At 43.3% G+C, this 121,896-nt stretch overlaps 2 protein-coding genes and 1 pseudogene across 5 annotated transcripts; 2 read left to right on the top strand and 1 right to left on the bottom strand.

Annotated features, from left to right (window-relative positions):
• Positions 1-1,099: 1,099 nt before the first annotated feature.
• Positions 1,100-60,721, bottom strand: LOC147435094 (uncharacterized protein At4g06598-like). Of its 4 annotated transcripts, none has more exons than XM_086491447.1 (7): positions 59,891-60,721; positions 3,707-3,929; positions 3,544-3,618; positions 2,534-3,325; positions 2,346-2,436; positions 2,087-2,213; positions 1,100-1,966 (listed from the first exon to the last, which is right to left on the bottom strand). In XM_086491447.1, exons 4-7 carry the CDS (start codon positions 3,241-3,243, stop codon positions 1,572-1,574), a joined length of 1,323 nt encoding a protein of 440 aa, XP_086347573.1. In that variant the 5' UTR covers positions 3,244-3,325; positions 3,544-3,618; positions 3,707-3,929; positions 59,891-60,721; the 3' UTR covers positions 1,100-1,571. The 4 variants fall into 4 exon arrangements, with proteins under 4 accessions (XP_086347573.1, XP_086347571.1, XP_086347572.1 ...); XM_086491445.1 differs by having other exon boundaries at positions 3,719-3,929; XM_086491446.1 differs by having other exon boundaries at positions 3,737-3,929.
• On the top strand, positions 42,706-44,147 carry LOC147435096 (uncharacterized; annotated as a pseudogene).
• Positions 43,893-46,206, top strand: LOC147435095 (uncharacterized). Its single transcript, XM_086490090.1, has 5 exons — positions 43,893-44,018; positions 44,113-44,720; positions 44,822-45,188; positions 45,369-45,530; positions 45,660-46,206. The coding sequence occupies exons 2-5, from the start codon at positions 44,170-44,172 to the stop codon at positions 46,143-46,145; spliced, it is 1,566 nt and encodes a 521-aa protein (XP_086346216.1). The 5' UTR covers positions 43,893-44,018; positions 44,113-44,169; the 3' UTR covers positions 46,146-46,206.
• Positions 60,722-121,896: the final 61,175 nt, after the last annotated feature.

Below are 121,896 nucleotides of genomic sequence, written 5' to 3'. Positions count from 1 at the left end.
AAGAGGTGTTTCTAGAGGTTGTATCAGTTTTCAATATGTGCTTCATGGATATTTTTTCTTATTTATATTCAAATTGTACTCCATTTAACTTTTTCAAAACACTTCAATTAGGTTTCCAACAATAATCGATCACACTCTTTTCTTACTCTATTGACCTGTTATCTACCTCAACCTTAACCTTTTTTTGGATTTCTGAGGTTTCACTATCTAAACTGTTTGGCTCCTCTGGTCCATGGTTTTGATGCATTGACACCAAGCCAATAAAGATCATTCAATTTACGTCATAGACATAGAGTCAGTCGCAAGGGCCCTATAGCCCATTCTACTAACCACTTTTGTCAAGAAAAGGTAACCAAAGGACCAGAGAGAAGTAGCAGCCATTGTTTTGGTACAAAAACATAAAAGCTCATGAGAAAGACCTATCAACATCCATTAGAAATGGCAATTACTTTAAGCCTTGGATAGAAGGTTCAAATGAGGCCGTCATACGACATATACAACATTGAAAGACAAACTTTTCACACAAATCCTAGTTCTTAGATGCATGAGCTTAAGCTAAATGAAGAAGGGAGAGGCCTTGAGAACATTGGAAATGATGGTGACTTGCAAGAAAAGAATTGGAAAGATAAATTGGAAGTAAAAGAATCAAATCACCAGCCTAAGGCTTGACCTCAAAGAGGTTATTGGGGAGTTCTAGAGCATCTCATCCTCCCTGATGAGCTCTCCTTGGAGAAGGTCTAATGCCGGGTGACTAGTTCAACTAACAGAAACTAACAGAAACTGCCGACCAACACGTGAATGGGAAAAAACAGGGCAAGACATGTTACTGAAATCTGCAAAAAATCACCTTTCACAACCTACAACAAAACCTCTACCTGATCATGAACATCAAACTTGCAAGATGAAAAACAGACCATTAGCATTGAGACACATACAAAGAAAGATATCAGACATGCGCACCTTATGACTCAAAAGCAACCCAACTTATCACGCTTCTTTTCTTGCAGAACAGACCCCAGCATTCATGAAAACCACACGATAGATTTATCTGTTGAGCTACAGTCTGCATTGAAGAGCATCATGATGAAATGAACAAGTATCCGAGCACAAATTTCACTTCAAGAAAGGGAGGGTGTGCCTGAAAGCTGTATCAGAAACAAATTTCTAAATGTACATCCTCTCTGAGACATGCAGAACACACAAACTTAGCATCAGAAACCTTATGCATCTCAGTGTTTCGTTCTTCCGTCAATGAATTTCAGCCAGCTTTCAAGATGGTCACATATACAAACTTTGTGTCTCTGCATAAGCAACTGTATTCGTGCACCATTAAGCAAGGATTTCCCAATCCAGCTACGTATAGCACCATTGGCCCTCAAAATGTATGGAAGGCCAACTCATTACCGTACAGGGATTCTATCATATTGTCATAGAGCCAGCACCCCCCCACCCCCCCAAAAAAAAAGCACACACAAACGAATGCACAACAAGACAAATAGAAAGACTCCCTTGAAAGCCCAACTCTTTGACACAAGTATCAAGACAATGCCTACCGGTAAATCTACTCATTTTCACGTATCATCTGCTACTATCTCTCCACCAGAAGATTGTCTAACAATTGCTGTTTCAGGTTCCATCGTGGGCCCTTCTCCTGTTCCGATACAATCCATGTTGCTACACAGCACTCGGCCTAAAGCAGTGTCTAAAGATATACCACCAAAATCTCTCACCAATCCAGAGAGACCATCTGCCGAAGAAAACCCAGTCGTAGTTGAGGCACCATTATTCAGTCCCCCAGGTTGACGTGTTTTGGCAATAAAATCTGTGGGCAAAGAAGAGTGCCTTTGTATGTGGTGCTGCTGCGGCTGCTGCTGCTGTTTCTGCATCTGTAATGACTTGCGGATTGACTGGAATTCGCTCAGCTTTTGAAGCCTTCGGATATCATGCTTCAACATCTCATTTTGAGCTGTAGAAATTAATATGCTCAGACACACATTTGAATGCTCATGTAAAGAAAATCGTTGCAAAATAACCATAAGCTACAACGTGATGATGAACTGATTATAAAAGTTTAAACGATACTTACAATCCTTATTCCTTTTCTCTTGAACAAAGAACACAACTTGTTGCTTCAGTGCATTGTTGTCCATGTTCAGGAGGGCTCGCTGATGCTTGAGATAAATCACTTGAAGAGATAAAGAGGAAATCTCCATCTGTATGAACACAACCACCAGTGAATTTGAAGCACAAAAAAGATAGTTCTAGATAATTCTGGAAAGTTACAACTGCCTTTTTTAAACAGCCCTTCAAGAGAACTTCATGATGAGTTAACTTGTAAGACAGACCTGGAGGGTACCCACGTTTCTCTCAAGCTCTGCAATATACTGAAGCTTGCGCACACGAGAACGTTGAGCAGATTGCCTGTTGGCTAAACCTCTGCTCAAAAAACAATATTGATCCCGCTTTTAAAACGCATAAGAAAATCATTAACATGGGCCCCTTACAAAGCAACTAACAGATCATTGAATATTACCTCTTAGCTTTCTTAGGATCTAGATCATTCTCAGGTTGCTCAGTCAAATACATTAAATCTGAGTTATTGCTCTCTTGGGTATAATAGTCATTTAAGACCATGCCTTCGCACTCTGCGATAGGATGGCCTGGTGCAGCCTCAAGAGCATCCCTTGCACTGCCCGTTTTTCTTACAATTGAGCTGTCAAGATTGGGATGCAAAGCTTGAGACCTGGTACTAATGGGGAGGTTTTGCTGATCATGAAGCTGCAGAATTTCCTCAAGCAGATCAGTCAGCTGATCCCCATCTTCCTTGGCATCATTCCCTACCTTCTCAGGCATTTGTGAGATTTGACATTCTGAATCGACTTCCTCTGCAATGTTACTAAGCATAGAAAGGCTTCCATTACCCTCTAGATATGTACCTAAGTCACTTGCACTTCGACGATGAAGAGATTTCTTCACAGAGACTTCTGATTGCTCCACTAAATTTGCGTACTGTAAAGGTTGATCCTGCACCACCACAGAGTATGAAGGAGTGCCCTTGTGCTGTTGATAATGTCTACCTAGGCTTCTAGAACTACCATGAATGCCCTGAAAAACAGTATTGAAATCTGACGGTGGAACTCCCCTATTTGGTAAGGTCGGGAATCTAGGAGGGAGACCAGGTGTGTTTCCTATGAGCCCTCTGTGGAGTCCTCGAGCATCCCCTTCAATAAGTTGTGCCATCATGAAAGCACCAATCTTGAAGTTCAAAGGGTGTTCACCATGATAAATCTTCTCAAAACCACTTGAGGTGTTTAAGGTCCATAATCTGCAACCAGACAAACAACATAAATTCAGACAAAGTCTCTGGATCTAGAAGGATGCTACATACGACAGCCATGCAGGGTTCGAACACCCTACAAACAGTTTAATGTTTGCACTCTGGAACCAGAACGTTTTATCCAGCCAAAGAAGAAAAATCAACTTATTTCAACTTGAACCATGATGCAAGTGAAGAATTGAAACAACAAGAGCTGATTGACTCACCTAAGTTCAGCTTCAGTTACAACAAAAATGTGATCTATTGACTAAAATAGCAGATTCCAGCAAAATTTTCAATGCCTGCAGTATAACCACAAAATAAGACATCAGCAGCAACAAAATTTTAAAAACTTCGGGATAATTTCAACAAAAGCAAAAGGACATGAACTTTGATGATCACCCCAGCACAATATAGAACCTCGATTGCCTCCAAAAATACAGATTGCGTTATGGATTCAGCAGCTGGGGAGACACATCAGCTTAACTGCACACGGCTTGCAGATGGAGCATTTACAACCCCCATTTCAGTATGACCCTAACTGAAACCGCCTGTAGCCTTACTAAAGGGCGGTCAAGCTTACTCTCACCGGAATAAAACTGTCCAACTTTCCCTGTACAATACGACACAAAATAACTTCATGAGTAAACCTGTAACTGGAATTCACCATTTCAAAATAATCCACGACTTGGTAGCTCGAGCCCTCCCAAGTAGACAATGACACCCTGTAGGCCCCAAAGACTGACGCCCCTTTCGGTATTTCTTTAGTCAATTGCAAATAAACAACCGGAACACTTTCAGCTAACTCTCACCAAGCTGTCCAAACCTGTCAAGGGCTGTAATTGCAAGTTTCTGACCCAATTTCGACAGCATAACAATGCCAAAACCCCTATAGGTCAAACGTACACATCTAGGACGGTTTCCCTTGCACTTGAGAAGCTTTCCGGTGAGCTGCAAGTCAATTTCAGCATGCTGTAATTTCCTATTTTGGTCATTGTCAGGTGCTCAAAGCCCTGTATAAGCACCCCAAGGCTTTCCCAAGCCTCCCTTGATGTTATCTTGCACTTTAGGTGCGAAACTGTAAACCTGCAAATAAACACAACAGGCTGCAATTTTCTGTATTGGATCGTTTTAAGCGGGGCAAGCACGTCTACGCATGTCTCAGTGGGGGATTAGCAATTAGCTAGTCCGGTTTCTATTCCAAAGATTCTTGCCTTGGCAAACGCGCATAAAACCCACAAAATTGTACATGGTCATCTGAGAAGCCCAACTAGTAGGGCATTACCATATGTGCAAAGGGGAGAGAGAGATGCACGAGAGCAAATCATCGCGCTACATGAGACAAGGGAGAAGGCAAGCTTTCCATTGAAGCTGTGATCACCTGCACGCACTACTCAAACACAAATGTCACGTGGCTATGGCAACCACTAACCTTAGTTGTTGGTTTCTTTCCCTTGATTTTATTTAATTTTTGGGACCCTCTTTTTGAAGTCACAAAAGGCCGGACATTGTGTGGCTAGTGTGAAACGGCGACGACCGAGAGTTTCACCCGCAATCGGGAAGGCAAGTCGCCACAAGATGGTCGGGCTAGTCAGCACTGAAATCCGAGCAATAAAAGGGTGTCTATGCTTAGTTCAAAGTCATTTAGGCCCCTACTTACATTTTATAAGTCGGTGGGTACTAGGAATTTCACTCAAAGAGGCAAAGTGGACACTTGGCGGCTTCAAGTAGTTTTTCCAAGTTTGCAGGAAGAGGGGGCGCCCAATTTGAGGTTGGGGGCTGATTTTTGCTCTACAAGTGAACACAAGTGTGTGTGAGTAGTGAGTGCACGTGATCACAGCTTTAATGGAAATGTTGCCTGTCATAAAATCTAATATCTAATATCTAAACAACCCAAATGATTTTCTCATATTAAACTGATCACTTAATGTGGGAGAATAAACGGGAACAAGGGTTAAGATATCGATATGTACTTATAGATCTATCTCAACACGAGGTAATAGTAAAGGGGCCCAAATGAGAGATGGTCTATCAAAGAGCAAGGCTAACCAATGGAGCATAAGACCTTAGGGTTAGCTTCATTGAAGACCTCCTATAATGTGTGTAAAAGTCCTTTGACCTTAGATAAGCTAGGGATGAGCTTGTCCTACTTGTCATGCTTGATGACTGAGGTTCTTGAGGTGCTTGAGGTGCTTGAGGATTGAGGTGCTTGAGGTGCTTGATGATTGAGATGCTTGAGGTGCTTGACATGCTAGGGTTGCACTTGAGGTGAGAACCCAACCCAAGCTTAAAGTGCTTAAGGGCCAAGCTTGTGGTGGGAACTGGGCCTATGCATGAGGGGCTTGAGGTGTCAAAAGGTGAAGATTCAATCCCTACAAAGAAGGGGCGAGCCCTACCAGAGGGGGGATGAGAGAGAACACCCACACACTCACACAAGGCATGCATAGTATAAAGAAAGCAAAAGGGACACTTGTCAACTTCCTTCTCATGTTGTTGTAACTATGTCAGACTTTGTAAATAATTAATGTATTTACGAGAAAAGAATTATCTAATTAGTTGTGTACACATCAGAATAGATTTAGCAATTCTGGGGCCTCAGGTGCGCCCAAGTTTGGACCAGTGCACCTCAGGGAGACCCTAGCACAAAATACCCTGAAGCCCTAATGATTGGGAAATCGGGTCTTCAATGAAGGGGTAGATAGTAGCCTCAGATTTCAGACTCAAAAAATTACGCGCCCTAGTGCAAGCACAGGAATGAGATGGGGTCCTTAGAATAATAACCTTAAGGCCTGAATTATTTTATGGCCTTAGGATAAGTTAGTTAAAGTATTTTTTTTAAATTGTTTATGCCGGACCAAATGACCGGACGAGTGCGAACACGTAATGCCAGAGCAGTGCTGGTACGGCATTGCGTTGGGGAGCAGGTAACAGTTTCATTGGATTGCATCTATGTGTGCAGTTGTGGTTCAGTTTGCACATTTCATTAATAGTTTGTGAACTTTTAAAAGTGAAAGTTGAAGGGTTTTTAGGTTATTAAGTAAGTGTGCCAAGTGGCACATTTACCAATGCAAACTAACTCTCTCTCACTCTCACTCTCACCCTCTCTCTCTACCTAGCGCCCCCTCTCCCTCATGGCTATTTAGGAGCCCCCCCTCCCCCATTTTCAGCGTTGGAAGTGCTCCTGCCCACCCTATTGTGAGTATGCTCTACGCATTGGAGCCCTCCATGGAAGCTTGAGAGCAACCCCTTGCAACATATGTGGTGGCCTCGTGCTCCCATTGTCTAGAACAAGGGTTCTCATAGCCATAGCCAGCTTTTGGTGAAGTTTCATCGCGAGAAGTTGCAGCAGGCACTCTCTTCGTAGAGTGTGGTGGCTGTAAATTCTCTGTTTTCAGCCCTTAATCATCTCTTTTAGGGTGAATTTCAGCAAAATACGTATAGAATCTAGTTCTTTTCTACCTATACTACACGTACACAAAGTTTCGTGCAATTCCATAGCGGAAAAGGGTCTCTATTTCGGCTTTGGAAGGTGCTCAGGTAACATTTTCAGGTTATGTGCAAAAAATTACAGCAAGCATGTGTGCGTGCATTTTGCGTATTTCTCCCTTGTTTTTGTTGTAGGAATGATTATGCATAAAGGGACTCAGTTAGCGAAAGGTAGACTCTCATTTTCGAGAGCTTCCCAAAATCTCATAGCAAAGGGAAAATCCTCTCAGTAATCAGAGAGTAGCTTTCGCACTCTCTCAGTCAAAAGCAGAAAAGAAACAATAGAGGACGGGCTATTGCCCCGTTCTTGTGCTTGTAAAGATTCTCCCTTAGTACTAAAGATAATCTCTTTATAGGGGGGGACCAGCCCATCTTCTGGTCCCCAATGAAGTGTCAAGCTTTCTCTCTCTCTCTCTCTCTCTCTCTCTCTCTCTCTCTCTCTCTCTCTCTCTCTCTCTCGGAGATCCGAGCCCGGGAGCGCCGTGCCACTGAGGAGCGAGTGGATCAGATGAGGGCCGACCCAACAGCTTTCATCCGGGTAGCCTTGGCACTAGACCCGCCCATGTACCACATCTTACATCCCCCCATTAGTACAGGATGGAGCTAGATAGCTTGATGCATTCTCATGATTGTACTACCTTGAGCATATAGACATGCATACACCCCTAGAGATAGAGCTCCATCCCTCCTCAGATACTCCACTACCTACATTCAGTTCAGTTTGTATCAGTTTTGTTTCATTTGTCTTTCCGATAGACGGATGACATACACACCATGTACATTTGATTTGTCTCATAGGCCGATTTCGGCCTGACATAGACGTTAAAAATCTTTCTTTCTTTCTTTCTCTCTCTCTCTAATTCTCTCGAGTATTTGAAGTACAATTAAAAGTCAGTTTACGCTTTTGTATTTTTTTTGTGACAATTGCCCTCATGGTGTGCCTGAAGCTTATTGGTTGGCCGCCCAAGGGGTCCAATGATAATTTAGAAGATTTAATTAATTGATTTTGCATTTATCAAGTCCTCTCTCTCAAAGGGGAAAGTGGGACACTTGTCCCAAGGCTACCCTTGCTGCTTGTAATGCCTCTTGCTTGTGATTGGCTAGGCTTGGAGGGGTCCAATGAGCTTCAAGCATGAGCTACAAGGGGGGGTCGACCCAAGCAAGCTAGGGGGTTGCTTAGGGGGTATACTCACCCACACAAACTCCCAAACACTCTCATTGTGTGTTATGCAAAGTGCAAGAGCTCCCTCTCCTTCTCCAAGCAAGTAGAGGTTGAGAGCCTACACCAACACTCTTGGCTATGGATTGCAAATCCAACCAAGAGCCATGCTTCAATGCTTAAGCTTGTCATCTCCTTCTTCTTCATTACTATGCTATCATGTATGCTAGCAAGAAGAGTAATAATAAGTGAGGAACTAATTCTTTCTCCTATGAAATGTTTCTTCTTCCTCTTCCCTACCCTCATTCCCTGCTAGCTCTCTCCACCTTCGAAGGTGTTTGAGGTCTTGGGACTGAGGCTTGGGATAGCTAAAGCTTTCTTCAAGTTTATGTTATGGTCGTGATGCATGAAGCTTTCCATCTTCATTGCATCACCTAGGTCACAAGGAACACAAAGATTGTATTGTAACAAGTCTCTCGTAATGGGAGAAATCATAATACAAATGACTATTGGAGGGGGGACCGGCTCCACATAAATCCGGTCCTCAACTATTGTCATGTTCTCAAAATTCTCTCTCTTGCAAAAGTATTGTTCATGCCAAGTTAACTAATTATGTTGCTATCTTCAATTATGTTCACCCGCTATGCTGACAAAGTCATTTCTAAAAAGTACTCTCACTAAATTTCCGCTACTCTCAAGTTAAATAGGCCAATTCCATTACATTGCCTTCTCCCTTGTCTTATGTAGCACGATGATTCCGCTCTCGCGCACCTCTCTCCCCCATTGAATATAGAATCGTAATGCCCAGCTAAAGGGCTTGCATCTGTATGGACAGTTGTGTGGGTTGATGCGCGTATATTGACTTCCATCAACACATGTACAACTAACTCAAAAACATCACTTCAACACAGTAAAGACAACACATACATACTTCAGACTCAGCAGAAATAACACAAAAGTAACTTCAGACTCAGCAAGAAATAGTACACAGAGACAAAATTGGTGAACATAACTTCGCCCGTTTCATAAACTTTCCCTTACACCTTTAAGACCACGACCAAAACATAGTTATGACTGCCTGACCAAAACGTTCTTGGCATGAACTTCAAAGCTAACAACATCCGACCTAGCAAAAGCCCGACCCAGTCATATTCTGACTCGGCAATTAACAAAACTAAACAATACTCAGCTCAACACCCGGCACGTCCCGGTGGTGGATTTCCAAGAAATCCGACTCGGACTTACATATCCCTTGATCAAAATACAGACTAAGACAAAAAGAAACCTATACTGCTTCCAATCAACCTCAGCAGTAGTAAGTGAAGTAACAACATTGTCTGACTGCATTTCCTCAACAAGTTCTGGCACAGCAATAGGCCCAGCAACAGTAATTTCCGACTCAGCAAGCACTTCAACCAACTGCAGGTAGCTCAACCCCTTCTTCAGATTCAGCAACCTCTGAAGCTTTAACTGTACCTGATTATTGAGCTTCACCTACTTCCTTTGAACCTTCTACAGATTTTGGAACCTGCTGCATCTGATCAGAGCTAGACTTTTGCTGTCCTGAAACCTGCTTCCCCAACTCTTTAGCTATGTACTCCTGTACTTCATGTAAATAAAACTCTCTTTCTTTCTTCTATTGGCCCACTTCCTTCAACAGACTAGCCTCATAAGTACTGACAAAACCTATTCTAACCAGCTCATAAGGATGTTTGAGCACTGTGGACGGTCTCTCTCTCATAGATTTCCATGCTTCTTGCATGTTGTCTAACATCTGCTGCTTGAGCACCTGAACATCCCCTTCTGACATCAGCACCCCATTTACATCCAGCTCCTCCCGTTCCAATACCTGCTGTTCCAAATCCAACAAAGGCTTTAACCTTTGATCAAGCATATGGTTCTGCACCTGTTATTCTGTGTTCTTGCTAGCCAACTGCTCCAACTCATACTTGACCTTCTCCTCTAAAGTCTGAGTCCACTCTTTAAACATTCCCAAAGACATTTTGACCTTGGCTACCTCACTCTGATGCTGGGGGCTCAGCGCCATTGCCTCGCCCCAACCTTCTCTTCAAGACCACCTGTCCTACGACCCTGCTACCCACGAATCTGCTACCCGTGACAGTGTTGCACACGACCCCCACAATTCCAACAACCCTAGACAGTTCGACACCCATGCTCCTCACAACTCTCCCGACTTTCTAAGAATAACTCGCCCAATTCTGCCCACGACCCCCATTACCAAGCTTGAGTCTCGCTTTTGTAAAGCCTTGCCCTCAAACACAAGGGTGTTTTCTCGCGCAGGAGAGGGGCTCATCCAGCTACGATGCAATGGGGACGATATTTCACCCCGCGAGTTGTAAGGTGAGAATGCAAAACTCAAGGCGCGCATTTCCGCCTTGGAGACGCGTCTCTCATCTTTGGAATCACAAAAGCTAGCCGACAACAACCACCTTTCCGCCTTGGAGACACGTCTCTCATCTTTGGAATCACAAATGCTAGCCGACAACAACCACCTTCTTGCCAAGGCAAAGGAAGTTGAGCAAACCCTCAACACGAACGTGGCTAAACTCGCCACACAAGTCAATGAAGTAATTGTCGCCATCTCTTCCAAGGTAGTGGAATGCATGCAAGAACGCCCCCGCCGGGCAGGGTTGGCACTATCCATTCGCAACGGCTTGCCCTCTACTTGGTGGGGGGAGGACACATCGACGCTAGCCAAGCTCAACCAAGCCATTCACCCAACCGAGTTCGACCCCAACACAATCACAAAGGTTCATCGGGAAAGTCGAACCAACCAAGGCATCCTTGTCTTCAAAAACAGAGTCACGCATACCACTGCTACAAGAAGCTTCACTTCTCAAGGGTACCAAAGTCTGGATAAGCAAAGCCTTGACTCCCGCTCACCTCAAAGTCAAGAAGCAAGAACTTTGAAAGGTACGAGAAGCAAGGGCAGCAGGTAAATGGGTTGTCTATCGCAGCGGTAACGCCATCATCGAGGAGTTTCGGGTCCCAAGAACTCCCAAGCCACCATCCCCTACCCCCTAAGTGACGTGTCACAATTTTGAATTTACATTCAAATATGTCCCTCATGTACCCTCTTATTAAGAGGTATCACGATGTTTGTTTCTTTGGTCCCATAGGTCATATTTGACATTCGAGGACGATAATGAATCTCTCTCTCTCTCTCTCTCTCTCTCTCTCTCTCTCTCTCTCTCTCTCTCTTCTATATATATATATATATATATATATATATATATATATATATGGAGGTAAAGGTACCTACTTGAAGGCAATTGGCTGTGCGTGCAGTTGGTAGATAGTGAGGTTGAACTCGACAGGCTACAGCCCCTCACGACGGTATTCATGCGAGGTCATAGGCTTCTTCATGCAACAGTGTCTACATGCTCTTGACACACGCACTTGCTTTTGCAATTCAATCAAACGGCGTCGTGCATAGGATTTGGGTGCTCTGAACCTTTAACCTCGGGTTTTTTTTTAAGTTGATAAGTTGAGGGGTAGCTTAATCAAGGGAGCGCTTAAGCGAGGGGTCTCCTTAGGCAAAGGCACAGGGGACTCTCCTCTGATGGACCAACCAGACATTACTAGAGATCCAAATGCATATCAAACCCCGCCAGCAGCAATGGTTACATTTAGGCGGAAAAGTCGCGACAACACAGCCACCCGGTTCTCTCAAAGCAGGGAAACTAAGAAGGTCCAGATGATCATTAAGACGGAGTTGAACCTTCTGAGGGGAGACGTTGAGAAAGAGATATATGCAACTGTGGAGAATTATAGAAATGCTATGTATGCATATATGAGGAAGAGTTGGACAAAGAGATGCTCGATAAGCGTGATGAGATGTACAAGGCACAGAAAGGGGAGATGCAAGCTATTGTGAGGTAGAGGTGCAGGTAATGGAAGCTGTGATGCAAAACACGTTAGATAATGCTATTGCTACTAGTGGGTTGTGGAAATCAGACATGGAAAAACTCATAAGTGCAACAGATACATTGATTGAAGAGCTTAAGGGAGGGCTGGCAGCTTGTAAAAGTATCCCTGGAAAGGAGGGAGAAATTCAACCCTCAGTGATTAAGGAGCTTGATAAGATCATAGAACAAGTGAAAACTCTCGAGGAAGAGGAAGAGCAGAAGTCGAGTGCAGTCACTTCATGGGTGGACGTCCTCACAAAAACGCAAAAGAAGGTTGCTAAAGCTGAAGAGTGGAATGAGGTTGCAAATAAGGGAAAGGCCAAGATGGCACCATTTTCAATATGAGCATTGAGGAAGAACAATAGAGCCCCTTCACGTGCACGTCACAGGCCTTAAGAACATTGGAAATGTAGAAGAAGAAGTGAACAAACTCTTAAAACGCATTAGCATTTCTGAAGCCACACACACAGGTGCATGGAGAGTGGGGAAGAAATGAAACGCTCAGGAAGAAAGTTCTAAGGGAAGAGCATTTATTTTACGCTTACCTACTGTGAGAACAAGGAGAGAATTCTTGAAGAAGAAACAAACTCTTAAACAAACTCGGATATGCCTGGTTGCATTGTCTCAAACACATTCCCTCGCATATAGCCTTGCAAACCTGTGGAAGGTCCAACCATAGCTTGAAACAGTGAACCACCTCCAAAATAACCAAGATATGAAGTAGGTAATGGAAGGGTCTCACACATAGCTTGTTCATTACTCCCTCGACCATTCACAAACGATTTGTGTCTAGGTAACTTTGGATCAATGAACACATCTGGTTGCTCAATCACATGGGCCTTCCCTCGACCAAGGGTGATCCGGCATAGAACTGACATGCCAACTGGATAGACCTAAGGTGCACACAACTGGAAAAAACTAGAGTCCACGGTTCTAACCGAACAATGAAAACACAAAGTTGACCAATGTCTACAACCAAACAATGTCAGACGTCATGGTTTCATAAAACTAAGAGCTGACCCCCTTCACATTGCAACCCACCCAAATTCGCCTCTCTAAGTCTCTGTACAGGAGTTTCATGCAAGGGCGAAAATCAATCGCCACTCAACCACTGCAAATGAATTTCAAAAAGAGGCCATGGGGCTAAAATAGGGCACCTTTTTTTTTAACATCAGTACGGATCCGTAATATAAGACAGTGTACAGATAGGATACGCACAACGTACGGATGCAACCTTGGCAAGAAGCAAAGGAGCACAAGACAATTGTACCTCGTGGAAGCAATATAAAAGAAATACCAAAAGGGGCACAAGTTTTGGCTTTGGGACCGGTGCTCTTTAGGAGGGAGACTCCTCTCTCTCTCTCTCTCTCTCTCTCTCTCTCTCTCTCTCTCTCTCTCTCTCTCTCTCTCTCTCTCTCTCTCTCTCTCTCTCTCTCTCTCTCTCTGTTCAGTTGTTTTAAAGGGATAAAAGTTTATTCCAATTTGTTCTTTTCAATTGGCACGTGGTGCCCTCCCATTAAAGTGGTATCAGAGCTTCAAGCATCTGCTTCTCTAAAAGCACACCGAACCCTCTTAGAACAGACACGACAAGATGGCGCTTCTTGATTCTACAATGTACCTAGAGTTCGTCCTCGATGAACTCCGCGACATACTCTCGAAGCACCCTGAACAAAACTTCCCATTCTGCAGAGCTTACAATAGTTTTCCTCTAGACAACCTACACAATCTTCTATTCTGATTGGGGGGATTTCAAAAACATGGTGTGCGATCGTCCCGACTTCTACCCGGTGCAACCTCTTTTGCCACCGCCGTTGCCACCACCTCCCCCACCATCACATGGGTATAACGGTTGGAGGCCGTATGCCTATTATCCACGTTTGGGCCTTGCACCGCATCAGCCCAAAGATTTCAAGGATGGTGGATCTACATTAAAAAAACTCACCTTTTTGGGAGGGAAAGATCGAAAGAAAGCTTTACAATTTTTATAGCAGTTTGAAATATTTATGCCCTTGGGAACTACACCAAAGAATCAAAGATCTCTCGAGCCACCACTTTTCTCAAAGACAATGCTATGCAATGGTGGAGTTCTATAGCTACCAACCCTCATGCTCCTAGGACTTGACAAGCTTTCAAGAACTTTTTTGCCCGGAGTTACATGAGATCCTTATTTGAAGTGCAACTTATTGCAGAAAGGGGAAAAAATGTTGGCCACGGAAAACATGGAAGACTACAACTTGAAGTTTCTAAATATCCACCTTTTATTGTCTTTCTTCAACCTTACAACCTGGGAAGACCAGTGTGAGCGCTATACGATCAGATTACCATCACCTCTACAAGAATATTGTTTGCCCAAGCAAGTTTCGACATCCCACAGCTTAAAGACCATGCTACGGTCGGCTACAAACTTATGAAAGGTAGATTGGATTCACTATGGATGATCAACCGCCAAACATTCAAAATCCTCAACAACACGCAAACTCTCGAGATTCTCGCGACACCTCGACTACCTGCCCGACCTTGTTTGACTACTTGCCAATGAGAAACTCTACGGCAAGAAGGCCCATGCTTCGAATGTTTTCAGACGGGACGCACCTCCTATGTTTATCCCCATGAAGGTGATAAGAAAGACTTGATACACATATTTACAGTATCTTTGTATCCCATGCTTTCAAAGAATTAAGCAGAGCATATGGAAAGATTCATGGCCACAAATCTTTTATCTTTTTCGGTCCAAGAGCCACCGAGAATTTCATCCATCCACAATTCCATGGACTTTGAGTACGATCAATTGCTGGAGCCAAATGACTTCAATTTTGCTGGAGCCAAATGACTTCAGTTTTGCTTTGTATGTAGATACTTTTTGAACACTCTTTGAGAATACTGTTTGCAAATTATCTGAAATAGAATTTATCTATTTTAAACTTGTCTTGGTATTGATTAGGTTTATTTGATTCTAATTTAAATGCTGGTATCAGTGATGTTTGAGACCCTTTGCACAACGCAGATTGTACTCTGGGGAGGGTCTAGTTGTATTTGGTCCTCTAAATGAGGCAGGTTGCATTCTAGGGAGCGCTTAGTTGTAAACGCAAGCCTCCGAGCAACACATGCTACGGCCTGGGGAGCATTTGGTTGTAAATGGTCTCTAAACAAAGGCAGACTTTGGTCTAGGGGGAGTTTTGTTGTACTAGGGGACCCTCTAAACGATGCAAACTTCAGTTTGGGGAGTATTCAATTGAATGTGAATGTTTTATATTAAATGTTTGCACATGTGAACTTTGTGTCATTTGTGAAGCATTTTGTGAAGCATACGAATCTGGTGCATCAATAGTTCCAAGTTGGATGAGATTACCTGGGTATGTGATCTGAATGCATCGAGACACTCCTCTAGAGATCAACGCAGTCTGGGTGTGATGGCTAGCATTGTTTCATCGGAATATTGAGAGTTCCGATCAGGATGAGATGACTAGATGAAAATCTGATTGTGCAAGTATATGGTGTAATGCATGCTAAAGAATGTGATGTCGTAGACTAATGGGCATTGGCATGTATGCATAAAGGCAGAGTCTACTAAATAATCGAATTGAGTTTTGCAAGTCTAATCACGAACAATTAGTCTTCTTTCAAGAGGGGGGTATGCCACAAGTCCGAAGCATTCTCGAGTGCAGAAAGTCCAAAGCAAAGGAACACCCGACTATTGTACCTCATGGAAGCAATATAAAAGAAATACCGAAAGAGGCACCAAGGTTTTGAGGCCAATGATCTCTAAGAGTGGAACTCCGCCACTCCATGTCTCTCCTTGATCTTCTGGTATAGTCAAGTCCAACAATAACTCCATGTTTCTGCGTCAATTGGATGACTCGTTCTCTTGCGTTGAGCTTGGCATAGTACTTGTAAAACCAAGGTATGCCCAATAGAACACCACATCCTGCTAACTACATAATGAAGAAATCAATTGGATCTGCAAATGTCTAAACTTGAAGTCGAAGTGATCCAATCAATGGTGTCAATGATGTGTAAGTCCCGTTGGCCATTTGTGCTTCAACACAAGTTCCTTTGGAATATTTGCTAATGCCAAATCTTGCAGCTAACTATAGGGAGATAAAATTTTGGATGCATCTTAAATCAACAAGGAAGAGGGCATCTTGTTCTCTAACTTCTCCCATAGCTTTACATGGTACATTGGATGGATCAAAAGTAGGGACACCTATCAAGTCAGAAATCAAACCAGTCGAAAGTCGGGGCTTCTTGTTTTCTGTGTTTTCAAATAGAAGTGGTTGTTTCTCAAAACACTCATCATGAGCTATCACCATGAACACTTCCCCTGCACCTAGCATTGAGACACAAAGCGTCGGAGTTCCGCTTTCAAATGCATTGGCCCCAAGATCTGGCACACCTTACAGTATTTCTTTTTGTACTGATAAGAAGAGAATATGTATGCCGAGGAGAGCTCTGCTCTATGTGACCGTACACTGATCTTGCAGATGCCCGAGGCACATATTGAAAGGCCCTTGGCCAAAAGCAGCTACTACAAAAAAAATTGGCACTCCAAAAGCTCCAAAAATAGCTACATGTCACAAGTTAGTGGCCTGGCACACACCAGGGACAAGGGGGGTTAGGGCTTTTAAAAAACCTAACCTCTACCAATGTAAAGCTTATTGCGGAGGGGCCTACAAACCCTGTAGCCTTTATTGGATGGGTTGGATAAATTCGATCAAGTACGTGGGTCCATAGTGGCAAGGTTGTATGTACATCAAGGTGGAAACTAAGAAGAATGATGAATAAACCACCGTGAAGGGGCATAATGCCACGTGATCGTGCCTCTATCCATACTGAAAAGAACTGTAGTAGCACCCAGAGTCAAAAGAAACTGATGTCGTCTCCTCTCTGCTGCCCTAGAGAGGCATGTTGAAGAATCCCATTGGCTGTGCAAGGTATGCAAAAGCTCAGACCAAATTGCACCCAAGGTAGTGGTCACATGGGAAGGATGACCACCAAGAACCTAAGCACACAGAGCCTTCCATATAATCCACAATACTATGCTGCATATCGTAGCAAATAGAATATCACGAGGCTGTATGTCAAACTGTATAGCCGAGGTGTGCTACGATGGCGAGGTGGCAAAAGTAAGGTTGTGGGGCTCAACTTTGTCAACATTTGCTGGGATGGGAGTGCCTGGCAAGGCTTTGTGGGAGTTGCAGAAAAAAGATGGCGATCGTGAAGGTGAGGCCGGTAGCAAAGGTGATGGGAGCTCACAAGGTGGAGCAAGGGATAAAGGGGTGGTGCTTTTACGTGCCGTTTGAAGTGCACGTGTCATGTTGGAGTCACCGCAAATCAAAAATGAGGATAGTCGAGGTGAAAAGTGATGGGAATGGAATCGTGCTAGCTATGGTGGATAAAAGAGAAACATCGTGCACACAAGTAAGTGTGTGTTGGCTAGATTATCACTCAAGCGAATTAAGATCAATTAACTTGGACTCATAAATACGATCTTGAGTATTTGCTAAGCCATCACAAGCTCACCATAAACAAGGGAGATGTAAAGCAAAATAGACTTGAATTTATTCATGAGCTTTAAGTAGCTCTACAGCCTTGCATCGCTGCATGTGGGATAAATCCACTCTTCTCTCCTTGACTCGCACTTTAGGACAAAGCTCACACTTTACAATTCTCCCCTTGAGGTTTGGACTAGGAAAAAACTGAAGAAAACTGACATCTCTTGCACACTCCAATCTAAGAGCAAAAGAACATCTCCAATCCAGGAGACCATACCCAATCCCAAAGACAAACTATCTCTAATCCAAGAGATACTAAAACACCTCCCCTCAAACAGATGTATAAAACTGAGACCAAGCTAGTCCAAGCTATCTCCAAACAAATACAACCAATAGGGAAAGGCAAAACAAAAAAGCTAGAGAATGTTGTCGTAGACTAGAAGGCTATTGCCCCCTTCTTCTTCATCTTCATCTTTGTCCTCTTCTGCCAAATACACTTTGGGCCTTGGATTTCTGCTAGTGTTGCCTCTATCCCATTTGAAACACTTGCAAGGAAGATGACCCTTCTTTCCGCAAATGCTGCAAGTCTTCGATGCTAGACAATCCTTTGCTATGTGCCCTTCTTTGCCACACTTGAAACAAGTTTTGTTGCTAGAGCTAACTGCAAAAGCTTCTCCCCCTGAAGTAGCGTTCCTTCCTTGCTTCTTTTCCTTGGACATTAAAGAGTTGATGACATCTTGAAACTCTGGCCTGGGATCCTTCTCCTCAATGCTGGTCATAATCTGGTCAAAGCTAGGTGGTAAGGCTGCTAGTAGAACCGCGATTTTGTCCTCCTCTGGTCTTGCACTGTTTACATCAACTAGTCGTGTGGTCATGCTTTTGAGACGATTGACCAAATTTGCAATATCTTCGTTTTATTCCATTTGCGATTTGTATAGATCTTTCTTTAAGCTTTACTTTGCTTTTCTTTTTCCTAGCTCCAAAGTTTTTTTTAGTACTTCCCATGCAGCTGATAAAGTATCACAATCATCAATAAACTGTACATAATTGTCATGTAGTGCGGTGATTATGATTCCTAATGTCTACTCGTCCTTTGCTTGATTTTGTGCACTCATTGCTCGTGTCAGTATTTGTGCACCAGCACTAGATGTCGGATCAGTGAGCGTTGTCACAAAGTGATGACGTGGCGGACAACAGAAACGCTAATTTCTGCCAAAAACCCTGAAATTCCTGCAAACCCTAATTTCTGCCAAAAACCCTAATTTCCGGAAATCGCGGAGGCTAAATTTTTATTTATTTTTTTTGAAAAAAATGATGAGCGACGCGAATCTTGCTTTTTGGAGATTACGCCATGAGAAAGAGAGAGAACTTGCTTTTTTTTTTAAAGACTCTCTAAGAGAGAGAGAGAGCAGTTGCTTTTGATTTGAAGCTTTTGGGGCTCTGCTTTTGGGCATCCCTTGTAACCTTTAAATAAGTGGTGAGGGTCTCACTTCTCAGAGCATCTGGACACAGAGTCTGAGAGTGAAACCCTAGCCACTCTCTTGTACTTTGATCTGATTAATATAAAAAGAAATACCGAAAGGGGCGCCACTCTTTGGGGCAAATATCTCTAGGCACGGAACTCCGCCGGGCCAGTGCAAATCTATTGTGATCTGTGAATTGTTTTGAAGTGGTTATTTGGTGCTGTCGCGATTGATTCTTGACTTGGAGTCTGTTACAGTGGTATCAGAGCACGGCCGATTTCTCTTCTACGGGAAATCCGATCCCCAATTTTTTTCGACGACACCTATGGCTTCACACAAGGATCAGTCGACTCCCTCTGCATCTGGAGATGCGGGCTGGGATCACAACAAAGATTCAGGCAGAGAGTATGGCCCGCCTCGGCCTACTCAGGCGGAGAGACAAGAGATGGAGCGTCGTCAATTAATCGGCGATGCAACGAAGATGATGCTCAGTTTTGCGAAGGATCCGAAATATATGAGCAAGACTTCTTTTCAGGAAGTGCATGAACAGTGTGGCAGAAAACCACTACACCACCACTGAAACCCGCTCTCGAGAAACTTTCTGATCACAAACAGTATTAAGAGAAGGAATTACAAGAGGTGGTTGATGCACGGATTGCTCAGCTTTTTGACGCGCAAAAGAAAGCCAAAAAAGCACGGCAAAAAGCAGCAGAAAGACACTGACTTCCCGAGATATTTGGGTCGTCGGTCGACATTCGACAAGGCAAAGAAACTGAAGGAGCGTGTCAAGTTTGAAGGCTTATCCAGTTCTTCTTCTTCTTCTTCTGACAGTTCTTCTAGCTCTTCAGACTCGAGCGAAGAAGACAAGAAAAGCAAAAAGCGAAGCAAGAAACAACGCTTCGGAAAGGGCAAGAAAAAGGCAAAGAAGTCTAAGTCTCGCCCAGTGAGTGATACTTCTATAGAGGACTCGTCTACGGACAGTTCAGACTGACAACGGAAACTTTTATGCGAACAAGAAGAATTTTTACAAAGCCAACCAGTATGACTTTCACGAAGATAAAAGCAAGAAAGTCCGAGAGTTTAAGGAAGGTGGCCAAGCACTTAAGTTTGATACTTTTTCGGGATACTCCGATGCTTCGAAGGCTTTGTCTTTTATACAGCAATTTGACATTGCTTTCGCGGGAGGACGCTATTCAGAGCACTCCAAGATTGGGAGAGCTGCCTCTTATTTTAAGGGGAATGCTCGCACTTGGTGGTCCACGCTTCTATTAAACAAGACTGCACCAGTTAAATGGCTGAAATTTAAGAAGCTTTTTATTTCTTCTTGGTTGACGCAAGAATATGAACGAGATATACGAGTTGCTTGGAACCATCTTCGGATGACCAAGAAAGATACAATCAATGCTTATTGTGAAAGATTTTGGAGCTCTTTTCTACCCGCCTCTTCATTCAAGAAGATCTCATTCAGAGAACAGGTCGACCTTGGGTCTACCTACAGAGATCCGAGATCACTGCTTGGAACAGAAGTCAGCTTCTATTCAAGAGTTGATGAGTCATGCGAAGCAGGGCTTTGCCATTCACTCTGGCAGTCTGACCTACCACACAGATGAGGCCATGACACAAGCCGAACAGACTTCTGGGAATGAAAGTAGAAAGAAAAAGAACAACCCAGAGAAAAAGGATGCACGACCCAAGCTTACTCCTGAGGAGAGAGCTGGCTTCATCAGAGAGGGGAAGTGCTTTGGATGCGGGGAACAGGGACATATCTCCGTGAAGTGCCCTAAAAAGGCACAGAAAGAACAGAATGATAAAGACGAAGACAGGCCTGAGAGTTCGAGAACAGTTGAGGAACGTGGCAGAAAAGACAGATAGAAAAGTAGAACTCGTACCACATGGCGTGGGACCTGCACCGAATCTAATGAATGAAAGTACAAACTTTGCCGCTTTTGGGGCAAAGTGAAGGATCAGGAAGCTCTTTTGAAGGAGCCAAGGCCAACTTCTTTTCACTTGGAATTGGTGGCTCGATTTGGAATTACGCCCAACAGACTGACGCCACAAGCGGAGGTAGTTCGATTGGCACCTGGATGGGATGTTGCCATTACACCGAGCATTGGCAAACTTCGTTTGCAATGACAAGGGTGTTCAGGGCACACGAGTGACGTTCTACTCAGGATCCCTTGGTACCACAAGAACTACGCCGTGGTTGACTATCGGGCTGAGAAAGCGACTTAGATAAATGAAGGGCTTAGAGATTGTACTTGATGAACTTCAATTCCTTACTCATTCTTTTGGGAGAGAACTGAACGATGGACAAAGGTTGAATATGTTTTGACCTGATCAAAAAGAACGCCAAGATTTTTCTCCACACTCATGCCAATTGCTTTTCAGAGGGCCTGAAGATCAAACCATTGATCTGATACCTGGAAGCACGCCACCGAATCGGCCACCTTACCATGTGAGCCGAGTATAGAATGAAAAGATTATGAGCCAGTGAAAGACCTCTTGGAAAAGGGTCTTGTCCAGCCTAGTACTTCACCGTATTGCTCTCCAGTGTTGTGGTTTTGAAGAAAGACGGATCTTGGAGAATGTGCATCGATTATAACACTCTCAACGAAATCACCATCAAGAACAGACTTCCGATTCCTAGGATCAATGATATACTCGACAGGTTACAGGGATCCTCGTGCTTTAGCAGGATTGACTTGAAGAGTGGATATCATCAGATCAGGATAGCGCCAGGGGATGTCTACAAGACAGTTTTTCGGACGACTTTTGGGTTATTTGAGTTTTTGGTGATGCCTTTTGGCTTAACCAATGCTCTTGCGAAATTTAATCGGATGATGGACAGGATTTTTCGAGAGTACACGCTATTTGTTGGCACTTTCTGAGGCAGAACACAGAGATCATCTGCTTCAAGTCTTTCAGGCATTACGAGATCACACGTTAGTGATTAATGCAAAGAAAAGTGAAATTTTCCTACCAGAGATATACTTTTTGGGACACATTGTGTCAGCAACAGCAGGAGTGCAAATGGACCCGGCCAAGATAGAGACTCTTCGTGATTGGCCCGATTTGAGGAATGTCCATGAAGTTAGAAGCTTCTTGGAACTGTGTTCGTACTACAGGCGGTTCATACGAAAGTTTGCAGAGGTTGCTTTCCCTTTGCATACCTTGACACAGAAAGGAGTGCCTTTTTCGTGGGGACCCACAGAGGTGACTGCCTTTCGGACATTGAAAGAGAAATTAACTACGGGACCTATTTTGACTTTGTCGGACTTGCAGAAGTCATTTGAAGTATATTGTGATGCTTGCGGTCGTAGTCTGGGTACGGTCTTGATGCAAGAAGGCCATGTCATAGCTTACGAGAGTTGTTTGTTCTCTAGGCCGGAGATGACAGCACAGATTTATGAGAAAGAGCTTTTGGCGGTTATCCATGCTCTTACTCAGTGGCGGCATTACCTGCTCAGAGAGGATTTTACTGTCTTTACAGACCATCAGAGTTTGCGCTACTTCTTCTCACAGAAGCAGCTTTCGGAAAAGCAGATGCGGTGGGCGAACATCCTGTCACAATTTCACTTCCAGATAGTCCATGAGCAGGGACACAAGAATGTGGTGGCAGATGCTTTGTCTCGGAAGCCGTTGGATTTGGCTATTTCCGCGATACATTATAGGAGCTTCGAGGATATGGACGATCAGTATCCCACACATACAGATTTTGCAGATATTTTCACACAGATACGGGATGGGGAGACAGTAGTTGCATACTCCTGTTGGAAAGGCTGCTTGATGAGAAAGACTATGTTGTGCTTTACACAGCCGTTGAGGGCGTTACACAGCCGTTGAGGGAAAAGGTTATGATTGAATGCTAATGTCCACCTTTTGCGGGTGACCGCGGCATTGCTACCACCATGAAGGGGGTAGAGAGATACTTCTTTTGGCCGTGACTCAAAAAGAACGTGGAAGAGTTGTGCGCAGTATGCCAAAAGGTCAAGTTTGACAGGCATAAGGCACAGGGATTGTTACACCCTTTACCCATACCCACCCGCCCTTGGGAAAGTATTGAAATGGATTTCATTTTTGATCTCCCGATTACACAGAATGATCACGATGATTTTCCGATTACATGGCACGTCTGAGATGATTGTCTCCGACACAGACCCCAGATTTATGAGTTTGTTTTGGAAGGCAATTTGGGAGAACGTTGGCACGCGGTTGCAGCTCTCGTCATCATTCCACTTGCAGACTGACGGGCAATTTGAGATTGCCAATTCAGTGATTTTAGATTTATTGAAGTCTTGTATCTCGGATCAGAAGACTCAATGGGAAAAGAACTTACCTTTGGTGGAATTTGCCTACAGTAACACGATACACTCTTCGACGGAGAAGACGCCATGTGAGATTGTTGAAAGTGCTGCGAAGGTTCCATCCTTCCTGAGCACGAAAGATTAGATATTTGAAGCGGATGAATATTCACGAGATTTGGATACGGCTTTTGCCAAGGTTCGCGAGACTTTGCAGGAGCCTCAAGAACGACACAAAAAAGCAGCGGATCGCCATCGTCGCGACTTGAAATTGAAGGAGGATTATTGGGTGCTCTTACGTTTTGAGGAGGCACGCCTACGAAAGAAAAAGGGAAAGGAGAGACTTTTTCCAAAGCTTAGTATGCGATACTACGGACCTTTCCAGATTACTGAAAAGATAAATGATGTCTCCTTCCGATTGAAACTGCCAAATACTTGGAGGATTCACAATGCATTGCATGTGAGTTTCTTGAAACCTGTTAAGGGTGATGTGCTTGATGATGGGGAGCCTGATGAGCAACCCGAAGTGGAAGAAAATGAGGAGATCCTTGTTCCTGAAAAGATTTTGGCACATAACGATACGAAGAAAGGTAAAGTCCGAAGGCGGTTCATGGTTTAGTTCAAGAACTTTCCTACATTTGATGCGAAGTGGATGGAGGAGGAGGACCTAGCAGATACTCCTCGGATTGTGAAACTTTACCTCGATGTTTTGGTTTAGCATAGTCTACTCCAAACGGAACCCAGAATTCAGCTTGGCCGGAGATTTGGTACAATGGGATGCACAAGAGGAGAGTTACTCCGCTCCTTTGTCAACACATGCCTTGATTTTGATACTAAAGTCACTGATGTCTCTCTGAGCTTCAGGGATACTGAGAGCTAACAGTATTCTGCTGGATGACTTTATGAAATGGAATTCCTGATTATGATACTGTTCTTGACTTCTTGTGAGTGCAGGAACTGACAGACGAAATGACTGCAGCATTTTGGTCTGATTGATCTCGAATAGACATGGTTGCAATAGGGGTTAGTCAATCGGACATCGATGAGGTCCCGATTGGACCTAGATGTGATTGCTAGCTACATTGCCGATAAATCATGGTCTAAGATCCGAATGAATGTTGAATGTCATGTGATGTCCTGTGATGTCTGGTGATGTCCTGTGATGTCGTGTGATGTGACTGTCGATTTTGTACATGTGCTAGATGTGTGTTCCTAGTACGTAGGTACTAACAGTCAGTGTATGCTAAGATGGTTTATGGCTTTTGTTGGTTTTGCATTGTAATCGCGGTCGATTACAATGCTTTGAAGAGGGGGGTATGTCACAAAGTGATGACGTGGCGGACAACAGAAACCCTAATTTCTACCAAAAATCCTGAAATTCCTGCAAACCCTAATTTCCAGAAATGGCGGAGGCTAAATTTTAATTTTTATTTTTAAAAAAAAAATTTAAATAATGAGCGACGCGAATCTTGCTTTTTGGAGATTACGCCATGAGAAAGAGAGAGAACTTGCTTTTTTTTTAAAAGACTCTCTAAGAGAGAGAGAGAGCAGTTGCTTTTGATTTGAAGCTTTTGGGGCTCTGCTTTTGGGCATCCCTTGTAACCTTTAAATAAGTGGTGAGGGTCTCACTTCTCAAAGCATCTAGACACAGAGTCTGAGAGTGAAACCCTAGCCACTCTCTTGTACTTTGATCTGATTAATATAAAAAGAAATACCGAAAGGGGCGCCAGTCTTTTGGGCCAATATCTCTAGGCAAGGAACTCCGCCGGGCCAGTGCAAATCTATTGGGATCTGTGAATTGTTTTGAAGTGGTTATTTGGTGCTGTCGCGATTGATTCTTGACTTGGAGTGTCCAAGTCTGTTACAAGCGTTGGTTTGACTATACCCCACAATTGCTCTTTCATTAAGTAGCCTTTCAACTTGCTTTGCCAAGTATGAAAGCCCTCCCCGTTAAACTTCCCAAGCCCCTTCTCTTCCATTGTGCTAATAGAGGGGTCTTAGCTTAGGAGACTCTCCTAGCCAGTGTCTACCTCTTTCCTTAGAAATGATAGAAAAAAAAAAATCAGTTATTGGGCTTGGCTGTGTCACAACTCGGTGACGTGGCTGCTGTTGCAAAAAATTACATCGAAATGCTAACGTGGCAAGCCCCGGAAATCGCGGAATTACTGACACGTGGTAGGCTGTACGAACACTTGTGTTTTGCGACAGAAATTGCAGTAGCAAGAAAAGAAAAGCAACGACAGTTTTTGCTTTGTTTTTGGCCACGCAAGTTGCGAGAGAGGGAAAGCTTTTGCTTTATTTTAATTTCCCTAATGGCTTGTGAGAAAAACATTGAAGGTGCTTTATTTTAAAATCTTTAGATTTTCAGCTTTTGGGCTCTGCTTTTAGCATCCCTTGTAAACTCTTTAAATAAGTAGTTTGGGCTCTCACTTCTCAGAGCATCTGGACGCAGAGTCTAAGAGTGAGCGCCAGCCTACACTCTTGCACTTTGAACACAGATTAATACAAAAAGAAATACCGAAAGGGACACCAGTCTTTGGGGCCAATATCTCTAGGCACGGAACTCCGCCGGGCCAGTGTCAAATCAATTGTGAACTGTTTTGAAGTGATTGTTTGTGGTGTCACCGTAGATTCTCGACATGGAGTGTCCAATTCAGTTATAGTGGTATCAAAGCACTGCCGATTTCTCTTCTACAGGAAATCCGATCCTTTATACGCGGCACTTATGGCTTCAGGCAGAGATCAGTCAACTTCCTCTACATCCGGAGATGCAAAAAGAGATCATACCGACGATTCACGCGAGAAGTATGGCCTGCCTCTGACTACTCAGGCGGAGCTCGAAGAGATGGAGCGTCGACAATTGATCGGCGATGCAACAAAGATGATGCTTAATTTTGCGAAGGACCCAAAATTTGCAAAATATATGAGCCAGACTTCTTTCGATGAGGTGCACACATAGTGGTGGCATACCACAAAGCCACCCCTCAAGCCGGCTCTCAAGAAACCTCCTACTCCCAGGATGTACACAAAGCAAGAATTAGAAGAGGTGGTTGATGCACGAATTGCTCAGCTTTTTGACGCGCACAACAAAGCTAAAAAGCACGACAAAAAGCAGAAGAAAGGCGCTGACTTCCCGGATTATTTGGGTCGTCAGTCTACTTTTGAATCAACAAGAAAGCAGAAGAAGCGTGTTCGATTTGAAGTGCCCAATTCTTCTTCTTCTTCTTCTTCTTCTGACAGTTCTTCTAGCTCCTCCAATTCATGCAAAGAAGACAGAAAAGGCAAAAAGCGAAGCAAAAAGCAAAGCTTCGAAAAGGACAAGAAAAAGGCAAAGAAGCCTAAATCTCGCCCCGTGGTTGACAATTTTACAGAGGACTCGTCTTCAGATAGTTCGGACTCTGATGACAGCAGCTTTTACGCAAAGAAGAAGAATTTTTATACCAATTTGGCGGCGCGGCTCGAGATCACACCCGACCGGATGGGACCACTTGCAGAGGCAGTTCTAGCGGCACTCGGCAGGGACGTAGCCATTACACATGTCATTGGCAAACTTCTATTGCATTATCAGGGGTATTTGGGACATGAGGACTTCTACATAATGCCTTTAAAAGGTTGTGATGTCCTCTTGGGAATTCCCTGGTAACACAAGAACAACGCCGTGGTTGACTATCGGGCGAGGAAAGCGACATTGACCACAGAGAAGGGCAAAACCATTGTACTCGATGTAAAACTTAAGGGCAAGTCTGTCCCTATTGTATCGGCTTCGGCCATTTTTAAACTAATGAAATCCAGTCTGTTTGTTTACTCGATCTTTTTGAAAGAGTTGAGTGATGAGGATAGGACAAATATCTCTGAACTTGATAAAGAACGCCAAGATTTTCTCCACTCTCATGCCGATTGCTTCTCAGAGGGCCTGCCAGGCGAGTTACCACTTGCTCGTCGTGAAGATCATACCATTGATCTGATACCTGGAAGCACACCACCGAACCGGCCACCTACTGTGTGAGCCGAACCCAAAACGCAGAGATTATGAACCAAGTGAAAGACCTCTTGGAAAAGGGTCTTGTCCAGCCTAGTACTTCATCGTACTACTCTCCAATGTTGTTGGTTTTGAAGAAAGACAGATCTTGGAGACTGTGCATCGACTATAGAGCTCTCAACAAAATCACCATCAAGAACAGATTTCTGATTCCTAGAATCGATGATATACTTGACCGACAGGATCCTCAGATCTTGGAGACTGTGCATCGACTATACAGCTCTCAACAAAATCACCATCAAGAACAGATTTCCGATTCCTAGAATCGATGATATATTTGACTGACTTCAAGGATCCTCGTGCTTTAGCAGGATCGACTCGAAAAGTGGATATCATCATATCTGAATCGCGCAGGGAGACATCTACAACACAGCCTTTCGAACGACTTTTGGGTTATTTGAGTTTTTGGTGATGCCTTTTGGCTTAACCAATGCTCCTCCGATCGGATGGACAAGATTTTTCCAGAGCATAGACTATTTGTTGGCACTTTCTTTGACGACATCATTATTTTCTCCAAGGATGAGACAGAACATAGAGAACATCTGCTTCAAGTCTCCCAGGCATTATGAGATCACAAGTTAGTGATTAATCCGAAGAAAAGTGAATTTTTCCTACCAGCAATACACTTTTTGGGACTAATTATGTCAACAGCAGGAGTGTATATGGATTCGGCCAAGATAGAGACTATCCGTGATTGGCCCGATTTGAAGAATGTCCATGAAGTTAGAAGCTCTTTAGAATTGTGTTCGTACTACAGGCGGTTCATTAGAAAGTTTGCAGAGGTTGCTTCCCCTTTGCATATCTTGACACAAAAAGGAGTCCCTTTCTCGTGGGGACCCACAGAGGTGACTGCCTTTCAAACATTGAAAGAGAAATTGACTACGGGACCAGTTTTGACTTTGCCGGACTTGCCGAAGTCATTTGAAGTATATTGTGATGCTTGTGGTCGTAGTATGGGTGCGGTCTTAGTGCAAGAAGGCCATGTCATTGCTTACGAGAGCCGATTATTCTCAAGGCCGGAATTGAGAGCACAGATTCAGAGTTTACGCTACTTCTTGTTACAAAAGCAGCTTTCGTAAAAGCACATGCGGTGGGCGAACATCTTGTCACAGTTTCACTTCCAGATTGTCCATGTTCAGGGACACAAGAATTTGGTGGCAAATGCTTTGTCTCGAAAATTGTTGGTTCTGGCTATTTCCGCGATACACCATAGGTGCTTCGAGGATATGGTCGATCAATATGCCACGGATACAAATTTTGCAGACATTTTCACACGGATACAGGATGGGGAGACAATAGCGGGGTATTCCATTCGGGATGGCTACTTGATGAGGAAAACCATGTTGTGCGTTATACAGCCGTTGAGGGAAAAGGCTATAACCGAATTCCACTGTCCACCTTTTACGGGTTAGTGTGGCATTGCTACCACCTTGAAAGGGATAGAGAGATACTTTGTTGGCCGAGACTCAAGAAGGACGTGGACGAGTCTGTGCGCAGTTGATTGGTATGCCAAAAGGTCAAGTTTGACAGGCATAAAGCACAGGGATTGTTACAGCCTTTGTCCATACCCACCCGCCCCTGGGAAAGTATTGCAATGGATTTCATTTTTGATCTCCCGAGAACAAAGAGTGGTCACGATGGTATCTGGACTGTTATTGACAGATTTAGCAAGCAGGCTCATTTCATTCCAGTGAAGAAAACAGTCAAGCCGGATCACTTAGCGAGACTGTTTGTGGCCTAGATCTTCAAATTACATGGCATGCCCAAGACGATTGTCTCCGACAGGGACACCAGATTCACGAGTTTGTTTTGGAAGGCAATTTGGGAGAACATTGGCAGGCGGTTGCAGTTCTCGTCATCTTTCCACCCACAAACTGACAGGCAATCTGAGATTGCCAATTCAGTGGTTTTTGATTTATTGAAGTCTCACATCTTGGATCAGAAGACTCAATGGGAAAAGCATCTACCTTTGGTGGAATTTGCCTACAGTAACACGATACACTCTTCAACAAGGAAGGCGCCATTTGAGATTATTGAAGGTGTTGTGAAGCTTCCACCCTTCCTAAGCACAAAAGATAAGATTTTTGAAGCCGATGAGTACACGCGCGACTTGGACACGGCTTTTTCCAAGGTCCGCAAGGCTTTGGAGAAATCTCAGGAAAGACAAAAAAAAGGAAGCAAATCGCCAGCGTCGCGATTTGAAGTTGAAGGAGAATGATTGGGTGCTCTTACGTTTTGAGAAGGCATGCTTGAGAAAGAAAAAGGGAAAGGAGAGGCTTTTTCCTAAGCTTGGTCTGAGATACTACGGACCTTTCCAGATCTCCGAAAAGATCAATGATGTCTCCTTCCGATTGAAACTGCCCGACACTTGGAGATTCACTATGCTTTTCATGTGAGTCTCGTGAAACCTTTTAAAGGTGATGTGCCTGAAGACGGGGTGCCTGATGAGCAACCCGAAGTGGAAGAAAACGAGAGATCCTTGTTCTTGAACAGATATTGGCACATAGGGACAGAAAGTATAAGGGTAAAGTGAGAAGGCGGTTCTTGGTTAAATTCAAGAACTATCTTGCATTGGATGCGAAGTGGATGGAGGAGGAGGACCTAGCAGATACTCCTCAGATTGTGAAACTTTACCTTCAAGTTCTTGGCTTATTGAAGGTATATCCATCAGCAAAATTTTATCTCTGAAACAAGTTGTCCAAAGATTCAATTCCAACAATTGAAGTCGTGCTGCAAGATTCTGCATCTGTTTTATCCTTTGCACCATTGAAGGTAAGGACTGGTATCTTCAAGTTTAAAAAATTATCATTCACCATAGCATCTGGTATATGTTGAGAGAGAGAGAGACTTTATTCTGCAAGGGCGGTGACGAGGCGATTTTTTTTCTTGGATCACGGCCAAAGAAGTGGTTTTGTGCTTGTCCATTGTAACACAAGAACCGGAATCTTTTGAATCTTTAATTGTTTCAGCAGGTATGAAGGCTTCCAATTGAGAAGCGGGAGGTCGAGAAAGTTGTTGCCTCTTAGAAAGATCCTCTTGCACAAGGAAAGGATCAATAAATCTTCAATTGTACTTGTCACAAAGTGATGACGTGGTGGACAGCAGAAACCCTAATTTATGCCAGAAACCCTAAAATTCTTACAAACCCTAATTTTTGCCAAAAAACCCTAACTTCCGGAAATCGCGGAGGCTATTAAAATATAGATATATATATATATATAAAAAAGGAAAATGATGAGCGACGCAAATTTTGCTTTTTCTCTACAATATGAGAAAGAGAGAGAATGCTTTTGCTTTCAAGTTTTGACTCTCTGTGAGAGAGAGAGAGAGAGCAATTGCTTTTGATTTGAAGCTTTTGGGACTCTGCTTTTGGGCATCCCTTGTAACCTTTAAATTAGTGGTGAGGGCCTCACTTCTCAAGGCATCTGGACGCAGAGTCTGAGAGTGAAACCCTAGCCACTCTCTTGTACTTTGATTTGATTAATATAAAAAGAAATACCGAAAGGAGCGCCAATCTTTGGGGCCAATATCTCTAGGCACGGAACTCCGCCGGGCTAGTGTACATCTATTGTGATCTGTGACTTGTTTTGAAGTGGTTATTTGGTGCTGTCGCGGTTGATTCTTGACTTGGAGTGTCAAAGTTTGTTACAGTGGTATCAGAGCACGGCCGATTTCTCTTCTACAGGAAATCCGATCCCCAAATTTTCTTTCCGCGGCACCTATGGCTTCACGCAAGGATCAGTCGACTCCCTCTGCGTCTGGAGATGCGGGCTGGGATCACAACGAAGATTCAGACAGAGGCCTCGGCCTACTCAGGCGGAGCAAAGAGAGATGGAGCGTCGTCGATTGATTGGCGATGCAACAAAGATGATGCTCAATTTCGCCAAGGACCCGAAGATGGCAAAATATGTGACCCAGACCTCTTTGGAAGAGGTACAGATGGAGTGGCAGAGAACCACAACACCACTCCTGAAACCCGCTCTCAAGAAACCTTCTGCCTCCAAGAAAATATACGGAGAAGGAACTGGAGAACATGGTTGATGCACGGATTGCTCAGCTTTTTGACGCGCAAAAGAAAGCCAAAAAGTTCGGCAAAAAGCAGAAGAAAAGCACTGACTTTCCAGGTTATTTGGGTCGTCAGTCGGCTTTTGACAAGGCAAAGAAATAGAAGAAGCGTGTTCGATTTGAAGGAGTACCCAGTTCTTCTTCTTCTTCTGACAGTTCTTCTAGCTCTTCAGATTCGAGCGAAGAAGGCAGAAAAGGTAAAAAAGCGAAGAAAGAAACAAAGCTTCGGAAAGGGCAAGAAAAAGGCAAAGAAGGCTACATCTCGCCCAGAGACTGACAGTTTTACTGAGGACTCAGATTCTGATCACGGAAAGTTTTATGCGAACAAGAAGAATTTTTTTTTACAAAGCTAACCAGTTTGACTTTCTCGAAGATAAAAGCAAGAAAGTCCGAGAGTTTAAGGAAGGTGGCCACTCGATCAAGTTTGATACTTTTCAGGATACTCAGATGCTTCGAAGGCTTTGTCTTTTATACAGCAGTTTGACATTGCTTTCACGGGAGGACGCTATTCAGAGCACTCCAAGATTCGGAGAGCTGCCTCTTACTTTAAGGGGAATGCTCGTACTTGGTGGTCCACGCTTCTTTTAAACAAGACTGCGCCAGTTACATGGCTAAAATTTAAGAGGCTTTTTATTTCTTCTTGGTTGACGCAAGAGTTTGAACGAGATATACGAGCTGCTTGGAACCATCTTCGGATGACCAAGAGCGATACAGTAAATACTTACTGTGAAAGATTCTGGAGCTCTTTCTACTCGCCTCTTCATTCAAGAAGATCTTGTTCAGAGAACAGATTGAACGGTTTACCTTGGGTCTACCTACAGAGATCCGAGATCACTGCTTGGAATAGAAGTCAGCTTCTATTTAGGAGTTGATGAGTCATGCGAAGCGGGGCTTTGCCATTCACTCTGGCAGTTTGACCTACCCCAAAGATAAGGCCATGACACAACGAGCCGAACAAACTTTTGGGAATGAAAGTAGAAAGAAAAAAGAGCAACCCAGAGAAAAAGATGCACGACCCAAGCTTACTCCCGAGGAGAGAGCTCGCTTCATCAGAGAGGGGAAGTGCTTTGAATGCGGGGAACATGGACATATCTCCGCGAAGTGTCCTAAAAAGGCACAGAAAGAACAGAATGATAAAGACGACGACAGGCCTGAGAGTTCGAGAGCAACTGAGGAATGTGGCAGAAAAGGCAGATAGAAAAGCAGAACTGGTACCACATGGCGTGGGACCTGCACCGAATCTAATGAATGAAAGTACAAACTTTGCCACTTTTGGGACAAAGTGAAGGATCAGGAAGCTCTTTTGAAGGAGCCAAGGCCAACTTCTTTTCACTTGGAATTGCCGGCTCGATTTGGAATTACGCCCGACAGACTGACGCCACAGGCGGAGGTAGTTCGACTAGCACCCGGATGGGATGTTGCCATTACACCGAGCATTGGCAAACTTCGTTTGCAATGACAGGGGTGTTCAGGGCACGCGAGTGACGTTCTACTCGGGATCCCTTGGTACCACAAGAACTACGCCGTGGTTGACTACCGGGCTGAGAAAGCGACTTTGATAAATGAAGGGCTTAGAGATTGTACTTGATGAACTTCAGTTTCTTACTCATTCTTTTGGGAGAGAACTGAACGCTGGATAAAGGTTGAATATGTTTTGACCTGATCAAAAGAACGCCAAGATTTTTCTCCACACTCATGCCGATTGCTTTTCAGAGGCCCTGAAGATGAAACCATTGATCTGATACTTGGAAGCACGCAACCGAACCGGCCACCTTACCGTGTGCGCCGAGTACAGAATGAAAAGATTATGAACCAAGTGAAAGATTCTTGGAAAAGGGTCTTGTCCAGCCTAGTACTTCACCGTATTGCTCTCAAGTGTTGTTGGTTTTGAAGAAAGACGGATCTTGGAGAATGTGCATCGATTATAGCACTCTCAACGAAATCACCATCAAGAACACATTTCCGATTCCTAGGATCGATGATATACTCGACAGGTTACAAGGATCCTCGTGCTTTAGCAAGATTGACTTGAAGAGTGGATATCATCAGATCAGGATAGTGCCGGGAGACGTCTACAAGACAGTTTTTCGGACGACTTTTCGGTTATTTGAGTTTTTGGTGATGCCTTTTGGCTTAATCAATATTCCTGCGACATTTAACCGGATGACGGACATGATTTTTTCGAGGGTATAGGCTATTTGTTGGCACTTTCTTTGACGACATCATTGTTTTCTCCATGAATGAGGCAGAAGACAGAGATCATCTGCTTCAAGTCTTTCAGGCATTACGAGATCACACGTTAGTGATTAATGCAACGAAAAGTGAATTTTTCCTACCAGAGATACACTTTTTGGGACACATTGTGTCAGCAGCAGGAGTGCAAATGCACCCGGCCAAGATAGAGACTATCCGTGATTGGCCCGATTTGAGGAATGTCCATGAAGTTAGAAGCTTCTTGGAACTGTCTTCGTACTACAGGCGGTTCATACGAAAGTTTGCAGAGGTTGCTTCCCCTTTACATACCTTGACACAGAAAGGAGTACCTTTTTCGTGGGGACCCACAGAGGTGATTGCCTTTCGGACATTGAAAGAGAAATTGACTACGGGACCTATTTTGACTTTGCCGGACTTACAGAAGTCATTTGAAGTATATTGTGATGCTTGTGGTCGTAGTCTGGGTGCGGTCTTGATGCAAGAAGGCCATGTCATAGCTTACGAGAGCCGTTTGTTCTCTAGGCCGGAGATGACATCACAAATCTATGAGAAAGAGCTTTTGGCGGTTATCCATGCTCTTACTCAGTGGCGGCATTACCTACTCGGAGCGGATTTTAATGTCTTTACAGACCATCAGAGTTTGCACTACTTCTCAGAGAAGCAGCTTTCGGAAAAGCAGATGCGGTGGGCGAACATCTTGTCACAGTTCCACTTCCAGATTGTCCATGTGCAGGGACAGAAGAATGTGGTGGGAGATGCTTTGTCTCAGAAACCGTTGGTTCTGGTTGTTTCCGCGATACATCATAGAAGCTTCGAGGATATGGTCGATCAGTATGCCACAGGTACAAATTTTGCAGATATTTTCACATGGATACGGGATGGGGAGACAGTAGCTGGATACTCCCTTCGGGAAGGCTACTTGATGAAAAAGACTATGTTGTGCATTACACAGCCGTTGAGGGATAAGATTATGATTGAATGCCACTGTCCACCTTTTACTGGTCACCGCGGCATTGCTACCACCATGAAGGGGGTAGAGAGATACTTCTTTGGGCCGAGACTCAAAAAGGATGTGGAAGAGTTTGTGCGCAGTTGCTTGGTATGCCAGAAGGTCAAGTTTGACAAGCATAAGGCAGAGGGATTGTTACAGCCTTTACCCATACCCACCCACCCCTGGAAAAGTATTGCAATGGATTTCAGTTTTGATCTCCCGAGAACACAGAAAGATCACGATGATTTTCCGATTACATGGCACGTCTGAGACGATTGTCTCCGACAGAGACCCCAGATTTATGAGTTTGTTTTGGAAGGCAATTTGGGAGAACGTTGGCACGCGGTTGCAGCTCTCGTCATCGTTCCACTTGCAGACTGACGGGCAATTTGAGATTGCCAATTCAGTGATTTTAGATTTATTGAAGTCTTGTATCTCGGATCAGAAGACTCAATGGGAAAAGAACTTACCTTTGGTGGAATTTGCCTACAGTAACACGATACACTCTTCGACGGGGAAGACGCCATGTGAGATTGTTGAAAGTGCTGCGAAGGTTCCATCCTTCCTGAGCACGAAAGATTAGATATTTGAAGCGGATGAATATTCGCGAGATTTGGATACGGCTTTTGCCAAGGTTCGCGAGACTTTGCAGGAGCCTCAAGAACGACACAAAAAGGCAGCGGATCGCCATCGTCGCGACTTGAAATTGAAGGAGGATTATTGGGTGCTCTTACGTTTTGAGGAGGCACGCCTACGAAAGAAAAAGGGAAAGGAGAGACTTTTTCCAAAGCTTAGTATGCGATACTACGGACCTTTCCAGATTACTGAAAAGATAAATGATGTCTCCTTCCGATTGAAACTGCCAGATACTTGGAGGATTCACAATGCATTGCATGTGAGTTTCTTGAAACCTGTTAAGGGTGATGTGCTTGATGATGGGGAGCCTGATGAGCAACCCGAAGTGGAAGAAAATGAGGAGATCCTTGTTCCTGAAAAGATTTTGGCACATAATGATACGAAGAAAGGTAAAGTCCGAAGGCGGTTCTTGGTTAAGTTCAAGAACTTTCCTGCATTTGATGCGAAGTGGATGGAGGAGGAGGACCTAGCAGATACTCCTCGGATTGTGAAACTTTACCTCAATGCTTTGGTTTAGCATAGTCTACTCCAAACGGAACCCAAAATTCAGCTTGGCCGGAGATCTGCTGCAGTGGGATGCACAAGAGGGGAGTTACTCCACTCCTTTGTCAAACAGATACCTCGATTTTGATACTAAAGTCACTGATGTCTGTTTGAGCTTCAGGGATACTGAGAGCTGACAGTATTCTGTTGGATGACTTTATGAAATGGAATTCCTGATTATGATACTGATTTGTTCTTGACTTCTTGTGAGTGCAGGAACTGATAGACGAAATGACTGCAGCATTTTGGTCTGATTGATCTCGAATAGACATGGTTGCAATAGGGGTTAGTCAATCGGACATCGATGGGGTCCTGATTGGACCTAGATGTGATTGCTAACTACATTGCCGATAAATCATGGTCTAAGATCCGAATGAATGTTGAATGTCATGTGATGTCATGTGATGTCTGGTGACGTCCTGTGATGTCATGTGATGTGACTGTCGATTTTGTACATGTGCTAGATGTGTGTTCCTAGTACATAGGTACTAACAGTCAGTGTCTGCTAAGACGGTTTATGGCTTTGTCGGTTTTGCAGGCGTAATCGCGGTCGATTAGAATGCTTTCAAGAGGGGGGTATGTCACAAAGTGATGACGTGGCGGACAACAGAAACCCTAAAATTCCTGCAAACCCTAATTTTTACCAAAAAAACTAAATTTCCAAAAATCACAGAGGCTATTAAATTTTATTTTTATTTTTATTTTTTTTGAAAATGACGAGCAACGCAAATTTTGCTTTTTCTCTACAATATGAGAAAGAGAGAGAGAATGCTTTTGCTTTCAAGTTTTGACCCTCTGTGAGAGAGAGAGAGCAATTGCTTTTGATTTGAAGCTTTTGGGGCTCTGCTTTTGGGCATCCCTTGTAACCTTTAAATTAGTGGTGAGGGCCTCACTTCTCAAGGCATCTGGTCGCAGAGTCTGAGAGTGAATAGCCACTCTCTTGTACTTTGATTTGATTAATATAAAAAGAAATACCGAAAGGGGCTCCAGTCTTTGGGGCCAATATCTCTAGGCACGGAACTCCGCCGGGCCAGTGTACATCTATTGTGATCTGTGACTTGTTTTGAAGTGGTTATTTGGTGCTGTCCCGGTTGATTCTCGACTTGGAGTGTCCAAGTCTGTTACAGTACCACCATCAGACAAGAAAGACTTAAATGTAGGGTATGGCACCATTGAAGGTAAGGATTGGTATCTTCAAGTTTAAAAAATTATCATTCGCCATAGCATCTAGTATATGTTCAGAGAGAGAGACTTTATTCTGCAAGGGCGGTGACGAGGCGAGTTTTTTTGCCTGGATCACGACCAAAGAAGGAGTTTTGTGCTTGTCCATTGTCACACAAGAACCGGAATCTTTTGAATCTTTAAATGTTTCAACGGGTATTAAGGCTTCCAATTGAGAAGCGGGAGGTCGAGGGAGTTGCCTCTTAGAAGGATCCTCTTGCACAAGGAAAGGATCAATAAATCTTCAACTGTACCACCATCAGACAAGAAAGACTTAAATGTAGGGCATGGCTCACGAGGGGGAACTTGTCCAGCGTCGCAGCATTCACGACCGAGTATTCGACTAGGGTCAGATATATATGTGCCATTAAGTAAGCCCATCTTGATATCGCTGATGATCCTTTGGAAGCTTCATGTTGCTACTTTTGTTGCTGATGATTCCGATAAGAAGTTAGTTGCTTAGAACTATAGCATTTCCAAGAATATTCCTGCTGAGACTTTTTGCTCGCATGAAAATACTTTGTCTCTAATTGTCTCCGAGAAACCATGCTTTGGGTGAGAAAATTTGGGTTGGAAAACCTCATTTTTCTTCAATTCAGAGGTTTGCATCTACAACTGCTCCAGGCGAGTGTGAATTGATGTGAGGCTTGTGGAAATTGCTGCCATCTGCTCCTTAATAAGAGTAAGGCATCATCTGATTGACTTTCTCCATCCTGAGAAGTCGGCATGGTTACGCCTCGAAGGGAACTCGAACGGGTGCAGAAATAGGTTTTGGGTCGGGAACAGATTCTGGAGTCGGAGAATTGGGAATGATGACCACCTCGTGTGTAGGACAACTCTCCAACAAGATTTCGTTGGGAATCTCGTCCGAGTGTGCAGGAGATATGAAGCACACATTGTCGAATAATACCATGCGCAAGGAGACAAGACGCCAGCTCTGTAGGAGGAGAAGGGGGCTGATATGTTGCAAATGTCTATTCCGGGTGCTGGTTTTTTTAATCGTGGGATCTTCTGTGGTTTTTTTTAAGTCATGTGGTTTTTTTAAAGTCACATAAAAGGTTGTTGGCCTTTCACACTGGGTAATTTGGGGTTGATTTTTTTTTGGAGAGGGGGGGGGGGGGGGGAACTTGAGTAATAAAGGCCATGCAAATTAAAAATAATGCAACGCAATGTTCTATTTAGCGCAACACAAAACTCCAGCATGGAAGAAGGCAGCGAAGGGGCATTACAGCAGCCAAGCATCGCAAATTTCAGCCGCCAGCATAGTGAAGGGGCACACCCATATGCAAACCCCTCAGGGGGAAAGGGTGCCACTAACACTAAGGGTGCCCTCTCATGGTGCCCTTTCAGAGAGAGGCACGCCCCTTCGATGTGTAACAGCCAACGATGGTATTCAGCCGCCGAAAGAGAGAGAGAGAGAGAGAGAGAGAGAGAGAGAGAGATAGATAGATAGATAGATAGATAGTTCTATTATCGTCCTGGGAGGTCAAATATGACCTATGGGACCAAATGAACATGTCACGTGGTGTGAGTGGAGTTCATAAGTGACTCTCGATGCTCAAAAATGGCTGAAATGAGCGTCGCAATAGAGAGTCCACATCGTGGTTGGGAGAGGAAGGTATGTAGGGAGAGCTCATGGCTGAATATATGGGGAAAAGAGGACCTAATGTGGTCAAAAGCTGAGCACTCAAGTAGTGTGTGGTACTCACTCTCTCGCACTTGACGAGGGCATAAGGTGCAAAGTCGATGACACTCCTCGCCAGTGCCCCAACGTCCTGTCTCGCAGCGTAGAGAATGGGAGCTAAGACGAATGGAGGCAATGGTGCGGATAGATTTTCCTTGGTGCCCTTTCGCGAAGGGGTGCTCTTTGATGTGCAACAGTCAGCAAAGAGAATTCAGCCACCAACAAAGGGAGAGCTACACCCGTGAAGAGACACACCGGTATGCGAAACGGTACGATCCAAGGGAGATGAAGCGACCGCTTGCCGGGTCAGTGCCCTTTAGCATGAAAGGGTGCGTGCATAGAGGGGCGAAAAGCTGCAACCCGATGAAAGGGCGCACAAGGTTCTCCGTGTACGCCGCGCACATACATCTTTGTACATACATCTTTGTTCTGTCTTTACTTATAGAATTGGAACAACATCAGGGGGAAAGGGTGCCACTAACACTAAGGGTGCCCTCTCATGGTGCCCTTTCAGAAAGAGGCACGCCCCTTTGATGTGTAGCAGCCAACGATGGTATTCAGCCACCGAAAGAGAGAGAGAGAGAGAGAGAGAGAGAGAGACCCGCAGATAGATTTTCCTTGGTGCCCTTTCGCGAAGGGGTGCTCTTTGATGTGCAACAGTCAGCAAAGAGAATTCAGCCACCAACAAAGGGAGAGCTACACCCGTGAAGAGACACACCGGTATGCGAAACGGTACGATCCAAGGGAGATGAAGCGACCGCTTGCCGGGTCAATGCCCTTTAGCATGAAAGGGTGCGTGCATAGAGGGGCGAAAGCTGCAACCCGATGAAAGGGCGCACAAGGTTCTCCGTGTACGCCGCGCACATACATCTTTGTACTGTCTTTACTTATAGAATTGGAACAAAAAAAATTCATGTTACCTCAAACGCGTACACGTATATGCACCACCTTTCTTCTCATTCCATGCAAATCCGGGAAGGGGGTAGAGTGTAGCGGCAAGGGTGAGAGGCTCACAACCTTTGGGTCCCAAGAAAAAAATTTGCTCTGATACCACTGTGAGGATTAGTGGTGCCAATCCTATAATTAAGACTTAAAACTTCATACTTAAGATCAAATTGAGACTCAAAAGACAAGAACACTGATGTTTGATTGATTAAATGAACTGTTCAAAACTGAGTACAATAGTCTCCTTATATAGGAGACGAAGAGACACAAATGAAAAGACACGTCTCATGGTGAAGAGACGCGACTTTAGACGTAAAGATACTTTTGGCGAAGAGCTGCAACCATTGGACAAAGAGTCGCAACCGTAGAGCGAAGGGGTGTGACCAATCGTCGAAGGAGTGTGGCTTTTGGCGAAGAGGCATGTCTCTTGAGCGAAGAGTCGTGACCATCCAAGTGTAGGGATTCTCCTTGGCATGGCACTTTGCGTATCTGCAACTAGGAGCAGATGTAATACTGCAGCATAGTCACAATCCTGACAAGTTGCATATCCTCTGGGTGCACACAGCATGATCATCAGCATGACATTCAGTACTCATCATGAGCATTTTACAGTGCATAGAACCCATTTTCCCTAATTATTCATTTTTCACTTATTATTTAATAAGTGACTTTGTTGGGAAACTGAGTAGGGCAAATTTGCTAGCGCTAGCAGTTTCTGGCAGAAGAGGCAGAAGAAGTTCCAACAACTTGCAGTGCACCTTCTCAGCAAGACCGGCAGGAGGCCTACCGTTTCCAGCCAACAGAGCAAATAGCATTTTTGGCTACAGATTCAGTCTAGCGTTTCTGCTACAGATCAAGCCCAACGTTTTTGTTACTAATCACCTGGCGTTTTTCATTTGCACACCTTGCCTAGCGTTTTGCAGTTTCGCACGTCAGATCAGCCCCAGTGCATCGGCATTTTCAGTTTTCAGCACTTAGACACCGCAGATTCAGCCCTTAGCCTCGCCCGCAGCAAATCCTCGCCGTACCGTCAGATCCGCCAGCGTTTTCAGATTCAGCCCGCTGTCCGCAGTTTTCAGCATCTGCGTTTTCAGTGCAGAGTGGTCACGTCGTTGCCATCGCCGTCCTCGCCGACACAGTGTCAAAATTCAGCAGGAAGTCAGCGTTTTCAGATTTCAGCCCGTCCTCATCGTCAACATGGTCGGCAAGTCCATCGCATCTAGACCATTGTACCAGATTTGTGCGACCTATCTCACCATAGAGAGGGGGGGCCCTTGGAGAAGGGTTTGAGAACCGTCTGGTGTCGTATTCCTCTCTCTCTCTCTCTCTCTCTCTCTCTCTCTCCCAGCCAAAGTGTGGGCTCTCCATTGCGACTCTCATCACTACAATTTTGAAGCATCGAGAGTCACTCACCAGCCATACACATACTACATCACATGTAACTTTGGTCCCATAGGTCATATTTGACCTCCGAGGACGATAATGATATCTCTCTCTCTCTCTCTCTCTCTCTCTCTCTCTCTCTCTCTCTCTCTCTCTCTCTCTCTCTCTCTCTCTCTCTCAACACCTTCATTCACAATGTCATTCACTTTGTTTGTGATCATTGCACTCTCTCACTAAAGGAACGGAAGGCTCTCCCTTCCGTAAGTAAAAGGAACCCTTGAGCATAGTTCGGAGCACTCGTCTTGAGCAAAGTTCAACATTCACTTCTGTTGCACCTTACATTGGTATCAAAGCTTTGGCAGTGTTCTGTATCACTCAAGGAAAAGAACCACAGAAAATTTTTTGCTTGTTGCGGTCCCTCGTAACCCAAGTCCACTTGGATGTGTCGATTCCTAATCGTGTTTTTGAAGAGTGACAAGTAACCCGAGAAAGAATGGCTTGTCCGGCCTCCCCTAGTTCCTCTTTTGACTCATTGATAGCGGACCGTGCACTTGGCAACCGGCCAATCGACGTGAGGTGGGAAAAAGCAACTTTGGTCTGAGCGCAAGGCCACCAAGGGGTGCGCCCACACGGAAGAGTTAAGCTCGTGTAAGCGAAAAGCCTTCTCTAACACCGATTGCAAGCTAAAGAACCCAAGAACCTCGAACCTCAAGAACTCAAGAACCTCGAGAACCCAAGAACCAGAACCCAAAGTTCCTCGAGAACTTAAGTACCCAAGATCTTAGTGTATGGTCATCACCCGAAACGGAATGGATACTTTGTGTGAAGGTGATGAGCATGGAGGTGGTGAAGAAGAATGTAACAGACTTGGACACTCTAAGTCGAGAATCTACCGCGACACCACAAGACTTCACTTTAAACAGTTCACAGTTCACAATTTATTCGACATTGGCCCGGCGGAGTTCCGTGCCTAGAGACATTGGCCCCAAAGACTGGCGGCCCTTTCGGTATTTCTTTTTGTATTAATCTACAACTCAAAGTACAAAGAAGTGGGAGGCTCTCACTCTCACTCTGCGTCCAGATGCTCTCTAGAGTGGGAGGCCTGTCCACTTATTTAAAGAGTTTAGGGATGCCAAAAGCAGAGCCCCAAAAGCTGAAAATCAAAAGCTCTTTTAAAAATTAAAGCATCTCCAATATTCCTCTCATAAGGCTTAGTGGTAAAATAAAGCAAAAGCTCTCTCTCTCTCTCTTGCACTTGCGTAGCCAAAAGCAAGTTCAAAATTCTGCCCTGCTGCCATAATTAGCGCTGCAAAAAGCCCGCATGCGTACAGCTTGCCACGTGGCTGCTATTCCGAAAAATACGCCGCGTTTTTCGAGGTTGCCGTACAACCATGCCACGTCAGCATTTTTCAGCCGAGCTCTCCGCGGGTATGCCAACCGGGGTGGGTCTGTATGTGCACTAGGCAGCCACGTCACCAGTTTGTGACATACCCCCCTCTTGAAAGCATTGTAGTCGCCCTCGATTATGCCTGCAAAACAGACAAAGGCCATAAACTGTCTTAGCAGACACTGATTGTTAATACCGAGTCCCAGGGTTGTCCACGTCCGTCGAACGGAACGTCCCGTCCTTTCCGTCCCGTCCGTTCCGTCCGATCAAAAAAAAGTGATCGTTGGCGGACTTTTTTGACTGTCTTTACAGCCGTTTTGTAGCGCCACGTGCTGGCAGTTTTTGAACGTTAAAAATTGAACGTTGGGGGCCTTGGAGCCTTGGCCCTTGGGGCATCATAAGCCAATGTGCCATCCCCCCCCCCCCCCCCCCCCAACACACACCACACACACACACAAAGCCACATGGGCTATGGCCATGGCACATGGAATTTGAATTTTGAAGCATGCTCTCTCTTTAACCCTCTTCTCCCTCTCTCCTCAAAACCTATATAAGGTTGCCCACCCTCTCTTCTTCTCCATATATCCCTCAAGCTCTCTCATTCATCTCCTTCCCTACTCAAGCTCCCTCAAGCTCTCTCCATTCATCAAGGGCCAAGGCTTCAAGCTTTGGCACTCCATCAAGTCTTCAAGCTCTCCATTACTCCTTCAAGCTCCCTTCATCTCCTTCAAGCTCTCCATTGTTCCTTCAAGGCTCAAGCTTTCTTCATCTCCTTCAAGCTCTCCATTATTCCTTAAGCTCCCTTCATCTCCATCCACCTCCTTCAAGCTCTCCATTACTCTAAAGTTCTCTCATCACTCCCCATCCCTCAAGCTCTCCATAATGCCGCCCGCTCTTCATGAAGCCTTCAACAAGCATTGCCGCTACTTTGAAAGGGTGAAGAACAAGTAAAATGTTTGCAAATGGTATTGCAAATATTGCCCGAAGACCATGACCTCAAGCTCCACCCGCCTTATCATCCACTTGACCAAGGTGGGAGGGGAAGCGGGTCCTTGTCCGAATATCCCCGACGACATTCTCCAAGAGTGCAAAGCAAAGTATCTCCCCTTGAAGACGCGCAAGGCGATTGCAAAGGCATCGGAGGAGGTGGTTCCGCCCGACCATGATCTCTCCGATTCGGGAGAGGATGCTTCTCCATCAATGTCCGTTGCATCCGGCGGCGCTACCATGGCCTCCACCGAGGGTGGTAGCGTCTCAAAGAAGAGCAAAAGAAGTCATGGTGGGCGGCCTCCAAAGCAAGCTACTCTTGCACAAACGGTGGGTGGAACTTCCGGTCCATTGTCTTTCCTCAAAGAGAGGCAACGACAAGCGGAGATAGAGATTGCACGCACCATCATTGAGTGCAATCTCTCTTTTCATATTCTTCGCACGGATTGTTGGAAACGCATGGTGAAGGCTATTGCCGCGGTTGGTCCATGTGAAGGGTGGACGGGAGTGTCATACCATAACATGCGCACCAAAAAGCTTGATGAAGAGAGGGCACGAATTGACAAGTCTCTTGACCCCGTGCGTGCCGGATGGGTAAAGTATGGTTGCTCTATTCTCACCGATGGATAGAGTGACCGCAAGAAGAGGGGAATCATTAATATCCTTGTCTCATGCCCTCTTGGCACCTACTTCTTGCGAGCGGTTGATGCGGGAGCAAGGGGGAAAAAGGTCACGGGTGCCTTCATTTACCGCCACATTCGTCAAGCCATAAAAGAGGTAAAATTTTTGATTCCACTCTCAAGTATCTACTATTTTCAATTTTGTCTTTTGCCTTGGCTCTTCTCACTTTCCCTTCTTTCTCCATATGTAGATCGGTCCAAGCAACGTCATTCAAGTAATCACTGACAATGCCTCCAATTGTGCTTCCATGGCCAAAAAGCTAGAGGCGGAGTATCCACACATAGTATGGACTCCATGTGCATCACATTGCATTGACCTCCTCTTGGAGGACATTGGCGACCTACCTTGGGTAAAGGACATTCTATCCCAAGCCCTCTCCATCGTCAACTTCATCAACAAAAAGGTGAGAGTACTTGCGATATATCGCACTTACTCCGGCTTGGAGTTGAAGAAGCCTTCCGCAACACGCTTTGCCGCTATGTGGCTCCTCCTTGAGCGCCTCTATGATGTGCAAACCAACTTGCAAAAGACAATGGTCTCGGATGAGTTCAAAGCATGGATTGAAGAAGAGACCCAATCATCCCAACAAGATGCAAAGGCCATCCAACGGCTTTGCTTGAAGGAGGAGTTTTGGCAAGAGGTCAAGGGTCTTGTCATGGTGGTATTGCCATTGTATAAGGTGCTTCGGATGACCGACATGGAAGGGTCTACCATAGGTCTCCTTTACCACTTCATGGAGGAGGCTTACAAGGAGATTGAGAGATCCACCATTCTTGATGGAGCACCCGATGGTTCACGGTAAACATATCACCTTATGATTTATGTACATTGTAAGTTGTCTTTTTCTATCTACGGTTCTACCCTTCCATGCTTGACTATCTTTCTCTCTCTCTTTGTAGTGATGTGTTGGAGGACTCTCCAAAGAGAGATGACATTCTCTTCCTTGTTAAAAAGCGGTGGGATTGGATGAGGCGACCAATCCATGGCTTTGCCGCCCTCTTGCATCCGGCTTTCAAAAAGCCATCAATCTTTGCGGATCAAGCACTTCAAGAGGAGCGCGACAAGTACCTTCCAAAGATACTCAATGAAGAACACCATGGAGAGTTTCTCCAAGAGCTCATCAACTATGGAGACCAAAGAGGCACGGCATTCGCTTCCTCGGTGTGTTGGAAGAGGGATTCGTTAGTGAAGCCTCTTTTTTGGTGGGAATGTTTTGGCTATCAATTGCCTCACCTTCAAAGGGTGGCATTGAGGGTTCTTGGACAGGTATATCATATATATTAATAATTATACATAATACCATACCATAAATTATAAATTTATAATCTCAATCATGTCATCATTTGACATTCATCATTCATGTGACATGTCACATAAGTCACCTCTCAATTGAAAATTCCCACAATTCAAATCTCATGCCTCTCTTCTATCATCTATGTGCTCTAGGATTGCTCATCGGGTGCATGTGAGCGGAATTGGTCGGCGTATTCTCTTATACACACCAAGATCCGCAACAAGCTTTCTACGAAGCAATTGGAGCGGCTTATCTATTGTCGCTCCAATTTACGCATGTTGAGGTCCATGCACGAGATGCCAATGGCTAGGCAGGTAATTGAGTTGGCTACATCATACTCTTTATTTATGCTTTCACATGTATGATGTATCATGTGCTCATATTTTTGGCATACCAAATTGCTAACTCCATTAATCTTCTTGCATGTTGTAAATGACAAATAGGTGAATGTAGATGAATGCAAGCTCTCCATTGAGACTCTTAAGAGTCTCAACAAAGATCGCGATCCAGAGAAGGAGCAAATATTTCGAGACCTCTACTTGGAGTTGGAGGAGATTGATCGCCGTGTCTCTCGCACACGGTCCCGCAAGAAGGTGGTTGTGCGAGCTTTGGCAACTACAGGTAGAGGAGCTTCCACTTCGGTTGCTCGTGGGAGTGGAAGAGCGTCGGCACGGACACCCAAGACCTATGTGCGGCGAGGCTCGGGTAGCGGATCTACTATGGCGGACACCACTTTGGAGAATGTGTCCATTTCTAGACCTGCGGATCCTAGAGAGCCAGAGTTTGATGATGAGGGCAACATCCTTAGTGAGGGAGATTATGGTCTTGCATCTAGTGCATCTGATGCAAGTAGTGATGAGGATGATGCAGCTAGCTCTAGCTCAAGCTCGGACCACAACTCCGGTGATGAGAGCGATATGAGCACTTAGAACTCTCTCTTTATGCTTTAAAGTTTGTACCCATGGGCCATGAGACTATGAGTTGTGTCACTACTTTTTGTCACTTGTATCTCTCGAGCCTCGACTCTCTACTTATGTAATGAATTATGAAATCAAATGCAATCATGATCATCTTTTTTCGAGCATTGCCGTTTCCAATGTCCATGGCCAAATCTTTAATGTTCTTACTTGTGAGACATCTCCTTTGAGTTTTATGTACTTTTTACTAAGTAGTTACTCATAATAGAGTAAAAGCTCTGAAAAATATATGATTTATTTTTTTGCATCGTACGTTACGTCAACGTACGTCTAATTTTTTTTAGTTCGATTAGTACCGCATGTCTTCGTACGTGACCGTACGTGTCAACTATGATACCGACGCACTAGGAACACACATCTAACACATGTACCAAATCCACAATCACATCACATGACATTACAGGACATCACTTGACATAAAAGGACATCACATGACAAATCACATTCAACATTCATTCGGATCTTAGACCATGATTTATCCGCAATGCAATTAGCAATCGCATCTAGATCCACTCGGGACCTCATAGATGCCCGATTGACTAATCCCTAATGCAACCATGTCTATCGAGATCATTTAGACCAAAATACTGCAATCATTTCGTCTATCAGTTCCTGCACTTAAACAAGTCGAGAACAAATTAGTTTCATATTTTTCGGAATTCCATATCATAAAGTCATACAACAGAATACTGTCAACTCTCAGTATCCCTAAAGCTCAAAGAGACATTAGTGACTCTAGTATTCAAAAATCGAGGCATCTCTTGACAAAGGAGCGGAGTAACTCCCCTCTTGTGCAAACCCACTGCACCAAATAACCGGCCAAGCTGAATTTGGGGTTCTATTTGAAGTAGACTATGCTAAACCAAAAGCTTCAAGGTAAAGTTTCACAATATGAGGAGTATCTGCTAGGTCCTCCTCCTCCATTCACTTCGCATCCAATGCAGGATAGTTCTTGAATTTAACCAAGAACCGCCTTCTCACTTTACCCTTATACTTTCTGTCCCTATGTGCCAATATCTGTTCAAGAACAAGGATCTCTCGTTTTCTTCCACTTCGGGTTGCTCATCAGGCACCCCGTCTTCAGGCACATCACCTTTAAAAGGTTTCACGAGACTCACATGAAAAGCATAGTGAATCTCCAAGTGTCGGGCAGTTTCAATCGGAAGGAGACATCATTGATCTTTTCGGAGATCTGGAAAGGTCCGTAGTATCTCAGACCAAGCTTAGGAAAAAGCCTCTCCTTTCCCTTTTTCTTTCTCAAGCGTGCCTTCTCAAAACGTAAGAGCACCCAATCATTCTCCTTCAACTTCAAATCGCGACGCTGGCGATTTGCTTCCTTTTTTTTGTCTTTCTTGAGATTTCTCCAAAGCCTTGCGGACCTTGGCAAAAGCCGTGTCCAAGTCACGCGTGTACTCATCGGCTTCAAAAATCTTATCTTTTGTGCTTAGGAAGGGTGGAAGCTTCACAGCACCTTCAATAATCTCAAATGGCGCCTTCCTCGTCGAAGAGTGTATCGTGTTACTGTAGGCAAATTCCACCAAAGGTAGATGCTTTTCCCTTTGAGTCTTCTGATCCAAGATGTGAGACTTCAATAAATCAAAAACCACTGAATTGGCAATCTCAGATTGCCCGTCAGTCTGTGGGTGGAAAGATGACAAGAACTGCAACCGCCTGCCAATGTTCTCCCAAATTGCCAATGTTCTCCCAAATTGCCTTCCAAAACAAACTCGTGAATCTGGGGTCCCTGTCGGAGACAATCGTCTTGGGCATGCCATGTAATTTGAAGATCTAGGCCACAAACAGTCTCGCTAAGTGATCCGGCTTGACTGTTTTCTTCACTGGAATGAAATGAGCCTGCTTGCTAAATCTGTCAATAACAGTCCAGATACCATCGTGACCACTCTGTGTTCTCGGGAGATCAAAAATGAAATCCATTGCAATACTTTCCCAAGGGCGGGTGGGTATGGACAAAGGCTGTAACAATCCCTGTGCTTTATGCTTGTCAAACTTGACCTTCTGGCATACCAATCAACTGCGCACAGACTCGTCCACGTCCTTCTTGAGTCTCGGCCAACAAAGTATCTCTCTATCCCTTTCAAGGTGGTAGCAATGCCACACTAACCCGTAAAAGGTGGACAGTGGCATTCGGTCATAGCCTTTTCCCTCAACGGCTGTATAACGCACAACATGGTTTTCCTCATCAAGTAGCCATCCCGAATGGAATACCCCGCTATTGTCTCCCCATCCCGTATTCGTGTGAAAATGTCTACAAAATTGTATCTATGGCATACTGATCGACCATATCCTCGAAGCTCCTATAATGAGTCGCGGAAATAGCCAGAACCAACGGCTTCCGAGACAAAGCATCTACCACCAAATTCTTCTGTCCCTGCACATGGACAATCTGGAAGTGAAATTGTGACAAGATACTCGCCCACCGCATCTGCTTTTCCGATAGTTGCTTTTGTGACAAGAAGTAGCGTAAACTCTGATGGTCTGTAAAGACAGTAACATCCGCTCGGAGTAGGTAGTGCCGCCACTGAGTAAGAACATGGATAACCGCCAAAAGCTCTTTCTCATAAATCTGTGCTGTCAATTTCGGCCTTGAGAACAATCAACTCTCGTAGGCTATGACATGGCCTTCTTGCATTAAGATCGCACCCAGACTATGACCACAAGCATCACAATATACATCAAATGACTTCTGCAAGCCCGGGAAAGTCAAAACTGATCCTATAGTAAATTTCTCTTTCAAAGTCTGAAAGGCAGTCACCTCTATGGGTCCCCACAAGAAAGAGAATCCTTTCTGTGTCAAGATGCAAAGGGGAAGCAACCTCTGCAAACTTTCTAATGAACCACTTGTAGTACGAGCACAATCCCAAGAAGCTTCTAACTTCATGGACATTCTTCAAATCGGGCCAATCGCGGATAGTTTCTATCTTGGCCGAATCCATCTGCACTCCTGCTGCTGCTGACACAGTGTCCAAAAAGTGTATCTCTAAATGAAAAAATTCGCTTTTCTTCGCATTAATCACTAACTTGTGATCTCGTAATGCCTGAAAGACTTGAAGCAGATGTTCTCTATGTTATGCCTCATCCTTGGAGAAAACAATGATATCGTCAAAGAAAGTGCCAACAAATAGTCTGTACTCTCCAAAAATCCTATCCATCATCCAGTTAAATGTCGAAGGAGCATTGGTTAGGCCAAGAGGTATCACCAAAAACTCAAATAACCCAAAAGTCATCCGAAAGGCTGTCTTGTAGACATCTTCCGACGCAATTCGGATCTAATGATATCCACTTTTCAAGTTGATGCTGCTAAAGCACGAGGATCCCTGAAGTCGGTCAAGTATAACATCGATTCTAGGAATCGGAAATCTGTTCTTGATGGTGATTTTGTCCAGAGCTCTATAATCGATGCACCCAAGATCTTTCTTCAAAACCAACAACACTGCAGAGCAGTACGGTAAAGTACTAGGGTGGACAAGACCCTTTTCCAAGAGGTCTTTCACTTGGTTCATAATTTCTTCATTCTGAGCTCGTCTCACACGGTAAGGTGGCCGGTTCTGTGGTGTGCTTCCATGTATCAAATCAATGGTATGATCTGCAGGACGAGCGGGTGGCAACTCACCTGGCAAGCCCTCTAAGAGGCAATCGGCATGAGAGTGGAGAAAATCTTGGCGTTCTTTATCAAGTTCAGACATATTTGTCCTATTCTCATTATTGATTTCTCTCAAAAAGATCGAGTAAACAAACAAACTGGATTTTATTAATTTTGAAATGGCCGAAGCTGATACAATAGGGACAGACTCGTCCTTAAGGTTTACATCGAGTACAATGTTTCTGCCCTTTTCTGTGGTCAAAGTCGCTTTCCTCGCCCGATAGTCGACCACGGCGTTGTTCTTCTGGTACCAGGGAATTCCCTAGAGAACATCACAACCTTCCAAAGGCATTATGTAGAAGTCCTCATGCCCCAAATACCCCTGACAATGCAACCGAAGTTTGCCGATGATAAGTGTAATGGCTACATCCCTACCAGGTGCCGCTAGAACTACCTCTACTAGTGGTCCCATCTGATCGGATGTGATCTCGAGCCGCGCCGCCAATTCCAGTGAAATGAAGTTGGCTTGGGCTCCTCCATCAAAGAAGATCAGGGCTTCTTGGTCTTTTACTTTGCCCCAAGCTCTGCAAAGTTCTGTACTCTTGTCCATCGTGCTGGGATCGATACCCACGCAATCTGGAACCAATCTTGTTTTCATCTTACCTTTTCGTCCACGTTCCTCAACTACTCTCGAACCCTCAGGCCTCTCGTCCTTGTCGTTTTGTTCTTTCTGTGCCTTTTTAGGGCACTTCGCGGCGATATGCCCAGTTTCCCCGCATCCAAAGCACTTCCTCTCCTTGATGTAGAGAGCTCTGGATCGTGCATCCTTTTCTTTTTGTTTTGGGTTGCTCTTCCTCTTTCTACTTTCATTTTTCGAAGTCTGTTCGGCCCGTTGCATCATGATTTCATCTGTGGGGTAGGTCAAACTGCCTGAGTGAATGGCAAAACCTCGTTTCGCATGACTCATCAGCTCTTGAATGGAAGCTGACTTTTGTTCTAGGCAGTGATCTCGGATCTATGTAGGAAGACCCAAGGTAAACCGCTCAATCTGCTCTTTGAACGAGATCTTCTTAAATGAAGAAGCGAGTAGAAAAGAGCTCCAGAATCTCTTGCAATAAGCATCCACTGTATTCTTCTTGGTCATCCGAAGATGGTTCCAAGCAGTTCATATGTCGCGTTCATACTCTCGAGTCAGCCAAGAAGAAATAAAAAGCCTTTTGAATTTCAGCCATTTAACTGGCGCTGTCTTGTTTTATAGAAGAGTGGACCACCAAGTTCGAGCATTCCCCTTAGAGTAAGAGGCAGCTCTTCGAATCTTGGAGTGCTAGTACGCCCTCCAGAGAAAGTTATGTCAAACTGTTGTATGAAACACAAAGCCTTCGAAGCATCTCTATAACCAGAAAAAGTGTCAAATTTTATTGATTGTCCACCTTCTTTAAACTCTCGGACTTTCTTGCTTTTATCTTCCAGAAAGTCATATTGGTTGGCTTTATAAAACTTCTTCTTCTTTGCGTAGAAGCTGCTGTCATCAGAGTCCGAACTATCCAAAGACGAGTCCTCTGTAGAATTGTCAACAACTGGGCGAGATTTGAGCTTCTTTGCCTTTTCTTGCCCTTTCAGAAGCTTTGCTTTTTGCCTTTTCTGTCTTCTTCGCTCGAGTCAGAGGAGCTAGAAGAACTGTCAGAAGAAGAAGAATTGGATACTCCTCCAAATCGAATACCCTTCTTCTGCTTTTTTGCCGATTCAAATGTAGAATGACGACCCAAGTAACCCGGGAAGTCAACGCCTTTCTTCTGCTTTTTGTCGTGCTTTTTTAGCTTTGTTCTACGCATCAAAAAGCTGAGCAATTCGTGCATCAACCACCTCTTCCAATTCTTGCTCTGTGTCATCCTAGGAGCATGAGGTTTCTTGAGAGCCGGTTTGAGGGGTGACTCTGTGGTCTGCCGCCACTGTGAGTGCACCTCGTCGAAGGAGGTCTGGCTCATAAATTTCGCAAATTTCGGGTCCTTCGCAAAATTAAGCATCATCTTTGTTGCATCGCCAATCAATCGTCGACGCTCCATCTCTTCGATCTCCGCTTGAGTAGGCCAAGGCGGGCCGTACTCCTCGCGTGAATCTTCGCTGTGATCTCTTCCCGCATCTCCGGATGCAGAGAAAGTCGGCTGATCTTTGTCTGAAGCCATAGGTGCCGCGTAAAAAGGATCAGATTTCTTGTAGAAGAGAAATCGGCCGTGCTCTGATACCATTGTAATAGACTTGAACACTCCAAGTCGAGAATCTACCACGACACCACAAGACTTCACTTCAAACAGTTCACAGTTCACAATTTATTCAACACTGGCCTGGCGGAGTTCCCTGCCTAGGGATATTGGCCCCAAAGACTGGCGCCCCTTTCGGTATTTCTTTTTGTATTGACCTACAACTCAAAGTACAAAGAAGTGGGAGGCTCTCACTCTCAGACTCTGCGTCTAGATGCTCTCCAGAGTGGGAGGCATGCCCACTTATTTAAAGAGTTTGCAAGGGATGCCAGAAAATCAAAAGCTCTTTTAAAAATTAAAGCACCTCCAATATTCCTCTCACAAGGCTTAGTGGTAAAATAAAGCAAAAGCTTTCTCTCTCTCTTTCAACTTGCGTGGCCAAAAGCAAGTTCAAAATTCTGCCCTACTGCCGTAATTAGCACATCAAAAAGCGGACGTCCGTACAGCTTGCCACGTGGTTGCTTTTCCGAAAAATACTCAGCATTTTCCGGGGCTGCCTTACAGCCATGTCACGTCAGCATTTTTCAGCCGAGCTCTCCGCGGGTATGCCAGCCAGGGGTGGGTCTGTATGTACACTGGACAGCCACGTCACCAATTTGTGACAAAGAATTTTTTCCACCAAGAGGATTTTCCAGCCTACGCCACGGGTTGTACCAAATCCTATGGAGGCTTTGGCAAGTCGATGATGGACATGATGCTACAACAAGAGGCGCAACGCACTGCCTTGGATCGCGATCACGAAGAAAGAAAGGCAGACTTGGAGCGTGAGCGTGAGCGTGAGCAAGCCCGCATGGCGGCCGAAGAAAGGCAAGCGGCCTTGGAATTAGCACATGAGGCACAAAGAGACCAACGCATGCAAGAGTTGGTCCTACAGGTACTCACCTCGAAGTCCGAGCCACTCAAAGAATCATCAAGTAACACAAGTCGAGAAGCAGAATTCCAACAACCCTGTCACTGAGAAGTTGACAATCAAAAAGTATGACAGTAAGATGGATGCTAATGTTATTCATTCTTGGTTGCATCAATTTAATGCTTATTTTGCAGCAACTAAGAAAACAGGGAATAGCAAAGTTTTGACAACAGCCATATATCTTGCCGGTGATGCCATTAATTGGTATCAAGCGTGGCAAGAGGCACATTTGGCTGCGTCCCTAGAGGAAGCCGAGGAAGGCATGCCCCTTTCTTTCGATTCGACCGACTTCCAAGACAAGCTCAAGGCGCGGTTCATGCCACCTCAGTACCTAGCGCGGTTAAAGGAAAGATTGACACAATCTCAAGCAAAATGGTATCCCAATCATATCCTTTTCTAATCGTGTTTTGCAGCTTGGCACCCAATTACGCAAATCGGATGCGAAGCGCAAAGAGGCTTTTATTTTCGAGCTGGACAAGTATATCAAGTTCGATATCAAAGTCTTCGACCCCGTAGATCTCAACAAGGCGGTAGCGATTGTTCTCGTACAACAGATGAAGCACAACAAAGGAAAGCCTAAGGAGAACAAGTCCTCTCACAATACCTCTCAAACTCCTCAGAACCCCACAGAACGGTAAGAACGATAACTCTTCTATCCAATCTTTCGGAAAAGAACTCTCAAAATGTATCTACACACTTGCTAAACGTAAGCTCATCCCAAATGAAAAAGCTGCACAAGGAATTTTAGGATGACACATAACGGCAGAAAAAGTCATTTATTCTAAGGAAGGTCCTTGTTATCAATGTCACGTCAAGGGTCATATAAAGAGCACATGTCCTAAGAACCAATCCAACGAACTTAAGAACCCACAGAACCCACATCCTCTATTAAAGCCATAAATGAGAACACTAGTGCGTCCCAAGTTTCTCATGATCCTCTCATCGATGAGTCTCTCATGAAGTGTTATGGTCGTGTGAATAGTCAACACATGGTGGTCTTGTTTGATTCAGGCAATATGCATAATGTGATTGGTCTCTTGTAGAGAGAGCCCACCTAGAGGTTAGCCAGACAACTACTCTCGAGGTGTCGGGCTTCGCTCCCGGTATGGACTCTCTCATTACACGAGAGTGCCTTGATGTGTTATTTACTATTCAACAAGCGCCCTTCCACAAAAAATTTGTAGGGTCCTCTCTCAAGATGTGATATGATTTTAGACATTCGATGGTTTCGTGAGCATAACCCTCTCATTGATTGGGCGGACAATACTCTCACTCTAAATGCCAAAAGTGACTCCCGTTATCATTCACGGTGAGGAAGTTGTTCATTCTTTACCTCTCATTTCTAATGTGCACGCGAAGCTTGAAAAGAAACAGGAGAAGGAGACTCTCTCAGTCTTTTCTTCTCCAAAGCACGACACAAGTGTTGCAAGATAGAGATGTGATTGTTCACAAGGATGATGGTTTAGATGATGATTTTTCTAGTGAAGCTAACCTCATTGCAGATACGATCAATCATTAAGAACCGATCTCGGCTCTCGAGCCGAGATCCAAAGAACCCACTCAAGAAGTATTGTGTGTTCGCATGATTAGTCATCACGCATTGTTCGAGTGATTCATTCGTGACAGTTTCTTGTATTTTCCTCACTGTCTTTATGTGTTCCCTTTCCACAGGCATGCCTTATTGTACGATGCACATGATTCACTCATAAATGAGCACAGATGTATGAGGATCACTCTCGAAAAGAATAAGAGGTTGCATTCAAGGAATTCACACTCCATGTCTCTTCCTTGGCATGATACAGTCTCAAAAAGAGCACCAAAAATATTGTCCATCAAGCATCGGCATTTCCGTTGTGATTTGCCAAGGTTGATAAGTTTAGGTCGAAAAGTCAAGATTCGATCTCTCTTTTTACGTGTGTTTGGTGATCGGTTTGACACTTTGTTCATCTGCATTGCATGCACAGTCATTTAGGAAGCATAGTTGTAACAAATTGCTGACGTGTCAAAGCCCTGAAGAAGGGGGCCAACTTGCAGATGTCGGCCGAGGGGCCTAAACCATAAGAAGAACAAGTAACAGAAGAAGAAGTCCTACGAACTTATGGAGACCTCGTTCGATGGGGCCCCAAGTGACATAAAGATTAAAATAAAGCAGGACACGCAGCTGATGACGTGGCAGATTTCCAAAAATTGCGCTGGCATGATGACATGGCAAGCTGTACGGATTTTCGCGTTTTGCACTGGATGATAACGTGGCAAGCTGTACGTATTTCCGTAAATTACGTTGGCAGCTTTTTGGCTTTGCTTTTGGACCAGATGCTTTTGAGTTTGAAGGCTTTATACTGTAAATTGCTTTTGGGGCCTAGGGCCTTTAAATATGAGATTAGGGTTCATTCTCTGGCATGCTTCCTGGAGAAGGTGCAGAGTCTGGAGTACCTGCTTGTACTGTGTTGATGCAATGCAAAGAAATACCGAAAGGGGCGCCAAGGTTTGGGGCCAATACTCTCTGGGCTGGAATTCCACCACTCCGTGTCGCGTTCGTCTCTCTCTCTTTCAGTTCAGTTGTTATTGAAGTGCTAAAAGTCTGTTCAGTCTGTTCTTTTTTATTGGCACGTGGTGCTCGTCTTGTGACAATAGTATTTTTCCAGTCACTCTACATGGAATGGGTATGTTCATGATTTTGTGTTGGAAGTGGTTTCAGGACTTTTCCTCCTCGGAGATTCTTGAAGAAGGTAGACCCACGACCATAGCCGAAGTTGGAGCATTGAAGCCACAACACATCACTTTGTCGCTTTCGGCGCGGCCCAAAGAAGCAAGCATTGCAAACCTTCATGAAGTTCAAGTATCGCACGACCCACGCATTAGAATGGGCCGGCGAAGCGTTCTTCGCAGGATTCCAGGAGTTGTTGGCGCATGATGCAATACAGTTCGGTACCAGTTTCTCACTTTGAAAAGAAAGGGATATCACGTGCACATCTAACCCTATGTGCATGTGGACAAGCTACTTCAGGTCTAGGGTTTAGATCAGCTTAGGAAGAGTTATGGCACCTTTGTGAGCCTGTGAGCAAGCGGTGCATGTCCATGCACTTAGAGTAGTTACATATCCTCTGGTTGCACACACATGATCATCAGCATGACATTCAAAACTCATCATGAGCATTTTACAGTGCATAGACCCCATTTTTCCCAATTATTCATTTTTCACTTATTATTTAATAAGTGACTTTGTTGGGAAACTGAGTAGGGCAAATTTGCTAAGTGACTATATAAGAAACCTAACGCTAGCACTTTCTCGCAGAAGAGGCATAAGAAGTTCCAGGCTTCCAGCAACTTGCAGTGCACCTTCTCAGCAGGATCGGCAGGAGGCCTAGCGTTTCCAACCTACAGAGCAAATAGTGTTTTTGGCTACAGATTCAGTCTAGCGTTTCTACTAGAGATCAAGACGAACGTTTTTGCTACAGATAAGTGGTTTTCAGTTGCAGACCTTGCCTAGAGTTTTGCACTTTCTCACGTCAGATCAGACCCAGTGCATCAGCATTTTCAGGTTTCAACACTTAGACACCACAAATTCAGCCCTTAGCCACGCAGACCTCACCTCCCGCAGCAGATCCTCGCCAAACCGTCAGATCAGCCAGCGTTTTCAGATTCAGCCCGCTATTCGTAGTTTTCAGCATCTGCGTTTTCAGTGCATCGTCGTTGCATCATCGCCATTGCCGTCCTCGCCGACACAGTGTCACAATTTAGCAGGAAGTCCACCTTTGCAGATTTTAGCCCTAGCGTTTTCAGATTTCAGCCTGTCCTCGTCCTCGTCATCATTGTCATCGACATCGTCGGCAAGTCCATTGCATCTAGACCATTGTACCAGATTTGTGCGATCAATAGCATAGACCTCTCTCGCCATAGAAAGGAGGGTTTGAGAACCGTCTAATGTCGTATTCTCTCTCAGTTTCAACACCTTCATTCACAGTGTCATTCACTTTGTTTGTGATCATTGCACTCTCTCAAAAGGAACGGAAGGCTCTCCCTTCCGTAAGTAAAAGGAACCCTTGAACACGTTTCGAAGCACTCATCTTGAGCAAAGTTCAACAATCACTTTTGCTGCACCTTACACTCTGTTGTGTGTGTGCGCACGCGCGCATGCGCACGTGTGTGTGTGTGTGGATTGTGCACCACATTATCACTATTGTGGCATATCCCCTCTTCAGAGAAGATCGCTCTAGCTTACACATGCAAAACAGCAAGTAGACAAAAAATAGCTTCATAAACACGAACTCTGTGCTTACATGCATTTGACCGCTTCAAACCATGCACTGACATAGAAACACAAGTTATTGAAAAATCAAAATCACATTCACATCACTATGCCCATTGGACGGAGCAAATTAGAGAGTGAGGGCTGGTTTGTGGCTATGTCGAGCCATATTAAAGGTGGATGTACCTTCTTAAGCAATAGGAGCCATGTGTTTGCCCACTCGCTAGGCTTGCCTGTGTTGGCAGTACGAGCCATGTGTTAAATGTTTGCCCACCCGATAGGCTTGCCCAATTCCTAGGTCTCTAAGGGGTTAAGCGTCTTACTTTCATGCAAGTGGTCTCAATTTTAAGCGATTTGGGGATGGGCTATATTTTTAGTCTATGGATGATGTGGCATATTTTTCCAAGGCGCCCCACCTCTAGTAGGTCGAGGGGTATTTTTGGGGGTGTTGGGGCACTTGCTAGAGGCCGCTAAATAGGGACCTCCCCTATCTCGTGATTCATTCAATGCAAAGCCAATATTTTTAGTCCCCTCCCTCCCCCCCCCCCCCCCCCTCTCTCTCTCTCTCTCTCTCTCAAGCTCAAGCATAGTGAGATCTTTTGCATTTTGCAAGGCCGATCCAGTATCTTCTCTCTAGCATATTTGCATATTGCATTTTTCTCTCTTTTCTACAACATTCTCTCCCCTCTATGATCTCACTCACTTCAACGAGGTCTCTTTTTTGTCTATGTGTATTTCTCTTGCGGATCCACATTTGGGGATGGACTGGCATAGGCCTTGCTTCATTGCTACGAGGGACAGCTCACAATTCAAGGCTGATTCAAAGGAGTTTCATCGGGAGGTTCAGAGGCTTCCCTTGATCAAGAGATGTTTCGCTCACGGATACAAACTTGATTGTCATAAGATTTATCTTTTTCGCTCAACCTTTAACAAAGGCCACCATCCTTGGAATTCTTTGGTTGTAGTAGATTACCATGTGGATGGTTGGAGAGCAACTCCAACGAGGGTCCTTGTAATATCTTCAAAATCCATAGTATGATAGTTTAACTGCAAGTAGGACCGGTTTGCTTGGCTAGAAAAGCAAACAACCCATGCTTTGATACCAATGTTAAACAATGACAAACAGACCAGAGCTGAGCAAAATAGATAACACTCTGTACTAGCAAATGAGACGGAGGAGGGAACTTTCCTCTTCAGAGAGTTTTGGTCCTCAAGACAAGCAGCCATGGCGGTATTTCTTCTGAGTTTAAAACAGCTATACCTCGGATTTAGATGTACTTAGCCCTCAAAAGAAACTTTGAAAACTACGCTTAAAACAAAGATTCAAAAATCCAGGTGTATGGCTCAAGAAGAAACGCTGGTGCACCTGTTCATCACTTGTAAACACAACTCAGGCTTCAAATCAGTTCTGCAGCAGGCGGGGGGGTTTGCCAAGTGAAAGCTCTCTTGGAGATTTATCCTTTTAGAGGAATGTAGTTTCACTGACATTCCCTTGTGGACTTGCCTAAGAGGGGAATTCTTATGACAAATTTGGGTCGAAAGGAACAAAGCCATATTTGATGGCTCTTTCTCTTCTTTTGTGGGTTCCATTACTGTACGGTGCAGAGCGATTATGGGAGATATGATTAGGCTTGTTTCCACAGCTGAATCACTTGATGTCAAAGATATCCAGAAGGCCTTTAGATGGCAAAAGTGGAGAGAGATCTCTTTGTCTCATTACAATCCCCAGAGAATGTAGTCATTACTAATTTTTTATCTTCCCTTTTGTAATGCCCCCCAGGCCTGTTGGTCTCTCCTCTGTAGACCAGGATTGCTCATGTCCTTCCTCAGGAGTCTTTGTACTTTCTTTCCTTTTTCTTTAATTTAATACAGCTGTTAACTAGCACCCATTAAACCAGCGTTTTCTAAAAAAAGTGTCACAACAGCCTTTCCATACAACCCCACAAATCCGCCATGGTTTGCAGGGGAGTTCGTGGGCTGCTTAGCTTTGTGAAGAGTACGTTGATTCAAGCTGCATATGCTCTTGCACCTGCTGCTTCTCTACCAGCTCCATGTGCTGGATCATCTGCTGCTTCTTCATGTGGTCATTCGACCATGTTGTGACACATCACTGGCTTGTGACTGGTCACAAACTTTCTTGTATGTACATATAATTATTGACACAATAACTTTCCTAAGCTTAGAAGAATCTGTAGAAGTTACACAAACCTTCCTTGAACAAAAAAGAGCCGTTTCGACAACCTTTCAGTGACCCCAATCCTTCAAAGCTCTGTGAGCAAAGTCTCAACATGAATTCATCACTTTAATGGGAGGAGATAGTTCCATTCAATATTTTTCACACAATATTGTGTCTCTTGATCCGATTGGTGAATCTCCTACGTAAGCTTAATCTCTTCCTACAGGTGCAACATAGTGCCTCTGGCCCACTGCTCACTGTGCTTGAAATTCAGAAGTTTTGTCAACCAATGCAGCAAAGATTCCAAGAGTGCTGCTCCTATGTGCTAAGGCTATCTCATCTTGCAAGAGCTCTGATACCATTCATTAGGGTCACTCTACAGGACTTAAACCCAGTTAAAGAATTCAAGCATGTAAAGCAGAAAAACTCAAATGAGTATTGCACAGTACACTGCGATTGAGAATGTTCGCAAAAGAAGAATGAAGAGAAGCAGCTTGCATTACCTGAAGAAAGAGCATATCCCTTGCATGGTCACCTCTTGAAGGGTTGCCGCTTAGGTTACAGAGGGTTTCCTGAGATCCAATAGTTCCTGAGGTCCAATACTTTGAAGAAAAGGTATATGTGAAGCTGAATTTTGATGGAGAATCGGTTTCTTGACATGCACGCTGACAGAGACAAAACCGTGCGGTGTGCTAGCAAGGAACAGGCAGGGAGAGCTCGTTGTGATGCCTGTCAAGCTCTGAAGAAAAGGGGAAAAGAGGGACTTGCTGCGGTGCTACTGTACAAATCGGAATGAGAAAGAAATGGGCATCATAGAATGTACATAAGCTAAACAGAATAATGCACAGAGAGAGCAAGAAATAGAGAGAGAGAGAGAGAGAGAGAGAGAGAGAGAAGGACACAAAGACTTTGATGAAACAAAGGAGGACTTCCGGTCCTGATGCGAGCCACGAGCTCTTCAAAGAAACACTCTACCTATGCATACCACTATGGTAGGCCTGTTAGCGCCTTCAAGCTAACATAGCCATGCAAACGAACCCTCGTCACCTGCTACTAGCTACCATCAAATTGCAGAGTTGAAGGCAAAACCCACAGGATGTGTTCCTAGAACTGCATAAAGTGAAGCGCATATACACACAGAGAGAGAGAGAGAGAGAGAGCACACAGGCAAACTTTGCTAAGAGGCGATAGAGAAGCCAGGGAGAGAGAAACAGTTCAAAATGAGAGAGCAAGAGAGAGAGAGAGAGACACAGCCAGACAGAAGGATGAGAGATATTTTGACACGAGATCCTAATAGACAGAGAGACAAGATGGAGGCGGGAACTGTCCGTAAGGCTCCAGGCTTCAAAATCCCCTTGATCTTTCTGCTGTCTATTGTAGACGTGTCGTCCACTCATTGCCTTTCATCTTGGCAGCTTTGAGGTCCCTCCCAATGCCTCCCATCGAGTCCCATGTCAGCTTGCCATATCATTTTTTGGAAGTATCCTCTTTGTTCCCTCAAAAGTGCTAGGCATATAAAAAATGAGCTACACATGCTCATTGCCTTTAGCGGAGTTTCACACAGACACGTTGGGATACATGGAAGAAAATTTGTACGATAGGAAACTTGCAGGCTTTGTTGAAAGAAAACCTCTCTCCTTCCATTTCACCAAAAGCCGAAGCGTTTCACTCGATCCGTTGTGGATTGGCAATGCATCAATGGCCCCTATTCTTTGCCTTCGCATCCACCCTTCATTGCCTCAAGTTGCCCCATTGTTGGCCGCAAACGATGAGGTTAGTAAGGCAAGGCTACTGACCTCTACTTACCCAGCCTCAACGTTAACATTGCCTAATCACTCAAGTCGACTTTTGTTTGAAAAAATTAGTAGACGATGAAGTTAGTGAGTGGAGCTTTATCAAAAAGCCACTAATGTGGCATTTTGAAAAGGTCTGCATATCTTAGCTCCTACCATCACTACCAAGAGCACCATCGATGGCAACCACCCGACAACTTCAAACACACATGCAAGTTAGAGAAAGAGAGAGAGAGAGAGAGAGAGAGAGAGAGAGAGAGAAATGAAATGTTATATTAACATCTTCAGAAGGCCAATAAGACCAGAACGTTACAATGTGGTGGATCTGATACAAAGTCAGAGTAACAAAATGACAAAATGACAAAATAAAAATACTATGGAATCCTAAACCGGTAGGTGTGAACTAAGCAGCTAGCTGGGATAGCTAAATCACAAGAGATCCAGCATCGGTCGCTGGTGGATCTCATCAATCTCCTCCATGGTCAGCAGTCTGACCACGCGTCGCGCATGTCGGGCCAAAGTGATCTGAATCCTCTGATGTAGCCTCCGTCGATGTTGTGTAGTCCTCTGCAGTCGTGGGCGTCTGGATCTCCTCATCTCGATCGCTCGGTCGATCAATGTGCCTCTGGTGTGAGGCGACAAGCTCTGCTGTGGTAGTAGCTCCTCTGGGTGTCCAGTGTCTACTCTAAAGAAGTTTGTGATGTGTCTCTGAGACTGGCTAGCCTCTCCTCTCATCAATCTCTCTCAGCATATGCGCAGCTCGAGCAGAAACAAACCCAGGCATCTCTGACCCTCGTACCTCATGACTTTGGAGAGTGGTCCAAATCCCGCTCTAAATAAGCAGTGGAAGCGGCCTCGTATCTCGTAGTAGACGGGGCAATGGCATGTGTAGTGCAACTCTATCTCAGGCTCCATGTCACACAGGGGGCATGTCCTGGCCTCTACAGTACGCCGTTGTATCTCCCATTCTCGATCCGCATCTACTGTGAAGATGTGCATATCTGGCCAATAGCACATCATATCCCATGAGACAAGTGGGTGTCCATGTATCTGGACCTCGTCACAAAACCGTCCTTCGTAAGCTGGAGAAGATGCTCTCTGTAGAAAGCAATCTTCGTGCCCAACTTTTGTGCTGGATGTATCCATGTCCTCCTAATGTCTAGCTGAGTCAGGTCCTAGCGGATGAGCCTAGTGATCTTAGACTATGTAAGAGTCGGAGAGGGTGCTTGAGTACTGGAAGGGGGGCAATCTGTCTGTGATGAACCCATGCGCCTGAAACCATGATGTCATCTCCCCATACCACATGTTGTATCTGCCTGCATGGCTAACTATCAAGAGGACTCAAGTGCAAGGTAGGCGTATCTGTCTCTAGGAAGTTCCCACATGCGGTGTATGAAGGAGACAGATCTGGTGAGCACCTCAACCACTAGTGGGGGGGCAGCTAGCTTTGCTCGGATAATGGCACGTGGTATTGAAGCCTTGGCTCTAATGAGCCGCGAGATCATAGAGACCAGAGGCTTCTCCATGTCCCTCCGTCCATCAGTGCGACCTGTCCTCCCGTGATGATCCAATGAAGGCCCCCTTATCTTAGCTCCATAGAGCAATGCAAAAGCCACCAGAGTGTCAAAGAGCCAGAGCTTCATCCGAGGCTCCTGAAACTGAACCTATGAACACATCCTCTCCAATCTACCCAATGCCGCATGGGCTCTGGTCAATCTAGTCTCTGCTGCTCTCCTCAGTGAAAATGTTGGTCCACTAAAAACCACTCCAAGGTAAGTGTAAGCATTTGTATACTGCATTGTCTCCTGGTTGTATGAGAATGCGGGCGTTGACCTCCTGATCCACTCTTGATCCACTGTGGGGTGGTATTAAATACCATGACCTTGGTTTTACCAAGGTTGACTGACAAACCACTTTCATGGGCAAACCTATGCAAAGCATCCAAGTGACATTGCATCCCCTCCGGAGAGTCGTAGATCAACACAATATCATCAGCATATAACAATAGCGGAATCCATGTCCCTGCCATCGGTGCACCTCTATCACCATCTCTCTCAATGTAGTCAGAAACCTCATCCACATACATACCAAATAGAGTAGGGGAGAGCGGGCAGCCCTGCTTCACCCCAATAGTGGAGTGAACCGTTGTAGATAGACCCTCTGAGGTGCGTACATGCCCTACTACTGATCTGTACAATGCCATGATCCCCCAAATGAGCTTTGTGGGTACTCCTATCTCTTGTAATCTGCACATCAATCTAGCTCTGAGTACTGTGTCAAATGCTTTGCGGAAGTCCACAAAGCTACAATAGATCCGTCTCCCATGGGATTGACCCTCCTCAATGATGGCCCTGAGTGTCAATTATATGGTCAAGAGTAGAAAAACCTCTCCTGAACCCTACTTGCCCAGCTGCATGTACTCCCTCCTTCTCTACCCATCTACTCAGTTGTTGCTGCTCAAGAATGGATGTGTACAACCGTGCCAATGTGTGTCCAATCATGATAGTGCGATAATTCCCAAGCTCCATAGGGTATCCTGATTTGAAGATAGGTACAATCGTAGATAGGCTCCAAGTATCAGGCAAGCCCTCACACATGACACGGTTAAACATAACTGCTAGAAGCTCTGCTAGTAGATCTCTAGCATGCATGAAATGCTCGGCCACTAAGCCATCGTGATCATATGCTCTCCCAGTCCTCATCCTGTCAATGGCCTTTTTCACCATCTCAGCGGTGAAAAAATCACATGTGTGTGGGCATGGATTGGGGGGGTCGGGAAGGGGCAGCAATTCAGGAACTGTGTACAAAGATGATGCGTACTGACCCCAGGTCTCTGTAGAGGTAATGCCGGGGGGGGGGGGGGGGGGGGGGGACTACTCATGAAAGAGCTACCATGCCTCACGCAAGTCATACCTCAAGAATAGCCGGTATAGATCCTGCTCTAGTCGAGCCAAAATTGCCCTCTTCTTCCGCCACACTAGACGTCGGAAGTCAATCTGTGATGACTGTCTGTGAGTGATGTCACCCCAAAGCACCTCCCTCTAAAGTCTAGCTCTCTTCTGGTGGCATTCCTCATCATACCAGCTGTTATGAGGCATGCTCCCAGAACGGCATCTCTTCTCAAGTTGGGTGTGTGGGTATGCCTTTGCTGCTGCATCATGTAATGTCTGTGTCAGTATAGCAGTATGCTCATCCAGAGGTTGCCATGGATCCTGAGTGCATAGGCGTCTGTAGATCCCATCTATGTATACAGAATCCATCTCCCGCGTGAAGGTGTAGTGAGTAGGGGCTACTACCCGTGGCCTGTGTGCTACACTGAACTGGAAAGAGATGGTCAACGACACAAGAGCATGATCCACTGCCACCCCAAATAGGTATGGGCCCAACTATGAGATCCTGGATACTATAGATGAGACTTGGCTGTGCCATGGCGTAATCCACTATGCTGGCTCCATGTCTGTTTATAAAGCATGTGAAACCTCCCGCAGCGGAAAATCTATGTAGGCCATTCAAGATGGCCAATCTATGTGCAATCCCCATGTCTATCAAGTGCCGTTCATACTCAATATGTTCCCCATCTTGTGATAGTCTGGATAGGCCCGTCTCTGCAACATCCAGCTCTCTCAACATCTCCTCTGAAGTATCATAAAATACTGTCTGATGATGGGTAGTCCTAGCATTGAAGTCCCCTAGAATGATAATGTCACCATCTCTAGAGAACTCCCATATGTCATCATCCAAATAGAGAAGGGGGACTGTCCTTTGGGTGGTGCATATACTGACGTCCTCGGGGGAAAGTAGCAAATAGTAATGTAAAGATATATCCATGTCTCTGCTCTCAATCTCACCCACATGTACCTAGCTTGCTCATCCCTACAGGCTATATGTATTAATGGCTGCAACTTCTCCCTGAATAACACTGCCACTCCTCCTGAGCCCTGCCCTCTGTGCTTTGATCGTGTCTCCTCTCTATAGGCTGTCTCCCATCTGTATCCACTAATGTGAGGCATAGACTGCCTAGGGGCTGATGTGTCTCAAAGTAGAAGATGATGTCTCTCCCGGTAAAACTCTCCTCAAAAGCACCCACATCAAGGCGCATATATCCATTACAATTCCATGTAGCAACTTTGAATGTGGTCCCATAGGCCTCACATCGTCATGTGGAGCGTTGCTCCAATATCACCACTCTTCCATCTCAGTAAAAAGCAATCTTACCTTTTTCCCTTGCCGCTCTAATCTCTTGCATTACCTCCTGCATATGGGTGATCTGTGAGAGGGCAAGGTCATCCCCGAGAAAGATACTCGTCTTCTTGAGAGAGAGAGAGAGAGAGAGAGAGAGAGAGAGAGAGAGTCGTCATGTCACTAGGCTTTCTAGAAAGCCGGGTCCCTTTCCCTCGCTCAAAAATGAAAACTTTGTTTCCTTCAAAACAAAAACCAAGAGAATCTTGAGCGTTTTCACCGATATAAACTTCATTAAGTGGTCTATTAACTACAAACAATGACATTCATTCCCATGTAGAGAACTCCCCCTTCATGTGAATCTTGAGCGTTTTCACCGATACAAACTGCATTGTGTGGTCTATTAACTACAAATAATGACATTCATTCCCACGTGGAGAACTCCCCCTCCATGTGAATGTATACACCCTCTTAGGCAGCATTTAGGGTTGCATTCCGGTAGGAGTAGTCTGTAGAGAGGCCACATGCAAAAATGCCATAATGCCCATTGGACTCAAGTCGATGAGCTCTGACAATGTCACAGTGTCTGAGTGGCCTAAAAGTAACTCTTGGAAACCTTGCCATTTGGAAGGGTCTCGAGCACATGCATCGGGCCAACCTTTGAAGATGAAAGAGACCTCCTAGGGAAGGTCAAACTAAATGATAAATATTGAGAAGGTTGAGTGAAAGTAATTCTTTTTCACCAAAGAAGGGTGGGGAACAGTTCGTGCACGGAGCCTAGTTTGTGCGTGGATCAACTTTAATTATGAAAAGTATTTTGGTCTCCAATTTTCATTAAAAATTGATCTTTTTTTGCTATAAGAAAACTAAGAACCTTCCTAAAAATTTGAGCACTCCATGTGTGCAACCATCTTAGATTCTAATCACGTAATGTTACTCCCAGCTTAACTTTCTCACCTCTTTGCAAAAAAAAACCAATCCAAACCGAGCATTGAGCCCCAACTAATGATTGAGAAGGCTCCATCATATCACGTCCACTCCATGCTCACTACAACTCTCTCCTCACTCCTAGCACACACTCCCATGCACCTTCCTTTCCTGATGCACACTCCAACTCTCTTCTAAGCCGCCAAAAATCTTCTCCTATCAAATAATCCTACTATTTCATGGAATGAGTTGTGGCAAGGACATGAGGATTCCCAATTTACCTTTCCCCCCAAAACAATAAAGTTTCTATAAACCCTCTCCAACTCCACTTCTCACTCATCATCCTTACCCTTTCTAGCATGAAGGTGGCACCCCTCTACCCTCTCTTCCCACTACATGCCAGCATATCCGATGAAACAAGTAGGTGCTTTAGGAAGACAAATGTTCGAATCCTAGCCATGTTGAACATCTCTCCAATCCCCAGACACCGTGTCCCCCCCCACAATTGATTGGCAAAGACTAATGCCATAACCACATAAAGCATTAATTGAACAATCACATAGACCAATTATGGTTTGTAATGTCAATCCAATTTTGTGGATGAAAGGTAATTAGGTTTAGATAATCCTAACGAGGGATTAAAGATAGGGTTAGAGTGGTCATAAATGCTTGATGTGAAAACCTACTCACCATCTAAATAAAGCTACTTCATCATCAAGGGATGTGGCTTGTTGGAAAACCCAAAACCATGCCACACATGGTCAACGAATTGTTGATTAGTGAGAATGAATAACTAGAGATGTTAAGTGGGCTAAGTGGATTAGAAAATACTACTCCTAATCTAACTCTGATACTACTTTTTAGAGATAGGGTGGGTGAAAGTACAAACAATGTTAGGATTAAAGGTCACTGCCCCTGACCAACCGAATCCAACCGAATCCAACCATCCAACTCATAACTTTACTAACACTTTGTTATTCCTATCATGATACAACATTATAAGGGAGTTGCAATGCTGGCTACCAGAGCTCCACCACACAATAGTGTGTCTACTCTCTCTCTCTCTCTCTCTCTCTCTCTCTCTCTCTCTCTCTCTCTCTCTCTCTCTCTCTCTCTCTCTCTCTCTCTCTCTCTCTCTCTCCATGCAAGCATAAGTGCATATGCATCACGTTCAATGTTATTAGAATTGACCGCTCAACTTGGGTGCACCGAGATGATCTTTTGGAGAGCTCAAAGCTTGCTTTTGAGTTTGAGGAGCTTTAAATGCTTGTGTGAAAGGATGGAATGAGAATACATTAATGTATGCCTATGTAGGATGAGAGGAGTTTGGAGCAATTTGGAGATGTAGGTAATGAGTTTGGAAAAATTACAGGTCTGGTTTGCAGAAGCTTTTTTTCTCAATAGAAAACAATTTTGGGTCTTATGCCCATTCTCTACATCAATTTCACCATAGCCTACAACATTATAGAAGAAAGTTTTGTCAAAAACATCACCAATTTTGAAATATTGTGATTGACTTTCTACAGGTTTTTTGGGCTGCAAAATTTGTTTTTTGCAACAAAAACGTCACCTTGAAATTTCATCTCAATTCATACACATGGCACCTATTTCGATATGGCCTACATCTTTGCAAAGCAATTTTTTTCAAAATCTTGACATGTTTTGAGATAATTCTGGACAAACTACAAATTACTCTCGATTACGCACATGTAGAAAGCATGTCAAAACAAATGTGCATGTTTTGCACATTTTGAAAGCAATGACTCTCTTGGTTGCAATTTTAGAGACATTGTTAGTCTTTCTCGACAATAATATATGCACTTGTTGATGCCTCCTTGATGTGTTCATGAGCATCGTGATGCAATTGCTCATTATGAGAGCTTTGATGTGTTGATAGCTCGAGTACACTTATTGTGATTGGTTTATGATAATGACCATTGAGCGACTTGAGAGCTGATTTGGTATATGCAATACCGAGCTCTTGACCATTTAAGTTATTGCTTCATATGGTCTTTGAATCATGAATGGCGTTTGGAGCATCTTAGTGATGCTTAGTTTTCCATGTCATGCGATTGACATCAGATTCGTGCATTGTATGCAATATTTCTCTCTTAATTGTGCATGATCATATGCTTATTTATGGGAATCTAGATTGTCTGTGGTAGCCTTGAGGCACTTTTGTTTGTGTTGATGATCTATGGCTACAAGAGATTGATGCCAGCATGAGCATATAGACCGATTTTACGAAAGATTTGTGTAGTTCTTTGGCAATACTTTTGTGTCTTGATTGCCTCTCATGTGCGATCGAGGCAACCATAACCAAGGTGGGAGATTTTTAGTTTTGACTTGCTTTCTTGATTTGGTGCTTGTTTACATGCGTATTTGCTTACTATTGGGAGATTTTGGTTTATGCCTCCTATTGTATATGCAAAGTTTGAGGATACTGCCTAGCATGCTCATGTGGTGCTAGTTTGGCAATTACAACAATTGTAACGAGTCTTGATTCATCGTACCCTTTTGTGAGGGTCATAGGGAATTTTTTTAAAGCTGAGCACTAGGGGTTGGGTTGCACATTGGGCTACCTAGTGTGAGGTGGACTAGGGCAATGGAGATCCCCTTATTGCACCTACTCCATAGGATATGTATAGAGGGAACCAAGTGCTCAAATGTCAAGTTGGCTCCACATAAGTGATTTAGGTTTGATGCATAATTTCAAGAGAACGGAAGCTAAATTTTCTCACACACATACACATCAACCTTTCACCATATTTCCCAAAACCTAAGTACACACAATCTAGACAAACACACAAGCACATACACACACATAGAATAGACTAGAGAGTGAAAGCATGTAAGAGAGGAGACGTGGACATGATTTCTGCACATACACTTAGCATAATAGTAAGTGAGAAGAATATTGCACACAATTGGCGATCGGACAACGAACGTCTGGCCCCAGCCAAAGGTGCAACGCCTTTACCCCAACACCAAGGTCTTTCGAGAATGGGGTGAGGGAGTAAAAGACCTAATTTCTTACATGTTTCTACTTTAATCTCTTGCCAAATTAAATAAGATGAAACATATTGTTTAACATTGATTTTCATAGCAGGCTAATAAAAATCACGACATAAAGTATGAAAAGTAGTAGCAAATCCTCTATGTCGCACATAAGGTGGCTTATGCAATTCTTCAATGAGGAAAATAAGGAAATTGTTTTGTGACACACGATTTTTGTTTGAGGTAAAGAAAGTTTTCTTGTATGGTGTATTCAAGAAATGTGTGCACAGAATTGTCAAGCATATGCAACCATGGGCTTTTAAAGTCATCAACGTGAGCATAAGTATCAGACATAGAATCAAATGGAGTACTCATGATAATTGATAGAATATTAGAGAGGGTCTTCGACTTAAAGCATCATCTATAAAATTTTCTTTATCAGGCTAGTGTTACCATATACATGTGGTAGTGATGTGTGTGAACACACTAGGACCGCCGGGGCATTTTTGCCCTCTTTAGGAGGTTTTTCCCCCGTGCATTGTATATACGCCCATCACTCTAGGGCTATCTATCTTTCCATTGCACACTAAGTAATACACTCTCTGTTGTGTGCCTTGAGCTTCCTTCGTCTTCTCCAAGCTGTGTGTGTTTCTATGCAACCCTAATTCCAACAATTGGTATCAGAGTAGGTTGCATCCTCCCCGGCTTAGTCGCCAACTGCTGCTCCAGTACACGCCTGCTCACTTTCTCCGATTTCAATGAGCTTTGGCGAGCGTTCACAGGACGATAAGTACTTCGGGCAGAATGGTAGAGCTCGGTCTGCTCAGATTTTCGATTTGGGCTCATTTCGGCCTCCGTGTCCACTACAGGCAGTACTGCACAGGCTATTTCGTCATTTTGTGCAGAATTTTTGTCAGTGCCGTTTTCTACATAACAGGTGCCTTATAGTCTTCTACGGCTTTGTGCTATATAGCACAGGCTGTTCCCGCTTCGTTTCTCCTATTTTCGGGCATTTTTCACATCAGGTGCAGCATTTACCATGGCTGACAACAACAACACAGATGTGTTCAAGATGTTTGCCTGTATGGATGCAACAAAGTTAGAGGTAATAAAAAGATGGCCTAATCCAAGGAATCTACAAGAGGTACGAAGCTTTGTAGGTATGTGTGCCCATTACATGACTTAACAAAAAAAGGAATGTTAAGTATTCATGAACTGCAAAAGTGCAAGAAGCTTTTGAGAAGTTTATCTCTCAAAGTGTGTTCACACTACTAGATCTCTCAAAGCCATTTGAGGTCCAATCTAATGCTTGTGGTGATTGCCTTGGAGCTATTTTGCTTCAAGAAGGGCATGCCATAGCATATGAGAGTCAAAGACTCAACTTCAATAAGTGAGTATTGGGCAAATACAAAAAAAAAGGCTATTAGCTATTCTATATGCCCTAAACACGAGGAAACACTATCTCCTGGGGACTCCATTCATCCTATGAATGGATCACAAAACCTCAAGAACTTCATGACACAAACCAAGCTCTCTGAGAAACAAATGAGGTGGGAAAATTTTCTTTTGTAATTTAAATTTCATATTGCTCACATTTTGTTGGCAAGCACAATCTAGTGGTCAATGCACTTTCACAACGACCAAGGGTAAATGTGGTGTCTATAGCAACTCACAATGATCTATCTTTTATGATAGATGAGTATGCTACTGACCAAGACTTTAAGTATGTAATTACAGCCTTTGCAATAGGAAAGAAACAAGACCCATTCACCTTGAAGGATGGTTATCTTCCAAACGGAAATAGGCTATGTGTTAATCACCCATATAATACGAAAGTCATGTATGAATCCCATACTTCTCCTTATGCAGGGCAAAGAGGGATTCCATAGTCTACTCTTCGAGGAGTAGAAATGAATTTTTGTTGGTCTACCATGAAAGTAAACATACAAGGGTATGTTTCAAAATGCGTGGTATACCAAAAGTTGAAAATTGATAGAGGGAAGCAAGTTGGATTGTTTTAGTTGTTGACAGACTTAACAAGAAAACACACTCTATGCTTGTCAAAAAGACTATTAAGGCACATCAAATGGCAACCCTCTTTAGATCTTAAATTTTCAAGAATCATGGATTTCTAACATCTATATTGCCGGACAAAGATCCTAGAATGACCAATAATTTTTAGAAGGGTCTCTTTTGGAATCTAAGAAGTAGATTAAATTTCTCTTTCGGCCTATCATCCACAAACGGATGACCAAAGTGAAATAACTAATCTAATGATCCTTGAATCTACCAAAAGCCTATGTCATGGAAGTAGATCAATGTTCTCTATGATAGAAGTATCTACCTCTTATACAGTATGTGTTCAATGACATTGTACACACTTCTATGGGGAAAGCACCTTTCGAGGTTAAAGAGGGAAGATCCAAAAGTCACTTACTACTTCAATTACAAGGGAAGATCTTCGCTGCTGATGAATATAGTTGAGACCTACAAGAATCTTTTCCAAAGATCAAAGGGGTTATATCCATCTCAAAGGAAAGGCAAAAAGGGCTGCTGCTAATAAGCACAAAAGAGTCTTAGCCTTTAAGAAAAATGACTGGGTCTTGATAAAGTTTCTCAAGGGTCATCTGAGGCATACTACGGGCAAGAGTCCTACGCACGACCAAGAGTATAATGCTAAACTAGCAAAAAGATACTATGGTCCTTAAAATTCTTAAGCTAGTCAATGATATGGCTTATCAATTGAAGCTGCCCAACCATTGGCTCATGCACCATGTTATCCATGAGAACCTACATAAGCTTTACAAAGGAGCGCCATCAAAAGAAGCAATAGTTGTTGCAGACCCTCCAAAAATCAAAGATAAAGAAGAAGTACTTCAACCTGAGTCCATCCTATGACATGAAGACAAGGTATTAAGAAACGGTAAGATTATATGACGATATCTTATTAAGTTTAAGAATTATTCTTTTAAAGATGCTAAATGAATGCAAAGAACCTAGCTTAAGGATAATATGAACATTGTCAATGCTTACAATGTTGCACTAGAGTAAGCATATGAAAATGCATTTTAAATGGAAAATGTTTTTGTCTTATAAGACTAGTTCTCTTTTTATTGTGCACAAATTTAAGAGTATGCATGCTTAGAATCATGTTTGTGGTGACGACGTCTCCCAAACACCAAGTAGAACTTGTCACTCTACTTTGGAAGTATGATATGGACTAAAGAGCAGACATGCTTGCGATAGCTATGTCTCCCAAGCACCAAATGGACTAGTCATCCATCTTGGAATGATGTCATAGGGTAAAAAGGGATCCTCTACCCGCTAAGAAACATGGACTAATGATTAGGCTTTATCTTCTCTACATCATAGTCGAGGACGACTATGATTTCAAGAGAGAGGTATGTCATAAAAAATAATATCGAACTTTACCAAATGATTTTCTCATATTAAACTAATCATTTAATGTGGGAGAATAAATGGGAACAAGAGTTAGAATAGAGACATGTGCTTTTAGACCTATCTCAACATGGGACCAAAAGGAGACATGGTTACATCTCGATAGGGATCCAAAAGGAGATGGTCTATCAAAGAGCAATGTGCAATAAGTGCTTCTAAACTTACCTCAGCAGGGGTCCAACAGGAGAGATGGTTACATCTAAATAGGGGTCCAAAAGGAGGTAGTCTATCAAAGAGCAATGTGCAACTAATGAAGCTTAAAAGACCTTAGGGTTAGCTTCATTAAAGACCTCCAATGGTTAGTGTTAAAAGTCCTTTGACCTTAAGCAAGCTAGGGCTGACCTTGAGGTGGGAACCCGACCTAAACTTAAGCAAGCTAGGGCTGTGCTTGAGGTGGGAACCTTAAGCAAGCTAGGGTTGTGCTTGAGGTGGGAACTCGACCTAAACTTAAGCAAGCTAGGGCTGTGCTTGATGTGGGAACCCGACCTAAACTTAAGCAAACAAAGGCTGTGCTTGAGGTGGGAACCCCACCTAAGGTGCTTGTCATGCTTTATGACTAAGGTACTTGAGGTACTTGTCACATTTAATGAGGAAGTTGCTTGAGAAGCTTCCTATGCATGGGGGGTAAGATGCTTGAGTCAAAAAGAGAACCTACTCACTTAATGAGGAAGTTGCTTGAGAAACTTCCTATGCATAAAAATCTCAAAGTTAGGGGAATTCTAAAAGAGCACATGGGACACATGTCAGACTCTCACTAAGCTTAACCACATGGTGTGCTTGAATGCTATTGGTTGGGCTAAAGAGGGGTCCAATGAGATTCTACTTCCATCTAACAAATATCTAAATATTTTCAAGCTCTCTCTCTCTAAGGGGTAAGGAGGACACTTGTCAAAAGACTACCCATATGCTTGAATGCATGCTGAATGTGATTGGCTAAGGGGAGAGGGGTCCAATGAGCTTGTAGCAAGTAGAATTTTCTCCTAAAGCAAGAAAGGGGGGTGCTAGGGGGATATACTCTCCACACACACTCATTTGCAAGGCTATTCTCACTTGGTGAAAGTTGAGGAACACCACCTCCTTCTCCAAGCTTGTGAGAGTGAAAGCCTACACCAACACTCTTGGCTATGGAGTGCAAATCCAACCAAGAGCTATGCTTCAATGATTAAGCTTTCCATCTTCTCCATCTTCATTACTATGCTATTATATATGCTAGCAAGAAGAGTAATGATAAGTGAGGAACTATTTCTTTCTCCTATGGAATGTTTCTTATTCCTCTTCCCTATCCTCATTCCCCACTAGCTCTCTCCACCTTCGAAGGTGTTTGAGGCCTTGGGACTGAAGCTTGGGATAGTTAATGCTTTCTTCAAGTTTATGTTATGCTTGTGATGCATGAAGCTTTCCATCTTCATTGCATCACCTAGGTTACAAGGAACACAAAGATTGTATTGTACCAAGTCTCTCTTGATGGGAGAAACTATAATACAAATGCCTATTGGAGGGGGGACCGGCTACATATGAATCCAGTCCTCAACTATTGTCATGTTCTCTAAACTCTCTCTCTTGCAAAAGTATTGTTCATGCCAAGTTAACTAGGTACCATGTTTATGTTGCTACCATCAATTAAGTTCACCCGCTATGCTCACAAAGTAATCTCTCAAAAGTGCTTCACCTAATTTCCTAATTCCGCTATTCTCAAGGTTTATAGGCCATTTCCATTACACTTTGGATACAATCAAATCACAATTGCACTAGAGGACCAAGCTAAAACGGCTTTTATAACCGAATTCGGAGTGTTTGCATTTCGTGTTATGGCTTTTGGCTTAACCAATGCTCCTGCTACCTTCCAAAGATTAATAAACACTGGCTAAAAGCATGCTTTGGTGGTTCAAAAAGGACTGTCCTTGACAGCACCTTTGACAAATCTTTGAGCTACAATTTCTACATGTCACATGAAAAACTACCTATTATACTGTATATCAGTGGATAGATCTTCAAAAGGAGAATCTAAAAATACAAGGTTCGAAAAGTTTTGACCTAAACTACAAAAATTTTACCAGTCCCCACTTTTTCATTGGTAGAAGTAAAATAGGTCCTTTTTTGTACCACCAAACCACGCTTTCACCCCACCGCTTTTAGAGAATATTTGAGGGAGTTTTGCAAAGATTTCTTAGATGACCTTTGTGTTTATTCTTCTTGGAAAGAACATCTATCATGTTTACGAAAAGTGTTTGTGAAGTGCAGATTGTATTGCATATCCTTAAACCCTTTCAAATGCCAATTTTGGGTAAAACATGGACTCATAGGGCATATAGTGTCCAAAAATGGGATTTCCACAGATGAGGGAAAAATTATAGCCATTTCTGAATTGCCACCACCTACAAACTATAAAGGAGTTCAAAAGTCCATGGGCCATGTTGGTTATTACCGACGGTTTATTTTCAACTTTGTCGAGATAGCTCGTCCTTTGTACAAGCTTCTTATTGAGTTCCACTGGACCGTGGAGTGTGACCATGCTTATGAGTCATCAAATAAGACCTTGACAAGCACTCCTATTCTACGAGTGCCCGATTGGAATGTAATTTTCCATGTGCATATTGATGCATCAAACTTTGCTATTGAGTGTGTTCTAGCTCAACCAGGAGAACATAAACCGGACTATCCTATTAGCTTTGCAAGTCGTCAATTGAATGACGGTGAGAGAAACTACACCACTATAGAGCGAGAAGGTTTAGCTATGATTTATGCAGTAAGAAATTTTGCGACTACCTCCTTGCCAACAAGTTTCTTTTCTATGTGGATCATCAAGCCTTGTTGTATCTAGTAAATAAACCTTGTTCCATGGGAAAAATTACACGATGGTTGTTGATTCTTCTTGAGTTTGATTTTACTATTGTGGTGAGACCTGGTAACCATGGCGGATCATTTGTCTCGCATACCCAATGGTGAAGCCCCTACTGGAGTCGATGATGAATTGCTCGATACTTTCCTATTCCTAGTCGAGACCATGCCTGACTAGAGTGAGAAGATTGTGAACTTTTTAGTTAACGATTTTCTACCCAAAGAGCTTTGTAACGATATAGCTCGAAAACTATTAAAAGAATGTGAACCTTATTGTCTCATTGTAGGAAATGTCTACAAGCTAGGGAAGGACGATATTCTTAGACATTGTGCCTGTGAGGATGAGTATTTATACATACTGCAAGAAGCCTACATGGGTATAGCCGGAGGACATTTCTGAGGGGAACTAACTGCTAGAAAGGTATTACAATCAGGCTATCGGTGACTACCTTATTCAAGAATGCATCACTTTTTGCAAAAGGACGTGATGAATGCCAACGTTACAAGATCACACAACAAAAGGACAACAATCTCAAAGGGACAACCAAATCTTGTAATAATATTCTCAAACAGAAACTTGGCCGTTGACCTTGCATCAGCCTTCCATGTCGCTCTGGCTTCCACCCACGTTGTCACATAGTCAGTGGCAACGATCATTTATTGAGATTGAGTGCTACGAGCTACCAGACTAATTGGGCCTACAAAGTCTAAACCCGAGTGACAATGGTACTCATTTGTTAAATGAGTGGATAAAGGAACTCACAACAAGTTTCATGATAGCCTTATTATCCACAAGCAAATGACCAAGCTGAGAGCACATACAAGACCTTAATTTCTATCTTGACCAAAACAGTCGAAGCTCATCGTACAGATTGGGATTTGAAGACGACATCAACTCTATGGGCTTATCGTACTTCTTACAAAGTGGATATTAATTGTACACCATTCAAAATGGTATATGGCCAAGAAGCATTTATGCCATGGGAGTTTGCAATTCCTAGTCTACGCATAGCTTCACAAGAAGGTTGGGATGGTAACCCTTTAGATGAGTGCTTATAGATCCTTGAGAGATTAGATGAAGAAAGACAATTGGCTGCGCAAAATGCACTTGTGGAGAAACATAGGTGGAAGAAATGGTTTGACCGTCATATAAAGAACAAAGATATCAATGTTGGTGATTGTTGGAATTAGGGTTGCAGAGAGACACACACAGCTTGGAGAAGACAAAGGAAGCTCAAGGCACACAATGGAGAGTGTATTACTTAGTGTGCAATGGAAAGATTGATAGCCCTAGAGTGATGGGCATATATACAATGCACGGGGGAAAAAACCTCCTAAAGAGGGAAAAAATGCCCCGACGGTCCTAGTGTGTTCACACACTAGGACCTTCGGGGTAGTGATGTGTTCACACACATCACTACCACATGTATATGGTATCAAATCCCCCCTGGAGTGATACGTTGAACGAGAGCTGGCACATGAGTAAAGGGAAGTGCCATGCCCTCAGGACATGATCATTCCACAAAGGAGAGTAAGCCCAAAGCTTTGCGGAAAGCTTCAAGCTTCTCACGAGACAATGCCTTTGTGAAAAGATCTGCAAGGTTGTCCTGTGTTGGCACATAAGCCAAGCTGATCTCTTCTGCTGAGAGCCTCTCACTGAAATAGTGGTAATGCACCTCAATGTGCTTTGTGCGAGCATGAAAAACTGGGTTCCTCGCAACTGCCAATGAGCTCTGACTGTCAGTGTAGATAGTGTTGGTAGTGTCCTGTCCAACACCCAAATCAGCCATAAGGCGTCTGAGCCATACACACTCAAAGGTAGCTGTGAAGACTGACTTGTACTCAGCCTCACTACTTGAAGTGGCCATAGTAGGTTGCTTCTTGCTCAACCATGATATACATGAACTGCCAAGCATGAAACAAAAACCACTTGTGGACACTCGCGTGTCAAAACAACCAGCCCAATCTGAGTCCGAAAAAGCATGTAAGTCTGGCGGCAATGATCCCCCCTTGGGATAAAACAAGCCAAGATGTAAAGTGCCACTAAGGTAGCAGAAAATCCTCTTGACAGCCTGCCAATGCTTAGACCTTGGGCTATGCATAAATCTGTTGACCTGTGAGACTGCAAACTGAATATCCGGCCTTGTGTTGCATACATAAATGAGGCAGCCAACAATAGTTTGGTAAAGAGTGACATCAACAGGATTGCCAGCATCATGTAGACTCAACTTCAAACCTGTTTCCATGGGAGTGGCAATAGGTTTGCAATCCTCAAGTCCAAACTTACATAGCAATGTCTCTATGTAACTTTTATGACACAAGGCAATACCACCATCACACTGCTGAAACTGTATACCCAAGTAATGATGCAACAGCCCCAAATCTTTCATCTTGAAAGTAGCATTCAAATCAGCCTTAAATTCAGCAATATGTCTCTCATTTGGTCCAGTGATCAGCAAATCATTGACATAAAGAACCACAATTAGAAGTACATCACCCTCATGCTTTACATACAATGTGCTTTCTGTTGGACTGTTACGAAAGCCTTGTTTGACCAAATGAGTGTCAGCTTTCTCATACCAAGCACGAGGAGATTGCTTCAACCCATACAAAGCCTTCTTACATTTGCACACTTTGTCCTTTTATGACAAAACCATGAGGCTGCGTTACATAAACTTCCTCAAATATGTCACCATTCAAGAAAGCAGTAACAATGTCTGATTGATGTACATCCCAACCAAAATGAGCTGCCAATGCACATAGAAAATGCACAGTAGTCATATGACAAGTGGGAGCAAAAGTCTCTTCATAATCTATGCCTTTTTGTTGTGCATAACCCTTTGCAACAAGTTGATCCTTATGGCGATCAATCTCACCATCCGGCTTGTGTTTCAACTTGTAAACCCACTTTGTACCAATGGCCTTTTTGCCAGGAGGCAAATCACATAAAGTCCATGTGTCATTTTCTATGAGTGCATCATATTCTGATTGCATGGCAGCCATCCAATTTTCTGAATTATGCGCTTCATCAAAAGAGAGAGGCTCCTCAACATCATGTAAACTAGACACAGCCAAAGCATAACAATCTGATGCATAAGATGCATGGCGAGAGCCTGAACGAGTACGACTAGACAAAGGTGCATCCAATTTACTGTCACGCAAAGTGTGCACCAGCCATTTTGGCATACCTCTAGCCTGCTCATTTTCAGCCCTTTCCTCATCAAGTACATCATGTACATCTGCATCAGTAATAGGCTTATCTGTAACATTTTCAGAAACCCCCATAGGCTGTACATTTTCCTCATTGGAAATTACATTCGTATTTCCACCACTGAAAAGAGGCAACAAAGTGTCATAAATGTCCTATGAGCTTACATTACTGTCTCTAGTACATGACAGCAAGGGCTGAACAGAATCTTCCACAAACACTACATCCCGTGAAACAAGAATACGCTTTGTTTGCGGATGATACAACGTGTAACCTTTGCTTTCAGCACTATAACCAACAAAAATACATTTGACAGCCTTATCATCCAATTTTCTGCGCTTCACTTGTGGCACCAAAGCATATGCCAAACAGCCAAAAACACGCATGTGCTCAATAGAAGGGTTTCTATCATGCCATGCTTCATATGGAGTAATAGACTGCAAAGCTTTCGTAGGACACCTGTTAAGTACATAAGTGGCACACATGATGGCCTCAAGCCAAAAAGAATGCGGCAAAGCTTGACTTTTGACCATACATCATGCCATTTCCGTAAGTGATTTGTTTTTCCTCTCAGCAACACCATTTTGCTGAGGTGTATAAGGCATTGTGCATTGGTGTTTTATCCCACGACTAGCCACAAATGCATTAAATTCATGAGACATATACTCCCCCCCTCGATCGGAACGGAGGGTACCCATAGTACATTTTGAGACATTTTCAGCCATAGCAAGAAATTGTTTGAAGCACATAAAAACTTCGGACTTCGCTTTAAGCGGAAATACCCATGCATGCCTGGAGTAATCATCAATGAAAGTCACGAAGTACAGGTAATGGCCCAAGGACGGAGTTTGCATGGGCCCACAAACATCACTATGCACAAGCTGCAACCTGCATGTGGCCCGAATTGAACCATCCTTTGGAAACTTAGAACGTTGCATCTTACCCAAAATACAACCTTCACAAACATGTTTGACAGGTGCTTCAAGAGGCGGCAAAGAAGCAACCATATCAGATTTCTGCAAACGCAACAAACTGGCAAAATTCAGATGACCAAAACGTGCATGCCAAAGTTTTGCATCTGAAATAGCCCTTGAATCTGCAACAGCATTTGCAAAATTTTTTCCACACTTGTCATACAAAGTGAGCTTATACAGCCCACAACACAAAAGGCCCGATGCAACAATTTCATCACCAAAACTGAGATCATGAACTGTACATTTGTCATCCACAAATTTGACTACAAGTCCAAGTCTAGCAAGTGCGGATACAGACAAAAGATTCTTCTTGATCTCAAGTACATAAAGTGCATCCACAAGTGTGAAGGAGCTGCCATTAGTAGCAGTGAGCACAATCTTTCCAACTCCCTGAACTGGATAAGAGGCATTGTTGGCACAAGTGACTGAATTCCCATGAGGGACAGACTCGAGAGAGGTAAAGAATTCATGATGTGAGGTAATGTGCTTTGTAGCACCACTGTCAAAATACCACACATGTGAATCTGCAGCACTTGACAAGCATGCATCATGGACAGCAGGATTGTAAGTGCACTCTGCGCTAAAAGCCCATTCTGCATCAACATCAGCATCACAGTTTCCTTTCACAGAAGACTCAACAATGGCTGCATTTGTAGTGGAACCAGCATTTGCAGTGGAACCACCCTCTTTCTTCTTAGCGTCTTTGGCCTTCAACTTAGGACACGACTTGATCAAGTGATCATTGGCTTTACAATAATGGCAACGCATCTTCTTTTTGCCCTTATCACCAGAATTTCCAGATGAATTGCTGCCAGCAGAAGCATTAGGAACAAAATTTTTGCCACTCGCAACAGAACCATAAGAAGTGGCTGCATTGCTGTTACCACCCTTTCTTTGAGAAGCAATAAAAGCCTGTTCAACTGCACGTTGTCTAGTCCTGTTTTTTCTGGAAAGTGACTCTTGCAACAGCAATGTGCATAATGCATCAAACTTGACAACTTCTGGATTTCCTTAGGTCATAAGTCTCCAAGTACTAGCAAAAGTCTGGTAAGAATCTGGTAAGGCATCAAGAACAGTCTGCACAAGGGAACTATCTGAAATGACTTCTCCTGCAGAAATAAGTTGCTCATTGATATCCTTGACACTAGCAAGGAAAGTGTCCATATCATCTTCTTCATGCATAATCTTGACTCCAACTCTTTACGTAGCAAAGCAATTTTAGCCTCATTGCGGCTTGCATAAAGACCTGCTAGAATATCCCAAGCCTGTTTAGCAAATTTTGCTGAACGGATGTGAGGAACAATGGTGCACTTCACAGACAACACAATCAATGCATGAGCTTGCGTATCCTGTTTTGTAGATTTTTGCTGAACGGATGTGAGGAACAATGGTGCGCTTCACAGACAACGCAATCAATGCATGAGCTTGCGTATCCTTAACATCCCAACGAGCTTGTTCTGCCGTAGGCAAAACAACTCTAACAGCTGCAATCCTCGCAACAAGACCTGCAACATCCTCAACATCGCCTACATCCTCAGAACCAGGACGTACATAAATGCCCTGCACAATGTTCCAGACACCCTTTGACACAAGAACATGTTGCATCATATAAGCCCACATAGGGTAGTTGTCTCCATCCAACCTGTCCTCAGCAGGCAACATCTTGAACACATCTGTGTTGTTGTTGTCAGCCATGGTAAATGCTGCACCTGATGTGAAAACTGCCCGAAAATAGGAGAAACGGAGCGGGAACAACCTGTGCTATATAGCACAAACCGTAGAAGACTACAAGGCACCTGTTATGCAAAAAACGGCACTGACAGAAATTCTGCACAAAATGACGAAATAGCCTGTGCAATACTGCCTGTAGTGAAAACAGAGGCCGAAATGAGCCCAAATCAAAAATCTGAGCAGACCGAGCTCTTGTAGTTCTCCCGAAGTATTTTGTAGACCTGCGAACGCTCGCCAAAGCTCACTGACATCGGAGAAAGTGAGAAGGCGTGTACTGGAGCAGCTGGCGACTAAGCCCGGGAGGACGCAACCTGGTCTGATACCAATTGTTGGAATTAGGGTTGCAGAGAGACACACACAGCTTGGAGAAGACGAAGGAAGCTTAAGGCACACAATGGAGAGTGTATTACTTAGTGTGCAATGGAAAGATTGATAGCCCTAGAGTGATGGGCGTATATACAATGCATGGGGGAAAAAACCTCCTAAAGAGGGAAAAAATGCCCCGGCGGTCCTAGTGTGTTCACACACACTAGGATGTGGTAGTGATGTGTGTGACTACCACATGTATATGGTAACAGTGATAAAGTCCTTATGTATGGAGTGCGAAACAAGAAGAAAAAGTTGAAATAAGTGGGAAATGGACCATATAGAGTATGTGAAATCACCCCACAAGGTACCATTCGTGTAGAGACTCTTGATGGAGTTGAAACCATTGGATTCCTCAATGGGAACAAACTTAAAAGATACTATGATCCTTTAAGCCAAGAGGAGCTACGTGCCATCCATAAAAAAAAGGCAGCCAAGGCACAAGCAGAGTTGAAGAAGATACAAGCTCAAGCTGAGGCTAAGGAGCGCCAACATGGCATAAGATGCCAACGAGAGGCCAACCTTGGAGTTACACATGCATTCCACGTTGAAATAGAGGATGGTTGGTTGGACTCTGACACGCCTCCATGATACCCTATTGAACTAAATAGTGCCTATGGGAAAGTGCTATATAGCACCTTGCTAGACACGGGTGCTAAATATAATCTGCTGTCATATGGGATGTGATGCCAGTTGGGAACGCCATCCCTATCTGAGAGTACTATCCAAGTCAAGGGTGTCAACAAGAAAAAAACTATGATTTTTGGTATCTGTCACACTTCTGTCAGTTATGACAACGGGATTGTAGCTCCAGGCTTTTTGGTCATGCCTACTCGAACTATGGAAGGCAATATAAACCTAGGATGCACGTGGATGATAACGACCAAATGCACTATTGATTGGGGGACTGGGAGTGTTACAATGAAGAAACCAACTCTTAGCCCTGCCACCCAAACCATAGTCCCTGAGATATTGCCTCTTGAGGAATCAAACCCAAAGCCTTGCATTCCAGGAGGTTGAACCATATGTCCCTATAGGCCAACTCTCTAGAGCTTCAACTTCTGTAGTTGAAATAAAGCTTGAGACACACAAGACGCATCCTAATATAGCGAAGAAAGCATACAAGTGGGTCCCTAAGCTTATTTAGCGACTATGGTTGATGCTAAAAAATAGGAGCCTTTTAAGAAACGCCCCACTTGCTCTCAGAAATGTAAAGAAACATGGCATTGGATTTCTAAACGACTATTGGAAGCCCAAGGATACTATCAAGGAAATGATCAAATCTGGGTGTCAGAATGTAAATTGTGTTCTTACCTGTCACCTGACCCATGTGAGTCAAATCTTGTGAGACGACAAGGCCGATGGAAGATCGTCGGAAAGGAAAAATCACAGAACACTTTACACCAGATCCGAAGCTAGTATGGGTTCTCAAGCGAGAAAGGCTTGTTTCGCTCAGCTCAACCATAGAAAAAACGAATGAAGCTTCTTGTTCCTTATGTAGCTCATATACGAAAATAGAAGCTTCGACACAACCTCCACCTACCATGGTGCATATCCATACAAACAAGAAAGAGTTTTCACCTCCCGTTGTAAGTTCACCACCTACAACAACGTTGCAAATAAACTCATGGGAGAGTACCTTACCACCCTTGCAACTAGATGAAATGCCTAGGGTGGTCGAAAACTATTGGTCAAAGTCTTCACCCAAGACAACTTGGAACAATTGGTTTCAAAAGGTGACGACATCATTCCAAAAGGTATGATCTACCCAAGGAAGGGGAGAGTGTTTGTTTACATTCATCATTCACTCACTCCCCTCTTGACCTTCCTCCCTAACCTCTCAATCTCCCAATCTTAGGGAATGTATATATAAAATAGCCTTATACTCACAAAAATAAAAATTAAAAAGTAAAAGAGCACGAGCCACCAAACAAAAATTTGGAAACCACACGTCACTTTCATAATATGATAGGAAGGATTTGGCTGACATGTTGTCTGTTAGTGTAAAACCTCTATTAAATTTTAGCCAATCTTTCTTGTTATACTTTTGACATTAGTTTATGAGCTATTCTCTTGTAGTTTTTGGTTGACATATAGCCCAATTATTTCCAAAACTCTATCAAAGTTTACTTGTGAGCTTTCCATAGCATCATGCTTGATAATGACAGCTTTTACATCATATAAAGAGCTTCAAAATATGTGTAAGTCAGGTGGTAGCAAATTTGCTTTACAAAAAGAGAAAATTTAAGATGTTCTTGTCCAAAAGAAATAGCTAAAACTCTTGTTTGGTGTTGAATCTAAGCCTACTACCATATTTGACAAAGATAGCTTGAGTTAGATGCATTGACTAAGTCTACAATTAGACCACATGGCAGATTCTGTTTGTTTTACTATGATTAATGAAAATACCAATGTGTCCTTATACACAACTCTTTGTAGCACTTATGAGAAGGAAATTGCTATGAATAAGGTCTTCTGAAGAAACTCTTCAATTTGAAGATGAAAGAAGGTAGCATAGTTGCTTCTTATTTGGACAAGTTCAATATCATTGTTAGCCAATTATATGCTCAAAAGTTGAAATTGAATGAGAAAGTTAAAGTGACATGTCTTTTGTGCTCATAATCTTCTTCATGGGACACATATGTTATTGATGTTAGTAGTTCTATGCCTACAAGTGGTACCCTAAAGTTTGACGATGTAGTCAAAAGCTTGTATTTTGAGGACATAAGACATCAGTTTAACATCCAAGGCAAGTAAAATCCCACCCTCAGGGTTGATAGGGAGAGAAAATGGTTTAGAAGGAGGTCCCAAGAGTGCAATAAATTTTATAGATGTTTTCTCAAAAAATGAGGACCTTGAATGCCTTCACTATGGTAAGAAGGATCACATCGAGAAGAATTATTTCAAGTGGAAAGAAGAGAAGAAGAATGAAACGCATGAGGGTGGCAAGAAAGAGGACAAGGTAAAAGAAAAGATAGAGGAAATTAATGTTGTCAATAATGATGATGGTGATATTCTATTTGCTTGTTCTTTACCTACATGTGATTTGACGAGCAAAGATAACTCATTTAGCCAATATTGAAACTTGGATTCTGGTGCATCCTTTTCTGTTACCGCTCATAGAGAGTGGTTTTCTACTTGTGATGTTAGGAGATGTGGCTGGGTACATTTGGGAAACGACTTTGCTTGTGATAATGTTGGTGCGGCTTATATACATTTGAGGCTTGGTAGTGGTTTTCCATTTGTGCTCAAGAATGTAAGACACATTCCTACTCTTACAAAGAGTCTAGTTTTCTCTGGGCAGTTAAATGATTGTGGCTACCATACATGCTTTGGAAATGGATCTTGGAAGGCACAAAATAGATGTTTGGTCTTGGCTAGAGAAGACAAGTGTGGTCCTCTTTACTCTTATTATGTGTCTATAGTCCAAGATAATTTTGTCAGTTTAATTGAGCAACCAAATACCTTTGTGGCATAGCCAATCATGCCATTTGAGTCAAAATGGAATGAAAAGCTCTTTTTGCTCCCGAGGGGGGGATGACTTACAAGAACACCTATATCACGTGCATTCAAAGGGTATTAAAAAAACCTATACTTACATGCTATGTGGTAATCAAAAACCCCTTTTTCTTAAGTTACTTGCGATTATTTTTTTCAAAATGCAATAAAAACCTCCTTTTTTGAATTTAATTATATTCACTTAAAAAAAATTGGCCCAATAAAAACCCCCTTATTTTGAATTAATGTGCTCTGCTTACATTTTTGGGGTTGAACCTCCCCCCCCCCCCCCAACCCCCCTCCCTTCTTTTTCTTTGGATTACTTGCTTGTTTTCAACTTTCCAGATTTTGAATTATGTGAGAATTTTATGTATGTGAAGCATGCCATATTGGCCCATTCAAGTCTATCAAATAGGTTGTAGCATGCACTCGGACAGCACTTACCCAAAAAGGACAATCCTCATTGGTGTAGGTCACTCCTTCAGACTCTCTCCTGTAAGTTTCCACTAGCTCTTCATAATAAGGAGTTGGTGGCAACATCTATTGACTAGCGAGTGGTTCTACCGGTGGCGTATATCAAACAATGGCTCTATTGTCTTGAGGTAAAGGTGGTTGTTGGACCAAAACAAGATGTGGTTTATCTCCCCTTTGTGCTGCATTATTTGGTCCTATCTGGTACCTCGGTAGTGGTGGCAAAAGGTTGCATCCTTGGAGGTCCATATGGCCTTTCCATTACGTAATTTTGGTTTTCAAAACACTCATTTGTCTCATGGTTGGTGTATTTCTATTCAATTGCATGCCATTTCAATGCTCTTGATACATTTGCTGCTTGTGGCGGTTGTTGTCGTAAATTTGGATTTTGTCAATAGGCCTCATTCATTCTTTGGATCACTTCCTCAACCACTTGATCTACATTTGGTGTGATTTAAGTAGGAGCATTGTGTTTTGTTGATGACTCATTAATGGTTGAAGAGACAATGCTGGTAGTGGTGTCGATGTCTTCCGATACCTCTCCGTAAGTATTGCAATTATCAACTATATACATCGCTTCTCTAGTGACCTACTCAAATGTGGTGCATGCCTTCAAGTGCAAATCTTTTTTTAGAGTTTCATTTCTCAAGCCCTCTATGAAGAGAACTGACAACCGTCCATCTTGTAGCAGTCTCTTGCAAGACATCTCTCAATATATTGCTTAAAGCAAAGTGAATCTTCCTTCACTTTTTTGTTCTCCTTTTGCTTAAAGACGTAGATTTTGGAAATTGTATTGTCTTGACCCCCCTTTTTGAGAATTGTTCAATAAACTAAGAGTTGCTCGATATTTGAGAAATCTTTTCTATTCAATGGTTGGAACCAAGTCAATGTTGTTCCTTCTAAGGTTAACCTAAGTCCCTTTTATTGAGTGTGGAAATCCGTGACTTTTTCAACTCTTAAGACTTGCTTAAAAAGTGAAACATGTGCATATGGATCCTATGGATCCTCTGAGCCATTGTACTTTTTGGCCACACATTTTGCCACTTGAGATGGTCCCATCCTTCATGTTTCAACTACCATTCTCGTTACTCTAGGCTCTCTTAAAACGCTTCATATCCACCATTAAGAACTCTGATGGGAGTTCTCTTAGCGGTTCTCCTATGAGGAAATTGTTGCTCTATGTGTGCTTGGAGGGACATAGTACTGATGAAGGGGTCCTCCAAAGTACGTATATCTTTCCACCTCCTTATGATCTAATGCAGAGTACCTCCACCCATACTTATCAAGCATTATCACTTGAGTATCCTTGGCCTCTTTGTATGTAAAAACATGCAAGCATTTTTATCCGTGCGGACCCGAATTGCCATATTCACCCTCCTAAGCTTTGCATTAGGAATGTCCAACTTCGGCGACTTGTCTTTAGGCCTGAAATCAACATTATCCTTAGTGGCTATTAATCCCCATTTGTCCACAATATAGGGATTCTGCACAATTAAGTACATGGTACCCTCATTATCCAAGTATCGATCACCGTTGTACACATGTACTATGTCTTTGAATTCACTGGGTTTCTTCTGGCTTCACACACTAGCGATCCATATTGTTTTTGTAAATTTTCGCACCTTGTTCATTTTCAAATTGATAGTTCAAGTGCAATAGTTTCATGTTAGTGCGGGTTGAGATGGTCCTGCTCCCATGGTTGTTGCATCTTTGAAACTCACACCCTTGAACCCTTCAACCATATAGGTGTAAAATCTCTCTGAAGAGGTATAAGATAGACTCTCTTCTAGAATGGGCTCTAAGGTTGGCAAAGGTCCTTGGTTGACGCTCTCTTCAGTTGAAATGTGGCTAACCTAGCCTCCTACTGCGGGGTTTCTAGAATGGACTCCAAGGTCAGAAAAGGTCCTTGGTCGACACTCTCTTCAGTTGAAATGTGGCTAACCTAGTCTCCTATAGTGGGGTTTCTACTCCAATATAGTCTACCTTATCATAAATACATCAAGAAAACACATGTTACCTTATTTGATGGATCCAAATCTTTTGGTAGAAAGCAATTTGAGCTACACACTCTAGCTGTTGAAATCTGTACTAAGAACACTTGGTGGATATGAGTTTACGGCTGCTCTGTTAGTCAAAATCGAAGGTAGACAAAATTTTATTGCACTTTTGGTAAAAATTCTTATTTTGCTTATAAAATACACAAATCAAGTCCAAATACAATTTTGAAAAGACCACTATGATCCTTGTGACTAGCTCTAGCTATGGTACAAATATAAGCTCAATCTAAGACAAAGGAACGTGGATCGCAAAAGTGAAGAGGGATCTAACATGAGAGATTTGATGCACCCTATCACTAAAAAAAATACACTATTCAAAACAGACGAATTGTGGTTCGGCAACCAATGAGAAAACTTAAAGAATCGGGTCTTACGATGGACATGAAAATGCAAAAAGGATTGATCTAGCTGAACCAGGGAAAGAATCAAATCCGGCTTATATAGCCACATACCTCACTGAGGAGAGGAGAAGCTTCTAATAGCTATGCTTAAGTAGTACAAAGATGTTTTTGCATGGTTATATAAGGAACTTAAGGGAGTTGACCTAAACATTTTTCAACATACGATACCTTTTAAGAGTGATGCCAAACCCCACAAACAACATCCCTATACTTACAATGAAACATTCACGAAGAAAATCAAGGACGAGATAGATAAGCTTAAAGAGGTGGATTTTATCTATGAGATCAAACACATAGTGCTATTACCATAGAGACAACTATTCCTTACCTATCACATATCATGTGATTGAGAGAGTTGCAGGCAAGGAAGCTTACAAATTTATTGATGGGTTTTTAGGCTATAATCAACTTACTATAAAGCCAAAGGATCAGCACAAAACGACCTTTGCAACAACAGAATGGGCCGTATTTGCTTATAGAGTGATGCCATTTGGCTTGACCGATGCACTTGCCACATTTGAAAGTTTAACGAGTCACGCATTTAAATAATATTTAAGACAATTCTTAGAAATTTATACGGATGACTTATGTGTGCGTTCTCTCTTGAGAAATGAATATGTTAAGCATCTGAAAAAGATCTTTGAGAAGTGTATGACTTTATTTTCTTGAATCCCGAGAAATGTCTCTTCATGGTAAGCAAAGGGAAGATTTTAGGACACATTGTGCCAAAAAATGGCATTTCCACGGATCTTGAAAAGATACAAGTCATTGATTTTCTTCCAAGACCCACAAACATTAGAGAGGTACAAGCTTTTATGGGCCATTGTGGTTACTACCAAAGGTTTATCTATATGTATACAATCATTGAAAAACCTATCGATGCTCTCATCATCATGAAGTTCGAGTGGACTACAATTTACCTCTCACTATTGTGCACGTTTGTCGCACGTGTCAATGCAAGGGACTTGCCGATACACTATGTGTGAGCCACAAATGGCTCCAAGCACACAACTAGAATAATCTAGCAAGCTCAAGAGAGCAAGGGTGTGTCACTTACCGCCCTACGCTCGCCTTTGTGGAGGATCCCTCGCCGCAAAGAAGGAGCCATTGCTGCGCTGCGCTCAACCACTTCACCGCCATCGTGCCATCGTCGCAATGCTCGATCTCTCTCTCTCTCTCATGCATACACACACACACACACACACACACAAGGAGATGAAGAAGAAGAAGATGGAGGGGAGCAAGAGCACTCTTCAATTGCACAAATGAAGAATGAATGATTTTTAGGTTTAGGTGACTTTTATATGAGCTCACCCCATTCACACTTGGGCGCCCATACTTAGCCAACTAACCCTTGAATGTTCATGCTAGAGTGCTCTCATTGGCGATCACTCTTACCCTTTTCCTATTGGACCGACAAGCGCGGCCCATGACTAATAGAAGTGGACGCCACTGGTTAACATGCCCCCCTTCCTGATGTAGATTCCGTCATCGGAAGCTATTAAGTTGAAGCTCGTTCGTCTAGGTGGAAGAGCCTTTGAGATGAGTGTCCTCAGCCTTCTTCAGTCACACTGCAAAATCAAACAAAATTGGCATAGTAATTGCATTCTTATATACAATTAAAAATCATGTGCAGTTGTAGGCGGACAATTTGATTGATAACAGAATTGAAACCATTTGTCAGCAATAAATATTAAATTGCAATATAATCCAAAGTATAAACAGTTGTAAAGGTCAAAAAGTAAACAAATCTGGGGTCGCTAATTTAACGATCGAAAGGCACTAAACATCGACTATTAATACCATGGGCAAGCTTCTCAATTTTCTCTGATTAATTAAGTTGTTTAATCGCGAGAGCCAAGTGTTTCATGTCCGAGGGCTGACTAGAGGCTATACCTAGAAGACCTTGTAATCAAGCTACGATAAAAGGATTGCTCATGAAATCATCATCTGACTTATTTCCTTTTCTTTGACCCCCCAAAAGTCTTTTCACATTGATTCAATTTTGATGTGTGTGCTTATTTTGTATGCCTTTGGTTTTTCGCTTTTCAAGGAAAAGCGCCCACACTGGGAACCTCTAGCGCTCTAGTACCATAGGCAACACATGTGAGTGAAGTACCAAATCAAGCTGAGATTTCTCTTCCAGCTTAAGATTGTATATTGTGGCACTTTGATTTTTTTGTTTGTTTGTTCGTTTCCAACATTTTAATTTTGTAACTTTGGGGGGTCACATAACACTGTTATCCTCCCGAGGCTCATCACATTAGTAAACTCCTTTTATAATACTTAAGCTACAGGTCAATAGAGACTAAGCCCACTAGAAAGCCCTAGTACATTTCACACAATGCTACCTAAATCGGATTAAGGACCTAAGTAACCATTGATTATTAGGAAGGCATTCCCCATGGTATTAAGAGAAGATCTCTAACGCCTAACTTGGTCAAACTAGCTTAGTCGGACTACTTGATTTTTAAACCTAGACAAGTGATTATGACAAAAAATTACATTGAATTTAATGTTTGATACTAAGCAAATGCGCTGAATATTATGCTACCAATCACAATTTTAGCAGACAAACATGGATGCAAAAAAGATAAGGGGCAATGCTAATGGATAAGAAACACTTGTTTGTGTTGATGATCGCGCTTGATTTGAAGATTTAGTCGAGATAAAGATTCCATGAAGGTCCAAATCCTAACCACAGCAACACGTTCTTGTACACACAAGGAAACACAAAGAATACCTCTAGGAGGCACATCAGTGGGAAGAAAGAACTTTGCTAATCACTAAACTCTAAAACAGAAACACTCCTATTGTACTAATCTTACCTACCCTCCATCACTCGAGTGATGAGGATCAAAGGTGTTTGATGACATAGGTTTCTGTTTCAGTGTACCGGATGTGAATGTGTAGGTCTTGTCAATGTTTTGACTTTTATTGTGCATACTCCTTTGCTAATTGCTCTTGTTCTTTACTTTTTTTCTTTTTTGTGAGTATAAGGCTTTATATATACATTTTCTAAAATTGGTGATTGAGAGGTCAGGGAAAGAAGGATAAGAGGGAAATAATTCAATAGGCTGACATGAATGAAGACTTCCCCCCTTCCTTGGGTAGGTCATACTGTTTGAAATGTGCTCGTCACACTTTGAAACCAATTATTCCAAGTTGTCATGGGTGAAGGCTTTAACCAATAGTTTTCGACCGCCCTATGCGTTTCATCTAGTTGCAAGGGTGGTAAGGTACCCTCCCATGATTTTATTTGCAACGTTGTTGTAGGTGGTGAACTTACAACGGGAGGTGCAAACTCTTCCTTGTTTGTATGGATATGTACAATGGTGGGTGGAGGTTGTGTCAAAGCTTCTATTTCTGTATAGGAACTACATGAAGAGCAAGAAGCTTCATTTGACTTCCCTATTCTTGAGCTAGGTGGAACAAATTGTTCTTTCGGGTATGTAGCATTCTGTGATTTTTTTCTTTCCACGATTGTCAATTCGTTTTGGAGCTACAGGATTGGACGCACGTGGGTCAGGTGACAGGTAAGAACACAATCTACGTTTTGACACCCAAATTGGATCATTTCCTTGATAGTAGCCTTGGGATTCCAATGGTTGTTTAGGAATCACTGCCACGTTTTCTTACTTTTCTTGGAGCGAGTGGGATGTTTCTTACAAGGCTTCTGTTTTTTAGCATCAGCCATGGTCGCTAAAGAAGATTTAGGGACCCACTTGTATGTTTTCTTCGTTATATTAGGATGAGTCTTGTCAGAAGCTATATGCATTGCTTCTAGCATATTTAAGGGTATGAGTGGTGGCATTTCATCCCCCTCAGGTGTTACCCAAGTCGTCCCCTTGTTTCCCCAAGTGTCTATGGTTGCTTCTAGGTGGACTCAATCCACATTGTCCGACTCAGTCATCCCAGGTAGTACGTCCATATAAGGAGAATCTTCCCCAACATCAGTGTCCGCTTTACACGTGTCACAATATTGCAATGGGGACGAGTGAACTATGGTGTCAGATCTATGATCAATTATAAACCTGTTTCCTACAGGATGTGCTCTACCAGTTATAAGATCCACTCGAATGACAGAATCTTGGAACTGCAAGTAGACATGGTTTTTAGACCAATCATGCACCATTTTTGCTTCCCTCATGAAAGGACGTCCTAAGATCATCTCAGATTCCATAGTGTGCTTGGAGAAATCCATAACAATGAAGGTAATTCTTATTTTATGTCCAAAGACCTTGATCTTGAGATCTTCTAGCATCCCAATAGGTTTAACAATAGACCCATTGGCCATCTTTACTACTATGGTTGTGGTCGCAAGGTGAGGTCTTCCCATAGTTTCCCAGCAATTTTTAGTCACAATGCTAACCCCAGCGCCACCGTCAAGGATTCCCTTCATAGTTAATCCCTTAGTAGTGATTGGTATGGTCGCATTAGATTCATCACCCTCAAAGTATTGTCCCAACTTGTTAACATGTATTTCTACCACAAGGTTCTCATCTAGGTTAGGTTGTGGATCTAAGTGTTCCTCCTCTATTGGCATCTCCCCATCTCCATCCATCTGTGCAAATTGTGGTAGCCCAAACTTCAGCTCTCCATCGAGGAAAGCTCGAAGAGCTGAGACTAGCTCAGGGTCTTTATATAGTTTGGACATGATAGTGGTTCTAACTTCTGAAGACATGAAATCCATCAATCTGGCAATGTTTAACGGCACCTTTTGGGCTTTAGTCCCTTGACGTGGGGAAGATGGGATCTCCATTACTCCATAGCTTCCACATTTCAAGTTGGTGTGACTCGAATTGGGCTAGTAACCTCCATTCACTATGATCTACAAGAGAAGCATTTCTACACTTGGCTTGGGACCTATATCATGGAGCAACATGTGGAAACCCTTTCATCTACAAAGGTGGAGTAAAGAGCAGCTTGTGTCACTACTTGTGTAGGCATTCAGCTTTGGCAATTACTTGAGAAGTTGGGTTTTCCCTAGATTGCTGGTACAATCTTATTATCATGAAGAACCCAATTTTTCATGCTAAGATCAAGGATATAGAGGTTCAGTACCACTATGTTTGGGAGAAAATCTTGACAAGAGATCTTTCATTGGCCTATTGTCCTACAATGAACGATGCAACAACCGACATCTCCACAAAGGGTGTTCCTCGGAGGACTTTATCATCACACCTTCATTTTCTATGTGATGTTTCAGCAATAGGTGCTATTAGAGTTTCATGTGCTTCATTGTTTTGGCATCCTTGTATTGTTAGTGGTTGTTACAAACTAGCCAACCAAGGCATTGCATCTAGAATGCATGGTTGGAGCCTTCTAGGTGGCTCCATCTAGCAATTTTGGACCAAATGGTGGATTTTTCCATTTCTACCGATATTTTGTTCAAAATCGACAATGCAGAAGCATAGAGAAATGGGGAGAACACATGCACGCGAGAGAGAGAGAGAGAGAGAGAGAGAGAGAGAGAGAGAGAGAGAGAGAGAGAGAGAGAGTTGAACTAACCAATTGGGCGCAATGAATTAGTGATTTACAATGGGGGCAAGGTGTTGCTTATATACTAGCGTGGGGGCCTTAAGTACCCCCCTCCGTAAATTGCCCCACCCAAAACTTTGACAAATAATCAAAATAAATACCTAAATTCTAAATAACTATTGGGATCACATTGGACTATTCACTTGAAAGGCTATAATTTAACACCCTCTCTATAGCTCATAGAGTGAAAATATGTAGGAAGACCAAGTCGATGAAGAAGCTACCATGGACACTTTGATAGTGGCCTCTATTACTAGATACACCTCAGTTATGCTACCAACAAATGTTTACCTTAGAAGAGTGCCATCTTGAGCATCGGCTCTCTCATAGAAAATTGAATTGTAGACCACACTACATCCAAGAATCCCCATTCGTGAACTATGAACACATCACGTCCAATTTCCTAAACAATGAACTTTGAAGCACATCATATCCATAATCCAGCCAACGATGATGGATTGTCTGCAACACATCCATAGTGTTTTGTATACGTGGCATTGGTTCCTTACCAGATGCATGTGCCTTGAACTCCGACCCACGAGTTCAAACACTGATAACTTGAACTCCAACACATGGGGCTAAATCATTTGTAGGGAGCTTCTCTCGGCCCTCTCCGCCACTCACAAACATCTCCTTGGCTAAAGCTAGTTGGGCAATGGGCACCTGACTAGAAACTTGGCGTCGTAGCCATTGTGGCTATTGCCACGTATGCCATGCTGATGTCCTTTGTCAAATCTTTATCACTGTTATCTCTATTCAACTTGCCTTTGCCTTTGTCCTTTTGTGAGTTCTTGCTTTTGCCTTTGGCTTTGCATTCTCGAGCCAAACAAATCGTCTTTTTGTATCTATAGCAATGGCTCTTCGACCTCGTGGGTACTCGAGGTAGCTAACTGAGCACAGGTTTTGTTGTCCATGTCAAGCGTGCCTTGTACTTTGTTCTTTTGTGAGATTTAAACCTTGCCTTGGGTGTTACAATTCTGAGGCAAATGGGTTGCCAAATCCATTTAGAACATAGTGCGTATCGTGGCCGCTAATTGAGCACTAGCCCTACCGTCCTTGTCGAGCTTGCCTTGGACTTTGTTCTTTTGCAATATTTGAACCTTGCCTTGGGCATTACAATTCTGAGGCAAATGGGTTGCAAGATCCCTTAAGAACTTAGTACATGCCGAGGCCGCTAATTGAGCAGGAGCCATGTCATCCTTGTCAAGCTTGCCTTTGCCTCTACTCTCTAGCAAAGTCGTGCATTACCGGTTGGCTATGCAATCCTGAACCGAACAAATTGACAGATTCCTTGAGAACTTAGATCGAGCATAGGCCCCTAATTAAGTTCTAGTCAATGTACTTTCCGAAGCCATGTGTTGGCGTTGGTCATTTGAGGCCGAAGCTATATGCAAAAACTTGTTATGTTTGCCTTTGCCATTGCCTTCATGAGCTCGCGACGCCATGCATTTCAAAATGCTACTCCTTCCGGGGTAGCAAAAGAGAGTAGTGCCGGTCGTTGGAGCTTCCTTTGCAAAATGACAATGCCTAACCTCAGTGTTTCAAATCTTGTCCGAAGGAGGCATCAGAAATCCTAGCCGCTACCATATGCCATTCAAGATGCACCTGCAAGGCTAGAAGAGGATCTCGTTCAGCAATTGAAAACGCTACTTAACGTAGTAGCGTTCAAATTGTGTCCTCTATCTAGCCTGATCTGATGGAGCCTTTCCTGTACAGATGATGATTCAAAACGCAGTTTGCAGCAGTCTAGAGCTTTGGACAACCCTGTTCCCCTAGCGTTTCAAAAAATTTGCCAATGGAGATTTCAGTGCTGCCTGCTTTCAAAATCGCTGGAGAAAAGAAAATGCCAATCTGCAATATTCTTCAGTGCGTGCTGGTCCTCCTCCCCATTCCTGATACCGTGTGTCAAAGTCGATGATGCGAAATCATAGAGCAATGGTGAGAATTGTGGCTGGGAAGTCCAAAGCCCTTGATAACTTTAAAATATGTATAAAGCAAGTTAAAAATCAAGCCAGTTTAAAGAATAGTTGGGATCGGCCTTTAAATAATTCTTGCTTTCAAAGCTATCCAAAGGAGCAAAGCCATTCCATGAATCTATTGAAATACTGCGTTTGTGGCAAGGAAGAAGAAGACAATGCCCATGCACTGAGGTCTTGGCCTAGAGCCGGTTGAAAATTCAAAACACAAGAGGGACATTCACCACAATATAGAGTAAGTAGTCCATAAAAGCTACTTGTTTACATGGCAGCCAAATAGCATACATCAACTACACAGAACCAAGCGCGGCCAGACATGGCGCCACCACAGAAAACCCTCTCACACTAGGCATGCCCATGCTGGCCTAGCATATACAGAATCAAAAAACCTTTAAGCATAAAACATAGATTCAACAGGCTAAAACAACCAGAAGTTCACTTGCACGAGTAGCATCATCCACAAAACTAGCTAGGCGAACAAGGACCACCACCAACACATCCACGAACCCCACCCACTTTTGGTTTGCATCTTTTTTCTTTTTTGCAAAACTCACAATGGTGAGTGGATTATATTGACAAACCCAAAAAATTACGGATTCTTGTCATGATCATGTCGAGCCATGACATCTCCAATAGACCAAACATCCGCCAACAGGAGAGCCACCCCGAAAAAGCCACGTCCTTATCCTTGCGGACTGATATCTACGATGCCAATTAATATGTTCCACTCGTGCGAATTCTTCCATTTCCCAAGGGCTAAGATCGCCCCTCTGCTTTCTTGTATTATCTCCATGAAACTAGCTATTTCAGTGGAATTACTGAATACCCAATTGTTCCTGGTCTTCCAGGTCTGTTTGAAGTAACAAAATCTAACGACTTGAGTTGCAATGATTATCTCGTGGCTCTTGTAGGCCTTTCCTCCCAAGAAAAGATCGTTTTTAAATAAGCCTATCTTCCAAGTCCTTTGGACCCACTTGTAGACCTTCCCTGCCAAACTGCTAATCGTTGGGCAATCCTTGTGTCTCTGATCGGCATTATGTGAAGTTGCTTTCTGGGCATGTTGTTGACTTGTGACAAAGGCGAAGACATGGTGGCATTTGTGAAGCTTCTTCTGGCGATGGGGACATGGACCCGACCTTATTGGATTTATGATATGTGTGTTGTGTTGGTATACTTTGTGGGGGCTGACCTCCCGTGCCTTGGCCTATCATGGGATGTCCTATTCTATTGGCTCTATTTGCTACCATGGCTCGATGTGAGCATGGCCTACATTGTAATTTTTTTGGATTCTAATACATTCATCACTCACGATTCATGAGTTGGGCAGGAGGGAAAAAAAAAAGGCTTGCTCAAAAACAAGTATCTGCCCGGTTTTCATTAGGTGAAATCTTCGGAGATCCTTTCTATTTAATGGCAGGAAAATCTCTCCTCCTCCTACTCCTCCTCCCACGTCTCTCTTTCTCTCTCTCTCTCTCGCAACACTGAAGGAGTCTGTCTATTGGAAAGAGAAGCGGGGTACCAAACGATCGTCCCACTGCAAGGAGTGCAGCCAAGAGAAGCAACAGGGCGGAAGCCTATAGGGGACGTCAATTTTTGCTTTCCAAAAATGGAGCAACACCGAAACACCGAATCTTCAGAAGATTTGGGTTAATAAACTTGTGAACCGAGTAGTAGTCGTGGTAGATGTCGAGTGTAGTAGTAGTAGTAGGTTGCTACGATTTTGGAGGGTGTTAATTAGTGAGAATCTAACAAGATGCTCTCCCTCTCTCTTAAGCTTAAGATGAAGATGAGATTTTTTTTTCGCTTTATTGGCACTGCCTGCTTGCAAGTAGTGATATATGAGTGGTGCCTGTAGTGATATAGTAGTGGTGCCTATGAAATCTTGTACACATCTTTTAGGCTTCCTTTAAGGCTTTTTTAGGCTTAGTAATAAAAATTGCTTCTCTCTCTCTCTCTCTCTCTCTCTCTCTCTCTCTCTCTCACACACACACACACACACACACACACACACAGTAGGCAGTGCCGCCATCTGTGCGTTAGTGTCGGCCTTGTTTCAGAAACGACGTGGCGATGTCATGAGATTATGTCCCTCAGCGCACATTGTCTCTCCCTACTTCGTGATGTTGGAGCTAACGCTCTCTCTCTCTCTCTCTCTCTCTCTCTCTCTCACACACACACACACACACACACACACAGTAGGCAGTGCCGCCATCTGTGCGTTAGTGTCGGCCTTGTTTCAGAAACGACGTGGCGATGTCATGAGATTATGTCCCTCAGCGCACATTGTCTCTCCCTACTTCGTGATGTTGGAGCTAACGCTCTCTCTCTCTCTCTCTCTCTCTCTCTATATATATATATATATATATATATATATATATCAAGGGACGTGCAAGAAACATCAGGCGACACTTGGCAACTTGCACATGAGCCAAAAGCATGAGCGCAAAAGAGGACGAGCGCACAACAAAAATGGCACCAACATAAGTGCTGCGTGGATTGGTGAGAGCAAGGAGGGGAATTTTTTTTTCTTTTAATGGGAGAGATGAGACACTAGGGCGCACAGAATAACATGGATATTATACTTGATCTCGTGAGTTCAAATCTGTCAAAACCTCCTGGTGGATGGTGATTTTACTAGAATGTGGGGGGGATCTAAGGAGATTCTCAGTAAGTATGTTGCAACGATTCTGTATTGATTTCTTTTGATAGAATCCAGGACGATGCTTAATGGGAAAGTAAAGGGTAAAGGCAAATGGAAAGATAATGCAAATGAAATAAGGGAAAAGGGGGGGGGGGGGGGGGGGGGGGGGGGGGGGGAGCATGGGGCAGGCCAGTGCATGCAATGTGCCACTTGGAGGGGAGCTGCAGAGCACGACATAGTATTTCACAAAGCACTGTGTGGGGGAGCCAAGGCAGTGCCACTCGTTGCGAGCTAAGAAGATGATGTGGGGACCGCCACACGGGTGCAACCTACACGGGGCATAGAAGTGGATGCTTTTCATAAGTATGGACTCATAACTCTTGCACAAAACTCTTTGCGATGCACTGACATTTTCCTTGCTCGATTTGAATGGACACTAAAATATTTTGGCAAGCCTCTATAGAAGCAAAGCAAGCTAGGGGTCCACTCAAGCCAACCACTCCTCTTGTTTACCATTTTTGAGTCGTGTGTGAATAGACAACTAGTGCAAAGGAAACTCACTTTCGTGATCGATCGGATACGACCTACGGCAAGGAAGATAGCATTCGTTTGAGAATTCGCTAGCTAAGGTGTGTGACTCTCACATGTAAGGTGCAGGGTTCAACTCCCATAGGGTAAAGAAATGTCAAATTTTGTAGCATGGGGTTAATGTTCTAGGCCACTTCCATAAGCATCATTTTTCGCTTTACAGTAGATTAGTTTGTAGGCGTCACCTTCGATGCCCCCCACCCCCCTCCCTCTCTCTTCGGGCTACCCAATGCACACCGGTCTGAAGGCGTTGAGTATGACAGATGGGGGGAGGGGGTTCCAAGAATCCCCACCCCTCCTTTATGTATAGAGGTGTGATTGTTTTTGGTGGAAAGCATGTGTTAGTTAGGGATTTTTGTATGTGAGTGTGGGGGCACACGCATGCGGACTTCCCACAAATAGAGGTGCCTAGACTTCCCACAAATAGAGGTGCCTTGACAGCGTAGCCCCTTCTAAATTGTCTCCACCTTTGAAGAAACAAGTGGTCACAGGCAAAGCTTGTCAAAGAGATAATATCTTTGGAGAATGCACCTATTGAACAAAGCACGCCTCGAGCTACCTAAAATGTGGGATAAACAACAATTGATAAGCAAGCCATACTTTAGGGTTGGAACTTTATGGTGGGTGGAGTCCTCTTATTGAGTAGTTCTAAGGCAACTAGTGCAAAACCCCCAACAAAAGTATCCCCTCAGTTCACGGACTTCCCAATAAGAAGACAAATGAAGCTTCAATAAACGTCCAAGTGCCAGTGGCTACATGGTAGCTCAGCCGATACGAGAGTCGATGCTATCCGTCGGATTCAAGATCCACCCTTGCTCTTCTATACCAATCCCCCACCTTCCCACTTAGAGTCGAGCTTAAAGCCTTGCACTTATGTAGTTCATTGTGCTCTTTTAGGGAATCACATATGTGTTCAAATACCTCTATATGCTTTCTAACATCTCCGTCTCCATTGAGTTTTTGTGTGAGCTTGGCCACTTGTACTGCCTTACTTCTAAGCTCTCTATCAGGCGTGCTACACATATTTTTAGCAATAGATTGATCTATAGCTTGAGCAAATGTTTCCAGGTCACCCAAGTGAGCATGTATAGTGGGTAGAGGCGCTCTTGTCGTGGGACTGCATGTGGACTGGGGGTTGGCGTTGAGGTTGGCATAAGGGTGATTCTTGGGTTCCAAGCTTGGCATGAGGTTGCGCCATGTGGTGGTGCAACTTTGGGCCATGTGGTGGCCCAAAGTTCTTATGTGTGACCCTAGGCATAGCAGATACATGATATGACATGCTAGCTGGTATAACTAGTAAGCTGTCAAAACAATTGGGGGTGTAGGGGCTACATGGGCATGATGGCCAATATGTATATATGATTGATATACACATGTTGGTATTATTGTAGGAACTGTGCTACTAGGTAGCGGTGCTTTACTAACGAATGACGTCCAGGGTGTACTTTTTGCCATGCTCATTATTGGGATAGGTATAGTAGCCATAGTGTCTTGAAGGGAAAGATGAGCTAAATTTGGAAATGTAAAACTATTGCTTGTGGGCTCAAACTGTATCGAGACTCCAGGCAAAACAACATATGAAGGATCCATGGTACTTACAAAGCGCCTCTCCATTTGTGATAGGGTCAGTTATTTCGCCTTTCCCGTATCCAAGAATCTCATAGGACCCATTGAAGGAATGTTAATTCCCTTGTTTTTCCTCTCCAATTGGACAACCCCATGGATGACATCACAGTTCATCCGTTGCTGCTCCTCTAGACTTGTGGCACTATACGTGGATCGTACAACCTTTAACCAACCCACATGGTATGTGTACCATGTGTACTAGTCGTTCAAAGTCTTGGTTTGCAGGTCATACTCCCAATTCTCAGTGAGAAATACCCCCTCTAAGCCTGGAGTGCTGGGAGGTTCCCCTTGAAGCGGAGGTATTATGGTTCCCTATGGTCTGACCCTCAGTGACTGCTAATTCAGGAGCACTTGGTTGCTCGTCTAGCATAATTTTTGTCATAGGGTTCTTTGATTTCATGGCTCTGCATTGCTCCATTATACGTAGGCTCTCAATTTCCTTTCCCTAGCTGCTTGCATATATCGTTCAACCTCTTATACTTCGGCAAGACTCCTACCATCGGGTAGGAGAACTTCAGAGGGTGATGGCTTGGTAGGGTCTTTAGTGAATGGAGGGGGTAGGATATTGACATGGAAACTCTTGGGGAGTATAAAGTCTACATGCGAAGTGAAAATCAAATCTACCTCCCCATCACCTTCATTTACTTCACTAGTTGTAGGCTCTGAACGAGTGGCTCAACTAATGGTTTCCATTAGACAACTAAACACACTAGCACTTTGTTGTGGGGCCGAGACAAGTACATTTGGGTTTGTATTTTCCGGGTATGGGGTAGGTTGTCCCTCCATCTTGTTAGAAACAGGGGAAGAGTCACTAGCCACCGTGATGTGTGGGTCTTGGGTTGCACTACATTGGGTCCTAGCCGAAGGCCTGGAACCTAATGTGGGTGGATAATAGGTTGTTGTGTAATTTGAGGCACTCACTAATTGCTCAGACTCTCATCCAGAGCATAAATACATGTGATGTGCATATCCTAAAAGTGTTGACAAGTAACCTAAGAGGCTTCGCAACTAGCTATTTCGATCGTTTTTACTTGATTTTTTTTAAAAAAAACATTTTTTAAATGTGTGTGATGTGGTATGGGTCTGTTGTGATAGCTCAAAACAAGCGCATCGATTGGAGAGATGTGACATACTTTACAACACACAATTCGATGTCTTAAGGAAGCCAGTGGAAGAAAAAGGTGAAGCTTAGAACCCACATGCTTCCTTTTGCCCTTGAGAAGTGGGTATATATATAACATAAGACACACTATTCCTTCACTTGAAAGGAAGCTATGGAGGACCCTACTTCCTATATATATATATTAAAACCGAAGCCGGGGCCAATGGGGCTCTTTCTTTTTCTTACCTAGGGCCTACTTGGAGTCGTTTTTTCTTTTTGGTGTCAATTCAAAATCCCCAGCCAATTGCAAGGCGTTTTTGTTTTTTGTTTGCTTTTGTTTTTTGGTTTTCCTTTTTCCAAGAACCTATATTTACAGAAAAATTGAAAAACATTTTCCAAAAAAAAGTGAAATCTTCGTGTCTTAACACAGATATGGAGAAAACATAAAATAGCCGATCATTGAAATACATGTAAACAGTGAATAGAAATGCAACCAAAAAATGAACAGCAATGAAACAAAGCAACGATTGACCAAAAACATTTATATACTTGTTGATAAATTCAATTGTAACAATAGGTCTTTGTACTTGTTTTATTAAGCTTTTTCTTACATGGATAATGTTTAGAAAATTACTAGTTCAGACATTATTTTGCTTCAAGTTTTTTATAACTTTGCAAATTTTTTATTTTTCTCCTCTGCTTATAAGAAAAGGTTTTGAGAAGGGTTCCTATTAAGCTCTCATTGCATAGGAATTTTTCCTTGGAATTTAAGATTAAGAGGGATTTAAGCCTTCTACTTTCAAAGTCGAAAGGATATATCTTCTGAGTCAAAAGGATATATCTTGTGACTTTTTGAAAAATCCAGTAGGCGTATGAGTTGAGGGAAAATTTACCAAAGCAAGAGAGATTTTGTGTCATAAAATCTAATATGTAACCAATCCAAGTGATTTTCTCATATTAAACTCATCATTTAATGTCGGAGAATGATCGGGAACAAGGGTTAGAATATAGACATGTGCTTTCATATCTATCTCAACATGCGGCCAATGATAAAGAGGTCCAAATGAGAGATGGTTTGTCAAAGAGTAAGGCTAGCTAATGGAGCTTCAAGACCTTAGGGTTAGGTTCATTAAAGACCTCCAAAGGTTAGTGTTAAAAAATCCTTTGACTGTAGGTAAGCTAGGACTGAGCTTCAGGTGAGAACCCGGCCCAAGCTTGAGGTGCTTATTGTGCTTGCCGACTAGGGAGCCTGAGATGCTTGTGGGAACACTACCCAAGCTTGAGGTGCTTTGTCATGCTTGCTGACTAAGGTGCTTGGGGGTAAGGTTTCCAAAAAGTCAAATCCCATTCCTACAAGAGAGGGGGCGAGCCATAAAGCTAGGGGGATGAGAGAGAGCACACACACCCTCACCCAAGGCAAGCTTGGTACAAAGAAAGAAAAAGGAACACTTGTCAAGTTTCTCCTCATGTTTCCCTCATGGTGTGCCTTTGCTAGAAGAGGGGGTAGACCAAAGCAAGTAGGGGGCATGCTTGAGGGGTATACTCTCCCACACGCTCTCATTGTGTGAAGTGCAAGAGTTCCATCTCCTTCTCCACACACACTCTCATTGTGTGAAGTGCAAAGTGCAAGAGTTCCATCTCCAAGCTAGTAGAGAAGTTGAGAGCCTACACCAACACTCTTGGCTATGGAATGCAAATCCAACCAAGAGCCATGCTTCAATGCTTAAGTTTGACATCTTCTCCATCTTCATTACTATGCTATTATGTATGCTATCAAGAAGAGTGATGATAAGTGAGTAACTAATTCTATGTTTCTTCTTCCTCTTCCCTACCCTCATTCCCTACTAGCTCTCTCCACCTTCGAAGGTGTTTGAGGCCTTGGGCCTGAGGCTTGGGATAGTTAATGCTTTCTACAAAGTTTATGTTATGCTCGTGATAAATGAAGCTTTCCATCTTCATTGCATCACCTAGGTGACAAAGAACACAAAGATTGTATTGTATCAAGTCTCTCTTGATGAGAGAAACTATAATACAAATGCCTATTGGAGGGGGTACCGGCTCCACATAAATTCGGTCCTCAACTATTGCCATGTTCTCTAAACTCTCTCTCTTGCAAAAGTATTGTTCATGCCAAGTTAACAAAATGCTATGTTTATGTCGCTACCATCAATTAAGCTCACCCTCTATGCTCATAAAGTAATTTCACAAAAGTACTTTCTCTAATTTTCGCTACTCTCAAAGTTAATAGGCCATTTTCATTACATTTATAAATAGACCGCAAATACTTTTGCAAACTAATTGAATTTTTTTATATTTATAAATCTTGGGTATGTTACACAGTCACCTGACTCTCTCTCTCTCTCTCTCTCTCTCTCTCTCTCTCTCTCTCTCTCTCTCTCTCTCTCTCTCAATTTTGATGGACATTGGGCAATTCCCAATGAGCATTCGTTGTTCAAACTTCAAGCATTGTGGTGCGTTGTCTTGGCTTCCTGAGGCTTGACCATCGTTTCTCTCTCTCTCTCTCTCTCTCTCTATATATATATATATATATATATATATATATATATATATATATATATATATATATATATATATATATATATATATATATATATATATACACACACATATATGTATCTATATATATATACATACATACTTATATGTGTATCTATATATATATACACACACATATATGTATGTATCTATATATATATACATATATATATATATATATATTCGCTTTGAGGGCCTGAGGCTTGAAGGCTTGTAATTTAAAGTTTGCGGATTCCAGAGTCCCGAGGATTGGAATCGGGGATCTTTTAAGTTCTATTCCTCTAGAATCTTAACTTTCTGACCATTGCAAGCTCTCTCTCTCTCTCTCTCTCTCTCTCTCTCTCTCTCTCCCCCCCCCCCGCCCCCCCCCCCCCCCCCCCCCCCCCCCCCCCCCTTGAGGCTTGGAAGTTGGATGGTGACTAGTAGTGGTCCCTATATTACCCCTCCCTCCCACGTGCATTTTTCCTACCTAATTTAGCAATCTCCCTTCTACATTGTAGTGCCTACAAATGGTGTCAATTTGGTCGAAAAAAATCCCCCAACTTGTCACGTGTTTTTGCAGTTTTGTTACCCTTCCAACATTTTTGGCATCTTGGGACAAGCAACCAAATCCAAGGGCCATTCAACTATGTTGCATCCAACTCTAAATGCATGCCACCTTTCTAAGAGTCATGCTCTAGTGATTTTTTTTGTTGAAGAAGGCTCGTGAGGTGCATAATAAATCAACAACATGAGGGAAAAGTTCACATATTCATTCCCCTCAAAAATGGATTTCTTGTCTTTGCGTTTTAAGCATTGAGGTTGCCCAGGGTAAGGTGATGGTGTAACTTTGTCACACTGGACAAGAATCACCTTGGTAAATGCCTCACTTGATAGTGTGCTACTAAAGTACCCTAACAAGAATCCTTTGCATCATCAAATTAAAGATGATTTGGGGAGTATATTGGTTGCTAGGGTGGTGAAGGTGGCATGGGAATAGGTAAAGCACATGCGGTAGGTGTAGTAGGTGGAAACAATGGAGGAAGTAAAACTGAAGATTGCATAGGAATGTTCCTTGGAGATGCCTCCTCTAAAGTAGCAATGAAGGACTCATTAACACAAAGACACGACTCCCTATAGTGGATATGGTATGTAAAACATGAGGTCAAATGTATTGGACTCCATAGAATAGACAACAAAGATTATCATGGTCAACTCACGATCCAACTTTGTTTGCTTTTCCTTTCAAAACTTGATTGAAGACCATGTCTACACCGTACAATGCCTTTATACGATATTGTAGTTTGGATCGGTCAAAACACAAAAGATGGATAGTTGCCTTGTACTAAATCTAACAACTCATGAGAACCGCCCAAAGTGAAACAATATCCATGAGTGAGTTGTAGAGAGTTGAACCACTCTCACATAGCACCACTCTCCACAATCAAAGCTCGCAAAGGAGACAAAGTGAAATTTGTCTCCATTATGGAGAACAAGGAGACTCCCTTCAACGCCTTCATAGCCACTGTATGAGGTGATTGCTTCTCCTTGCCTTCCTCATCCTTCTTCTTCTTTTGACATTCAGCTCTCTTGTGTCCTTTCTTCTCATAATTGGAGCATTTGGTGCCCTTGTTTTTCTTCTTCCTCTTTTTCTTGCTTTTTTTGCCACTTCTCCTAGAAATAAGGACACCGTACACTCCAACAACCCCTCTTGCCCAATAGTCAGAGTGAACCTTGACCTATTTGAGATGGTGGACAATGTCCTTCCAAGTGGGGAAGTTGTACAATTGGGGCTGAGCAAACTTTGAAACTAATGATCAAGAAATATGAAAAGTAGAAATGTTGTCATGTACTTTGTCAAGATAGATACATTTCTAGGATGAGATCCTAGATATCCCATATCCTGCGAGTCAATAATCATTATTTGATTGAGTCATGGACCAGGCTTGTCGGTCCAATAGGTATGTAAGTGATCAGTGATGAGAGGCGCACCACTTATTCCATTTTTACATGACTTTTACTATGATCGACCACTATGGACACCCATGTGTGAATGGGTCGGACTTTTATAAAAAGTCTATTTTGACCTAAAATCCTAATTCTTTGAGGTGCATGCTAGGAAGTGCTCTTGCTCTACCTCTATCTCCTTCTCCTTTGTGTGCTCACGGGTGTGTGTGCGTGTGTGTATGCTTGAGAGAGAGAGAGAGAGAGAGAGAGAGAGAGAGAGAGAGCATTGCGGTGGCATCGGCGGCGGCATCGGCGGTTGAGCGCGGCGGCGGATTCTTTTTCTTTGCGGCACAGGATCCTTCATGACGGAAGCATTGAGCGGTGAGTGACACACCATTGCCACTTTGATCTTGCTAGGACTGTCTAGTTGTGTGCTTGCAGCCATTCGTGGCTCGCACATGGTGTTTTGGCAAGTTCCCAACCTTCGACATGTGCGGAAAAGTGCACATTTTTGGCGTCGCTGTCGGGGACCGCCTTGCAATAAGCTTGAGGAGCACTCAATGCTATCTCAGGAAGCCATTCACTTCTGCCATTTTTGGTTTTTTGTTGAGTTATGCTAGATCTGTTAAGTGGCTGCAATGTGCAGGGTTTAGTAGGTTTTTGTTAGCTCTCTTAAGTGTTGTAATGTACATGTTGTTAGATCTACTAAGTTCTATAATGTGCAGGTGTTAGCAGATCTGTTAGTTAGTGTAGATCTATAATATGCAGTGGATTGTGAGCAGTAGACAGTGACAAGGTTGGCTGTTTTGTGAGTGTGCAGTAGTGTGCTATGTTAGACAGTGTGTGTGTAGTGTAAATTAGTGTTGTTAGATGTAGACAGCTTAGAGAGAGCTGCCAGAGGTGCAGCAGTGCGTGCGCTTGACCAAGCTCTGTGCGTGAACTCGACGCTGTGCAGTTGAACATTATCCACAGAAAGTTTCTTTTGTTAAAAGAAAACAAAAAAAACGCTCGAAAAAGTTTGAGACCAAAAAGAAAATTAAAAAACAAAAGGAAAAAGGAAAAATCTCATTTTAAAAGGAAGGATCGGGATCATCCCCCCCCCCCGACCTCGAGCCTCATTCCTCAGTCTTATGATATAGTATAAACACTACTATATATATAAAGACTAGAACCTCAAGTGAGGGGAGGGCATGTGGGGACAAGTCCTTCAAGTCCTCCACCATTCCCTTTGCACTTACCCCTTGAACTTACTAATTTTGGCATTCTTCTCGATTAGGAAAAGACTATTTTTAGGATTTTGAGTGTTTGAAGTAATTGAATAGAGAGTTGTAAAGCACGGCACGTCCCTCTAACCAGGATGCTTGTTTTGAGTTATCACACGCCATATTTCTTGGCTTGGTTAGAAAAAAGGACCTAAAAAACAAAAAAATTGAGGGTAAATTTGGGTTGCAAACGCCCAAAAAACTAGGTGAGTGGCCTTCACAGGCACTCATCAACACTTCTAGAGTGTTGAGGTCACATACACCTATGCTCTGGTCATGTGCTAAAGGACGATCACATAGAGAGTATCTCCATTTACGCGGGCCCCCATGATTCCTCCACATTAAGCTCTAGGCCCTCAACAAGAACCCAAGGTAGTACCACTCAGAACCCACATATTGCATCTAGTGACTCTTCCTCTAACTACGACATCATGGAAGGTTACCCAATGCCTAATTGCAATAGTTCAAGCCAAGACATGCATGCCATGGACCCACGGTCTAGGCCGAGCGTGTTTAGCCGCTTGAAAGAGACTTTGAGTACAGCCACTCGCTCCGAACATGGAGCTAATGATGTAAATGAAAGAGGTGAGGAAGTAAATTCACCATTCATGACCAATGTAGACCCCATGCTCCTAGAGAGTGTGCATGTGAATACTCCATTCAGTGCACCCCCTGACTCTTCATAGCTATTCTCTCCGAGGTTATATTACTTGATGGTAGAAGCCTTGTCAAAGTGCAAGAGGTTGAGCGATATATAATTGCGGCTAGGGAAAGAAAATTGAGAGCCTACACAAGGAAGAGCAATGGAGAGAGTTAAAAGCAAAGGCCCCTATGTCGACATCCATGCTAGGTGAGCAATCGAGTGCTCCTGAATTAGCAACCACTAAGGGTCAACCCATAGAGAGCCACATTGCATCTACTTCAAAGGACACCCCTAGCACCTTAATCCTAGATGGAGCATTTCTAAATGAAAACTGGGAGTATGAATTACAAACGGAGACTTTAACCGACCTATACACAGGTCACACCTATCACATGGGTTGGTTAGATGTCCTACAATCCACAACGGGACCTACTAGCGTAGAGGAACAGCAACAAAGAGTTTGTGATGTCATCCATAGGATTATTGAGCTGGAGAGGCAGAACAAGGGGATCCACGTGCCTTCAACGGGTCTCATGAGATTTTTGGATATAGGGAAGGCCAAGCAACCAACTTTATCACAAATGGAGACTCCTTCGCTAAGCCCAATGGATCCTCCATATGTTGTTTCGTCAGGGGTCCCAGTACAATCTAAGCCCACAAGTGATAGCTTTACCTTTCCAAGTTTAGCTCATCTTTCCCTTGATGGCACCACGGCTATCATGCCTGCCCCAGTGATGGGCATGACAAAAAACACGCCATGGACCTCATTCATTAGTAAAGCATTGCTACATGGTGGCCCAATGCATGCAATAGTAACCTACAAATGTGTATTAATCATATACACATATAGGCCCTTGTGCTCGTGTAGCTCCTACCCCTCCCATTGTTTCAAAAACTTATGCTTCAAGACCAAAACATCCAAGCCCTTATTTCAATAAGACCATCCTAGCTAGCAATAGCATGTCACATCCCACATCTACTATGCCGAGGGCCACATATATGCAATTTGGGCCACCACATGACACAACATCATATCCAACTTGGAACCCAAGGGCTGTGTATACGCCAAACCCAATGCCAACCCCCATTCCACATGCAATCCTGAGAGCACTTGTCCCCACTATACCTGCTCACTTGGGCGACTTGGCAACATCTGCTCAAGCTCTTGGCCGATCCATTTCTGAAAATATGTGTAACACGTCTGATAGAGAGCCTAGAAGTAAGGCAGTACAAAGAGCTAATCTCACACAAAAATTTACTAGAGAGGGGGATGTGAGAAAGCATATCAAAGTATTTGAATAAATATGCGATTCCCTAGGAGAACACAATGACCTGCATAAGAGTAATGCTTTAAGATTGACCTTGAGTGGAAAGGATGGGAATTGGTATAGAACCCTAAGGGTGAAAAAACGATTTACCCTACTCTTAGGAGACTGTTCTTGAAAGAGTACATACAAGAGGGAGTGCTTTGGGGTGTAGAATCTCAAGTCTAGAAAGCCCAACAAGAGGAAGGAGAGTCCATGAGAGACTTTATTAGTCACTTGAAGCATTTGAATTCTCGTTGTAATCCAAATGAACGATTTAATAATAAGCAATTTCTCGATAGATTCATTAAGGGACTACTACATGAGGATATTTACAATGGCCTAGTCATTTGAGGTATCACGACTTGGGAAGCAGTCACCACCAATGCGATCCAATTGGAGGATAATTTAATAATTCAAGGGGAAAGAGTGTATATTGCACCTAAATCTACTAGCTCAGAAGCATCACAGCCTGAGCCAATGACCATAAAGCCTATTGCTAAAGAGCCAAATATATCTGAGATGACTTTAGCATATCTCACCAAGGCCATTCCAGAAAGTCTTAGAGACAATCGTGCTCCACAAAACAATCATATGTATCCAAGAAGGGAGCAGCAATGGTGCTTAGTTTGCTATGGTCCGCATAGTACCAGTGAATGCCCTACGCTTAGAGTAAAATTTAAGGGGAATAGCAATGCATGTGGGAAATATGGTCATCAAGCTAAGGATTGGATAGTATTTAAATGCTCAATGGCCAATAGACCAACCTTAGCATGGACAAACACATCTCGAGTTCACGTGCTTGCATTGATGTCAGTCCCACCTCTTGAACAACCATCACAACACATGGTCTCTAGGACCCAAAATGTTGTTCAAACAACACCCTTACCCCCTCCAATTCTAGGACCGTCCACCACATCCGAGAATCACTTTTGTGAATCAAGTGGGTTGTGAGTCATCTATTACTTGTTTGGAAGGTTGTGAGGAAGATATAAAACATAATATTGCCTATGGGATTGATGCTCTTAAAGAAAGTCCACAATACTACATGGAGGACTATGGGGGACAAGTCAAACATGTCTATCAAGTAGCTACTCTCACAGCAAAAGGCCAAAATATTTCATTGCCAAGAGACCGCCTCTTCAATGCTATGAGTGTGGAGGTCCACATTGTGTAGCTGAATGTCCCATTAGACTACAAAAGAATGCCACACTAATGCAAACCAATCAAGCGAGCACATCTACAATGCCGTTACTCATGTGTAATTGATGTGGCATAGATCATTTGATTTCCGGATGTTTGAATAACCCAAATGCACCAAAGATCATGCCATTGAATTTAATTGAGGTTACTGAGGAGCCAACACAAAGTACACCTATGGTACCAGTAAATGTACTCACACGATCGATCCAAAACCAAAATTATATTCTTGAAGAAAGAGACACAAAATCAATTGCCCAATCTCAAAAGAAGAAGAAAAAACGAAGAAAGAGGTTACAAAAAGTAGTGAAGTCAGACCCCAGTTCGAAGACCAACATGGGGACTGGTGACGACCCCGTATATATGAATGACGCTGAAGAGGATTCTTATTCAGGTGAGACCATGGAAACTAAAATGACCATTAGAAAAGAAACAAACAAGGAAGATCGTCATGAGCCATAATGGCGAGACCCAAGAAAAAGATAGAAACTTACCCAAACCCTATAAAGAAGATCGAGCGAGTCAATCAATTAATGACTTTGGTAGAAGAGACCCAAAGGGATCTAGAGCCAGCACCTAGGCAGATCCAGATTACTGACACAATGTTCTCTACGCAAAATGAACCTCACAAGTTCCATAGACCACTAGCCATATCTAGTGTCATCCAAGAAAAAAATGGTATTACGTCATCGGATAGTGGGCGTACTCCCTTCTTGTTGGAGAGAATGTTTACAGAGGGATTACCTTACCCTATTGAAGAAATGGAGATACTCCCCACGTCGAGGGGCTGAAGCCCAAAAAGAGCCGATAAATATTGACAAATTGATGGATTTCATGGCTTCAGAAGTTAGAACCACCATCATGTCCAAACTATATGGAGACCCGGAGCTATTCTTAGCTCTTAGAGCTTTTCTCAATGGAGAATTAAAAGTCGGGCTACCACAATTTGCACACATGGATGGGGCTAGGGAGGTGCCAATAGAGGAGGAACACTTAGACCCACAACCCAACCTAGATGAGAACTCTTGTTGATGAAATACCTTTTAACAAGTTGGGACAATACTTTGAAGGCAATGAGACCATACCAATCACTACCAAGGGATTAAATGTGAAGGAAATTCTTGATGGTGGCGTTGGGGTTAGCATTGTAACTAAAAATTGATGGGAATCTATGGGAAGACCTCACCTTGGGACTACAAACATAGTGGTAAAGATGGCCAATAGGACTATTGTTAAACCTATTGGGATGCTAAAAGATCTCAAGATCAAGGTCTTTGGACACAAAATTGTGGTAAAGATGGCCAATGGGACTATTGTTAAACCTATTGGGATGCTAAAAGATCTCAAGATCAAGGTCTTTGGACACAAAATAACGCATACCTTCATTGTTATGGATTTTTCCAAGCACACTATGTCATCTGAGATGATATTAGGATGTCCTATCATGAGGGAGGCAAAAATGGTGCATGACTGGTCTGAAAACCATGTCTACTTGCAGTTCCAAGACTGTCATTTGAGTGGATAAATTGTAACTGGTCACGCACATCCTCTAGGAAACAGATTTATAATTGATCATAGATTTGACACCACAATTCAGTCGGCCCCATTGCAGTAATGTTACAAGTGTAAAAAGGACACTGATGTTGGGGAAGATTCTCCTTATATGGATGTTCTAGGTGGGATGACTGAGTGTGACAATGTGGATTGGATCCACCTAGCAGCAACCATAGACAGTTGGAAAAATAGGGGGATGACCTGGGTAACACCTGAGGGGGATGAAATGCAACAACTCGTACCTTTAAATATGATAGGAGCAATGCATATAGCTTATGATGACCTACAAGATGAAGGCTTGACTGACATTGGAACCAGTAGTGTCTCAAAAGACTATAGCCCACATGATTCGGAGTCAGAATCATCAATTGAGATTGACTCTGAGGACGAAGAATCTGAGTTAAATCTTGGTGCAAATGTGGGGACAAACCATTCAGGGCCCACTGGTACCCGAGATGACAATCTATCCGGGAGAGGAGAAGACACGAGTAGCGATTCATCTAGTGACTCTTCACTGGAGATCGATCACAATAAAAAATTAGACAGGAAGAGTAAGAGATATAAGAGGTGTCGATATCGAGAAAATGTGTGCGCTATAATAAATGAAAAGAAATCTACCGTAAAATGGCTTTATTATGTGGGGGCATGTGATGCTCATCAGAAGTTGGTAGATAACTAGGGTGAATACCTTCAAAGCGTCATGCGGTGTAGTCCACAACCCATTGACATCGCATAGCTAGAGGCTACAGAAAAGCCAAAGTTGACTCATACTATAAGGAGAAGAAAAAATCAAGAGCTAGCTCAACAACAAAAGGAAGCGTAAGAGAAGTCATAGTCCATAGAGCAACAAGACCCCACAGACTTACACCCTACACCTAATCATTTTAAATCCTACACTAGGGAGGACCGTAAGGTTATGTATAAAAAGGCCCAAACAACACCTATCGATGGAAGTAATGGAGTCTATGATGGTCCAGAGTGATAGTTAAGGAAATAGAGTTAGCAGACCCAAGTGAGCAGTCCAAACCTGTTTTCATTGCGTGCCCAAGATCTAACAGAGACTGTGAGGAATATGTACTCAAGGAGCTTCTCAAGGAATTCAAGGATATATTTGCTTGGACATATCATGATATGAAAGGTGTTCCACTTCTGTGGTGCAACACACAATCCCCATGAATAGCATGGCTAAACCGGTTTAGCAACGACCCTACCCAATGAATCCTAAGTATGCAAAAAAATTTCAAGAAGAGATTGAAAATCTTATTAAATGCAGATTCATATACCCTATTGAGCACTCAGAGTGGATGTCTCCAATAGTTATTGTGCCAAAAAAGAATGGGAAACTCACAATGTGCGTGGATCTCAAGAAGGTCAATGCCGCCATGTTGGACGGATACGCCGCGACGGACGTCAGCACAACGAGAACTCACCTAACAAGATTTGTCAGCTAAGGACGAAGCTCGATCCGCAGATGCGTGGAAGCAAGTATAAGGTGTCAACCTACACTCGACCGACTCCTAACTAATTCCTACAGAGGTCTCTACCCAATGTCTAAGTCACAGCCTTCAAGAGTGCATAAGAGGAAACTTCCTACAACGCTTTCTAGAGCCGAACACCCATCAAACAATCTCGAAACACCACATAACTTGAAGGAGACCCTACTAACACCAATAGGTCGCTCTCCCTAAGGTCTATGAACCAAAATCCCAACCCAAAATACCTGGTGCAAAATCACGTAGGATGTCTGGCCGAAATTTGCACGTCTTCGTTTCCAAAATCTAAAGTACCTAATGTGCAACTCTACTCAATGTGAACGTGTGGATATGCTGCAATGCAAAATCGGACAACGTATGCTCACCAAATCACCAGACGAAGCTCGTAGAAGGAGCTCGCAAAACTGGACCGTACGCGTGCAATGTAGGTATCGGCGCGTAGCTTTCGTCGAGGGCAACATGCTGCACTTCTCCACACTCAATTCCGACCACTAGTGCACATGTAGCGTCAAGATGAAGCTCACACTCTCTCTCGTACTCAGTACGCTCACTCACAGACTTCAAAACTTTCTTTTAAAAATGACAAAGGTTTTCCATTAAGGTCAAAAAGTGGTATATATACCTTACAATTCTCAAACCCTAAAGTTCCAAATCAACCATCTACTCAATCTAACTATCAAAACTGGGATACAATCTGGAAACTTCTGTAAGCCCCAATATTTACAAGGTGAAATGTCGAGTTTTCTCAATAAATGAATAATTACAAAAAAAAATGATAATCTGCCGAGAAGTCAGTTTCCGTAGGGTGTGTCCAGCTTCTAACACTCCCCCCCTCCTTGCTCATGTCGTCCCCGACATGGCTGTTGAGCTGCTTCTTCATCTTATGGTTTCGCGCATCTTGAGCAGCGATTCATATCTTGCATGTAGATTCATCATTGTTGGGCCGAAAATATCAATGTTTATGGTGAAGAAGCGGGTGTAGAACGCTTCTTCAAAGGCCTGGAGGTGATAGGATGGTAGAAACATTATCCTTTGATACAACGCATGTATCACCTCCTTGGAAGGCTGACCAGACACATCATAGGCACATCTATAAGTATCTTGGAAGAAGAAGATACTGTCTGTCACCTAGCCTTGCTTGAATGTCTCAAATACTACTAAAAGAGTTTTGCATATTTTCTTCATCATGATGCACGTAAGGTCAGGTGAGCTAGTGAACAATTTGATGGAGCCCGTTAGGGTTTTCACCATGTATTGGACACTTATTCTCTCACTTGCCTTCAAGCCCGGCAGCTTAGGATAATTCAGCCAAGTGGGTTGGCTCCTTTGTAATATCTCCTGGGCCTTCCACGTCCTGATCCTTGGTAGAGGACGAAAGCTGAGGTTGTCTCTGATGTTTTTGGGTGCCTCTACCAAATGGATTAGGTAATGTGGGTACTTCATCAGCCACGCCTTCCTCCATTTTGGCTGAGAGACAACTATTAACCTGACCCCTTCTGGCTGCGAGATATCTGCGTTGTAGAGTGGCACTGTCATCTCTTCTCTAATCCTCTTATTGATGGTGGCGGCTTCATACTTTAGCAAAGGATATGGGAGAGAGGGCTGAAGCCATTCGCGCCTGAGATTGCTGACGTCAATCTTCTGGATGGTCATGGATTTGAAACCCCTATGCTCCCATTCCAAGGCTTCCTTAGTCGTCTCTCTGATCTCCACCTCTATTGCTTTACACAGCTTTTCTTCCTCTTCCTGTGTCAGATCTTGTGGCTCTTGAGAGGATCCTACTAGTATTTCCTCTTGCATAGGTGTGTCCACAGGATCTGCCACATTTTCTAAATCTATGCCCTCAGTGGACGCTGGCCCTGTGCCTTCTTGCTCTCCGGCTTGCTGTCCTCTCAGCTCCTCAATCTGCTTTAGGAGTTTTTGTTTTTCTGTTTCAGCTTCTTCTCCCATGTTCACGGGGAGGTCGTTCAACTCGGCGTTTATCTTCTCCGCCTCCTCGAGCTTTCTTTTGATACTTTCTAATTCCTCTTCCATGGCTTTTTGTTCTTCTTCCATTCGTGTTTGCATAACAATTGACCCTTCTGCCATCATCAATCATTGCTTTTTCTCTAGAGTCAGCTCTGTCTGAAGTTCTTTCATCTGTTCTTCATAAATTTGGCTTTCCATAGTGATGTGATTCGAGCTAGTAGCTCTGACTCTGGCAGGAGATGCCCGTAGCCTCTGGATGGTTTGATCTTTCACTTTAAGCTGGTCCTTGAGCTCAAGGACCTCATCCTGACTAGCTTCTTGATCTAATTCCGCCTTTTCTTTGGCGTTTCGCATTGCTTCCCTTTCCCACTCTGCATCTATAGGGTCAGGTTATCCCTTTCCCTCTCTGCATCTATCAATGATTTGCTGAGTTACTTACACTCCTCTTCGACTCCTTGCATTCTTTGGGCTGCTGCCTGATTTTCTTTTTCCATTTCCTGGCATCTTTGCAATGCCTTTGCTAGACTGGCCTGTAGCTCTGCTTCTCTCTCTTTCTGCCTTTGACTTTGTCTTTGTAAAGAGTCTACTTCCAGCTTTATCTTCACTTCAGTGGCCTTAAGAGTTGCCATCTCACTTTCTGAGGCCATGGACTGCGCTCTTAACCCGGTTAACTTCGTCATCACCACATCCCAATCATTGGAGGCCGGGTGCAGGTCCACTATATCTGTGGCCATCTCCTTTAGTTCTGCTAACCTGATGCTTTGCATTTGCTCCCTAGGCCCTGTGCTTGCCAAGTCAAATGCGACTGTGGCAGCCTCTTCTTTTGTGTATCCTGCAGCTAGCAGGTCCAGAAATGTGTTGTATGCTTCATGTGGCTTTGGCTCCTCACTCTTGGGTTTAACCTCTTCCCTCTCCTGGCTTTGTTCTTTCTTGGACTCTTCCTGCCTTCGTGGTTGTCTTCCTTCTCTTTATCTTCTTGTGGAAGGCTGCAAGGAGGTGGTGAGGGCGGTGGGCTGGGCTCAGGGCTGGCCGGTAGAGATGTAGGCTTTTTCTTTAAATCTCGGTCTGCCTTTGTCTTCCTTTCTCTCTCTTGGATTTCCTGCTCGTCTAGCAGTTTCTGTCGTACTAGCTCCACTTCCTCTTCTGTAAAAGGTACATGCGGGATATTCTCTGTTGTGGCATCAAGAATCTCAAAATTTTTAATGTAATCTTCGAATTTGTCCCTTTGCACCCTTCGGGATGATCCCAACATTGCTTCTAGAGATGGCTTCCAGAGTTCACTCAAATCGCCTTTAAGGGCCCTTTCTGCTCTGAAGCTCTCCATCAGCCGCTCTAGTCTTGCCGCTTTTTGTGACTTTGTCTCTTTTTCTGGCACTTGGACAAATTCTTTCTTTCCCTTCTTTTGCTCTGGCTGCTCTTCTTGAATAGGCTCTAGCCGTCTTTTCAATCTTGTGGCAATCCTTGGTTCTTTTTGTGGCTCGTCTTCTTTGTCTTCTTTGAGCCTCAGCCATTCGTTTTGTGATGGAGGGTCGGGCCATCTTCCTTTTGCGTGCAATGCCCCATAAATCACCTTACTGATTAGTTCTCCTGGCACAATATATGTGGGCTTCTTGTTACCCATCTTCACTAGGTTGTCATGTATATATGTTGCATAATTGATTAGCTTTGGAGTGCTCTTCATCATTGCCCAAGTGAATGTCGTGGCAATTGCTCCAGGTGGCATTATGTACTTTTGTGGCCGCTTCGTACACATATGGAAGTATTGGTTGTACAACTGACTCATGATTGCCACTTTTGGGTTGGCAATATCTTCAAAAGTGTAGTTATTTTTCTTCTCAGTGTACACCTTGACATCATCTCTTCTTTTAGTTACACTATCCCCCTTGTTGGAGAGGTCTAGTGCATCTGCTACAACTTTTTCGGTGATGACTATTTCTGTTTCTGGCCTACGTTGCAGATCGATTACTCTGGCCACTCCATCTTCTTTTATTGTTGTCACAAATTCCCAGACTCTCTTTATGTCAACCCCCGCCGGCACTGCTTCAAAATAGTTGTGGAGATCAATCTTCTCCAAGTACCCGGACATCTTGCTTCTTACGAACTCATTGAGTTCCCGCGGTAGCATTGGTAGCTCGATCACATTCCCTTCAGTGTATTTGAACACTCCTTGGTAGATCTTTAGGTCGTTGGACTCTAGCAGGTCTTCTTGGATCCATGTGTTGGTGGGCTTTAGTGTTCCTTCTGGTATGGTGAAGGGCTCCACTTCTTCTAGGTAATCCTTAATGGTTATTCTTTTCTTCTTTGCCGGTGACTTCGCGGCTGCCATAGATCCTGTTGCACTCAGTAGTCCGAAGTTAGCATTTTTTCCATCTTAGCTGAGAAACTGAGTTTTATCTATCCAAATGACTTGAAAATTGAAAATAAAGCTTAAAAGGAACTTGTGAAACTGTGCATGTGCTCACAGTGCAATTCTGACCAAAAATTTCCCTCTAGACATCCTACGCGTAGGATGTCTTTTTCATCATAACAGGGTGATACTTGACATACTGGTAGTCCTTGGCCTATGGAACATGGCTATGTGCTTGGATATGGATTTGGGCATCAAAAAGTGGATTTTTTTGGGCTGATTCAGGCTTTAGGTCACAAATTGGGTAGAATGTCCATAACAGGTAGCAAGTGATGTCCAAATGGGTTGAAAATTGATATATGGGCTCATTGCACCATGGTATTGGCTCCCATGATGTCACTCTTTGCACAGAAGGTTTAAATTATGCTGGAGACATCCTACGCGTAGGATGTCTATTTCATCAAAATGGCATGGGATTTGTTCTGTGGACAGTCCTTGGCCTATGGAACATGGCTATGCTCTTGGATTTGGATTTGGACAAGAATTGATACTTGTAAGAGCCTGTGTAGTGTTTTTGGGCTCCAAAAGTGTATCTTGAAGGTGTTGGGGTCAAATATGATTAGAATGGCTTCAAAAATGGTATATGAGCTCTTGAAGATGATGTGATTGGATCTGGAATGGACAAACATCCTCTGTAGGCAAAAAATGTCAAAGATAGACATCCTACGCGTAGAATGTCTACTTCACCAAATTTTGCAGGTGAGTACACAGATGGATTGGTTAGTGCTTGTGAATGTGTTGTGCAAGTTTCATGTGATTTGGACAAGATTTGATAGGTCTATGGCCCGTTATTGCCTCTATGCCCTAACTTTGCGTTTTCTATGCATATGAGGTCAATTTTGGTCCAAATGTGATGAAACTTGGTGGCTATTATGTAAAGGTCATTCAGAAAATGTGTGTGATGAAAAATGTTGGGATCTGTGCCCAGAAGTGCCCTTGAGACATCCTACGCGTAGGATGTCTCCTGATGATTTTTTCATGATTTTGTCACTAGTGCCTGTCCTTGGTCTCTCTGAGTCCCTTTTAAGCCTAATTTCAACAAAAAAGTCAAATGGATAGAAAGTAACTCCCTGTGTGGATTTCAAAGCCTTCGAGCCGTTTTCTGACTTTTGAAGTGCTTTTCGGCGATGAAATTTCTTGATGTTGGTCTCCATAGCTTCCCGATCCCTTGGGGATCCTTGCCGTATGGTTTTTGTCGACTTTGGCTTTATCGGAGCTTCATTTGGCAATTTGTCGCTCTAGAAGCACCCGTGGTTGTGTTTACATATCTTCGATGATTTGTGGTGGTCTACCACCATAGAACTTGGTTGTTGATGGTCTAGGAAAACCACTCGTGAAGTTTGGTGGCAAACGGGCATGCGGTTTGGCCGAGAGAGCTTTTTGACGCTTTGTGTGTCTGATGCCATTTCTGAAGTTTAGTGCCGCTTCGGGTCACTTTTTGGTCATGTGGGCCACATAGACTTGTCGAGCATATCAAGACGCTCCTACCATGAATTTTGGTAGCATTAGGGCGCCTTTTCGCCGATTTCCCATTTGGTGGCCTCTTGCGGGATTCTAGGGATTAGGGTTTTTCCCGATGGTTTTCTACTACCTTTGGACATCCAAGACTGATCTCCTATGCTTGGGTAAGCTGCCGATGAAGTCTCATTGCTTTTGGGTTAGCTGTTAGGTGGCCGCCTCTACCTGTAGGTCTCTACTGCCCGCTTTGTGTGTGAACCCTATGCTAGTTTTCGCGACAAAACGACAAACATGCGCGAAAAGCTCAAGGTGGTGAGCCTACCTCTCATGTCTGAAGCCCGTCGGGTAGTCGTGCGCGTCGTAGAAGCTGCTGGAAGGTCCGTTCGCTCTAGGTGGCAGAAGCTCTCTCCAAAAGGTCAATAGTGAAAATGAGCTAAAAATGAAGTAAAAATTTCTTATAATTGGGGTCCCCGAACCACTTTTCATGAAATTTGACATGGGCTCCCATCTTCTTGCGAGATGCGGTTTAGGCTCAAAAATTTCTTGATTTGGATTCCATTTGCTCTGTTTACCAGAAATTTGGCATTTCGGTCAAAATCGGGCTAAAACACGCTTTCCGCTCCAGTCTCATAATTGCACCCCCCCTCTGTACCATAGGTTGTCCTATAGTCACTGATCATCCCCATATTTTTTGCTTTTCATTACGATCGTTTTTCACCTGCTTTTTGTATTTTTGAAGTTTTTCTGCCGAAAATTAGCAAAATTAAAAGGAAAATAGAAAATCCAACCCAAAAAATCCCCAAAAATCATAATAAATCACAAACATCATCGCAAAACATTATATACACTCACATGCAATTTTTATGGCCGGATTTCTCCGTTTTACCAATATTTTGCCCGAAAAATTGCTATTTCTACTTATATACACACACCTAGGGGCTTCATTTGACGTTTTGGCCCCATATACCTATAGATACATGTTGTATAAGGGCATATGTACTTGGGTTAGTCCAGAAAAATTCAAAATCAAACAACAATCCTTAAAATAGTCGAAAATCATGCCCTTTTTTGCTCTTTCTGCTATTGGTTCCGCATTTGAGAATGCCTCCCCCCCTCCTAGCCGGAGTCCTCCCGGACGACAAGGTATTGCCTTGGAGTATGTACCGTGCATAGGTTGAAAAATTTGTGCTAATGCTTGGCCGATTAATGTGGCCCTAATTTATGCATACTCGATCAATGCATGGAAAAATTAATGATGTGCAAGAGAAGGGAATAAGCAAGATGCTTATTGCCATTCGCCGTCAAGGTTTCGTGTTTTCTTTGCAAGTAACAACTGTAACTCTACTGCTCTCTGTTTAATTGTCTTTTTTTGCAAAAGGCAATCGCTTTGCCACTACTGTTGATATAGCCGTAGTTGTTTCTATGGAGAGGAGTGGCTTGGTCGGAATGGCCGTGGACCGTATTTCTTTTGCTTTCCATTGGTAGCTTGTTTTTGCCGGTTTTTGTAGGTGTTTTGCTACTTCCTTGGTTGCCACTGTTTTGTTGCGGATTGGCATCCACATAAGTTGGTTGTCCTTTTTCAAATGCAGTTGTCTGCCTTCCGTTGTTGCTTGTACTGAAGGGAGTTCCTTTTGCTTTTGTTTCGATATCTAAATGCGAGTAACATTTGGGTTATTGCTGAGCATTTTCTTTGGGATCCATATCTGTTTTATGCCCTTGGTTTTTGGTTGAACTATCTGCTTCGGTTGAATTCTTTTGTTGCATTGTTTTGGGTCTTCCATGTCATTTCTATCCTTCCGCATCCATACTTGTTTTCGTTGTTTGGGTAACCTAGATCTTTGCACTGTGGTCGGTGACTTGATATGTATGTAGTTAGCATGGTTGGCTTTTACCTGTCTGTTGGCCTTGGGTATCATGTTGTTCTTTGGTGGCATTCTTGCTTTTGGCTCTTTTTCCAGTGATTGCAGTGCTGGCAGGGTATTGCGGAGCAAAGGCTATTACCTGTTGTTCTTGTGCATGCTGAATTTTGACTGCATTCGCATTCCAATCTATCTGCACATTGTACTCTTTTTGCCAAGGTTGTCCCAACAACATTGGGTGTTGTGTGCTTTCATCCTCGACTACATAAAATTTGTGTGGGTAAATATATTGATGTACTTGTACATGCAATATAGTCCAGCCCAATGTTTTCAACGAGTGTGATTTACTAGTTTCCAGCACTTGAGGAGTAGGATGAAGTTGACCTGTGGATTTGAGCTATTTGTATAATCTGTAAGAGATCAAATTTGCTTGAGCTCCAGAATTAAGCAATGCCGTCGATTCAACTTGATTGCTACCTAGTTTGACTGTAATTATTGGATCCACT

The sequence above is a fragment of the Adiantum capillus-veneris genome, chromosome 19 (genome assembly GCF_014529385.1).
Source record: "Adiantum capillus-veneris isolate H3 chromosome 19, ASM1452938v2, whole genome shotgun sequence".
NCBI lineage: Eukaryota > Viridiplantae > Streptophyta > Polypodiopsida > Polypodiales > Pteridaceae > Adiantum > Adiantum capillus-veneris.
Note: the sequence above shows the minus strand (reverse complement) of the source record. Positions and strands in the feature narration are given on the sequence as shown.

Coding starts and splice junctions, on each gene's coding strand:
- LOC147435094 (XM_086491447.1), bottom strand. CDS start 3,243: ATGATGGCACAACTTATTGAAGGGGATGCTCGAGGACTCCACAGAGGG. Junction 2,437..2,533: donor GATCCTAAGAAAGCTAAGAG/GTAATATTCAAT, acceptor TTTTTTGAGCAG/AGGTTTAGCCAACAGGCAAT. Junction 1,967..2,086: donor AGAGAAAAGGAATAAGGATT/GTAAGTATCGTT, acceptor TAATTTCTACAG/CTCAAAATGAGATGTTGAAG.
- LOC147435095 (XM_086490090.1), top strand. CDS start 44,170: ATGGCCAAAAAGCTAGAGGCGGAGTATCCACACATAGTATGGACTCCA. Junction 44,721..44,821: donor GGAGCACCCGATGGTTCACG/GTAAACATATCA, acceptor CTCTCTTTGTAG/TGATGTGTTGGAGGACTCTC. Junction 45,189..45,368: donor CATTGAGGGTTCTTGGACAG/GTATATCATATA, acceptor TATGTGCTCTAG/GATTGCTCATCGGGTGCATG.